Below are 134,600 nucleotides of genomic sequence, written 5' to 3'. Positions count from 1 at the left end.
TTCATGTAATCTCACTGACAGTGCCTAACTGAGTCTCTTTCATGTAATCTCAGTGACAGTGCCTAACTCAATCTCTGTCATGTAATCTTAGTGACAGTGTCTAACTCAGCCTCTTTCATTACATGTAATCTTAGTGGCAGTGCCTAACTCAGTTCCTTTCATGTAATCTTAGTGACAGTGCCTAACTCAGTCACTCTCATGTCATCTCAGTGACAGTGCCTAACTCAGTCCCTTTCATCATGTAATCTTAGTAACAGTGCCTAACTCAGTCTCTTTCATGTCATCTCAGTGACAGTGCCTAACTCAGTCTCTTTCATGTCATCTCAGTGACAGTGCCTAACTCAGTCCCTTTCATCATGTAATCTTAGTAACAGTGCCTAACTCAGTCACTTTCATGTCATCTCAGTGACAGCCTAACTCAGTCTATTTCATCATGTAATCTTAGTAACAGTGCCTAACTCAGTCTCTTTCATGTCATCTCAGTGACAGCCTAACTCAGTCACTTTCCTCGTCATATTGCCCAGCTAGCAGGCATGCTATTACCTTGCTCGTCTCTTACACTGCCAGGGTATTAATGGGACACTGTGTGAGATTTTTAGTTGTTTATTTCCAGAATTCATGCTGCCCATTTACCAATGTTACCTTTTTCATGAATACTTACCACCACCATCAAATTTTAAGTATTCATTATGACTGGAAAAATTGCACTTTCCATACATAAAAAAGGGTGATCTTCTCCATGGTCCGCCATTTTGAATTTCAAAAAATAGCCATTTTTAGCTGCAGAAATGACTCTACTTGGACCATACTAGGAAATATTTGTTTATTACTCAGTAAACTTTCATGTAAAGATCAAATTTGGCAATAGGCAGCCCAGTTTCAATGAGCAGCATAGTTGCAGTACCTTTTTTGACCATTTCCTGCACAGTGTCCCTTTAAGGAGAGATAGCAGGGCTGGACCGCGGCTCTAACAGCTGGGCACTGAACTACTGCACCGGCGGGCCGGGTTCCATTCTAGCCCGGGTCATTTTCCAAACATCCCCCGTCTCTCTCTCCCCCAACTCATTTCCTGTCCCTCTCTGGCTATACCACGGGTACTCAACTAAAAGTCCCAGAGGGCCAGTTTTTCCAAATGCCTCCCAATAAAGGGCCAAATACGCTACACTGTCATTAATAAAGGCAAAAAAGCCATGAAAACATTTTTAATGTTTTAAAAATAAAGGATAGATAGCAGAGAGGAGGGGGGGGGTGATCAGTTTCCATTGGGAGTCAATAGTCTATGTTGTTAATGTTGTTAAGAGGGCTGATGATTATGATGAGGTCAAGGGAGAGTTTCTTCAAAAAGGGCCGAGACTTCTATATAATCTTGACAAAGCTGTTTGCTGATACTATGTGATAATACTAGTGATCTAATCTTGATTATTGGTTTTTGTTTCGGCCCTTTTTGAAGAAACTCTCCCTTGACCTCATCATAATCATCAGCCCTCTTAACAACATAGACTATTGACTCCCAATGGAAACTGATCACCCCCCCCCTCCTCTCTGCTATCTATCCTTTATTTTTAAAACATTAAAAATGTTTTCATGGCTTTTTTGCCTTTATTAATGACAGACAGTGTAGCGTATTTGGCCCTTTATTGGGAGGCATTTGGAAAAACTGGCCCTCTGGGACTTTTAGTTGAGTACCCGTGGTATAGCCAGAGAGGGACAGGAAATGAGTTGGGGGAGAGAGAGAGACGGGGGATGTTCTGAAAAAAATGGACCCGGGCTAGAATCGAACCCGGGTCGCCGGTGCAGCAGTTCAGTGCCCAGCTGTTAGAGCCGTGGTCCAGCCCTGCTATCTCTCCTTAATTCCAAGAGGGGGTCTGACCCAGTGTTGCCAGATTGGGCAGGTGCTCGAAAAATTGGCCATTTGGCGTTTTTTTTCCAGCCGTTTTGGGCCCATAGAAGTCAATGTAATTTGTTGAAATTGGGCGGAATTTAGGGCAATTTGGCGTTTTTTGAGAGGCTTTTGGGCGGAATTTGGTCAGACACATCTGGCAACACTGGTCTGGCCTGTCCCCAACGGGAGGCCTGGGGTCCGTATCTCGAAAGCGTCTTTGCTAACGACGGTAGCAACGTCCTTCGTAAGAGCGACTCAACTCTCTCTCGACAGCGACGCTCACCACTAAATCCAAGGGAATGGTGAGACGGTCTTAAGACGGTTAGCAACGACAAGAATCGAGAAACGGACCCCTGGCCAGATAGCTGCACTGTGCTGTACACAGTAGTCATTGGGTCTGACAACAGACTGTACTCAGGGAAGCTGACAGGGGGGGACAAACAGGTCACTTGTCCCGGGCCCAGGGAGAGAGGGGGCCCAGAATTGGGTCCTCATTACATTGTATGTATTGGGTGGGGGGCCCTTTCAGATGACTTTGTCCTGGGCCCAGCCAAAGCTGTCAGTGGTAGTAGAGTAGAGTATACAGTAGTCATTGGGTTTGGCAGCCGAGGTAAATAAACTCTGGGTCTCTGGGTGAAAGTTGTCCCAGAGTTCAAGATGGCTTAATTGTGTCTCCCAGGGATGGACTATGACTCCCTGGGCCCCTGGGCCAGACAACAAGAAAGGCCCCCCTCCATGGGCCCCTGGGCCAGACAACAAGAAAAGCCCCCTCTCCATGGGCCCTGGGCCAGACAACAAGAAAGGCCCCCCTCCATGGGCCCCTGGGCCAGACAATAAGAAAGGCCCCCCTCCATGGGCCCCTGGGCCAGACAACAAGAAAGCCCCCCCCCCTCCATGGGCCCCTGGGCCAGACAACAAGAAAGGCCCCCCTTCCCCTCCATGGGCCCCTGGGTCAGACAACAAGAAAAGGCCCCCCTCCATGGGCCCGTGGGCCAGAAAGGCCCCCCCTCCATGGGCCCCTGGGCCAGACAACAAGAAAGGGCCCCCTCCATGGGCCCCTGGGCCAGACAACAAGAAAGGGCCCCCTCCATGGGCCCCTGGGCCAGACAACAAGAAAGCCCCCCCTCCATGGGCCCCTGGGCCAGACAACAAGAAAGCCCCCCCCCATGGGCCCCTGGGGCCAGACAACAAGAAGGGCCCCCCCTCCATAGGCCCCTGGGTCAGACAACAAGAAAGACAACAAGAAAGTCCCCCCTCCCCCTCCATGGGCCCCTGGGCCAGACAGCAAGAAAGGCCCCCCTCCATGGGCCCCTGGGCCAGACAATAAGAAAGGCCCCCCTCCATGGGCCCCTGGGCCAGACAACAAGAAAGGCCCCCCTTCCCCTCCATGGGCCCCTGGGCCAGACAGCAAGAGAGGCCCCCCTCCATGGGCCCCTGGGCCAGACAACAAGAGAGGCCCCCCTCCATGGGCCCCTGGGCCAGACAACAAGAGAGGCCCCCCTCCATGGGCCCCTGGGCCAGACAACAAGAAAGGCCCCCCTCCATGGGCCCCTGGGCCAGACAACAAGAAAGGCCCCCCTCCATGGGCCCCTGGGCCAGACAACAAGAGAGGCCCCCCTCCATGGGCCCCTGGGCCAGACAACAAGAGAGGCCCCCCTCCATGGGCCCCTGGGCCAGACAACAAGAGAGGCCCCCCTCCATGGGTGTTGCTAGTTTACAAAAAGCTTCAGGGTTTTTAGGTCAGATGTAAGAGATCCACAGTAAATGTTGCAGTGTTAATTCAACACTTAGAGAGTTCATTTCAGTCCAAATAATGTCAAATCAACTCTCTCAGTGTTAAACGAGCACTGCAGAATTTACTATGTATGCTGTTGGGGGATCAGGAGTTTGTCCCCTGATTATTAGAAAATTAGAAATTACAGTTGGTAAAAGTGGGGGTTCAATGCAAATAATACAATAAAATACAATATGGGCTTAATGATCATAATATAATTCTCATAATATAATTTAATATAACAATAGGCTATATATACTTTTTGAACTCAGTGTTGACTATTTAGCAATATTTTAAAAGTCCCTATGAAATTCAGGTGAAAAAACGCCGCTTATCAATCGAAAGTCGATCGATAAGACTATCAACTAATGATTAATGAATTAATCGATAATTTGCATCCCTATGCAATATATAAAGAAATACAGAGGCCTGGCCTTCAGGGCCCCCTTGACTCTTGGGCCCTTGGGACTTGGCCCGGTAGGCCCTTGCAGTGATCTGTCCTTGGTGACACCCTAAAAGAGGCGTGGCCTGCGATCGGTCATATGGTCGTGGGTTCATGGAACGGGCCGTCTCGGTCTCTGTTTATGTGTTTATCCGAGTCTTAACCGATGTTGTGGGTGGTGTGGGGCTGTGCACTAATTCAAAAAGGCAGAGAATGCACGCGAGCATCAGTAACACAGGCGCTGTTTGCGGACCAAAGGAAATGATAACGTTGCCACAACACTGCTCTAAACTGACTCCCAAAAAGTTGTAGCAAAGAAGGTGGATCTAACAAGAAGCGTCGTTTTGCTTCTTTTCCGGTATCCACTTTATGTCGGGTGAACGCCCCTTTAGGAGACCTTCGGATAGGAGATCTTTGGAGTCCTGAGGTTGAGAATCAATCAAGTCCCCTTAGCCCTGTAGATGGCGGTAGCGCACGTCTTGTGCAAACACATCAAAAAGAGAAGAAGAAGACGGCCCCTTAGGACAGTGTTTCCCAACCAGGGGTACGTGTACCACTAGGGGTACGCGAGCACACTGCAGGGGGTACTTGGAAAAATGCTTTTATGATAACAAATGTATGGAGCAGTCACATCAGGACAGAGAAAGCAATATAGAACATGAATTAGGGGGTACTCGTGGCACAACTAAGAGGCTTAGGGGGTACGCGAGACAAAAAAGGTTGGGAAACACTGCCTTAGGTGACCCAACTTGAGCACACGCTTTTGCATTAAGTGGGCGTGTTTTGCGATATCTTGCTTTGATTCAGTATTTTTGGTTGCACTTTGATGATGGACTGAGGTGCTGTTTCCACGTAGCTGGATATTTTTATGTGTGGCTATTTTTTTCTCCTGGTTGCATTGGTTTTGCATTGGTTTTGGCCTTCCGTTTCCACCTGGCAGATATTTAAAGGTGCTGTTTCCACGTAGCTGGATATTTTTATGTGTGGCTATTTTTTTCTCCTGGTTGCATTGGTTTTGCATTGGTTTTGGCCTTCCGTTTCCACCTGGCAGATATTTAAAATCCAGGTATAAAAAAGCAGGAGAAAAAAATATCCTTTTTAGGGGGCTGAAACGCATTTGTTACAATGGAGGATTTATTTTTATCCACATGTTGCGTTTACACCTCAACAGGAGAAAAAAATACCCTGCTAAAAAAATATCCTGCTACGTGGAAACAGCACCTGAGAGTTCGAAATGTTGCACCATTAAACTTTTTGGGAGCATACAGTGTTGCAGACCTTCATTGTTTCCTGTCAGCACTAATTCACCATGTGGTCCACGGATGGGCAACATAAGCCACGGGCAGGGCCGCTGACAACTTTTGCTGGGCCCAGGACAAAGTAATCTGAAAGCCCCCCCATCCAATACAAACAATGTAATGAAAGCCCAATTTTGGGCTGCCCCCTGGGCCCGGGACAACTGAATCAAAATGTAAACAATGAGTCCAGAGGCAGTCCTGACATACCCAGTCTCTCTCCACCCCACATTCCGTGTCAACTCTTCACCGTCACTGTGAAATAAAGGAAGAAAAGGCACATACAAGTAAGTGGTGTAGTCTTCGTAGATTGCAGGTATACGCAGCATGCCCACCTCAAAATGTCAGGCATTTCAGTATACCCACCTGAAATTGATTGGCACATTATTTAGAATAACAGAAATATATACAGTACATCCACCTCAAAAAATGCTCAAATATACAGTACTAATTACCCACCACAAAACAATAGACTACACCACTGATTTAAGTGTCATAAAAAGAGAAAGATAATACATGTTTATGCCAAGATAGTGCTGTAGCCTATGGGAGCGAGGTGGGGAGCAAATACAGAATATAGACTTTAAAGGGGTATGCCACTATTTTGGGGCTTAATACAGTTAAAATCTTTGGCTGGGGTTTATAAAGGTGGTAAAGTGTCTTATTTTTCATGTTAAGCATTGTCTTGCTGTAAGACAAGTTAAAAGAGGGAATATGTCGCTAAGCTAGTGAAAGTCAATGGATCCGTGTAGCATTGCATTGACTTTCACTAGCTTAGCGACAAGCTCCCTCTTTTAACTTGTCTTACAGTAAGACAACGGCTTACATAAAAAATAAGACACTTTACCACGTTTATAAACCCTGGCCAACGATTTGAACTGTATTAAGCCCCAAAATAGTGGCATACCTGTTTAACAAAAATGTAATAGCTGTGGCAGTCATTTGTCTTTACTTCAAGGGAGATTTTCTATTTTTTGTTGAGTAAGAGTAAAAAAAAAGAATGTTTCCTTCCAACACAGGTGTAAATATCTGAGCAACCAGTAGACCTGTGTAATGTGTGTCTTACGAGCAGCTGACTTGTGGTGGATTCCTGTTAGGTTTTTAGTGTTTTTCAGTAACAACAGTATCTACCTCATTAGGTATAGGTAGACCTACAATGGAGTAAATAGTGTAACATTTATGTAATATCATATGCTAGTATACTTACACCATTAGGCCTAATTTATTTTGACTTTTGACATCTCTGCAGTATGCTACCTTACTTGGCCTTGGGTATCACTGTCACTGTTCCACTATCATCTTAGATGGTTGACTGCTCTTTAGATTCTCTTTGCTAAGCCAATCAGGGCCCATTCTACTAGCCTGGGCGAAAAGCCGACTGTTGACTCCGTCAATCAGTCTGGCAAAAGCCATGAGGAATCCGTCTCCGTGGAGGGTGGTAGATGGTCTGATCTTACTCTATCATTTAAATTAATTGGAGCTCCAAACTCAAATATTATGCTTTATTAGCATGCCTGTTACTATATAGCGTAGATAAAAGCATACAAATAACAAAACGAAAGTGTGAATATACAGTAGTTACCTTAACCAATCAGTAACGGAGCTCGCGGGTGAGTTCTACGTCACCACTCTCAACTGTTTGCTGATTGGCTAAACACTGAGAGAACCGAGCTTGAGGCTTTTGCCAGACGATGTGCCCAGCCAAAATCTTTGGGTGGAGTACAGAGGCTACTAGGGGTGCACCGATACCACTTTTTTGAAAACCGATACAAGTACGAGTACATTAATGTGTGTACTTGCCGATACCAAGTACCGATACTGATACCTTTTGCCACCAAAATACAATGAAAATAAATGCATGGCCTTGTTTTTTTTCCACCTGTGATATTTTTATTGTCCATTTCCATGTAGATTTAAATGTTAGTAAATGTATGAGGTGGCACTTTTTTCCATGCTGCTTTCAAGTCCACAGAACGTGACAAGATTTTGCTTTATTTTGTGTAATAGCAGTATCGTTCCTGGTATCGGCAAGTGCTTGACGAGTACGAGTACGAGTATAATGAGCAGTATCGGGTGCCGATACCGATACCAGTATCGGTATCGGTATCGGTGCATCCCTAGAGGCTACCATTCTACTCTCCTGCTTCTGAATCTGTGTCTGTGTTAGCAGGGCTGCATTAAGGTGAGGGAGATGAGGGAGGGCATATCAGGCCCAGACTCAGACAAGAGAGGCACGTCCTGGACAGTGTTGCCAGATTGGGCTGTTTCCTGCCCAATTGGGCTGCTTGGAATGGCTGTCTGCGTGTAAAAATGGCATTTAGCACGAAAACCCGCCAAATTTTGCCCATAGAAATCAATAGAATTGGGCGGGATTTAGTGCTTCCAGGTGGGTTTTCAGCATTTTTTGGGCTGGAAATCATCAGCCTTATCTGGCAACCCTGGTTCCTTGAGTCATCATGTGCCAGCCAGGCTGCAATGTGAACTTGTAGCCAGAGGTGCATCTTGTCACCAGGCTAGGCAGGAGCCCCCAAGCCTATAGATGGTGAATAACAGCTCACACTTTGCTACAGTAGTGGCAAATTTCTTTCAAATGTTCACTCCTTTGACATTTCGCTTGGGGCCCCAGCTGAACCTAGAGTCGCCTCTGCTTGAAGCACAAGGTGATAACGCGACCCCTATAGCTTAATTCGCCTCTGATTGGCTAGAATTTATCTCCTCCGATTGGCTTTCATTTGACAGCGCTGACTGACAGGTTTTGAAGAAGAGTTTGGTTTGATTTGAACTGAAGACACGGCTTGTTGAAAGTGGGAACGTCGGAGACATGCCAGGCCAAACACGGAACACATCCATGCCGTCATCGAAATGTCCACCTCCCAATAGGCAAATGGTATTAATGTTGCCCAGCCTTACACTTATTCTGTAATCCATCTCTGGCTTTGTTGTTGTGGGGACTGGTCAGATAGTGTGCAGATGCCCATGGAGATGCCCATGCTTCCCAGGATGCTCAGACGCTAGGTAGTTAGCAGGGCTGGACTGGCCATAGGGCATACAGGGCATTTGCCCGGTGGACCGTTGATGATTTTGGCCAGGTGCTCCCCGCAATGTAGTGGTATCAGTCCTAATTCTGCAACAGCAAACCTCTCTAGTCCGATTTTATATAATTAACACTCATTTTGGCAGGTGTGGTCAGAATGGTTCACAATTAGATGACTAAAAATTTTGCATGGTGGACTGGTCTTGGCTGAAAATGCCCTGCCTGAATTTTCGTCCCAGTCCAGGCCTGGTAAGTAGCCAGGGAAACATGGCCATATCTGACAGCAGCACTGTAGGCCTATGTGGTTAGTCTGTGCTGGGTGTCAGACTATTAAGCATGGTTCCAGCTCATAGGCTGTTGTAGATAGTAGACAAAAATAAAAATAAATGTATATCCCCTTTAAAAAACAAAAAAACCCAAAATATGCTATTCAAATGCCCAATGTTCAAATGTAGCTTACAAAATGCTCTGCAAATGATTGACCTCACCTCATCTTATTTCTTCAAGAGGCAGGTGGATATGGGAAATATGATAGGCCCTACTGGCATAATAAAATAAAAATAAAAAAGAATAAAAAAAGAATAGTAATAGTAGTTGTTATTATTATTGTTATTACAATAACAATAACAAGAGCTGTTATTATTATTACTATGCATAATAATAGTAATAAAAACGTTTAGCTTTTATTTTGACACCAATCGACGGCCATGTTGACATAATGTTTTGGCTGTGGCGAGAGATAGGATAGCGGCTCAGGCTGCACACAGCAGATGATGACACAAGATTCAGAGTAGCTGCAGGCTACACATTTTCTTGGTCTGGTACCTTTTATATCCTCACGCCTGTCCCGTCGCTCCAGAAGAAGGGCGCATTATGTGGTCCATGGCTGTAACATCAACCCCTGAAACAGCACACCAAGGAGCAGACTCGTGAAAATACAGGTAGGCTATGACAGTTATGCTGCCTGTCACACACTTTGGATGCTTTACTCTTAGCTCCTTGGTAGCACCAACAGCATAAGCAGCCTGCCTGGGGGCTAGCTAACATTTAGTTTGCTCATGTTTCGGCAGGCCTACTAAGCATGGAATTCTGTGGCTTGTGGAAAGACAATAGAAAAACGAAGTTTAAAGCTGGTTTGATTTCACCATTTACGGTCAGGAGGAGGAGTACATCTAACGGTGTTGTCATCTGAATCACCATCACAAGCTGTAGCCTATGTCTGCTTTCTACACATCCGGACGCTATACTGCGTGATGCATGGCAACTTTGCATGCAAAGAATGCGTAGGGCTGTGAACAGGTTTGTGTAGACGTTGCATGAGTGCACCCCGTCTGCCGAATTCCACGAAACCATAAAGGGGAAAATGTAGTTATCAATTCCAAATGGGTACTTCCGGGTTTGACCGACGCCAGGTGGCGCAAATGAGGGAGGTAACAGTAAGCCCCAAATCAGACGGTCCATCTGCTCACAGCTCTGAATTCCAAAAGTAGCCTAAGTGAGGGAAGCCTCGCAACTTTATCAATAAATCACAAGATGTCCATAACAAGCAGCCATAGCATTGTTTTAATCACAAAATGTGCTCTTTTACCAATCTACTCACTCTGTAAGTGGCAAATATTGTGACATTCTATTATTTTCCATTCTATTCCATTCTATTCTATTCTATTTGGTCTGGGCTATATTATATTCTTTGCAAGGCTCTGGTGTTGCTTTCCCTCAAGTTCAGTAATATTGCATAGGATGCCTCTCACTGTACTATGTATGTAAGCTCACAGTGGGCGACTTACATAACAACCCCCCTCCAAACTCCTGTAAAATTCATAATTCATATGGCAGCATGACGTGTCAGCCACATCCATACCTTGAGGGGTATTTCCATTTCCTTCCTCTGATAACACGATGCAGTATACAGCAACTTAACTAAAAGTGTTCAGTATATGTGTGTGTACTGTAATCTTCTTGGTTGAGTGCTACAGATTACTTGTAGGGAAAGGTGTAGGCCCACCTTATGCGTGTTTTTCATCAAAGGAAAAGAATATATTGGCTAGGTTGTGTCTAATTGTATTGTTGTTTGAAGGAGAGGATTGTGCACATCCCTGGAGAAGGTGCAGGACGAAGGCCAACAGTAGTTTATTTTTAATATATATATATATATTTAGGGGCTTTTATGCCTGTATTTGATAGGATAGTCTGAAATGGTGACAGGAAGCGAGTGGGAAAGAGAGACGGAGTGGGATCGGGAAATGACCCCGGCCGGACTCGAACTGGGGTCCCCGTGGGCAATATGCAAGCCCAAATGTGGGGGGCTTAGCTTAGCGCACGGCTGCACCACAGCGCCCCCCATAGAACTGTAACTTAGTTTTCAAAGTGGGATTCAAAAGGGACTTTTAGGTGTGCGGCACTCACTTTGAAAACTCTAATTGTATTGTCACCTGGTCTGGTGTCTTTGGTCGCTCATGTAGTTTTGCCCATGCTGATGGGATGTTTCCTTACGGAACAAATTTTGAAATCAAACATAAACAGGCGTACGAGCTTCCTCTCTCACTCTCTCAAATATTAAATATAAATGAAATATGTGAGGAAGCTGGACCTTTTTAGATTACAGCCAAAGCACAAGTACACAAATGTTGTGGTGGTAAAGTTGAAAGACTTTGAGACAGTGAAATACAGTTATAATGCTAAGTTAGATGTTGCTATGTAACACTATATTTAGAGTGTCAAAAGTAAACTCAAGGTATAAGCACAACAGCACATGATACTACATAGCTGTTACACCATTTGCTCCATTGTGCCTAAGGAGGTAAATAGAGACTGTGTTGTTATTGAAAAACACTAAAAACCTAACAAGGACTGCAGCAACAAACTGCAGCAAACAGCTCAGAGTCAGATAACCGTATATGACAATTACACAGGTCTACTGGTTACCCGCGTTGGGAGGAAATTGTGTTTCTTTTTGTTTTGTTTAACCCATTTTAGCCTAAGCCCTTTTTTGGAAAAGGTGCCCTCTCCCTATTGAAACCTAAATATCTCAGCCTCCGAAGCACATAAAAGCATGAAATGAATTGCATTTAAAAGCTAGAGTCTTCATCTCTTCAACCCTAGCACTACAATGTGTTCATTCAGCTCTAACATACCCAATTAACGTTTTTTAATGAAGCAGCTCAAATCTAAAGAACCTAGAGATGCAGCGTATATGTCGCTCCAGGACACAATGTTTTAACTTTTACTTCTACTTTTGACACCTCTGCTCATGGGGCCACGTCTATACTGATGATGGGCTAGACCCGAAACGTTTGTCCCGTGTCTGTCGGTTTTATTTACTTTTTTCGGCTTTGTTACAGTTTTTGATTTTGCATTCAGCTCCAGCGTGCGACTCCTTTCTTCCTTTTCATTATACTACTCTTGGAATTACGCACCGAGCGATACGATAAGATAAGACATTGGCGCGGACGCCACCCCACCATTACTATTCTGTAGGCCAGGTGAAATGTCTCAGTGTGGGCCGCAAGTGGGCCGCATGTGGGCCGCAGGTGGGCCGCATCTGGCCCCCTGGGGGGTAGTGCTGTTGGCCCACCTCTGATCCAGACGGCAGGGGTGATAGTATTCAGGGTCCATGCCTGATTTCAGGCTTGACAGAGTTTGCAAAAATAAAAACATTGAAAACAATTAGCCATTAGGTTATTCTTATCTCAGAAAGTGTTACAGGCTCAGGGTTTTCTGCTATCAGGCTTGAATAATAGTCATACACAGGCTATTAATTGTTTGAATAATGTGTCAAAATAGGCCTACGTTACGTCACTATGCAGTATCTTGTCGTCGTCATTAGAGCAGGGGAAAAAGTTCAGGCTCAGGATTTTTTTTTTCACTATCACCCCTGCTAGTGAAGGCTCTGTGGGCCAGATGAAATGCCTCAGCGCGCATGTGGGCCGCATGTGGGCCGCATGTGGCCCCCAAGGGGTCAGTGTTGCCAGATTGGGCTGTTTCTCGCCCAATTGGGCTGCTTCGGATGGCTGTGTGCGGGTAAAAATGGCACTTAGCAGAAAAACCCGCCCAATTTTTGCCATAGAAATCAATAGAATTGGGCAGGATTTTGTGCTTCTAGGCGGGTTTTCAGATTTTTTTTGGGCTGGAAATCGTCAGCCTCATCTGGCAACCCTGCGGGCTGTAGTGCAGTGCTGTTTGCCCACCTCTGATCCAGACGGCCCTTCTAGCGTGAGATTGAGACTTGTCTATGGGAGTGGGATCTGATTCACCAGTCAAACTTTCTAAAAATAGCGTCATGGGAGCCATGTCATGGGATGCACCGATACCGATACTGGTATCGGTATCGGCACCCGATACTGCTCATTATACTCATACTCGTACTCGTCAAGCACTTGCCGATATCAGCTACGAGTACTACTATTACTCAAAACAACTATTACAGCTATTACACAAAACAATGCAAAATCTTGTCATGTTCTGTGCACTTGAAAACAGCATGGAAAGAAAGTTCCACCTCATACATTTACTAACATTTAAATCTACATGGAAATGGACAATAAAAATATCATAGGCCCCCCCCCCCCCCCCCCCCAGGTGGGACAATAAAAAAAAAAAAACAAGGCCATGCATTTATTTTCATTGTATTTTGGTGGTAAAAGGTATCGGTATCGGTACTCGGTATCGGCAAGTACACACATTAATGTACTCGTACTTGTATCGGTTTTCAAAAAAGTGGTATCGGTGCATCCCTAGAGCCTTGTCATGGGAGAGGGTGAAAGGGGCGATGGGCCGTCTGGTGGCACTGGTTAAGGTACCATCGCAGATAGCTGAACTTTCTCAAGCGCGGTGAAGATGCCTATCCCTAGGATTTATTTTAGGACCTGTTGGCATAGCTAATTGTAAAAAAAGGTTACTTTTTTGTCATGGAAGAGCTTCCTTCTAACTTGTCCCTGCTCACTTGCTCCCCGAGCCATGGTAAGTGAGAGAGCTATTTTTGGCAACACCCGGCAGTGAAGAACTGATGATTGTTTGTTTGTCTGCCACGTTCTGATACTTTGTAATACCTCATCACAGTTCTGCCCTACAAAAGAAAAATGCAGTAACTACTAGTGGTGAGGATTGGCACTGCCCTCACGATCCGATTCGATCACGATTCGGGAGGTAACGATCTGATTCGATTCTATGCGATTCGATCCGATCCGATTCAATTATACAAAGAATTGCAATGCATTACATTTTTACTGAAAGCAAAGCAAATGTTTCATCAGTCATGATGAGGCAATACAAGTTGTCAGATACTGAGCAACAATTTATTGGCTGTTTTCTGTATCAATCTGGATCAGTCTCTATCAGTCTGCTTTGAAGTACTTTTATTTAATTTAACATTCATTTGCTCTCGAAATATCCACGGAAGTAATTGAAACTTAAAAAAATTGCTGCATCGATTCTGGAACTTGCCGCATTGAATTGGATCGTTCGTCCATGCCCCGCATTGGATTGGATCGCTGAATCGATCATTGTTGACACCACTAGTAACTACATATTTTGTCAAAAATGAATGACTGAAAATGGTCTTAATAACACTTCGTCTATATTGTGACAAAGCCTTACGGTCCAAATGTGTCCCGTTTTAGAGATATTGCTGTTTCTGTAACTACAATATCCAACCCAAGGCTTTGAAGGCATTTTTTCTCAGCTTCATCGTTGGCACAGTTACTGCACTTTTCCTTTGTAGAGCAGAGCTCCACGTCGGAACTGGAATCAGAAATGGTGTGATCTGATGCCAAAATATATTGATAAGCAGAGTTAAGATTTCTACGCTTTTACACTTTAACTGTCAAGTACACAATATTGACTATGCAAGGAAACTACATGGCAAGGCCACAATCACTGCGTTTACATGATATTTTTTAATTCCGAATGAATTATTCTGAATTATATAGTTGCATTGAGTTTACGTTGATCTTTCCTTTAATTCCGAATTAGGAGGTGATGACGTTTTCTTTTTTTTTTAAAGTACTTATTGAGGCCTTCTGGCGTTTATTATTACAGGACAGTTGAGAGCAAACAGGAAACGATTGGTAGAGAGAGACGGGTGAGGGTCGGGAAATGACCCGGGCCGGATTCGAACCGGGGTCCCCGTGGGCATGCAAGCCCAAATGTGGGGAGCTTAGCGCGCTGCGCCACAGCGGCCCCATGACGTTTTCAAAGAGCTTTATTCAGAAGTAAATTTAGTTAATTCCGAATTACATGTCTTATGTAAACGTAGCAAATGTGCTGTGCTGTGACCCTGCTGCTGTCAGGATTAGAATATAGTGTTGTGGACATGTCCCTGTGGTCAGGATTGTAATACTGTGCTGTGGGTATGTAATAATAATAATAATATTAATAATAATATATTTTAAATTATTTGTAGCGCCTTTCAAGATACTCAAGGACACTCTACAGTAGTAGGACAGTAAACAAAACAAAACAATGCAAAAAAAACAAATGCAAGAAATACATGTTAAAAAGCATAGCAGCAGCCAGCCGGTGAAGTTAACAGTTAAGAGGCACAAAGGCTATTAGTCCCCATTTGTCCCTGTGGTCACAGGATCATAATGCCGTGTTGTTGGACATGCCCCTGGACATCAGGATTATACCAGAGAGAGAGAGGTTCCATTGGCCCATTGTTTCTGGGTTCTACAATTGCAAGGGGAGGGGGAGGGGGAATCCCCCTTTAGGCAGACCTAGGCAGACCTAAGGACTGTTCTATGCAATGCTATGAGTATTATGACACACCCCTTTAGGCAGACCGGAACCTGGTCATGTTAGGTGCCCATAGCAACCTATTACATTGGCATATCTCTATATACTTAGAGCAGTGTTTCTCAAACTTTTTCAGACGGAGGACCACTTTGTCCCCCAAAAAAAATATCGGGGACCACCTGTCAACTGAATTGGCAGTTGATGGATGCTAATTTGACACTGCTAATTTTTATGCAGATCGCTTACTTTTTATTCACATTATAACCTGGTCTTATGTGTTGAAAACATGAAAATGTTACAAATATAGCCTACTGCTAGCTTATCTTGGAAAAGTAGAAATCCCCTCGCGGACCACCTGAGCTCTGTCGCGGACCACTAGTGGTCCCCGGACCACACTTTGAGAATCACTGACTTAGAGAATCTCTGGTTATACTGCCGTGTTGTGGACATGCCACTGGACATGTGTTGTGGACGTGCGTGCCCCTGTGGTCAAGATTGTAAATGCTGTGCTGTGGACGTGCGTGCCCCTAGTGACATCTGGATGAGTGACCATGCTAATTATACTTCTACTGCTCCTCAGTCACCAGTGATCCACTTGGACCATGTGGTGCGTGCAAACCACATAGATCCGTGTGTGTGTGTGTGTGTGGGTGTGTGTGTATGTGTGTGTGTGTGTGTGTGTGTGTGTGTGTGTGTGTGTGTGCAGCTTGGCATGTTTTGTTTTTAAGCACATACAGTAGGATCAGGTGTGTGTGTGTGTGTGTGTGTGTGCGTGGGGTGGGGGGGTGTTAGTGGTGGTGGTGGGGTTCACAATTTGATTAGTCTGCTGGTGCAGCTCGTTCAGTGTACTGTAATTGCAAAAGAAGGATTTGTTGAATCCTTACAGAAGAACTAAGTCACCTTTGTCATATTGAGTGACCTCACTACCCATAACAACAGAGTTAATGAGTAACCATAGTGCAACAACTTCCTTTTGGAAAATATCTACGGCAATTCCAGTAATGCACACACAGTGGGGGGATTCCAGAAGACTTGATCGGGTCAAGTTAAATATGTACAGCATTTCCAGTAATAGGCCTACACACCCAGTATAAGTTGACTCCACTCGGTCAAACAGACTTGATTGGGTTAAGTAGAGTGTACATTTTTTTGCAGTGTCATCTGCATGGAACGCATGAAAAAAAGCTAAAAGAAAACATAGCTGCTAATATTTTGTACTAATGTATATCATTGCTAATAATGTTTTTATTAATTTCAAGTTGTGTTTGACATCTGACAACAGAGCAATCATGTGCTAAGCATGTGTTTTGTGATATATTTAAAGGCCAACTTCCGATAAAACTCAGTTTTACTCAGTCCTTTCGGAGATCGGACGGTCACCCCAAGTTAAACTCACTTGCAAGGCTCTCATAGCGGTGCGTCAACTCTCCTGGCTGTGTTTCCCGGTGTTTCCCAATTTACATAAATAATGCAGAGAAACTAGGACTGGGCGGTTAATCGAGTTTTACGGTTTCTCGAGAAGTTTTATGAAATCGATTAGTATTTTGACATATCGAATATATCGAGTTTAGACTGTAAATGCGTAAGATTTCGGCACTCTGATTTCCCTTCTGTGCTGTGGAGCGGTCCGCCCCGCCTCCTCCTTGCGTGTGTTTCCCCCCAACAGAGCTGGCTCTCCCCTCCCCCCGCCCCTTCTCCTCCTCCCCCTCCCCTTGCGTGTAGCGGCGTGTGTTTGTGTTGATAAACTCTATCAACATGGCGGCGCCCACAGAAGAATCCGAAACAGCAGAATTTGCTCCAAAGAAAAGGACGAACGGCTCAATAATATGGCGTTATTTCTGATTTAGAGCCTCTGATGAGGAGCATCTCTATAAGAGGCTTTGTGCGTTGGTCCGTCCGTCCGTGATGCTTTTTGTCAGACATCTTTCTCTCTCGGTAAACCGGCTGTGCTAATACAGCCGTGATGCGTTTCCCAATCATTGGAAACCGCTTCGAAATGATAATAAACAACTAAAATATGATTTAAGTGTTTCTAGAAAGTTACCGCTGTTTTTATAAGTGCATACAGTGACACTAATAAGCGTTTATTACTGCCGTTTTCTCTATCACCGCAGCATACTGACGAGGCACCCCTCGCTTCACAAATAGTGCCGTCTAGAAACAAAGACCGTTTTATTTTCGTTCCGCCTGGAAGCGGTCCGGAGCAACGGGCCTGACTCCTGTCTGACTCTAGCCTGGGAACTCCCATACTGCCTTTAGTTCTACACATTGAGAGTAAATAGATCTATTTACTCTCAATGGTTCTACACAATCGTTTGTGATTAGGTCTGGTGTTAACCAGGCAAGTCTGACTCTAGTCTAGTATAGCCTTTGATCTCACATGGTTTAAGCATTTTGATATTTTTGATATTTTTGTACATATTATCTTCCTTAAAATAACAAACAGAACAAAAAATGACATTGTAATTTCAACATTGAACATCTTTTGGCTAGATAGCCACCGAGCTTTTTTTTTTAAAAAAAGGGTTTTTTTTCCCTTGCATAGATATCGAGATATATATCGTATATCGAGATATAGCAGACACTAATCGAGATTATTGTTTTTCTCAATATCGCCCAGCCCTAAGAGAAACGAGCGAATCACGAAAGCCTTTCTGTGTTTCGTCACGTCGAAAGAAGGCGTTGCCCACAAAGGTTTATATCGACCCATTTATCTAAAAACATGTCGAGTAATTTTTTTCTGCTTGTTTTCAAAACAAGCAACGTCTGGTGGCCCGAAACATAGCTTAGCTTAGCTATCAGCTGGTTGCTACTCTCAGGTACACACACAGCACAAAGCCTCATACATAAAGCCTGCTCACTCCGGTTGCTCCGTGCCTGCAGCTCGCCTAGGGGTCGCTGTCGAAAGAGCACAGCCCTGAATGGAGCCTGCACGCCTCCGTTGGCGCCCCTATAGTGCAGTACCACCCGGGGAAGTGGCGACTCTGTTTCCCATTACATTCTCTCCAAGAACTGGAGGACTGAGCCAATCAGAGACGCGTTTCTTTGAGAGCAGGAGGAGTGAGCCAATCAGAGACGCATTTCCACGAGAAACACGGAACACTCTCTCGTTTCTCCACAAGCCACCTTGCCAGCTTGCAAAAACGTCTTGAAACAAAGCAACCAGAACGTTTTTTAAAACAGGACCAACGCGTAACACATTCAATAACAATTGGGAACACGGCAATATTAATTAAATGACGTTGACAGGCCATCTTTAAGCACAAATCAAACCAAATGAAATCACATTGCTACTGCTGATCATACTTTTATATTGTAGTTTTGTTCTGTGAATCAGAGCAGATTGTAATATTTATAGTGTGTAATATTCATAATATTTGCAATGACATACAAGACAGATCACAGTTATTGTGACTAGTGACTATTGTGACTAGTGACAATAATATCCTGTTACTATCCACCCATATTCAATATTCAAGTTCAAGTTTGTTTGTCCCCAAGGGTAGGTTTGTAATAGACATTTAAAAACATTCAGAACAGATAACAAATAGGCTAATAAAACACCATAAAGACAGGGAGCTGGGGTCTACACAACCCAAGGACATAGTACCGGTAAGTACATAAGACTGGGACCAATACACAGAATTAAAAAAATCAATAATATAAAACAAATATGAAGTAAGAGGATAAAAGAATGAAATAAAAGGTCAGATCAAGACATGAGACACAAGATATGACATATTGCATTTATACAGCAGGTGAATGAGGACCTCAGATTGCATCTTGTGTACATTATTACAGTATTGTGGTCTTCAGTCATTCATTTACTCATTTCTACTCCACATTATTACATTGTTGCTCGCATGTCCTGCTAAGAAACAAAGGCTGTCACCTTGCAAAGCGTGTTGCGAGGCAGGCTATGTAGGCTGTGTGCACGCTGGGCTTGGTAGGCTACTGTTCGTCCATCATTCCAATGTTCCCTTATCAACCATGCCATAGTCACATATAGGGCTGGGCGGTATACCGCTAAAAAAACGTGATAACGGTTCCACTTACACAAGGTTCACATTTTGATGAGAGAATGTTTTTGATGAGAGAAGGTTTTTTTTGTTTGTTTTTATTCCAAAACAGTGATTAAAATTGAAATGAAGATAAATTTAAATTCAGGATTTGATCTCATTTTTTAATTAAATTTCAGTCTTTTCTTCAGAAACATTGATATGTGGGGGGAAATCGCTGCTTATAAAAGAAACCGTGATATCAATGCAGAGAACCGTGATATCAATTTTCATCAAGAAAACTGTGATATTTTTTCCAGAACTGCCCAGCCCTAGTCACATACACATGCTGGCAGGTTTATACTAACATAACACAACATCAAATACAATGGCTACGTTTACATGATGGTTTTAATTCCGAATGATTAATTCCGAATTAAATAGTTCAGTCGAGGTTACATTGCGGTGTACTTTCATTTAATTCAAAATTGTGAAGTGTGGAATGAAGATTTATTCAGAATTAACTTGAGTTCATTCTGAATTAAATGTCTCATGTAAACGAATCCAATGATGAAATGAAATGAATCTACTCTCATACGTATATATTCACTGTTAACAAAAAAGTTTTCGTAATCTCGCCCAACACCTAAACATACAGTTGGGGTTAGATGCTGGTTCTGGTGCTGGTTCTGGTTCGATCACCTCCACGATGGTGATTCTGCCAGGGTTCCACACACAGTCCTCCTCCAGGCCGCTGGGCACCATGCCACAGTTAGGGGGGCACCAGGCTGAGTCGTAGCCCTCGTCATGCCAGGTCTTCTGCAAGGGGTGGCCTTGACGATCAATCTTCTTCACTTTGCCAACTCTTACATTCACCTTGATGACCACACGCTGGGACTTATCCAGGTCAAGAGGGTACCTCCAGGCCTTATCTAATTCTCGGCTGAGGTAGACCCCTCTACCCAGCATGCCACCACTGGACTGCTTGAAGCCTTCTTTCTTGATCTTTTCAGCGGCCTCTCTGGATGTGCCGTGGTACATGATGTACTGTTGACTCATTACTACTGGGCTGGAGAGGATATTCAGTTTACTGTACATTGTCTTCTCACATATTGTTGATTCAGAAGGTTTGAGATGATTTAAAAAAGGCCCGTTCATTACAGAGTAATTGCATTGTAAGGTCCGTTAAGGCCCTAAATGAGACTTTCTGCTTTCACAAATTAACTAAATTAACCCCTTAGCGCAGCACTGTGGCTCTCTATAATGTCATGGCAATGTTGTTATGATGTAGTTAAGCATTTTCAGCAAGTGAATAGGGTCGCCAGCGACCCCTGCTGCAGTAAGAGGCTACAGAACATTAGAAAAAGATAAAATATAATTTTGTAAAAAAAAAACATGTTGATTCATGCAAAGAGACCAGTTTAGACTACATTTGACAAACTGTATGGAAGTTTCTGGGCTGCAGTAGCTGAGGTTGCAAATTAATGATTAGCCCATTTTAGCCTGATGACACATACGCTGCATTCAGGCTATTGAGATTTGAGTTTTTTTTTAATCAAAATGTGGGTACATTTGAGCTGAATGAACCCATACTAATGCATGATGAAGATCATAGCTTTTACATACAACTTATTTGATGTTTGTATATCAGCGTTTCCCACAGAAATTTTGGAAACTATGGGGGCAGCCGGGATGTTTTTTTCCCCCCCTTGGGGGGAGGGGTGTGGGGTGTGGGGGGTGTCTTTTCACGGGCCTTTTTTTTGGGGGGGGGGTGTATTCACGCAGTGTAAATGCAAAATGGCAAGACAATGAGTACAGTATGACATTGGCGTATGGAGAAACTATACTGTCGGCCTAGGCCTACATTTCAGCCATTTATATTTTGAGAAATAAGGCTACATAATACACATGCAGGGGTCTATGTAATGAAAAAAATAATAAAACAAAATAGGAGCAGAGATAAGAATTTAAGATTACTGTGAAATTGTTAACGCATAAACAAAAAGGGTCTAAGAGGGTAGGCTATGCCTTTTCCCCACACACACATAGGCGTACACATTCTACATGGGTTCTGGTCACAGGGCCTGTTTTTCAAAATTCCTCCCATTAAAAGGGCTGAACAACATATTACACATTTATGTCTATATTCACATTCATTACACATTAATTTCTATATGCAGCCCGATGTCTCCTCTGCCTTGTCAATAAAGGCCTGTCACCTAACTCATTACAACTGTAAAACAAAGCCTGGGGAGTGTTAGTAAACTCATCCCAACTGTCCCTTCTCTGAAGGTTTTGGTAACACTTTATTTTAGGGACACATCTATTAGCACTAATACATAAAATATTAATGCATGTGTAAGTAACTTGTAAGGCATGTACTAAGCAAAATAAGACAGTTGTTAAGCATGTATTCACAAATGTCTTGTTCATGCACAATAAGGGATTTATTACCAATATAACCTCAGTAAGGACCTAGTAGACCTAGATTTCTATTTATGTGTAAGCAGTAAGGGCCAGAATACAATGTGTATAAGCTCCTGGTACACTGTGTGAACAAACCCTGAACAGTGTGAAAACAGATGTGGAATAAGGGTCCCTATTCTAAAGTGATGCATTGCTCAGCCCAGATGGCTTAGGGCCCCCGCACTACCTAGGGCCCCCAATCTACGTCCCCCCCCCGGGAAACAAAGTGTAAGAACATTTCAGATTCCACACTAGTCTCAGTAGATATGAAGATCTCATGTATTCTACTCATTATGTCAATGAGTAATTGGAAGCATTATATAGCAAGGATTGGACGTAAAGTTATCAATGACGGTGGGTGGTGAGATGTCATTTTTTCATACACCAATTAGTTTTAATTGTAAAAACCCTACAATAAATGCAGAATATAACGATGAGTAATAGTTTGGAAGCGAAACTAAGCTATTCCTCTCTGATAAATACGTTTGAGAAACTTAGCTACAAGAAGTGCAGTGCATGATGGGTACACCCTTAGTCAGAAATGCAATGCATGGCCAATGCAGCAATGATAATATTTCTGTTGTTACGTACATGGCAAATTGTTTGGATAGCAACTAAATTTCACAAGTGAGGGGAGGAGCTAAGGACGTAGGCTCAGAGCTGGGTAGGTTGTCTGTTGGCCTAGATTGCGTACCCATCATGCACTGCACTTCTTGAAGCTAATGTTCTCAAACATTCACTTAATTATCACAAAAGAGTAGTTTAGTTTTGCTTCAAAACTATTATTCTAATGTTCTGCATTTACTTTGGGGTTTTTACAATTAAAACTCAGTGGTAAATGACAAAAAATTACATCTCACCAACACACCGCCATTGACAAGTGTACGTTCAAGCCTTGCTATATATAGGCTCTTGTTACCTCCCTCTCATTGATATGAACAAGAGAAAACTAGATGACTCAGCTGGGTAAGTGTTAATTATTTGATATACCCTTACACTTTGTAGACCGGAGCGGCTAGGTAGTGCAGGCCTGGGTGGTGTGGGGGCCCTAGGACTTTGGTAGTGCAGAGGCCCTGAGCCATCTGGGCTGACCAATGCATCACTTTAGAATAGGGACCCTTATTCTGCATCTGTTTTCACACTGTTCAGGGTTTGTTCACACAGTGTGTCGGGAGCTTATACACATTGTATTCTGCCACTTACTACTTACTAATAAATAGAAATATAGGCCTACTGGTCCTAACTAAGGTTATCAGTAATACATCCTTAATTGGGCATGAACAAGACATTTGTGAATACATGCTTAACAACTGTCCGATTTTCCTTAGTACATGCCTTACAAGTTACTTACACAGGCATTAATATTGTATGTATTAGTGCTAATAGATGTGTCCCTAAAATAAAGTGTTAACAAGGTTTTTTTAATTGCTCCCAAACCCAAGTTAACTACAACAACTTGACTAGGCTTTTGACCCCTCTGTCTTTCAAGCACTTGTGGTTTTCTCTAAGCTTATAGGATGTATTTACTCCAGGAGGAAAATGCGAAGGAAATAGTAATTCAAATCGTTTTGAACAAAAACGGAAATCGTTAAAAAAAAAAAAAAAGTAAAAATTTTTTTTTTTTTTTTTTTTTTTTTTTAACTTTTTTTTAACATTTTCGGAAACTATGGCGGCCAAATTTAAACTATGGCGGGCCGCCATAGTTTCCTCAATGTATGGGAAACACTGTATATGCTTCGGAGGCTTCGATATTTAGGATTTAAGGACAGATGGCACCCTTTCCCAAAAAGGGCTTGGGCTGAAATGTCAAGAGGAAGTTGATGAGAATATATTCACCTGTTAATGCTGCTTGATGATGTGATGATGTAGAAAATGGATTCAACGGAGTGACTTCGTGTCCCTTGTGATTAAAACGTGCAAGGAAGTACGGTGGCTCCTGACTGTACTTGTAGCAGGACGAATGACTGAAACTTTCATTTTAAAGCAGTTTTATGTTTAACTTGGACCCTGTGAGTGAGCGAAGGTCAAATCGGTGAGGCATTTCATGTATTATATAGTTTCATTTTCACTGAGACAGGGCAACTGTCAACGAGCCAAATGCTGGTAAAACCTGGATGTGGCTGGTAATACAGTGCACAGCAATAATGAGTACACCCTTGTTGAAAAGTAACAATTTTGAACAATATTTTAATAAACACAAAGGTTATTCCCAAAATGCTCATAGAGTAAGTGCTGTATGATACAACATCTTTTGAGCTTACTGCAGAAAAGTAAGGTCAATAGTATAACTTAAATGACATATAAGTTACATATTTGTGAAATTATGCTGGTGCAAAAGTGAGTACACCCTATGTTAAACTTCCATAGAGAGTGTCTGAGAAGGGGCAGTGTTGGCCTGAAATTTCGCAAAATTGAAAGAGATTAAAAGGGAGGTCATGGGTGTGCATTTCATGGTTGCCTTACATTGAACTTTTACATTTTGAGTCTGCATCTGGCTAAAATGAATATATGTGATATTTGAATGAAATCCTACAGAAAGTATCATGATCTGCTTCAGTAGTTACAGTACATGTTGACAAACATGTCATAAGTCATGAAATTCATTTACTCATTTCTACTCCAGCATTATTACATTGTTGCTTGCATGTGTTGCCAAGAAACAAATTCTGTCACCTTGCAAAGTGTGTTGCAAGGCAGGCTATGTACTGTGCAAGCTGGGCTTGGTAGTCTACCGTTCGTCCATCATTTTCCCTTATCAGCCATGCCATGGTCACATTTGCACACTGGCAGGTTTATACGAACATAACACAACATAAACCACAATGATGAAAGGAAATGAATCTACTCTCATACGTATATTCACTGTTAATGCAAGGCAAGGCAAGGCAAGGCAATTTATTTCTAAAGCGCATTTCATACATGGAAGCAATTCAATGTGCTTTACAAAGAGATGAAAACCATGCAAAAAAGACAAAAAGCATAGTAACAATAACCATGTAAGGCATGCAGTAAAAGAAGACAAAGGCAGATAAAAACAAGATTAAAAAAGGCAGGAATATAACAGGAAGGTAAAAACAACAGATAAAATAGCTAAAACCTGCACTTTTAATACCCAGGAGACGGTTTTCAAAAAAGTGGTATCGGTGCATCCCTATTATTTCTATTATTGCATTACTCTGTAGATCCTGCAGGGGGCATGACACGGGAGGATGTGCAGCTGGAGCTCCCGGATGTCCAAGGGGGTTACGACAGCTCTTTCAGAACTGAAACAAATTCGTAACACAGATAATATCAATAATATAGTAATAGCTTCAGCTAAGTGTAATGTAATGTAATATTTATTTCTATTATTGCATTACTCTGTAGATCCTGCGGGGGGAATGACGCGGGAGGATGTGCAGCAGGAGCCCCCGGATGTCCAGGGGGATTACGTCGACAGCTCTTTCCCCGGCGAGGACCCCCCCGTCACCCACCAAGTGGCCTCCGCACCCATGCCCACAGACTGCGGTGAGTGAGTCAGTGGATGGCAATGACGTCATTGCCATTGAATGAATGAATAAAAAGAAGAAGAAATAACTTAAAGAAGAAAAAAATCAGTGCAAACCTTTTAAAAAAAAAAATGTAATCTTTTTGTTCAGCACCAGGGATTGTGCACAAGTAACTCTCTACGAGTGAGTCCGTGGGCCAGGGATGGGGAACCTTTTCCATGGGGGGGGGGGCACTTCACTTCAAATTCCGTACTTCAAGGGCCGTACTATGGACACAAAGCAGGATTTCTTCCTGCACTCTAGGCCTATATTGAAGGCAGCCACCTTAAGGATAACTGCGGTATTTTCAACATTAAGCCTCATTTCCGAGTTGTCTGCAATGTTCTAGAACTCCCTTCACCGTTTTTTTGATGTTCACGGCTGTCTCGGGTATTTGCCTAATTTTGATTCATCCCAACCTGCTTCAGAATGGCAAGTCACCTGCATGTCCAACCAGGTCCTTAAAAGCACCAAAAACGAACATTTTCATAAACATCAACTCACCGGAGTGGTTACTGGTCTTCACTGGTCATCCATATCAAATTTTGTTGCGAAAAGATGCTTCTGTCGTGTTTAATTTGACATGTTGTAAATCCCATTGAGTTCGATTGAAGACTGGATGTTGGTTGATATTACACCGAAACCGGAAATGGTGTAGTTGTTGTTTGTAGTACAAAGACGAATACAACTGCAAAAAAATACAGTAATACTATGACATTTACAAAGAATATATAATCTGCTCCTCCAACTTTCCAACACAGTCTCTGTCTGGTGTGGCGCAGAGCCATCTAATATCAGAGTTACGCCACTCCCATAGACCTCTATGGACCAATCTTTCCACAGCAATGGCGGCTCTCATGGAGCCTCACGGAGCGTTAACATGGAAATCCCCATTGACTTTAGTTCTATTAGAAGTTACTTAGTTCCAGGAGGTGGCCGTAGAACACAGAAAATGTGGTAAAGGTAATGTAATTTGTTTGTACTTAATCTTTGTTTGGTATGTGATGGTTCTGTGTTAGTTTCCAACGAACAGAAGTTTACTGTTAAGAAACATTTTAATCTACGCGAATCACATCACCAACCGACTTCCTGGTCCCCGGTTTGCGCAACTCTGTTATTAAATGGCTCTGGTGTACCGATTACTGACAGCCTAGTTTCTCTATTTATTTACGTGCTCAAGGACAATGAACAATTGACCTCAATGGCGCCATCAAGTGGTGTGGAGTGTAGGACATCAGATTCAACTGCTGAGCGGAAGTGTATCCATGGCTGTGTGATGGCTTAGACAATAGTTGTGCATGAACGAGCTGCCAAATAAAACATGATAGAAGCATCTTTTCGCAACAGCATTTCATATGGATGACCAGTATGAATGTCTGAGCCTTGTTTAAGAAAAGCATTTTAAGTTTAAGAAGTTGCATTTAAATGCTAAGACCCTCATCTTTCATTAGAATGTGTTCATTCATCTCAAACAAGCAGAGATTTTTAATAAAGTTGTCTCAAATCTCATGAGCCTGAATGTTGCGTAATGCAGCTCCAGGCTCCATGGCCAATGTTGCACAAAGCAACATCAGGCATCAATGGGTTAATCACTGCTGTGAGAATACATGGGGGTGGCGTAGACAGACTTAATTTGACAATTTTTGATAATATATATATTTTCATCATAGATAAATTTTACATTACTGAAAAAAAAAATACAGAGGACATGACCTCTCTGTCCCCAATGGTAGTTACGGCCATGGTTCCTGATAATTAGGGCCCGAGCACCGGAGGGTGCGAGGCCCTATTGTTCTTGCAATGTTTTTTATTATTAGGGCCCGAGCACCGGAGGGTGCGAGGCCCTATTGTTCTTGCAATGTTTTTTATTATTTTTTGTCTTCTTACCGCACGTCGGGCCCATTTTGAGGGGGTTGCCATGCGTAACTTTTAACGAAACTCGGCACAGGCATTCGGTATGTGGGCACGAAGGACTCCAAAAATGCCCCGCCCCCAAATCGGCCCAGGGGCTCTGTAGCGCCCCCTTAAGTCATGGGCCTATGGGGAGGGACCGGCAAAAAGTTGAAGCTACGGACTCCAAAATTGTTTTGGTTGTATATCTCACTGAGACAAGCAAAAAAGTCTTTGAGATGCCATGGCCACACCCAACAGGAAGTGAGGTAATTGGACTTAAAGTTGAACTTTTGTCAACTTTTGACATACGACAAAATTGTCATACCATGAACTTTGATGTACTTGTCCTGAACCGTACAACTGTTCGGTTTCGTTTCAATTTGTAAATGATCTTAAGACATCGCAGATGATATATTGCGAAGGAATTTTCAATATATTGTAAGAAAACAAGATGGCGGCTTGCTGAAGTCCGATGACAAAATCGCAGAAAATGTTCTTCTACTGTGACCCTTCTGAGGGGGTTACCATGCATATCTTTCAACATTGCTTCGCACAGGTGTTTGGTAAGGCAGCACGTACCTCTCAAAACAAGCCCCACCCCTAACTCAGCACATGGGCTCTGTAGCGCCCCCCTAAGTCCTGGGCCTATGGGCCTGGACCGGCATAAAGTTGAAGCTACGGACTCCAATTTTTTTTGGGTGTGTATCTCACTAAGAGAAGCAAAAAAGTCTACAGGAGGCCATGGCCACACCCAACAGGAAGTGAGGAAATTGGACTGTAATTTCAACTTTTGACATACGACAAAATTGTCATATCATGAACTTTGATGTACTTGTCCTGAACCGTACAACTGTTCGGTTTCATTTCAATTTGTAAATGATCTTAAGACATTGCAGATGATTTATTGCGAAGGAATTTTCAATATAATGTAAGAAAACAAGATGGCGGCTTGATGTATTCTGATGGAAAAATGACAGAAAATGTGCCTCCACTGTGCCCTTTCTGAGGGGGTTGCCATGCATATCTTTCAATGTTGCTTTGCACAGGTGTTTGGTAGGCCACAACGTACCTCTCAAAACAAGCCCCACCCCTAACTTAGCACATGGGCTCTGTAGCGCCCCCTAAAGTCATGGGCCTAAGGGGCGGGACCGGCATAAAGTTGAAGCTACAGACTCCACATTTTTTTTGTGTGTGTATCTCACTAAGCCAATCAAAAAAGTCTTTAGGATGATATGGCCACACCCAACAGGAAGTGAGGTAATTGGACTTGAAATGCAACTTTTGACATACAACAAAATTGTCATACCATGAACTTTGATGTACTCGTCCTGAACCGTACAACTGTTCAGTTTCGTTTCAATTTGCAAATGATCTTAAGACATTGCAGATGATATATTGCGAAGGAATTTTCAATATGTTGTAAGACAACAAGATGGCGGCTTGATGTATTCTGATGAAAAAATGACAGAAAATGTGCCTCCACTGTGCCCTTTCTGAGGGGGTTGCCATGCATATCTTTCAATGTTGCTTCGCACAGGTGTTTGGTAGGGCAGCACGTACCTCTCCAAACAAGCCCCACCCCTAACTCGGTTCATGGGCTCTGTAGCGCCCCCTTAAGTCATGGGCCTATGGGGCGGGTTCAGCATAAAGTTCAAGCTACGGACTTCAAAATTTTTATGGATGTGTAACTGACTAAAATGAACAAAAAATGTCATGCACTGACATGGCCACGCCCAGCAGGAAGTGAGATAATTGGACCTCTTATTGAAACAGGAAGTTGGCCACCATTTTAGCCGTTTTAACCGTTTTATCTTGATCGGTTTCGTTTCAATTCATAAGTGATCTCAAGACATTGCAGATGATATATTGCGAAGGAATTTTCAATATGTTGTAAGAAAACAAGATGGCGGCTTGCTGAAGTCTGATGAAAAAATCACAGAAAATGTGCTTTTACTGTGCCCTTTCTGAGGGGGTTGCCATGCATATCTTTCAACATTGCTTCGCACAGGTGTTTGGTAAGGCAGCACGTACCTCTCCAAACAAGCCCCACCCCTAACTCAGCACATTGGCTCTGTAGCGCCCCCCTAAGTCCTGGGCCTATGGACCTCGACCGGCATAAATTTGACGCTACGGACTCCAAATTTTTTGGGGGTGTGTATCTCACTAAGACAAGCAAAAAAGTCTACAGGAGGCCATGGCCACACCCAACAGGAAGTGAGGTAATTGGACTTGAAGTTGAACTTTTCACATATGCCCAAATTGTCATACCATGTACTTTGAAGTACTCCTCCTGAACCGTACACTTGTTTGGTTTTGTTCCAATTTGTAAATGGTCTTAAGACATTGGAGATGATATTTTGTGAAGGAATTTTCAATATGTTTTAAGAAAACAAGATGGCGGCTTGATGAATTCTGGTGAAAAAATTACAGAACATGTGCCCTTTCTGAGGGGGTTGCCATGCATATCTTTCAAAGTTACTTCGCACAGGTGTTTGGTAGGGCAGCACGTACCTCTCCAAACAAGCCCCGCCCCTAACTCGGTACATGGGCTCTGTAGCGCCCCCTTAAGTCATGGGCCTATGGGGCGGGTTCAGCATTAAGTTCAAGCTACGGACTTCAAAATTTTCATGGATGTATAACTGACTAAAACAAACCAAAAATGTCATGCAGTGACATGGCCACGCCCAACAGGAAGTGAGATAATTGGACCTCTTATTGAAACAGGAAGTTGGCCACTATTTTAGTTTGCAGTGTTTTTAAAACAGTGCAAATGCATGTGTTCATGCATATAATGAATATAAACCTTTTTCTCTATACCTACTATGGCAACCTGATATAGCGCCACCATATGGTAGGCAAATGAACTGCAGTAAAAGTGGATGTCTTAAATATCTTTATCTCGTGAACCGAACATCGTAGAGACTCCATTTTTGTTTTGGGCAGGATGCGACGGGAGTTGGAGCGATATGCCTTGAACCGTAGGTGCGAGGGCCCGTCATCGCCGCTCGCGGCTTTAATTAGGGCCCGAGCACCGGAGGGTGCGAGGCCCTATTGTTCTTGCAATGTTTTTTATTATTAGGGCCCGAGCACCGAAGGCGCGAGGCCCTATTGTTCTTGCTCGGATTATTATTATTATTATTATTATTTTTCTTTTTCATCCACGTTCGGGCTGTGCATTTGGTGTGGGAAGCACTTGGTGGCTCGGCCTTTTGCATGGTGATTGGACATGGCAACCGCTACTCAGAACCGGAAGTTCGGATCCGGATTGGCCCCGGGCACAGAATAGCGCCCCCTATCGCATTGAAATCCCTGGCTGACATATAGTTTGTCGTTTGGCCACGAAAAAAAATATGCATATATATCTCACTAAACCAAACAAATTTGCAATGCCAACCCATTAGCCACGCCCAACAGGAAGTGAGATAATTGGACTTTTTTCAAATTTACATGTAATGGGATTTGAAACAATCCTCCTAAACCGTACATCGCACTCACTTTATATTTGTTGTACTTGAGCTCAAGGCATTGACGATGACAAATTGCGAAGGAATTTTTGATATCTCGTAATTTGACAAGATGGCGGCTTAATGAATTTAGGCATCTAATTTTAAAACAGGAAGTTGGCCACCATTTCAGTTTGGAGTGTTTTCAAACGGTGCAAACTCACACATGTATGCATATAATGACTATACATTTTTGTATATGCCTGAAATTGAGGCCACGCCCCAAAACACTTTTAGGGGCGGGGCCAACATCTACTTTGAGCTACAGACTCGGGAGTTTTTTTAAGTTGTGTATCTCACTAAGGCGAACAATAAAGTCCATACAACGATATGGCCACGCCCAACAGGAAGTGAGATATTTTGACTTTTTTGGCATTTAAAAACAGGAAGTTGGCCACCATTTCAGTTTGTGGTGTTTTAAAACAGTGCAAAGCACACATGTATGCACATAATGAACAACTAACTCTACTATAAGCCTGAAATGTAAATAAGGTATAGCGCCACCAAGTGGTAGGCAAAGGAACTGCAGGAAAAGTTTCATTCTTCAATATCTTGGGAACTGAACATCGTACAGACTCCATTTTTGTTTTAGGGGGTCATAGCAACACGCTAATCATGACAATGCTAATGCTAATTTTGAATGCTAATTCATGCTAATTAGTTTTTCTTCAATATCTCGTGAACCGAACCTCGTACAGACTCCATTTTGGGGGGGGGGGCATAGCAACATGCTAGGTGGCATGCCACGCCCCTGCACAATGTACGCCCTGCACAGACCTGTCCGAAGCTGGCGTATATGTGACTGCAGTGGCTACCAGGTCAGTGCCACCATGTTTTAGACAAATTAATTGCTATAAATATGGAAATTAAAACATTTTGCATGCGTCTATATGACTGAAATGGCAATGCAAAGACGGCAGTGCTAAGACAATGACGCCTTCTCCTTCCTCATACCTGTCAGAAAATTGTTACACTTCATCCGTTTTTCACAGGTAGGGGTGTATTAGGGCAGGGCGATGTGCCATGCCCCCCGGGCCGCAGGTGCGAGGGCCCGCCAAGGCCGCTTGCGGCTTTAATTAGGGCCCGAGCACCGAAGGCGCGAGGCCCTATTGTTCTTGCTCGGATTATTATTAGGGCCCGAGCACCGAAGTGCAAGGGCCACGCGGTGGCCCTTCGCCCTCTCGGTGCGAAGCCCTATTGTTTTCCGAAAAATTATTATTATTATTATTATTTTTCTCCTTAGTCTTTAGCACTGTTGGGCCATTTTTCGGGCACTTCCGGTGCTCGTACACTTACGCCACTTGGTACACACATTGGAGATTCCCACCGCTACTCAGACGCCGAATATTAACCCCCGATGGAACACGGGTACGAGGCCACGCCCCCAAAAGCGTTTAGGGGCGGGGCCGACATATACTTTGAGCTAGAGACTCGGGACTTTTTTTAGGGTGTGTATCTCACTAAGGCGCATCATAAAGTCCGATACAACGATATGGCCACGCCCAACAGGAAGTGAGATATTTTGACTTTTTTGGCATTTTTTAGCATTTTTTACGTACTTTTACGTACTTGTCCTACACCGTACATCGTATTGACTTCATATTCTGTGGACATGAGGTCAAGGCATTGAAGATGATATATTGCGAAGGAATTTTTCATATCTCGTAATTTGCCAAGATGGCGGCTCCATGAATTTAGGTATCTAATTCTAAAACAGGAAGTTGGCTACCATTTCAGTTTGGAGTGTTTTGTAACAGTGCAAACGCACACATGTATGCATATAATGAAAACTAACTTTTCTATATGCCTGAAATGGAGGCCACGCCCCCAAACAGGTTTAGGGGCGGGGCCAACATCTACTTTGAGCTAGAGTCTCGGGACTTTTTTTAAGTTGTGTATCTCACTAAGGCGCACAATAAAGTCCATATAACGATATGGCCACGCCCAACAGGAAGTGACATATTTTGACTATTTTGTCATTTTAAAACAGGAAGTTGGCCACCATTACAGTTTGGAGTGTTTTAAAACCCTGCAAACGCACACATGCATGCATATAATGAATACTTACTTTTGTATATGCCTGAAATGGAGGCCACGCCCCCAAACACATTTAGGGGCGGGGCAAACATCTACTTTGAGCTACAGACTCGGGACTTTTTTTAAGTTGTGTATCTCACTAAGGCGCACAATAAAGTCCATACAACGATATGGCCACGCCCAACAGGAAGTCACATATTTGGCATTTTAAAACAGGAAGTTGGCCACCATTTCAGTTTGGATTGTTTTAAAACCCTACAAACGCACACATGTATGCATATAATGAATACTTACTTTTGTATTTGCCTGAAATGGAGGCCACGCCCCCTAACACATTTAGGGGCGGGGCCAACATCTACTTTGAGCTAAAGACTCAGGACTTTTTTAAAGTTGTGTATCTCACTAAGACGAACAATAAAGTCCATACAACGATATGGCCACGCCCAACAGGAAGTCACATATTTTGACTTTTGAAACAGGAAGTTGGCCACCATTTCAGTTTGGAGTGTTTTGTAACAGTGCAAACGTACACATATGTGCATATAATGAAAACTAACTTTTGTATATGGCTGAAATGGAGGCCACGCCCCCAAACACGTTTAGGGGCGGGGCCAACATCTACTTTGGCCTACAGACTCGGGAGTTTTTTTAAGTTGTGTATCTCACTAAGGCGCACAATAAAGTCCATACAACGATATGGCCACGCCCAACAGGAAGTGAGATTTTTTTTCACTTTTTTGGCATTTTAAAACAGGAAGTTGGCCACCATTTCACTTTACAGTGTTTTAAAACAGTGCAAATGCACACATGTATGCACATAATGAATACTAACTCTTCTATAAGCCTGAAATGTAGATAAGGTATAGCGCCACCATGTGGTAGGCAAAGGAATGGCAGGAAAAGTGTAATTCTTCAATATCTTGGGAACTGAACGTCGTACAGACTCCATTTTTGTTTTAGGGGGTCATAGCGACATGCTAATCATGACAATGTTAATGCTAATTTTCAATGCTAGTTCATGCTAATTACTTTTTCGTCAATATCTCGTGAACCGAACGTCGTACAGACTCCATTTTTCCTGGGGGGGCATAGCAACATTCTAGGTGGCATGCCCCGTCCCTGCAATGCATGTGTGCGAGGGCCCGTCATCGCCGCTTGCGGCTTTAATTATTATTATTATTTTTCTTTTTCATCCACGTTTGGGCTGTGCATTTGGTGTGGGAAGCACTTGGTGGCTCGGCCTTTTGCACGGTGATCGGATATGGTAACCGCTACTCAGAACCAGAAGCTCGGGTCGGGGTGGGACAAGGGGACGAGGACACGCCCCCTAACGCGTAGGCCTATAGGAGCGAGCCAACATATAGTTTGAGCTACGGACTCGAAATTTTTTGGGGGTGTGTATCTCACTAAGACGAACCAAAAACGTCATACAATGCCATGGCCACGCCCAACAGGAAGTGAGATAATTGGACTTGAAGTTGAACTCTTGACATACGATGGAATTTGACACACCAAGGAATTTGAAACACTCCTCATAAACCGTACATCGCACTCGCTTTATATTCGTTGTACATGAGCTCAAGGCATTGACGATGACAAATTGCGAAGGAATTTTTGATATCTCGTAATTTGACAAGATGGCGGCTTAATGAATTTAGGCATCTAATTTTAAAACAGGAAGTTGGCCACCATTTCAGTTTGGAGTGTTTTCAAATGGTGCAAACTCACACATGTATGCATATAATGACTATAAATTTTTATATATGCCTAAAATTGAGGCCACGCCCCCATATACGTTTAGGGGCGGGGCTAACATCTACTTTGAGCTACAGACTCGGGAGTTTTTTTAAGTTGTGTATCTCACTAAGGCGAACAATAAAGTCCATACAACGATATGGCCACGCCCAACAGGAAGTGAGATATTTTGACTTTTTTGGCATTTAAAAACAGGAAGTTGGCCACCATTTCAGTTTGGAGTGTTTTAAAACAGTGCAAAGCACACATGTATGCACATAATGAACAACTAACTCTACTATAAGCCTGAAATGTACATAAGGTATAGCGCCACCAAGTGGTAGGCAAAGGAACTGCAGGAAAAGTTTCATTCTTCAATATCTTGGGAACTGAACATCGTACAGACTCCATTTTTGTTTTAGGGGGTCATAGCAACACGCTAATCATGACAATGCTAATGCAAATTTTGAATGCTAATTCATGCTAATTAGTTTTTCTTATATATCTCGTGAACCGAACCTCGTACACACTCCATTTTTTTGGGGGGGGCATAGCAACATGCTAGGTGGTATTCCACGCCCCTGCACAATGTACGCCCTGCAGAGACCTGTCCGAAGCTGGCATATATATGTGACTGCAGTGGCTACCAAGTGTAGTGCCACCGTACAGACTACATTTTTTTTGGGGGGGGGGGGGCATAGCAACATGCTAGGTGGCATTCCACGCCCCTGCACAATGTACGCCCTGCAGAGACCTGTCCGAAGCTGGCATATATATGTGACTGCAGTGGCTACCAAGTGTAGTGCCACCATGTTTTAGGCGAATGAATTGCTAAAAATGTGGAAATTAAAACATTGTGCATGCGTCTATATGATTGTAATGGCAATGCAAAGACGGCAGTGCTACGACAATGACGCCTTCACCTTCCTCATACCTGTCAGAAAAGTTTTACGCTTCATCTGTTTTTCACAGGTAGGGGTGTATTAGGGCAGGGCGTCATGCCACGGCCCCCGGGCCGCAGGTGCGAGGGCCCGCCAAGGCCGCTTGCGGCTTTAATTATTATTATTATTTGTCTCCTCCCCGCCTGTCGGGCCATTTTTGAGGTGGTTGCCATGCTCAACTTTTTACGAAACTTGGCACAGGTGTTGGATATGGGTGCGAGACGGACCCCAAAAAAGCCCCGCCCCCAAATCGGCCCACGGGCTCAGTAGCGCCCCCTTAAGTCATGGGCCTATGGGGCGGGACCGGCAAAAAGTTGAAGCTACGGACTCCAAAATTTTTTTGCTTGTATAACGCACTAAGACAAGCAAAAAAGTCTTTAAGATACCATGGCCACACCCAACAGGAAGTGAGGTAATTGGACTTAAAGTTGAACTTTTGGCAACTTTTGACATACGACACAATTGTCATACCATGAACTTAGATGTACTCCTCCTGAACGGTACACTTGTTCGGTTTCGTTTCGATTTGTAAATGATCTTAAGACATCGCAGATGATATATTGCAAAGGAATTTTTAATATGTTGTAAGAAAACAAGATGGCGGCTTGCTGAAGTCTGATGAAAAAAATATGAAAATATGCTTATACTGTGCCCTTTTTGAGGGGGTTGCCATGCATATATTTCAACATTGCTTTGCACAGGTGTTTGGTAAGGCAGCACGTACCTCTCCAAACAAGCCCCACCCCTAATTCAGCACATGGGCTCTGTAGCGCCCCCCTAAGTCCTGGGCCTATGGGCCTGGACCGGCATAAAGTTGAAGCTACGGACTCCAAATTTTTTTTGGGTGTGTATCACAGTAAGAGATGCAAAAAAGTCTACAGGAGGCAATGGCCACACCCAACAGGAAGTGAGGTAATTGGACTTGAAGTTGAACTTTTGACATATGCCCAAAGTGTCATACCATGTACTTTGAGCTAGAGACTCGGGACTTTTTTTAAGTTGTGTATCTCACTAAGGCGCACAATAAAGTCCATATAACGATATGGCCACGCCCAACAGGAAGTGACATATTTTGACTATTTTGTCATTTTAAAACAGGAAGTCGGCCACCATTTCAGTTTGGAGTGTTTTAAAACCCTGCAAACGCACACATGCATGCATATAATGAATACTTACTTTTGTATATGCCTGAAATTGAGGCCACGCCCCCAAACACATTAAGGGGCGGGGCCAACATCTACTTTGAGCTACAGACTCGGGACTTTTTTTAAGTTGTGTATCTCACTAAGGCGAACAATAAAGTCCATACAACGATATGGCCACGCCCAACAGGAAGTCACATATTTGGCTTTTTAAAACAGGAAGTTGGCCACCATTTCAGTTTGGAGTGTTTTGTAACAGTGAAAACGCACACATGTATGCATGTAATGAATACTAACTTTTCTATATGCCTGAAAAGGAGGCCACGCCCCCAAACTGGTTTAGGGGCGGGGCCAACATCTACTTTGAGCTAGAGACTCGGGACTTTTTTTAAGTTGTGTATCTCACTAAGGCGCACAATAAAGTCCATATAACGATATGGCCACGCCCAACAGGAAGTGACATGTTTTGACTATTTTGTCATTTTAAAACAGGAAGTTGGCCACCATTTCAGTTTGGAGTGTTTTAAAACCCTGCAAACGCACACATGCATGCATATAATGAATACTTACTTTTGTATATGCCTGAAATGGAGGCCACGCCCCCAAACACATTTAGGGGCGGGGCAAACATCTACTTTGAGCTACAGACTCGGGACTTTTTTTAAGTTGTGTATCTCACTAAGGCGAACAATAAAGTCCATACAACGATATGGCCACGCCCAACAGGAAGTCACATATTTGGCTTTTTAAAACAGGAAGTTGGCCACCATTTCAGTTTGGAGTGTTTTGTAACAGTGAAAACGCACACATGTATGCATGTAATGAATACTAACTTTTCTATATGCCTGAAATGGAGGCCACGCCCCCAAACTGGTTTAGGGGCGGGGCCAACATCTACTTTGAGCTAGAGACTCGGGACTTTTTTTAAGTTGTGTATCTCACTAAGGCGCACAATAAAGTCCATACAATGATATGGCCACGCCCAACAGGAAGTGACATATTTTGACTTTTTTGGCATTTTAAAACAGGAAGTTGGACACCATTTCAGTTTGTAATGTTTTAAAACAGTGCAAACGCACACATGTATGCACATGATGAATACTAACTCTTCTATAAGCCTGAAATGTAGATAAGGTATAGCGCCACCATGTGGTAGGCAATGGAACTGCAGGAAAAGTGTAATTCTTCAATATCTTGGGAACTGAACGTTGTACAGACTCCATTTTTTTTTTAGGGGGTCATAGCAACACGCTAATCATGACAATGCTAATGCTAATTTTGAATGCTAATTCATGCTAATTAGTTTTTCTTCAATATCTCGTGAACCGAACGTCGTACAGATTCCATTTTTTTGGAGGGGGGACATAGCAACATGCTAGGTGGCATGCCCCGGCCCTGCAACGTAGGTGCGAGGGCCCGTCATCGCCGCTTGCGGCTTTAATTATTATTATTATTATTTGTCTCCTCCGCGCCTGTCGGGCCATTTTCGAGGTGGTTGCCATGCTCAAATTTGAACGAAACTTGGCACAGGTGTTGGATATGAGTGCCAGACGGACTCAAATAAAGCTCAGACCCCAAATCCGCCAACGGGCTCAGTAGCGCCCCCTTAAGTCGTGGGCCTATGGGGCAGGACCGGCAAAAATTTGAAGCTACGGACTTCAAAATTGTATCGCTTGTATAGCTCACTAAGACAAGCAAAAAAGTCTTTGAGATGCCATGGCCACACCCAACAGGAAGTGAGGTAATTGGGCTTAAAGTTGAACTTTTGTCAACTTTTGACATACAACTAAATTGTCATACCATGAACTTTGATGTACTCCTCCTGAACGGTACACTTGTTCGGTTTCGTTTCAATTTGTAAATGATCTTAAGACATCGCAGATGATATATTGCGAAGGATTTTTTACTAGGTTTTAAGAAAACAAGATGGCGGCTTGCTGAAGTCTGATGAAAAAATCAAGGAAAATGTGCTTTACTGTGCCCTTTCTGAGGGGGTTGCCATGCATATCTTTCAACAGTGCTTCGCACAGGTGTTTGGTAAGGCAGCACGTACCTCTCCAAACAAGCTCCACCCCTAACTCAGTACATTGGCTCTGTAGCGCCCCCCTAAGTCCTGGGCCTATGGGCCTCCACCGGCATAAATTTGAAGCTACGGACTCCAAATTTTTTGGGGGTGTGTATCTCACTAGTACAAGCAAAAAAGTCTACAGGAGGCCATGGCCACACCCAACAGGAAGTGAGGTAATTGGACTTGAAGTTGAACTTTTCACATATGCCCAAATTATCATACCATGTACTTTGAAGTACTCCTCCTGAATCGTACAATTGTTTGGTTTTGTTCCATTTTGCAAATGATCTTAAGACATTGGAGATGATATTTTGTGAAGGAATTTTCAATATATTTTAAGAAAACAAGATGGCGGCTTGATGAATTCTGGTGAAAAAATCACACAAAATGTGCCCTTTCTGAGGGGGTTGCCATGCATATCTTTCAAAGTTACTTCGCACAGCTGTTTGGTAGGGTAGCACGTACCTCTCCAAACAAGCCCCGCCCCTAACTCGGTACATGGGCTCTGTAGCGCCCCCTTAAGTCATGGGCCTATGGGGCGGGTTCAGCATTAAGTTCAAGCTACGGACTTCACATTTTTTATGGATGTGTATCTGACTAAAACGAACAAAAAATGTCATGCAGTGACATGGCCACGCCCAACAGGAAGTGAGATAATTGGACCTCTTATTGAAACAGGAAGTTGGCCACTATTTTAGTTTGCAGTGTTTTAAAACAGTGCAAATGCATGTGTTCATGCATATAATGACTATAAACCTTTTTCTATATGCCTACTATGGCAACCTGATATAGCGCCACCATATGGTAGGTAAATGAACTGCAGTAAAAGTGGATTTCTTAAATATCTTTATCTCGTGAACCGAACGTCGTAGAGACTCCATTTTTGTTTTGGGCAGGATGAGACGGGATTTGGGGCGATATGCCTTGAACCGTAGGTGCGAGGGCCCGTCATCGCCGCTCGCGGCTTTAATTATTATTATTATTATTTTTCTCCTCCCCGCCTGTCGGGCCATTTTTGAGGTGGTTGCCATGCTCAACTTTTAACGAAACTTGGCACAGGTGTTGGATATGGGTGCGAGACGGACCCCAAAAAAGCCCCGCCCCCAAATCGGCCCACGGGCTCAGTAGCGCCCCCTTAAGTCATGGGCCTATGGGGCTGGACCGGCAAAAAGTTGAAGCTACGGACTCCAAAATTTTTTTGGTTGTATAACGCACTGAGACAAGCAGAAAAGTCTTTAAGATGCCATAGCCACACCCAACAGGAAGTGAGGTAATTGGACTTAAAGTTGAACTTTTGGCAACTTTTGACATAAAACGAAATTGTCATACCATGAACTTTGATGTACTCCTCCTGAACCGTACACTTGTTCGGTTTCGTTTCAATTTGTAAATGATCTTAAGACATCGCAGATGATATATTGCGAAGGAATTTTTAATATGTTGTAAGAAAACAAGATGGCGGCTTGCTGAAATCTGATGAAAAAAATATGAAAATATCCTTATACTGTGCCCTTTTTGAGGGGGTTGCCATGCATATATTTCAACATTGCTTTGCACAGGTGTTTGGTAAGGCAGCACGTACCTCTCCAAACAAGCCCCACCCCTAATTCAGCACATGGGCTCTGTAGCGCCCCCCTAAGTCCTGGGCCTATGGGCCTGGACCGGCATAAAGTTGAAGCTACGGACTCCAAATTTTTTTTGGGTGTGTATCTCACTAAGAGAAGCAAAAAAGTCTCCAGGAGGCCATGGCCACACCCAACCGGAAGTGAGGTAATTGGACTTGAAGTTGAACTTTTCACATATGCCCAAATTGTCATACCATGTACTTTGAAGTACTCCTCCTCAACCGTACACTTGTTTGGTTTTGTTCCAATTTGCAAATGATCTTAAGACATTGGAGATGACATTTTGTGAAGGAATTTTCAATATGTTTTAAGAAAACAAGATGGCGGCTTGATGAATTCTGGTGAAAAAATCAAAGAAAATGTGCCCTTTCTGAGGGGGTTGCCATGCATATCTTTCAAAGTTACTTCGCACAGGTGTTTGGTAGGGCAGCACGTACCTCTCCAAACAAGCCCCGCCCCTAACTCGGTACATGTGCTCTCTAGCGCCCCCTTAAGTCATGGGCCTGCGGGGCGGGTTCAGCATAAAGTTCAAGCTACGGACTTCAAATTTTTCATGGGTGTGTAGCTGACTAAAGCGAACAAAAAATGTCATGCAGTGACATGGCCAAGCCCAACAGGAAGTGAGATAATTGGACCTCTTATTGAAACAGGAAGTTGGCCACTATTTTAGTTTGCAGTGTTTTTAAAACAGTGCAAATGCATGTGTTCATGCATATAATGAATATAAACCTTTTTCTATATGCCTACTATGGCAACCCGATATGGCGCCACCATGTGGTAGGCAAATGAACTGCAGTAAAAGTGGAGTTCTTCAATATTTTTATCTCATGAACCGAACGTCGTAGAGACTCCATTTTTGTTTTGGGCAGGATGTGGAGGGATTTGGGGCGATATGCCTTGGACCGTAGGTGCGAGGGCCCGTCATCGCCGCTCGCGGCTTTAATTAACCTTGTGGCCATAATCTGTCTGAATTGAATCTTGGATCCTGCACATCTCTAAACTAAACTAAGCTACCGCTAGTTATCTTTCTCCAACTAAACTAAGCTAGTTACCTTTCTCCAGCTAAACTAAGCTACCGCTAGTTACCTTTCTCCAACTAAACTAAGCTACCGGTAGTTACCTTTCTCCAGCTAAACTAAGCTACCGCTAGTTACCTTTCTCCAACTAAACTAAGCTAGTTCTGTCAGATCCACTCTAGTCAAAAATGAGACGGGAAACAGAGATATATTTCAGAAGCTTTATTTCTGAATGCATACATTTGTGTTTGGGGGTATGGCTCTGTTCGGAGGAAGTTCCCCGACTTCTCCATGAGCTCCATGGAAGCCAATACAGGGAACAGCAGCATCCTCAGGTGGTGTGCCTTCCATTTAGCTGGAAAGGCAAAATACCCCCTAGAACAGAGCAAGCAACAACAACATGACATTGTTTGACAACGATTAGTCTGGTGGAGCAGGGGAGGTGGTGGGAGCAAAACAAGCAGCAAAAAGCAATGACAGGAAAACAAATTCGGTAGTTTAAATAAAGCGCGCCATATGTCAGCATCCAATTGCGAGCTGCAGCTGATTAACCAAAGCGCAGGTGATTAGTGGAGAGTTGTATGGGTTGGGTCGGCGTCAGCCAATAGGCAAAAGGGCGCGTTGACTACGTGGTCTGCCAGAACTAACGCAGATTGCTCGATTTATCTGTCTCCAGCTAAACTAAGCTACCGGTAGTTACCTTTCTCCAACTAAACTAAGCTACCGCTAGTTACCTTTCTCCAGCTAAACTAAGCTGCCGCTAGTTATCTTTCTCCAACTAAACTAAGCTAGTTATCTTTCTCCAACTAAACTAAGCTAGCTACCTTTCTCCAGCTAAACTAAGCTGCCGCTAGTTATCTTTCTCCAACTAAACTAAGCTAGTTATCTTTCTCCAACTAAACTAAGCTACCGCTAGTTATCTTTCTCCAACTAAACTAAGCTACCGGTAGTTACCTTACTCTAACTAAACTAAGCTAGTTACCTTTCTCCAACTAAACTAAGCTAAGCTAGCTACCTTTCTCCAACTAAACTAAGCTAGTTACCTTTCTCCAACTAAACTAAGCTACCGGTAGTTACCTTACTCTAACTAAACTAAGCTACCGCTAGTTGTCTTTCTCCAACTAAACTAAGCTACCGCTAGTTTTCTTTCTCCAACTAAACTAAGCTAGTTGTCTTTCTCCACCTAAACTAAACTAAGACCTTCCTCCTCTCTCCAGAGTTCTCCTTCTTCGACCCCAATGACCCGATGTGTAAGGAGGTTCTGCGAGACCCTCGGACCACGGTACCGGAGCTCTTCGCCGTGCTGAGACAGTGGGTTCCTCAGGTCCAGAAGAACATCGGCCTCATCGGCAACGAGGTCTGGCCTTCACACTATCACCTCTATTTTTTCTAACATTTCTTTTGTTTCCTTTAAAAAAAAAAAAATTGGGGGGGGGGTGCTGGGGATTTAACCTTTATTGCGATAGGACGGTGAAGAATGAGACACTGGAAACTTGGTTACAAAATAGAACATTGAGTCAATACAGTACGTTGAAGCAGAGACGGTTTAAATGTAGAATAGAGAATCTTTGGTTGAACTACAGAGAAATGCTCTGGGTTTACCACTAAAAATGTTTTGCACAAGCACAGCACAATTTCATTTCTGTTCCTTAACTAAATAAAAACTAAGCAAATACGTTTAAAGGGACACTGTGCAGGAAATGGCCAAAAAAGGTACTGCAACTATGCTGCTCATTGAAATTGTGTTGCCTATTGCCAAATTTGACCTTTTCATGATAGTTTACTACGTAATAAACAAATAGTTTCTAGTATGGCCCAAGTACAGTCATTTTTGCAGCTAAAAATGGCTATTTCTGGAAATTCAAAATGGCGGACTATGGAGAAGATCCCCCTTTTCATGTATGAAAAGTGCAATTTTTCCAGTCATAATGAATACTTAGAATTTCATGGTGGTGGTAAATATTCATGAAAAAGGTAACAATAGTGAATGGGTAGCATGAATTATGGAAATAAACAACTACAAATCTCACACAGTGTCCCTTTAAAGATGAAGTACCCCTACTGGGACACTAACACTGTTTTTTTTGGTCAATACCAGTTACCGTATGCAGATAGCAAGGCATCACAGGCTGTGTTCATTTGTCAAGATAGGGGGACCAAACAAATGACTGCATTGTCCTTGTGTTGTTAAAATACTGCTTGAGTTATGGGCTCTGACTGTTTGAATTGACGATATCATGTTTTGCATTGCCTGATAGTGGAGATTACGGGCCTGAATTCAAATGATCGCAACATAATTGCCTACGTAGGAGCCGATTTGCATTTTGCATTGCCTAGTTTCCTACTGTCCTAAGGAGGCAGCCGTGGCCTAGTGGTCAAGGAGATGGGCTTTAGATTCAGAGAGGGTTGTAGGTTCGAGTCCCACCCTTCCACTCCCGACCGCACTCCATGGCTGAGGTGCCCTTGAGCAAGGCACCTAACCGCACATTGCTGCAAGGATGTAACCAATACCCTGTACTTGAATAATATCTGTCAGTCGCTTTGGATGAAAGCATCAGCTAAATGTAATGTACAAAGTAATGTAATAAAGTGCACTGCTGCACAGCATGTAGTGAATGCATTTCAGATATAAAGTTGCCATGGTTTTGAATTCGAGCACATAGTGTGCGTTACAATATGCGACCTTGCCTCCTCCACTTGTGCTTGTCTCCTCCTACCAGGAAGTAATATGTCGTGATGACATCACTGACCACAGCATTGTATTTCAATATCTTGCAAACGCTCAATTGTAAAGCCTTCTTCTCATTTGCAATTGGGAGGGTGAATGAAAAACAGTCCCTCAAAAGTTGTGGCTAGGCTCACAGCTGAGAAACTTTATCGGTTTCTCCACGGAGGAGGGGCCAGGAGGTGGGGCAAGGAGACAAGCACAAGTGGAGGAGGCAAGGTTGCATATTGTAACGCACAAATAGTCTCGCATAGTAAACCATTAATGGTTGCCCGTGTGTGAAACTGTTCATGCGAACCTTAGCTTGGTTCATTTGCAGCTTTTACCACCTCCAGGGCCGGATTAACGCACAGGCTAGATATGGCTGCAGCCTAGGGCCCCCCCACCAGCCAGGGGGCCCCTGATTGCCCAAAAAGTGAAAAATTGCTGAATTGTGACAAGATGCAATATTGGAAAATGTATCCATCATGTTGAGTACAGTTGGTAGACATGTTATGCTGAACTTCTAGCTCATAATTATGACACTGTCTATGTACATTTTTCGTGAAATTGGCCTTCGGGTGGGGGGGCACACAGCAACCTATAGCCTAGGGGCCCCAGGCCATCTTGATCCGGCCCTGACCACCTCTATAGTTCAGCTCCCAGGCCTTGCCAGCCAAGACAGCACTACATTGTTTTGCTCATTTCGGCTATAGTTCCTTCCTGACGCAAAAGTCTTCGACAGCAAAACATTAATTTAATGGTAGCTCATTGGGGAAACTGTTAGGGCAACTGTAACTGAACTGTTTCACCACTCGGTTTGTTTACACATCCTTAGTTGTTGTTGTTGTTGTGCTCCAAATCCGCTAGTGGAGAGCTGAGGGCTTCAGAGAGCAGTTAGCAGCTGACCCCTGATGATCAGGCTATACGGGTAGATTAGCCAATTAGCCTAGCCCAGTGTTTCTCAACAGGGGTGCCGCGGGCCCCCCTCATTGATAAGTTAATGCTAGTCAGTGGAATCTTTCATCTGCCATTTGCGCACAATAAAGTATAGGTCGCCCCAGTCAGCTGCAACTTCGAACGTAGGTCGTGTGACGTCTCCAAATGTCTTACTTTTCTAAGCTTGTGTGGTATTGAATGCGATGCCATGTTACGCCTTGTTTGTTTTGGGGTGCGTTGACATTTTTCATTAATTGAAAGGGTGCCTCGCCTAAAATTTTTTAAGTATATCACTGATTCTTGAGAAAGTGGCTAAAACAGGTTGTAATGTTGACAGAAAAAAACAAAGTGAATTACAAAATTATATGGTATATCCTCGTAGACTAAGGTCTTGGCTTTTCAGAAATGCACAAGGCCAATCTCCCCATTATGTATTTTTTTCAGAAATCAGGCTTTTCTCCGATCATACCTTGTTTTTTGTCAACACCGTCAGACACAATTAAAAGTTATTAAAATTGTATTGATTTGGTTGCATATGTATCTGGAGTTTTTAAGTGATTATGTGTATTTTTTGGTTCACACATATGCCTTTAAATGTTGAAAATTCACTTTTGTTCTATTTTAATACTGTTTCATGTGTTCTAATTTTAAAATATGTACCGTCATACGATGCTTACTTAACGCCTAAATACAACAAACATTTTTTTGTAATTTCACAAATATTCGTGTAGGCTTAAATTGGCTATTACTTTGATATTTCAACAACTCCTAAGGAAAATGTTGTAAGCACATTCCTTTAAAATGTCCAAAACTCCTTCTTACGGTGGTGACTTAAGAACTGACAGTGGTGACAGTAATCTGAGAGTGGTGAAAGTGGCCTAATTAGTACCTGCATTTAGCAAAAAAAATAGCCCTCTCAAGTCAATGGCATCTTGCATAAACACTTTATTTTTGTGTGTGCACAGTATGAACATGTGTTTTTACTTCATTAGTTAGATTACCTAGGAAGTAAGCCACTGGTTGTTGAAAATGTGGTAAAAACAGCTTTTAAGTTGTTCAAATCCAAAATATAGAGGTGTATTATCATAGATGTAGGTCTTGGCTGTGCAGTAAATGCATTGACCAAGCTCCCCATGTTTAACATTTTTCATAAAATGGGCTCTTTCTTGTTTTGTCAACAGCGGCAGACAGAATTAGAAGTAAAAACACATGTTTACTGTATTAAAGTGAATTACTTTAACAATTCAACATAACTGTAGATACTTATTGTATGCATATTCTTAAAACATGTCAAAAACACGTAAAACATGTGTTTTTTGGTGAACTCCATCAGATGTCACCACCGTCAGGTTTTCTGACAAAAAAACCTCCAAATGCACCTCAGTGGTGGCTAGAGTATCATTTTGGATCACAATTATTACTAACATGCCTAGTAATGTTTCATTAACCAGCACAATTTAGTATAATATGGAACAACATGATGAGCAGAACAAAATCTGACGGTGGTGACATCTGACGGTGTGAGACAAAAAAGCACTCTTTTAAATATTATGCATTGTTTGTTCACATTAGCCATTTCATTTTCGCTCTGTTTCTTGGGTGCTTCATACCTTTTCTGAAAAAAATTATATTTATTAACATTAATTTAATACAATACTATTAAAACCCCCGACGGTGTTGACAGTTTATGGTTGGGACAGTACCAGTGTCCAAACAAATTAACAAATTGAGGACAAAATAATAAACTTACAGGAGCTTCAGTGATGGTGAAGTAGGCAGTAGAGCTAAAGGTTTGAAAAGGGGTCCTCAGTAATGAAAATTACCTTGTGCATACCTGATTTTATTGTCTTTTAGAAAAAATCTGACGGTGGTGACCAATATGCTGGACACATTTTGAGCAATCAGTAAATAATAGTACATATTTTTTTACATCCACTATGTGCACATCTGTAGAACCACTTTAATATGGTCTTCCACATCATGGTGATATTGTTCAATTCTGTTAGTGATTTTTGTATTTTAAGTCAATTGAAATGATGATGCCAGTCCTTGGGACAGGCGTTTTTACAGGGTGTGGACAGGTTTATAGCCATGAAAAGTAATAAAATTACACTTAAATATTTCAAACAAAAATGTATTCGTGTGACAGACCCCTTGGCCATTACCTGGGTTCATTTTGTTTGTGAAAATTTAGTTGATTTTCAACAGAATTAATATTTTACTGCAGGGACATGTTTTTGCCAAACTTTCAAGAATCAGTGATATGTAAAATAGTATATGTGTTCTCCTTGTGTGTAGATCCTGGCGCGTGGCTGTGTATTATAGTATATTTATTCTCCTTGTGTGTACTGTGTAGATCTTGACGTATGGCTGTGTATTATAGTATTTTTTTTAATTTTTTATTGTTTTTCATTTTTATTTTATTTTCAAATGCATTCTACTTCTTTTTCTTATTTTAAAACATGTATTTTTATTGTACTTTTATATTATAAATAAATAAAATGTATTATTATTATTATTATTATTATTATTATTATTATTATTATTATTATTATTATTATTATAGTATATGTGTTCTCCTTGTGTGTAGATCCTGGCGCGTGGCTGTGTATTATAGTATATGCCAGGGGTTTCCAAACTTTTTCCTCTGTGCACCCCCTTTTACATTTCAATGTGGATCGCGCACCCCCTAAGCGAATGCTGCAGACGCACATTTGGGCAATGCTCATTTCCAATCGACCTGGCGTTTTTTCTGCCATCATTACAATGGAACTTGTCGCATGACAAGTCTAGGAGTTATAAATTACACCTCAGATGGATCCTTCCAGCATACAATTAATCAAGCAATTCCCTGCAACTTCCCAATATTCATTAATGCTGGATTAAAAAACACCATCCACCATTGCTCTATTCAGCTCGTGCACCCCCTTATGGCAGGCTGCCCACCCCCAGGTGTGCACGCACCACAGTTTGGGAAACACTGGTATATGTGTTCTCCTTGTGTGTGTGTGTAGATCCTGGCGCGTGGCTGTGTAATATAGTATATACCTGTATGTGTTCTTCTTGTGTGTATTATAGTATATGTGTTCTCCTTGTGTGTATATTATAGTATATGTGTTCTCCTTGTGTGTGTGTGTAGATCCTGGCGCGTGGCTGTGTATTATAGTATAATATGGTCTATGTATGTTCTCCTTGTGTGTGTGTGTAGATCCTGGCGCGCGGCTGTGTAATATAGTATATGTGTTCTCCTTGTGTGTATTATAGTATATGTTTTCTCCTTGTGTGTGTGTGTGTAGATCCTGGCGCGTGGCTGCGGGGTGAATGACCGGGACGGCCTGACGGACATGAGTCTCCTCCACTACTGCTGTAAGGCCGGCGCTCCTGGCATCGGTGGGTCTTCACACATTACATAACACTACACAACATTACATTACATTTCACTACATTACATTACATTACATTACATTACATTACAATACAATACATGATACATATATGTTGTGTGTAGGCATGGCAGAGTTAGTAATGGAAGGGTAATGGATGACTAGGATTAGTTTCGTTATGAACGGCAGCTCTCTGTGAAGAGAAGGGTCTTTAGCGAGCTTCTTAAAACTTAAGAGGAAAGACCCTGCTGTGAACACTAGCTTTTTTAAACCTCAAAACGAGCTCCTCAAAAAAGCATTGCTGTCCTCATACTGTCTCAAAGAGAGTCGACAAATTCCCCTCATACTGGAGGAAAGCGCATGCAATATCATATGCAATGTGTCAACACTGAGCGTCGGCTTTTACCTTATAATGAACGGGAGCACTTTACTTGACGCCGGTGTCATAAGCGTGTCATTACAGTGTCATAATAGTGTCACGACACAGTCATAGACAAGTCATAAACATTATGTCTGTGTCATAAACATTTTCTGCCTGTTGGCCTCAAGTGACATTCGGTTATGGTTATGGCAAAGACAAACTTCATAAAATGTTCATGACATGGACATAATGTTTTTGACGCATGCATAACTGTGCCATGACACTACTATAACACTGTAATGACATGCTTATGACAATGGTGTCAAGTAAAGTGTTACCTTATAATGAATTCCACCATACTGCATTGGCGTCCTTTCATCATACCAAAGTGATAGTGCAATGTGTTTGTGTATAGATTTTGGTTATCTAATTACTAGAGATGCACCGGATCCTGATTTTTAGGATCCTGCCGGATACCGGATCCACTGCTTAAGATCCTGCCGGATCCGGAACCGGATGCCGGATCCTACGAAAGGGTTGAAACACATAGCCTACTCGCACACGTGGGCCCTTTTTATTACGCTGGCTCAAACTATTTTTTAGACTCATTGGCTTACTGCCACACTGCCTGCACTGGCCGCTTCCAAAGGGCTTTCACTCCATGCAGCAATTGGGGTTGTGAAAGACTGACTGAAAAACCTAGGCTAGAGATGCACCAGATCCTGATTTTTAGGTAACTGCCGGATACCGGATCCACTGCTTAAGATCCTGCCGGATCCGGATCCTGTGAAAAACCCTATTATCCTGCCGGATCCGGAACCGGATCTTGGATCCTGTGCATCTCTGCTAATTACAGAAACTTGCTCATGAATAAGAGAAAGCTGTGGCCTAGTGCAATGTTTCCCAACCTTTTTTGTCTTGTGTACCCCCAAGCCTTTTTGTTGTGCCATGAGTACCCCCTAAGTCAAGTTCTATATCGCTTTCTCCATCCCAATGTAACTAAGCTCCATATATTTGTTAACATTTAAAATGTTCCAAGTACCCCCTGCAGTGTGCTCGCGTACCCCTAGTGGTACACGTACCCCTGGTTGGGAAACACTGGCCTCTTGGTTAAGGAGGTGGGCTTTAGATCAGAGCATTGCAGGTTCGAATCCCACCCATACCACTCTCCATCACACTACCTGGCTTGAAGAGCCTTTGATCTAGGCACCTAACCCCAAACTGCTCCAGGGACTGTAATCAATACCCTGTACTTAAGAGGTGTAAAGGCATTTTGGTTAAAATGGCGTCAGCTAAGTGTAATGTGATGTAAATACTTTGATTAATGTGATTTAATAATGTGGTACTAAATCTTTTCACCAAATTAAAGAGCTGCTAATCTTCTTATCTCCCATGTACGTATAATCTTTAAAATGAATAAAAGAATAGTGTACATTCTTGGAGCAGAATCTTTTTTTTTAACAACCGCTATCTTTTTACCCACGGCTATCTTGTAAGCCCTTGCAGGCCTTAAATGTCTTTAATAATGTACAGAAGAGTGAAATATGGGGTGGGTTGCAGTAATACAGACTCTATCTTTTTTAAATGGTATTATTATTATTATTTAAATACAGACTGTATCTTAGCTCTAGGAGCTGATAGCTTACAGGAACACAAGAACCATCCTTTTCATCAGATACTGAAGCGAATTGAAAGTTAAAGCACATCATGTGATAAAAATAAACAACTGTTCACTAAGGAATGCTGGTCATGGAGGAGTGCTGCTTCACTTTTTTTCCCCTCATAAGCAGGTGCACTTTGGCTCAAGGAAATAAAGTTGCTTAAAATTACGGTCAGACTTAGCTCCAGGGTGCCTGTGGAATATTTGGCAGACCTTATCAACAGCCACAACTGGCTAAGTCTGACCATAATTTTAAGCAACTTAAAGCGCATCATGTTCTAAGATGTGTACACTTCCATCAACAGCACGAAATAACGAAAAACAACTTAATCACTCGATCATTTTTCTGACTCGCCAGATGATTTTCAATCAACATTTTAGCGGGATAGAAGGATAAGATCGTAGGAAAGAGGGAATATCCTGTACGAGACGCATGACCAGGTGTTCGAGCAAGTGAGGGCAGTCATGGGTGAGCGGTTAGGGCGGCAGATATGCATCTCAGAGGTTGCCGGTTCGACTCCCGACCCGCCAGGTTGGTGGGGGGAGTAATCAACCAGTGCTCTCCCCCATCCTCCTCCATGACTGAGGTACCCTGAGCATGGTACCGTCACACCGCACTGCTCCCCATGGGGCGCCACTGAGGGCTGCCCCCTTGCACGGGTGAGGCATAAATGCAATTTCGTTGTGTGCAGTGTGCAGTGTTCAGAGTTCACTTTTGTGCTGTGGAGTGCTGTGTCACAATGACAATGGGAGTTGGGCTTTCACTATCACTTTCAAGATCGTAGGAAAGAGAATATCCTGTACGAGATGCAACACCAGGTGTTCGAGCAAGTGTTGGAACTCACCAGCCAGGTCCAGTCATAACTTCTGCCTCTGCATGGCTTTTCTATATCTCTTTGGTAGGAGCAAGGTAGGATGACGTCGTGTGCACGGTGCCCGATGCATGCCTGTCTCAAAATCTACAGGTACACTGTAATGAAAAAGTGCTGTTCAAATAAACTAGTGGTGAGACTGTATTTCATCACGGAATACCAGCAGTTGATACAAATCTGAATACGGTATGAAAAGCAATGTTTCAAATGAAAAGTGTTTCCCACGACACTGCTTCGGACCACGCTGCCAAAAATTGCATGTGGGTTCTTCTGACAGCAGACCGTGGAAGCGGTCGCCAGAGCCATCGTTCACTTACTAATGACTCGCATAAGCATCGGCTGACTCGGGACAGTGATTAATTCAACATTTAATCCTACCTGGAGCCCCTTTAAACCTCGTCTATGAAATGTAGTAATACAACTTTCTCCAGAGCCAACTTTCCGTGACAAAACCGACGTTAAAGCCATATAATGACTGTTTTTCCATCACACGTGTCGGACCATGTTCTTGATGCACATCTGAGCACGCTAAAGTGAATCCTCTTTTTGATGGAAAACAGCACAACACAAAATGAGCTGTGAAGTAGGAATGTAAAATTGCCAAACACAAACACACACACACACACACACACACACACACACACACACACACACACACACACACACACACACACACACACACACACACACACACACACACACACACGCACGCACACACATTTCCATGTTCTGTCTCTGAGGTGTGTTTTTTCTTCTCTGTGCTCAGGCGATGCGGAGCGGGCAGCCGTGTTTGCGCGGCGTCTGCTGTTGCTAGGCGCCGAGCCGTCGCTACGGAGCCGCTGGACCAACATGAGCGCTCTTCACTACGCCGCCTACTTTGACGTCCCGCAGCTCATCAGAGTCGTGCTGGACGCCTCACAACCCGGAGGTGAGGGGTGAGGGGTGAGAGGGGGGTGGGGAAGGGGTTGTTTTCGGGGTTATAAAGAGGCCAACATTAGTAGCCTGATAAACCAGCCTAAATGTGAGACCGGAGTTATTTAGTCTGGCCCCGATGAACGATACCTCCGAAGATTGTTGATGAGAGATCTGCAGTCAAAGTCCCTACACCATTACATCACGGCTGTAATGTGTAGTGTGCACAAGGATACCGTAGACTAGTGGTTCTCAACTGGTGGGTCGGGACCCAAAAGTGGGTCGCGGAGGGTTCCTGGGTGGGTCGCGGAGCTGTGATGCAATGCACTAAAAATGACTATGATGTTGAAGACAGAGTGAAACATGGTTAATAGGACTTTTCCTCTCCACTACTTCATAAGACACATTGTATATCAGCATACAATGCAAATAATAATGCATATTATGAAACGCATGGTAATATTTTTTATTATTATTGGAAGAATCTGGCGGTGTGACACACAGTTTGGGTCACAACGTATCGACCACAGGAAATTGTGGGTCTCAAGACTATTCCAATTGAGAACCACTGCTGTAGACTATTGTGATACATACTGTATGTCTTCGTGGGTTTTAGAGAAAAGCCAGGATGGGTACTGCAGCTTTAATAGGTTATGGCCAGAGGCGAGCGAATGCAGCTGGAGCTAGCTGGACAAGCTAATTAGCTAACTCTAGAGAGAGGGCCGAGGGAGGAAAGGAGGGAGCGCATGGCAGAGGGAGGAGAGGAGAGGAGAGAGGGAGCGCATGGCAGACATCTCACTTAATCAATCTAGTTTGCCTGCCTCATGACTGTTGACGAACTGTTGATTAAAAACAAATTCAGTTGCTACCACCAGTACTGCCAACTAGATCTCTATGCTTAGACACACAGGGCTTACTCCCTCAGTGTGTTTAGGGGTTTTGTTGTACTGTAATGCCAATGCAAAAGTAAAGAAATGACGCTTAAGTCATCTTGTAACGAAACTCTTTCAATATTATGCATTCATTTAAGCTCTGGTCTCGCAGGGGCCAGACGCTGTGGATGTCCAACTTTGTTCTCCACATCTACTGTTAAGGAATGCTGTTATCTGCCAGTCAGGGGTGTAGTGGCCGTGGTAGGCCTACTCGGCAACCGTAACTCGGCCCATTCGTGAAGTCTTTACGAGAAAAACAGAAAAAATCAACTGTTGAGAAATTCTCTGCATTTATGCATGTATTATTGAAAATATAAAATGTGATAAAAATATAACCTGTATGGTGCCTTTACGAATGGACTCGTTTCTCGTGTTTGGGTGACGAAAGGGGAACTGTCTTGATACGCCCCAAAGAAGGCCGTGAGGGCCGAAACGTGTGAGTAAAAAGTAAAACATTTGTAACCTTAACTGCCTCAGAATTTCTCTGCCTACCTCTGTGTAATGAAAGCCTTAGGGGTCTGACACACCAAGGCGGTAACGCGGCGCGGAACGGCCGCGGTTTTTACCGGCGTCAGTGAAAATACATTGAAACCTATCTGTCCTTACACACCAACCGGCGGTAGTCGGGCGTCAGCGGCGCGGAAACCGGCTCCGCGCCGCGCTGGATTTGGAAAATAGAACTCGAGCGTATTTTTCACGCCGGCGACCGGCGGTGTCTCATTCAAATGAATGGCAAAGTAGCACGCTAGCTTTAGCTGTGGGGAGGGTTTTGAACAGGACTGGCCGCGCACGCCGACGCTGTCAGTGTGCAAGGCAGGGAAAAGCACGCCGGCCAAAACTAAGCAGAAAGACCGCGTCCGCCCTGCGACAGTTCCGTTCCGCCTTGGTATGTTTTGGCCCTTAGATACACACACGCACACACGCACGCATATGTGTGTGTGTGTGTGTGTGTGTGTGTGTGTGTGTGTGTGTGTGTGTGTATAGTGCAGTGCCGTGTAGTGTAGTGCGGTGAGGTGCGGTGCAGTGTAGTGTGCTGCGGTGCGGTGCGGTGCAGTGCAGTGTAGTGTAGTGTAGTACGGTGTGGTGTGGTGTGGTGTGGTGTAGTGCGGTGCGGTGCAGTGCAGTGTGGTGTAGTGCAGTGCAGTGTAGTGTGGTGTGGTGCAGTGCAGTGTAGTGTGGTGTAGTGCGGTGTACTGTAGTGAAGTGCGGTGCGGTGCGATGTAGTGTAGTGTGGTGTGGTGCAGTGTAGTGTGGTGTAGTGCAGTGTAGTGTGGTGTGGTGCAGTGCAGTGTAGTGTGGTGCAGTGCAGTGTAGTGCGGTGTACTGTAGTGAAGTGCGGTGCGGTGCGATGTAGTGTAGTGTGGTGTGGTGCAGTGGAGTGCGGTGTAGTGTAGTGTGCTGCGGTGTAGTGTAGTGTAGTGCGGTGTAGTGCAGTGTAGTGCGGTGTAGTGCAGTGTAGTGCGGTGTAGTGCGGTGCGGTGTAGTGTAGTGTAGTGCAGTGTAGTTAGTGTAGTGCAGTGTAGTGCGGTGCGGTGTAGTGCAGTGTAGTGCGGTGTAGTGCGGTGTAGTGCGGTGTAGTGCGGTGTAGTGTAGTGTGCTGCGGTGCGGTGAGGTGCAGTGTAGTGTAGTGTGAGGTGTGGTGCGGTGTGGTGTGGTGTGGTGTGGTGTGCTGTGGTGTGGTGGGATGCGGTGTGGTGCGGTGTAATGTAGTGTAGTGCAGTGTAGTGTGGTGTGGTTTGGTGCGGTGCGGTGCGGTGCGGTGCAGTACCCTTAACCAGAGATTCAGATTAAGATATGCCAACATAATAGGTTTCTATGGGCACCTAACGTGACCAGGTTCCGGTCTGCCTAAAAGAGCGTGTCATAATGCTCCTAGAATGAATAGAACAGTCCTTAGGTCTGCATAAAGGGGGATTTCCCCCCCTCCCCCTTGCGACAGTAGAACCCGGAAACAATGGGCCAACGGAACATCTCTCTTATCCACTCTCTCTGCCTTAACTCTGCTAAACTCTGTTTGTTCTGCTCTCTACCTCCCTCTAGAGGTGGATGCCACGTGTGGCGACTTTCACTTTGGCACGGCTCTCCACATCATATGTGAGAGGGGGAGAGACATAGAGTTAGAAAATAACACTAGAGATGACACAGCAATTTGCAACAGCACTGGGAAATGGCACATGGAGCTTCCAACTTCCGTAGGTAGTGTAGGCACCTTCAGTCAATGCAAGTCAATGGAGAACACGCTCACCCGTGTCAAAAAATGGACTAAAACTGTGTGAATATGAAGTAACACATTAATCAAAGACCAGATTTGAAATGTCAGGCTAAATATCTACTTAAATCATATGAGTTGATAAAATACATTTAAAAATCAAATTATATTAATTATGTACATATTTAGCAACACACTTCAACTATTGTCCTTGTATAGTGTATTGATGGACATTTTCACATGATTAAGCCATTTTTGACAGAGGTGAGCCTCCTTTTCCATTCATTTCCATTTCTCCGGCCTACCTACAAGTAATGGCTGCCACAGATTGCCGTGAAAAGGGGGGTGGGGTCACCTCTAGAGTGCGTCTTAATGCGACCTTGCCTCCTCCACTTGCGCTTGTCTCCTCGTCCCGCCTCCTGGCCCCCCCTCCGTGGATAAAGCGATAAAGTTTCCCAGCTGTCAGCCTAGCCACAACAACTTTTGAGGGACTGTTTTTCATTCACCATCCCAATTGCAAATGAGAAAAAGACTCTACAATTGAGCTTTTGCATTGATTGCTTTTATTGAAATATAATGCTGTTGTCAGTGATGTCATCATGACGAGAAGCAAGTGGAGGAGGCAAGTGGAGGAGGTAAGGTCGCATATTAAGACGCACTCCTAGTGTTATTTTCTACCTCTATGAGTGTCCCTTTTGTTCTGCTCTCTACCTCCCTCTAGAGGTGGACGCCACGTGCGGCGACTTTGACTTCGGCACCGCTCTCCACATCGCCGCCTCCAACCTCTGCAGCGCGGCCGTCAAGTGCTTGCTGGAGCTGGGAGCCAACCCTGCCTTCAAGGCAAGTCTCAGCACATTATATTCTACTGTTATATAATAATTATAATAATAATAGTATTAATAGTAATAATAATAATAATAATGATGATGATGATGATGATGATGATGATGATGATGATGATGATGGTGGTGGTGGTGGTGGTGGTGGTGGTGGTGATGATGATGATGATGATGATGATGATGATGATGATGATGATGATGATGATGATGATGATGATGGTGGTGGTGGTGGTGATGGTGATGATGATGATGATAATACTAATCATGATGGTGGTGATGATGATGATGATGGTGGTGGTGGTGGTGGTGGTGATGTTGGTGGTGGTGGTGATGATGATGATAATAATAAAAATAATTATCGTGCATTTTATTTCAATGTGCCTTTCAAAACACTCAAGGACACTGTACAGAGACAGGCAATAATACAAACACAAGACACATTAAAAGCCCATAGATTGTAAACACAAAAGAAAATAAAACAATATTAAAAAAGTCATAAAGAATAGGCTAACTGAAACAGATGCGTTTTGAGCCTTGATTTGAACAGGGGTAGAGAGTCAATATTGCGGATAGCTGTACTCCCCATGTTACTGAGGAGGGCAGAGGGGACAGAGGAGGAGGATGGAGGAGTAGGAACAGAGTGTATATGTGTTATCATTTGTATTATTATTATGCATGTGGTAATCCTATCTATATAACAAAATAGGGTGCAACTTGTATCAAGTGTCTTTTTTAATTTGCACATCATTCGCAAACAAAAGACACGTGATGCAAGGTGACCCCCTTTTTTTTGGTATATTTGAGGCCATCGTTTGGGCCAGAACCCTTAAAGTAAATAATGAGCTCTGAGTGAAGCCTGCTCCAAGCTAGCCAGGACGTAACACCTTCACCGTTGCTACTTAGTCAGGTCAAGAGCAATGCAAGTACTTTCTGAGGTCCTGCTTTTGGCAGCTCTGACACGACAAAAAATAAAAATCAACAGGCAACCCACGTTCATCACCTCCTGAACAGGCAACCCACGTTCATCACTTCCGCAATGTTTTGATTGTTGTCTTGGTGTTCGGATCGCAAAAAGTTTCAGCTAAATCCCCATGAAAATTAATTAATTTCCGAATCGATAATGCACTCTGCAAACATATACAGCATCAGCATTAGGGCTAATGCACTACCTGAAGCACGAAGCAAATAACATAAATCAGGAAGAGGAGTACATAAATAAATAAATAAATAAATAAATAAATAAATAAATAAATAAAGAGAGAAGTGGAAAGTACATTTCTCAAGGTGGGAAAGGAGAGCAGAGCAGAGCGAAGGAGGAGAGAGGAGAGGAGAAGAGAAGAGAGGAGAGGAGAGGGGAGGAAGGTCGAGGAGATGAGAGGAGAGAGGATAGGAGAGGATAGGAGAGGGGAGGAGAAGAGAAGAGAGGAGAGGAGGGAGAGAGGAGAGGAAAGAAGAAGAGAAGAGAGGAGAGGAGAGGGGAGGAAGGTCGAGGAGATGAGAGGAGAGAGGATAGGAGAGGGGAGGAGAGGAGAGAAGAGTAGAGGAGAGAGAAGAGGGAGAGGAGAGAGAAGAGAAGAGCAGAGAAGAGAAGGAAAGAGCATAGAATAGAAGAGAGAAGAAGAGAGGGGAGGAAGGTCGAGGGGAGGGGAGGGGAGGAGAGGAGAGGAAAGGAAAGGAGGAGAAGGGGAGAGAGGAGAGAAGAGGAGAGGAGAGGAGGTGTGAGAAGAGAAGAGAAGAGGAGGAGAGGAGAGGAAGAGAGGAGAGGAGAGGAGAAGAGAAGAGATGAGAGGAGAGGGGAGGAAGGATGGGGAGATGAGAGGAGAGAGGAGAGGGGAGGCGAGGAGAGGAGAGGAGAGGAAAGGAGGAGAAGAGGAGAGGAGAGAAGAGGGGAGGAGAGGAGATGAGAGAGGAGGGGAGGAGAGGAAAGGGAAGGAGAGAAGAGGGGAGGAGAGAAGAGTGGAGTGGAGGAGAGGAGAGGAGAGAAGAGTGTTGAGAAGAGGGGAGGGGAGGGGAGGAGAGCAGAGGAGAGGAGAGGAGAGCAGAGCAGAGGAGAGGAGAGCAGAGGGGAGGGGAGGAAGGTCGAGGAGATGAGAGGAGAGAGGAGAGGAGAGGAGAGGAAAGGAAAGGAGGAGAAGAGAGGAGAGGAGAGGAGAAGAGAAGTGGAAAGGAGAGGAAAGTCAAAGTGAGCAGAGGGGAAAGGAGAGGAGAGGAGGTGTGAGAAGAAGAGAAGAGAAGAGAAGAGAAGAGAAGAGAAGAGAAGAGAAGAGAAGAGAAGAGAGGAGAGGAGAGGAGAGGTGTAGGGTATTGTGCTAGTAGCGGTAAGAAAAAAGGCCTACATAACAGAACTACATAACACTGTGTCTTGTCTCGTCTGGTCAGGAGGGTTCGGGGAAATCAACTGGCCACAGAAGGATGCAGCTCAGCTTAGCAAGCCTGTCACTCAGTCAGTCAGAGAGAGAGATGGGGTGAGGGGCTGAGGCATCGACGTACGGAGAGATGGGGTGATGGGGTGATGGGCATTGGCCTACAGAGAGATGGGGTGAAGCATCGACGTACGGAGAGATGGGATGATGGGGTGATGAGGTGAGGGGTATTGGCCTACAGAGAGATGGGATGATGGGGTGAGGGGCATTGGCCTACAGAGAGATGGGGTGAGGGGCATTGGCCTACAGAGAGATGGGGTGAGGGGGTGAGGGGTGATGGGGAGAGGGGTGATGGGGTGATGGGGCGATGGGGTGATGGGGCATTGGTCTACAGAGAGATGGATTGAGGCATTGGCCTACAGCAGTGATTCTCAAAGTGTGGTCCGGGGACCACTTGTGGTCCGCGACAGAGCTCAGGTGGTCCGCGAGTGGATTTCTACTTTTCCAAGACAAGCTAGCTGTATGCTCTTTTTGTAACATTATTACAAGGCATAAACATAGCTGAAGTCTTCTTTTCACCACAATAAGACAGGCTTGTAATGTGAAAAAGTAAATGGTCTGTATCCAAATTAACAGTGTCAAATTAGCACATGTCAACTGTCAATTCATTTGACAGGTGGTCCTTGAAGATATTTGAGGGGACAAAGTGGTCCTCGGTCTGAAAAAGTTTGAGAAACACTGGTCTACAGAGAGATGGGGTGATGGGGTGAGGGGGGCATTGGCCTACAGAGAGATGATGAGGTGATGGGGTGAGGCATTGGCCTACAGCAGGGATGAGGTGGCCTTGGAGAGGGGGCCTTTCTTGTTGTCTGGCCCCAGGGCCCCATGGAGGGAGGCCTTGGAGGGGATGGAGAGGGGGCCTTTCTTGTTGTCTGGCCCCAGGGCCCCATGGAGGGAGGCCTGTCTTGTTGTCTGGCCCAGGGGCCCATGGAGGGGGGCCTTACTTGTTGTCTGGCCCAGGGGCCCATGGAGTTATAACCCACCCCTGCAGAGTACCCTGACCATCCTGGGAGCAGGCTGCCATAGCTGGGAACCATCACACACACACACACACACACAGTATGTGGACACACACACACACACACACACACACACACACACACACACACACACACACACACACACACACACACTATGTGGACACACACACACACACACACACACACACACACATACACACAGTATGTGGGCACACACACACACACACACACACACACACACACACACACACACACGCACATACACACGGGCACACTGACAAGTAGGATGACTGACACACACACATATGAACCAGCACACACAAGTACAAACCATTCCAGCATTGTTATTCCAGAGGACTCCATGTCATTCATTGCATTTCTTTTTTTTTTAAAGTATTTTTTGGGGGCTTTTCAGCCTTTATTGGTTTTTGTGAGACAGGATAGTGGAGGAGAGACAGGAAGTGAGCTGGAAGAGAGAGACGGGGAAGGACCGGCAAAGGACCCGGACCGGGAATCGAACCCGGGTTGGCCGAGTGGTAAACGTGTGCCCTACCGTATCAGCCACGGTAGGGCCATTCATTGCATTTCTGCTTGCCGACAGTGTGCCACCAACATCAGGGGATGTTCTCTCCCTTTATCTGTTTTTTTTTTGCAGGCGTTGTTCTGCATGTTCTGTGGCCTCCGATGATGAACATTACGTAACAAACCCATTTATTTTTCGGACTGATGGTGTTTCCTTACATTTCATCACCCGAGGGCCATAGTTAGAGCCACAGAAGCCGAGTGTAGCGGAGTGGAGTGGCGCAGAAGAGAGGAGACGAGAGGAGACGAACCCCCCCCCCTTTTTTCTCGCCGCCATTCGTTAATCTCTTTAAAGTTTCAGACAGTGAAATTGTTTGGTCTCGGTTATAAAAGAGGCCTTTCATCCCTACCATCATTTAGCTTTTGTTATTCGTCCGTCGCTCGCCTGCTAGAATTGTGTCCTGGCAATGGAAATTGATATGTAGACATAACAGGACACTGCAGAAGTATTAAAGGGGTATGCCACTATTTTGTAGCTAAGCTAGTGAAAGTCAATGGATCACTGTAGCATGTAGCATCCTACACGGATCCATTGACTTTCACTAGCTTAGCCACATGCTCCCTCTTTTGACTTGTCTTAAAGCAAGACAACAGCTCACATGAAAAATAAGACACTCTACCACCTCTATAAACCCTGGCCAACGATTTTAACTGTATTAAGCACCAAAATAGTGGCATGCCCCTTTAACTTGACCCCGTTAACCTGTGAAGACATGCAGACACTTGCTTAGTCATTTCCACAACCTTTCTAGTCAACATTACATTACATTACATTACATTACACGTAGCTGACGCTTTCATCCTCTCCACAACTTACAATTGTTATTCACAGGGTATTGGTTACAGTCCCTGGAGCAATGTGGGTTCAGGGGCCTTGCTGCTCAAGGTCACCTCAGCCATGGATGGAGGTGTAGGGAGAGGTAATGGTGGGATACGAACCTGCAACCCTCTGATCTTAAGACCACCTCCCTAACCACTAGGCCACAGCTGCCTATGATGTAGTAGAGCAGTGGTTCCCAACCTTTTTCTTAAGGGACCCATGTTTTTACTATTGTAAGCTTTGGTGACCCAACCACGCGAGCGCCCGCACGAGACGGAGTCACAAGACGCCCTCCGTTTCTTGCGAAAACTTATTTTAGTTATTTAATTCCTCAATTCGTCTTTGGTCAAATATAGAATAAATGTTTAATGTAGCACTTACAATTTGTTGCATCTATGCATTTATTAGTTAAATGCTTTGTCTTTTATTCAACATGGGCTATATATATTTAAAACGAAACCCCTTAAAATCAAGAGGGCTCCGCGACCCCCTGTGGATCTTTGGCGACCCATAAGGGGGGTCCCGACCCATAGGTTGGGAACCACTGGAGTAGAGTAGAGTAGAGTAGAGTAACTTTATTGATCCCCAGGGGGAAATTCAGGAAATGAAGCATGGTGATGTGGAATACATTTGGTTAATCTATTAGGGTTTTCAAACAGGCACTGGACTGCTTTTCTTATCCCATTGACGCCTAAGGCACCTGCAAAAAAGGGTGCTGAATGCCTGAACCTTTTTAAGAAATGTGTTCATTCATCTCAAACAAACAGAGATTTTTTAATAAAGTTGTCTCAAATCTCATGAGCCTGAATGTTGTGTAATGCAGCTCCAGGCGCCAGGGCCAATGTTGCACAAGGCAACATCAGGCATCAATGGGTTAAGCTAAGGCCTTTCATGTATGGACATAATTATTTGGAACCACTTACCTTTCCATCATATTTACCCACTGAGACACTTTGTACAGTATAAAGATGAAAGCCCATTTGGAAAACTCCAACTCCCATTGTCATTGTGACACAGCACTCCACAGCACACACAAGTGAACACTGCACACAACGAAATTGCATTTATGCCTCACCCGTGCAAGGGGGCAGCCCTCAGTGGCGCCCCATGGGGAGCAGTGCGGTGGGACGGTACCATGCTCAGGGTACCTCAGTCATGGAGGAGGATGGGGGAGAGCACTGGTTGATTACTCCCCCCACCAACCTGGCGGGTCGGGAGTCGAACCGGCAACCTCTGGGATGCAAGTCTGACGCCCTAACCGCTCGCCCGTGTATACACATTTACCGTAGCTTGGTGTCTTTACCCCATCACCAGATGCATGTCCGTGACTGTCCATTGGAGGGCAGCATTGCGCTATTCTACAAAGCCCCAGCCAGCGTCATTGAGGCCGAGTGACAATGTTTCAAGTGCAGAGCCAACAGTACAGAGGCAGGCAGGCGGCAAGCGAGCAGGTGAGAAAGCAAGCAAGCGGAGGGTGTCATGACGGTCGATGGCACGTAGGGGTCTTTTGGCCCTGTATAGCAGTGATTCCCAACCTATGGGCTGGGGCCCACTGATGGGCCCTGAAGGTATTCCAAGTGGACCTTGAAATCATTATCCAAAAATAATAATCATATTTTGGTGTGTGTTGTTGTTGATTTATTTGAGTTTTATTCTTAATTGGGTCAGAGGTGGGCCCCGAACATTTTTGACAATTTCGAGTGGGCCCCGAGTTGAAAAAGGTTGGGAACCCCTGCTGTATAGAATAAGGGAGCGTAGGGTGTCATGACAGTCGATGGCCCGTAGGTGTTTTTTGGCCCTGTATAGAATAATGAAGCTGAGGGTGTCATGGCGGCCCGTAGGGGTCTTTTGGCCCTGTATAGTATAATCAAAGAAAGTGGATCTAATAAGAAGCGTCATTTTGTATCCAATTTATATCGGGTGAACGCCCCTTTAGGAGACCTTCGGTTAGGAGACCTTTGGAGTCCTGAGGTTGAGAATCAATGAAGTTCCCTTAGCGCTGTAGATGGCGGTAGCGCACTTCTTGCGCAAACACCTCAAAAAGAGAAGAAGAAGTAGGGGACAACGCCCCCTTAGGAGACCCAACTTAAGCACACATGCTTTTGCATTGGGTGGGCATGTTTTGCGATATCTTGCTCTGATTCAGTATTTTTGGTATAATGAAGCGGAGGGTGTCATGACGGTCGATGGCCCGTAGGGGTCTTTTGGCCCTGTCTAGTACAGTGTAATGGCCAGAGCTAAGGGGAGGGATAACACAGTCCGGCTGTAATTGGGGCCTACTGTACTGTACACTCGGCTCACCGTGAAGGAAAGAGCATAGCAAAGGCTTAGCTCCCTTTTTCTTAACTGTTTAATGAAATGAAATCACAGACACATTCTGCTCTCTGCTCTCTACCTCTGCTCTCTCTCTCTCCATCCCTCTCTCTCTCATTCTCTCTCTCCATCCATCTCTCTCTCTCTCCTCTCTCTATCTCTCCATCTCTCTCTCTCCATCCCTCTCTCTCTCTCCATCCCTCCTTCTCCCATCCCTCTCTCTCTCTCTCTCTCTCTCTCCCCGTCTGTTCTCTTTGTGACAGTGTGTCGTGGCCGCTGGCTCCTTGCTCCTCCATGTGCCACATTATGCCCTAATAAGTGGCTTCATCCCTCTTAACCACGCCACCCCCCCACCCCCCGCGCACAACGCCACCCTCCCCCCCCCACACGCACACACACACACAACCCCCTCCCCCACATGCGGCCCGCTCGGCCATTTCATGCGGCCCTCAGAGCCTTTTCAAGAAAAAAAAGGCAGATTCATATGGTCACTCATTCTTAAATTGGCTACCTAAACCAAGGGTCTTGGAAACCTAAGATTACTAAAGTCCACATCTAGATACAATTAGCAGGAATGGCATAACTGACAATGGTGTAATTATGCTGCCGCACACAATTTCTTATTATTGGCACAGGCAAGTTGTCTACGACATCCGGGCCTTTGGTCAACTTTCTAAACCCAATGCGGACCTTGGGCCAAAATAATTGCCCACCCCTGGACCAGGGAGTGCAGCTTAGCCGCCTTTCCTGACTGTTCAGTGATCTACCACGACACCCCTTCTGAGGATTATCACCATTAACCAGATCTGCCCCCACCACCCCATTCATCTAGACATCACCCCCAAATAAATCATATGTAGCTTTTTAGGAGACCGCGGGCCCAGGGATGGCGAGGTGTGCTGGGTGTGTCTGCTGCTTTTTAGCAGGCCGTCGGAAGGTGTGTGTGTGTGTGTGTGTGTGTGTGTGTGTGTGTGTGTGTGTGTGTGTGTGTGTGTGTGTGTGTGTGTGTGAGGGGGGTGGGGTTGTATATTTGTGTGTGTGGGTCCTGGGTATGATGCTTTGTACAAGGATACAAGGATACAAGGATACAAGGATATTTATTTGTCATGTACATAGAGACACTTTAGTGTCACTTGTAATGAAATGCGTGGCCGTTGCAAAACAAGTGTGCAGAAGAAGGGTGAAGAAGAAATAAAATAGAAATAAAAATAAAAAGTAAAAAGGTGTGTGTGTGTGTGTGTGTGTGTGTGTGTGTGTGTGTGTGTGTGTGTGTGTGTGTGTGTGTGTGTGTGTGTGTGTGTTCAATCAAAGTAATTAGGAGGAATTCAGTAAGCAAATGGCATGAGGAAAAAAGCTCTTTCTCAGTCTCTCAGTTCTAGCTCTGTGACAGCACAGTCGCCTTCCAGATCTCAGTTTTTTAAATAGTCCATATCCTGGGTGTGACTGGTCTTTGAGAATGTTACGGGCCCTAGATAGCACTCTCTTTGTGTATAAGTCTTTCACGGTAGGGAGAGGTTGACGAATACAGCGCTCAGCAGAGCGCACTATCCTTTGTAGTTCTTTCTGTTCACGCACTGTGGCGTTTCCGTACCAGGTGATGATGGACCCTGTTAAGATGCTCTCCACTGCTGAGGAGTAGAAGGCTTTTAGGATGGGTGTGGAAACTTTGAACTTTTTCAATAGGCGCAGAAAGTACAGTCTCTGCCTGGATTTCTTAATGATGTTGTGTGTGTTGTTTGTCCATGTTAAGTCATTTGTGATGTGAACACCAAGGTATTTAAAGCACTCTACCCTCTCAACTGGTTGCTTGCAGATGGAAAGTGGAGTGTAGTTTCCCTTCTTTTTCCGAAAGTCCACCACCATTTCCTTAGTCTTGCTTACGTTTAGTGCCAGGTTGTTGTGCTGGCACCATTGTGAGATGTTACAAACTTCATTTATATATGCCTGTTCATCGTTATTATTGATCAGTCCCACCACTACAGTGTCATCAGCAAACTTGATGATGGAATTCTGACTGCTGCTGGCTCTGCAGTCATGGGTGTAAATGTTGTAGAGTAGGGAGCTTAACACACAACCTTGAGGTGATCCAGTGCTGATGGTGAGGGTGTTAGATGTTGTGCCACCCACTCTAACAACCTGCGTGCGGCTTGTGAGAAAGTTTAACACCCAGTTGCATAGAGGTAAGTCTAGCCCCAGTGACTTCATCTTCCTGACAAGAGTGAGGGGAATTATGGTGTTGAATGCTGAACTATAATCAATGAACAGCATTCTCACATAATTACCCTTTCCTCTGTCTAGATGTGATAGTGTGGTATGCAACAAATTTGAGATGGCATCGTCCCTTGACCTGTTCTCTCTATAGGCAAACTGGAGAGGATCAAATGAGCTAGGCAGGGATGTACATATGAAGGACTTCACTAGCTTCTCAAAACACTTCATCACCATTGATGTCAGAGCCACTGGACGGTAGTCATTGAGGCATGTTGGACTTTTGCCTTTTGGAACTGGCACAATTATGGATTGCTTAAAGCAAGATGGAACTACTCCTGTGGCTAAAGAGGCATTGAATATTTGTGTAAACACAGGGCCTAACTGATAGGCACAAGATTTTAAGAGTCTGCCAGATATGCCATCAGGTCCTGCAGCTTTCCTGCATTTAGCTCTTTTAAAAACGTTTATGACATCTTCTTCAGACACAAATAAAGTATTACCTTCAAATGAGTCTGTTTGTGATGGTATAGAGTCTTGGGTGTCAAAACGCGCATAGAAGGCGTTTAGCTCATCTGCGAGATTGTCACTCACGCTGGTATTGGAGGGGGGCTTGCTTGAAAACCCTGTGATATTTCTCAGGCCACTCCACACACGAGCTGGGTCTCCTTCGTTGAAGTCGGATTCCAGTTTGTCCCTGTAGCGTCTTTTTGCACTCTTGATGGTTTTCCTAAGATTGTATGCGGCGTTTTTGTAGCTTGTCATGTCCCCTGAGGCGGTCCCTTCATTGAAGGCATGTGTGCGCAATGACAACGCGTTACGCACTTCACGATCCACCCATGGTTTTTGGTTTGGGAAGACCTTAATTGTCACCGTCGGAATGATGTTGTCCGTCAGTAGGTTGATGTAGCTGATTACAACTTCAGTGAATTCGTTGATGTTGTCCGTTGACGAGCGAAACATCTCCCAGTCGGCGTCGCTAAGTGCGTCCTGCAACGTGGCCACAGAATGGTCTGACCAGCGTTTTACCTCGCGTGTCACTGGGGGGTCTCTTTTATTCCTCTGAAGGTATTTAGGGACGAGAAACACAGCAGCATGGTCGGACTTCCCAAAGGCTGGTAGTGGTGTTGCTTTGTAACTGTCCTTGAACTGGGTGTAACAGTGATCAAGCGTACTGTTGCCGCGGGTAGGGAAGTTTACATGCTGGGAAAACTCGGGCATTACGCGGTTTAATTTTGCCCTGTTAAAGTCTCCGGCTATAATCTGGGCAGCCTCAGGGTGTTGTTGTTTTCTGTTTAAGACGCCCTGGAGGAGGAGGGTGGTGGGAGTGTGTGTGTGTGGGTGGGGGGGGGGGTGGGGGCTGGGTGTGTGGTTAGGTACTGTAGGTTTATGGCGGGAGGTGCTGGGTGTGTGGGTAGGCTACTGTAGGTTTATGGGGGGGGGGGGGGTGGTGGATAAGCGAGGGGGGGGGGGGGGGGTGCTGTGTGTGTGTGGAGGGGAGGTTCTAGGTGTGTGGGTACTAGGTATTTTAGGTTTATGGAGGGGAGGTGGTGGCAAGCGAGGGGGGGGGGGGGGGGGTGCTGTGTGTGTGTGGAGGGGAGGTTCTGGGTGTGTGGGTACTAGGTATTTTAGGTTTATGGAGGGGAGGTGGTGGCAAGCGAGGGGGGGGTGCTGTGTGTGTGTGTGGAGGGGAGGTTCTGGGTGTGTGGGTACTAGGTATTTTAGGTTTATGGAGGGGAGGTGGTGGCAAGCGAGGGGGGGGGTGCTGTGTGTGTGTGGAGGGGAGGTTCTGGGTGTGTGGGTACTAGGTATTTTAGGTTTGTGGAGGGGAGGTGGTGGCAAGCGAGGGGGGGGGTGCTGTGTGTGTGTGTGTGGAGGGGAGGTTCTGGGTGTGTGGGTACTAGGTATTTTAGGTTTATGGAGGGGAGGTGGTGGCAAGCGAGGGGGGGGGTGCTGTGTGTGTGTGTGTGGAGGGGAGGTTCTGGGTGTGTGGGTACTAGGTATTTTAGGTTTATGGAGGGGAGGTGGTGGCAAGCCAGTTTGTTCACTGAGATTCTTTGTTTCGTTTCTACCTGTTTTCAAAGGATTTTTTTTCTCCTTTCTTCTTAAGAAGTGCAAAATGATTTTTCATTTTGCTGGTTTGCTGCGAGCTGTGTGTGTGAGTGTGAATGTTCGTGTGTATGTGAGTGTGTGTGTGTGTGCGTTTGTATGTGTGTCTGTGCGTGCGTGCGTGCGTGTGGTGTGTTAAACGAGGTGACTATAGTGCGTAGGGCCAAGGACTTGAAGGAGAGCTTTGAGGACTCCAGGTGATTTATATTCGCCGGTGGGTGTGAACACTCATTGGCGAAGGTGTACAAGACTAATGTCGCCTTCACGGGCTCGGGACCTCTTGAGACAGCTGACGACACTGCTCACATGACAATCGAGTTCTGGACTTTGGCGCATAAACGCCACTGATTCCGGAACAGTCGGGAATCATGCGTGTTTTGTTTTGGTTCTTTTCTTTTTTTCACCTCCACCTGAGCCTCCACACCCATGACATATCATTTTAGCTGAAGTAAACTAAATTAAACAGTCAGAGACCAGCATTGCTGTCATATATGCATCTGCAATTGAATGACATCAACTGGTGTTGTTGATAGTGATTACAAGACGATATTTTAGCTTTTATGATACTGTTTACATGTCAGTTGCATGCATGGGCGCCATGTTGATGATGCGTGTGTCGTCACACAAAACACAAGCTCGGGAACTCGTTGTTCTATACTTCCGCCAGAGATCAACCTCGATAATTATCGATCTGGCATTGCGTCACCAAATGTTCACTCCCACTTTCCCGAGGTTTTAGGTCGGCTTTCTGGGGATTCTCGACTTTTTGAATGAGCTATAAAGCCCCCATAATGAAAATGACGTTAGTGATTTCGTTACGTGACGTTAGTGACGTTCGCTCAGATAATGCACATCTCGCCACTTTGCTACAGTCTTAAATACGTTTTCACGCTCCAGCGCCCCCCCACCCCCAGCCACACACTCTGTCCCGCCAGCTAATGAAAGAAGAGAAGCGAGTGTCCAGGTGTCCACCTGCGAGATTTAACCTGAAACCTCTAGGGATGCACCGATACTGATACTGGTATTGGTATCGGCACCCGATACTGCTCATTATACTCATACTCGTACTCTTCAAGCACTTGCCGATACCTGGAACGATACTGCTATTACACAAAACAATGCAAAATCTTGTCACGTTCTGTGGACTTGAAAGCAGCATGGAAAAAAGTGCCACCTCATACATTTACTAACATTTAAATCTACATGGAAATGGACAATGTGACAAATATCACAGGCTGAAAAAAACAAGGCCATGCATTTATTTTCGTTGCATTTTGGTGGTAAAAGGTATCTGTATCGGTACAACTCTGTATCGGCAAGTACACACATTAATGTATTCGTACTTGTATCGGTTTTCAAAAAAGTGATATTGGTGCATCCCTAGAAACCTCAGATTGATTGCAAACACGCCAGGCAACTACACCAGAGAATTACAAGAAGGTGTTTCAAGAAAGTGATTACCCGGCCGGGGACCGGGATAAGTGATATGGCAAAAAGAAAAGGTATTGATGGATAATGGATATATTATGGATTGATTGCAAACATGCCAGCTATAGTAGAGAATTACAATAAGGTGTTTCTAAAAAGTGATTAAGCCGGGACAGGGATAAGTGATTTAACTCAAGGAGAGGTGTAAAATAAACTTATTTCCAAAAATGCGACAGTATCACTTTAAGCCCTGTACTGTAGTGTATTTGATGGTCCAGCCAAAAGTGATTATCTACAATGTCATTCTCACTAGCCACTCTGACAGGTAACTTATTCTTTGGTGTGACATATCACAGTATTTGCATCAATTGTGTAAATGCAATTGTGTAAATGCAAGAATATCCTAAAGGAAAAATAAAACTGACATAAAAACTCTGGCTAGCAGAAAAGCTAAATGGCTGGTGCCTCGGGAAAAACACTAGCCACAGTGGCTGGTGAGCGTAAAAGCAGAGATTCTTTAAGTATATAGAGATATGCCAACATAATAGGTTTCTATGGGCACCTAACGCGACCAGGTTCCGGCCTGCCTAAAGGGCCGTGTCATAATGCTCCTACAATGAATAGAACAGTCCTTAGGTCTGCCTAGGTCTGCCTAAAGGGGGCCATAATAGAACCAGGAAGCAATGGGCCAATGGAACCTCTCTCTCTACTCTCTCTGGTAAAAGTTAACATCAAGCTCTGGTCCAGCACACCAACCACATATCATCTGCTGTCTTTTGTCGGCTTCAAAGTAGAGTGTAGCCTGGAGCAGACTTCGCTCATCAAAAACAGTCATGGGTAAGCGGTTAGGGTGTCAGATCTGTAGCCCAAAGGTTGCCGGTTGGACTCCCAATTACTGGGAGTAATTAACCAGTGCTCTCCTCCATGACTGAGGTACCCTGAGCATGGTACTGTCTCGCCGCACTGCTCCCTTGGGGCCGCCATTGGGGTCTCCCCCCTTGCACAAGTGAGGGATAAATGCAATTCTGTTGTGTGCATTTGTGTGCTGTGGAGTGCTGTGTCATAATGACACAATGGGAGTTGGAGTTTCCCAGTTGGGCTTTCGTCTCTCATGCTGCCTTTTGTTGGCTGCTCCATCTGACTTCAAAGTAGAGTGTAGCTGGGAGCAGACTTCTCTCAGCGCTCATGAAAAACAGTCATGGGTAAGCGGTTAGGGTGGCGAAAGCCCAAAGGTTGCCAGTTCGACTCCCAACCCGCCAGGTTGGTGGGTGGGGGGAGTAATTAACCAGTGCTCTCCCCCAGCCTCCTCCATGACTGAGGTACCCTGAGCATACCGTCCCGCCGCACTGCCCCCTTGGGGGACCATTGGGGGCTGTCCCCTTGCACGGGTGAAGCATAAATGCAATTCCGTTGTGTGCAATGCAGTGTGCACTTGTGTGCCGTGGAGTGCTGTGTCATAATGACACAATGGGAGTTGGAGTTTCCCAGTTGGGCTTTCATCTCATGCTGTGTTTTGGCTGCTCCATCTGACTTCAAAGTAGAGTGTAGCTGGGAGCAGACTTCTCTCAGCGCCGCTCATCAAAAACAGTCATGGGTAAGCGGTTAGGGTGTCAGATCTGTAGCCCAAAGGTTGCCGGTTGGACTCCCGACCCGCCAGTTTAATTAACCAGTGCTCTCCCCCATCCTCCTCCATGACTGAGGTACCCTGAGCATGGTACTGTCTCGCCGCACTGCTCCCTTGAGGCCGCCATTGGGGGCTTCCCCCTTGCACAAGTGAGGCATAAATGCAATTCCGTTGTGTGCATTTGTGTGCTGTGGAGTGTTGTGTCATAATGTCATAATGACACAATGGGAGTTGGAGTTTCCCAGTTGGGCTTTCATCTATCATGCTGTCTTTTGTTGGCTGCTCCATCTGACTTCAAAGTAGAGTGTAGCTGGGAGCAGACTTCTCTCAGTGCCGCTCATCAAAAACATTTTCTGGGTGCTGGCTGGCTGGCTGGCTGGCTGGCTGGGTGCTGGTTGGGTGCTGGCTGGCTGGCTGGCTGGCTGGCACAAATTTGCATACACAAGTAAAATGAAACAAGAGAGGCCCAGGAACCTTGCACATGTGCAACCAAGGGTGCAGCCTTCATTCATTGCAATTCCACTTTAATGTCACTTTGCCCAGAACCAAAACAACACCACATAAAGTAACTGGGACTGTAAACCTTTCATTTTTAGCCAAGAATGAGATAAAAAAAAAAACTTGAAGTCATGTCTGGTTAAATATGCCATTGTGGGTCCTGCCGTGGCCTAACGGTAGGGCACTGGGTTTGCTGCGCCGGCAACCCGGGTTCGATTCCGGCAAGGGTCATTTGCATAGAGGTAGAAAATAACACTAGAGGTGACCCTGCCCCCCTTCTTACGGCAATCTGTAGCGGCCATTATCTGTAGCTAGATCAGAGAAATGGAAATTAACGGAGAAGGAGGCTCACCTCTGTCAAAAATGGCTTAATCATGTGAAAATGTCCATCAACACACTATACAAGGACAATAGTTGAAGTGTGTTGCTAACTGTCTTAATAAAAATATATAATTTGATTTTTAAATGTATTTTATCGACTCACATGATTGAAGTAGATATTTGGCCTGACAATTCAAATCTAGTCTTTGATTAATGTGTTACCTCATATGCACACAGTTTTAGTCAATTTTTTGACAGGGGTGGGCGTGTTCTCCATTGTCTTGCATTGACTGAAGGTGCCTATACTACCTACGGAAGTTGGGAAGCTCCATGTGTCATTTCCCAGTGCTGTCGCAAATTGCCGTGTCACCTCTAGTGTTATCCCTGTCTCTCTCTCCCAAATAATTTCCTGTCTCTCCTTCACTTTCCTGTGAAAACTAAATGCAACCCCCCCCGAAAAAAAAAAAAAAAATACAGCCTGGGTCATTGGAATCATAATCACTGATCACAGTCAATGAAACATATTACATTATATACTATACTATACATGTACTGTACTGTATATCATACACTATTAATGCAGGCCGCAGATGCTCAATTTTGCACATTGACATTTGTGTGTTTACAGTCTATGCTATTTATGTAAACATGAGCCGCTACACAATGTACCCCAGAAACAAAGGGAATGGGAAAATGTACATGACATTTGTTTTGTTTACCTCAGATGTCTTGGCATGCTCTCCCCTCTGACTAATATCACTGGCAGGCCTGCCGACAGGGGAGGACAAAGGGATACGTTGTCCCGGGCCCAGGGAGACAGGGGCCCCAGATATGGGTCCCCATTACACTGTATGTATTGGGTAAGGGGCCCTTTCAGATGACTTTGTCCTGGGCCCAGCGAAAGCTGTCAGCGGCCCTGATCACAGGCATATCCTTTCATGCACGTCCATAAAGACTGTGTCTCAGGAACCACGGTGTCATGTTTATGAACAAAGAAATGATCTAAAATCCAATATATTTCTTCACCGCAGCGGTGCCAAAGCACAGGCAAGGCACTCCCAATGAGAGCACCTACAGTATATGACAACAGCCATAACAAAGCATCCATCTTCAATATAAAGTTTGACATCGAGTTTGGAAACAAACACTAGTAAAACAGTAATGGGAAATGGGTATGGTGTGTGTGTATGTGTATGTGTGTGTGTGTGTGTGAGTGTGTGTGTGTGTGCGCGCGCGCGCGCGCGCGCGCGCGCGCGTGTGTGTGTGTGTGTGTGTGCTGTATTTTACCAAAAGAGAGAGAGAGAGAGAGAGAGAGAGAGAGAGAGAGGGACAGAGAGAGAGAGAGAGAGAAAAAAGAAAGAAAGAAAGAAGAAACAAACCATGCTTAGAAATGGGGGAGAGGCCCTACCGTCGCTGATATGGTAGGGCACACGTTTACCACTCGGCCGACCCGGGTTCGATTCCCGGTCCGGGTCCTTTGCCGATCCTTCCCCATCTCTCTCTTCCAGCTCACTTCCTGTCTCTCCTCCACTATCCTGTCTCACAAAAACCAATAAAGGCTGAAAAGCCCCAAAAAATGCTTAAAAAAAGAAATGGGGGAGAATTGGGTCCCTCTCTGCAAGACAGTGTAAGACTGTTCCTCTTCTGTGTCCACATGGTTATGTAACTACATATTTTGTCAAAATGGAGTTTAGAGTGAAATGGTCTTCATTACACCCCCTTTATCTTGTGACAAAGCCTTATGGTCCAAATGTGTCCCCTTTCAGAGATATTGCTGTGTAGAATTTGCAGTAACTAGCACAGTACGATATCCAACCCAATGCCAAGGCTTTGAAGGCATGTTCTTTTCTTTCTTGAGAAACATTTAAAAAAGAACATGTCTTCAAAGCCTTGGTGTACTGTAGTTACTGCATTTTGCCTTTGTAGGGCAGCATAGTTCACAGACACAATACAGTAATATGCAGTTATTGTTGCAAACCAAGGGCTGGACTGGCCATCTGGTGTACCGAGCATTTCCCGGTGGACCCTGCACTCTTGTGGGCCCCTATTTTCAGAAATGTAAAAAAAACAAAAACATTTTTTTAAAAACATTTCTGAAAATAGGGGCCCACAAGGGTACGGGGCTGACCGTTGAGTCAGTTCTGCGCTACTAATTATGAGGGGCCCATTTCAGCCAAAAGTGCCCGGGCCCTATTTCTCCCCCAGTCCAGCCCTGTTGCAAACATAACATGGGTATTGGGTCTCGGCAACAGAAATAAGAAAACAACACCTGTAGAAAATAACTTCTCACCATTCAGCATGATCATGGGTGAGCGGGGCAGTCATGGGTGAGCGGTTAGGGCGTCAGACTTGCATCCTAGAGGTTGCCGGTTCGACTCCCGACCCGCCAGGTTGGTGGGGGGAGTAATCAACCAGTGCTCTCCCCCATCCTCCTCCATGACTGAGGTACCCTGAGCATGGTACCGTCCCACCGCGCTGCTCCCCATGGGGCGCCACTGAGGGCTGCCCCCTTGCACGGGTGAGGCATAAATGCAATTTCGTTGTGTGTGCAGTGTTCACTCGTGTGCTGTGGAGTGCTGTGTCACAATGACAATGGGAGTTGGAGTTTCCCAATGGGCTTTCACTTTCATAGCCTAATTGCAAACATCTCAGTTTATAGAACCCGTGTATTTAATAGGTGTATGAAATTCCAGTAAATGTCTTTTTCCCCTTCAATTAACATTCTCGCCAGCGCTCGCTGTCGCTGCCAAAACCTTTCCTACCTGACTGGCATTCTAGTGGGCTATGTGCCTCTCTCTGTTTGTCAGTGGCAATAACAGCTTATTTATATAAAGCACTTTATAAACCACAGCAGTTGACCTGAGAAGCATAACAAAAAAACATCAATGAATATAAAACAAACACGTTTGTATTCAGGTGGCAAATGGCTGTAAAGGGACTGCATTTAAATAGCGCTTTAACACTCCTTCGAGCACTCAAAGACCTTTTTACATTGTATGCCTCACATCCACCCCCATTCACACCCATGTTCATACACCGGTGGCAAAAGCTGCTACGCAGGGCACCACCCTGCCACCAGGAGAAAATTGGGGTTAAATATCTTGCTCAAGGACACATCAATGGGGTCAGACAGAGCGGGGTTCGAACCTGCAACCCTCTGGTTCTGAGCCACCACTGCCCGTATTCTAGTTGGCCAGTGGTTCCCTAAGTGGGGGTCGCGAAAATATTCTTAAGTCCAAAAGCGTGTCTCCGCTGAAAAAAGTTTGGGAACCACTGTAGTAGGCTACTCATTCAAGTACGGTATGCGGGTCTCTGTTTGTCAATGGCAATGACAGTTTATTTATATAAACCACTTTATAAACAGCAGAAATTGACCTGAGAAGCATATATAAAAAAAACATCAATAAATATAAAACAAACGTATTTATATTCAGGTGGTAAATGTCTGCAACATTTTTTGTCAAGATTGTTTATTTAATTGTAGCACGATTTTGTATCTAACCTGGTTCAACACACAAAAGCAACAAAATATTGAGAGAATGTTTTTTCTTTTTCATGTGCAGTTACAATTTTAAGTAGAGATGTACAGGATCCAAGATCTGGTTCCGGATCCGGCAGGATAATAGGGTTTTTCACAGGATCCGGATCCGGTTCCAGGATCCAGGATCCAGGATCCGGTAGCCGAGGCTTTTCAGTCAAAATAGTTTGAGCCAACGTGATAAAAAGGGCCCACCTGTGCGAGTAGGCTATGTGTTTCAACCCTTTTGTAGGATCCGGTTCCGGATCCGGCAGGATCTTAAGCAGTGGATCCGGTATCCGGTAGGATCCTAAAAATCAGGATCCAGTGCATCTCTAATTTTAAGTGAAGCCCCATTCTGTTTTGTTCAAATGCTCAGTAATTGACAAATGACAACATCCTCTCCTGTGTCTGTTTTGACAGATCAGAATCAGAGTCCGACAATCAAGTCAAGTCAAAGTTTGTTTTATTTATAACACACTTTACAAACAACAAAGGCAGCTGACCAAGAGAATTAGAAAGCTTTATTTGTCCCCAGCAATAGGCAATTCAGTCCACAGTCTTAGTCTCAATACAGTCTCCTGGAAACGCTTCAGTATCTCTTTGGGAGGCCTGGTGGTCTAGCCTCGCGACGCCATCCGATGTACTCCACCCAAAGATTTTGGCTCCGCACATCGTCTGGCAAAAGCCTCGAGCTCAGTTCTCTCAGTGTTTCGCCAATCAGCAAACAGTTGAGAGTGGTGACGTAGAACTCACCCGCGAGCTCCGTTACTGATTGGTTATGGTAACTATATTCACACTTCGTTTTGTTATTTGAATGCTTTTGCGACGCTATAACGTAACAGGCATGCTAATAAAGCACAATATGGGTTTTAATTTGAGTTTGGAACTTCAATTAATTTAAATGATAGAGTAAGATCAGACCATCTCCCATTGTCCACGGAGACGGATTCCTCATGGCTTTTGCCAGACTGATTGACGGAGTCAACAGTCGGCTATTCGCCCAGGCTACCAATCATCAGCAGTCTCCTGCAAACGATGAGTCCTTGTATCAGTACCAATCATCAGCAGTCTCCTGGAAAGGCTTCAGTATCTCTATGGGAGGCCTGGTGGTCTGTAGATGTTGGGGTCTTTTCCCTCTCGGCCCCAGCGATTGGCCTCCTGGTCTGCTTCAGAGTCCTTGGGTGCGTTCCAGTATGCGACCTTGCTTCCTCCACTTAAAAATAACCCGTCTCTCATTTACTCATCTCAGTAACCTGCGCCAGGGCGTGCAAAAGTTTTTCGGTGCGGGACACAAGGGGTGCATTCCCATATGCGACCTTGCTTCCTCCACTTGTGCTTGTGGCCTCGCCCCGCCTCCTGGCCCCTCCTCCGTGGAGAAAACGATAGTTTCCCAGCTGTCAGCCTAGCCACAACAGCTTTTGGGGGACTGTTTTTCATTCAACATCCCAATCTCAAATGAGAAAAAGACTTTTGAGTTTTGTATTTAAATATAATGCTGTTGTCAGTGATGTCATCACGACATATTACTTCCTGGTACGAGGCTACAAGCAGAAGTGGGGAAAGCAAGGTCGCTTATTGGAATGCACCCTTGGTGTCCCGCACCGAAAAACTTTTGCACGACCTGGCGCAGGTTACTGAGATGAGTAAATAAGAAAGGGGTTATTTTTGTCTCAGTAGCCCTACAAAGGCGTTCTTTATTACTATGAATGAAGTATTTGTTCTGGTTAAGTGACATGTTCTAATGCTCCTGTTTACAGCATTCTTAGCTTCCTTGAAAAAGTGGGTGGGGCAGAAAGATTGGATAGTATTTAGGCCTTTGAGATGGTGGCTGATCATTGTGAATGAACAGTACAGACAAAACACTCAAGTGACCGACACATTACCGCACAAATAGACCAGGTGCGATGCGATTCAAGCGACAGAGCGATACGTGCTATTCAAGTGACTACAGTATGTCCGTTACAAGCAGAAGGCAAAGCATTCAAACATTCCCATTGGCTGTGGTCACTGACCTCTATACAGTCATTGGCTGTCGCGACTGGTCGCCGAACCGTGTCATAGAAAGTTGAAAGGATTTCAACTTCAAACTGTCGCTCTCGTCGCGCAAATCGCTCTAGTCTCCAGAATCGCTTTTGTCGCACGACTCAATACAAAGTAAATTACTTCCGTCGCTCGCCTCGCCCTTGTCACGGTAGGTGTATTTGTGCGGTTATTGTGTTTTCACACGCTCGCACACCACACTTTGTAAAATGTCATATCACGTTATGCTGATTGTAGAAGTGTCTTGTTGTTGCACACAGAGGGATTCAAAGAGCCAACCTTTTACTGGGACATTGGTTGCAAAAACACATTTCACATTTTTCCCTTTTAAAACACATTCTTATTGAAGGAATTTGATGTTCATTCAATGGCTCTTTTCCTTATTTGACTTTTTCTCTGTTTTTGTTGTGAAAGAAATGAGCAGCATGTCCATTAAGCTCATGCTTCATTAGCATTCAAATGGCTACAGGGTGGGGACTGTTGGCACCAATCTGTTGCATTAGCCATGTGTGTGTGTATGTATGTGTGTGTGTGTGTGTGTGCGCGTGTGCGAGTGTGTGTGTGTGTGCGTGTGCGTGTGTGTGTGTGTGTGTGTGTGTGTGTGTATGAGCGTGTTTGTGTGTGTGTGTGTGTGTGTGTGTGTGTGTGTGTGTGTGTGTATTTGTGTGTGCGCGTGTCTGTATGTCTGTGTGTGTGTGTGCGTGTGTGTGTGTGTGTGTGTGTGTGTGTGTGTGTGTGTGTGTGTGTGTGTGTGTTTTGCAGTCTCGTTAAGCAATGCCAAGCTTGTATATCATTAGATCAAAGAATTCAGCATCAGACACAACTCACGGCAGGCGTGTACTGTATGCTGTTACTGTGACGACCAAAAGACTCCATACACACGCTGTGGGTGGCATGCTTTATTATGCTACGTATACTGCCCTACTAAGTGCAGTAACAACATATTTTTAAAGGTACACTGTGCAGGAAATTGTCAAAAAAGGTACTGCAACTATGCTGCTCATTGAAACTGGGTTGCCTATTGCCAAATTTGATCTTTTTATGAAAGTTTACAAAGTAATAAACTAATATTTTGTAGTATGGCCCAAGTACAGTCATGGGTGAGCGGTTAGAGCGTCAGACTTGCATCCCAGAGGTTGCCGGTTCGACTCCCGACCCGCCAGGTTGGTGGGGGGAGTAATCAACCAGTGCTCTCCCCCATCCTCCTCCATGACTGAGGTACCCTGAGCATGGTACCGTCCCACCGCACTGCTCCCCATGGGGCGCCACTGAGGGCTGCCCCCTTGCACGGGTGAGGCATAAATGCAATTTCGTTGTGTGCAGTGTGCAGTGTTCACTTGTGTGCTGTGGAGTGCTGTGTCACAATGACAATGGGAGTTGGAGTTTCCCAATGGGCTTTCACTTTCACTACTGTTATTTTCGCAGCTAAAAATGGCTATTTCTTGAAATTCAAAATGGCGGACCATGGAGAAGATCCCCCTTTTCATGTATGAAAAGTGCAATTTTTCCAGTCATAATGAATACTTAGAATTTCATGGTGGTGGTAAATATTCATGAAAAAGGTAACATTAGTGAATGGGTAGCATGAATTCTGGAAATAAACAGCTAAAAATCTCACACAGTGTCCCTTTAAGAAATTAAGTTTAGACTGAAAATAGTCTTCATAGTCTTCATAGTCTTCATAATAACTCTAGCTTGTGACAGAAGGTCTTATGCCGCGATCACACCGCCGGCGTTGAAAGAGCCACAACGCTGCTGACTCCTGCCTGGAAAGCACTGGTCAGGGGCGTTGAACGAGGAAAAAGATTCAACCTGAAGCGTTCGGCCAGAAATCTCGACCAACTGAAGCTCGTGTTTAGAAAAATGTGAACATTCCATTGGTTGACGCCCTGCTACCGCCGAGCTCATTACATATTTTTAGATGAAGTTGAACTTGTGCCGCCCTCGGCTTTTGACGCTTTCGACGCCCTCGCCTCTAGAAACGCTCCCGTTTGCCTCGTTCGCCGCCTGCTCTCCCATACAAAGTCAATTACTTCCGCATCTTTCCACGCGTTCAAGGTTCACGGTGTGTCCGCACGGTTATGGTCCAAATATGTCGCATTTTAGAGATACTGCTGTGTCAAATTTGCAGTAGCTGCAATATGCCAACTCATACCAATTAGGGATGCACCAATAACACTTTTTTGAAAACCGATACAAGTACAAGTACATTAATGTGTGTACTTGCCGATACCGAGTACCGATACCTTTTATCACCAAAATACAATGAAAATAAATGCATGGCCTTGTTTTTTTTCCACCTGTGATATTTTTATTGTCCATTTCCATGTAGATTTAAATGTTAGTAAATGTATGAGGTGGCACTTTTTTCCATGCTGCTTTCAAGTCCACAGAACGTGACAAGAATTTGCGTTGTTTTGTGTAACAGCAGTATCCATGGCTGGTATCTGCAAGTGTTTGATGAGTACGAGTATGAGTATAATGACCAGTATCGGGTGCCGATACCGATACCAGTAGGCTAGATATGGCTGCAGCCTAGGGCCCCCCACCACAGGCTAGATATGGTTGCAGCCTAGGGCCCCCCACCACAGGCTAGATATGGTTGGAGCCTAGGGCCCCCCACCACTGGCTAGATATGTCTGCAGCCTAGGCCCCCCCACCACAGGCTAGATATGGCTGCAGCCTAGGGCCCCCACCACAGGATAGATATGTCTGCAGCCTAGGGGCCCCCACCATAGGATAGATATGGTTGCAGCCTTGGGCCCCCCACCACAGGCTAGATATGGCTGCAGCCTAGGGCCCCCCACCACAGGCTAGATATGGTTGCAGCCTAGGGGACCCCCTACCTGCTAGGGGGCCTCTGATTGGTCAAAAGTGAAAAATCACAGAATAGTGACAAGATGCCATATTGAAAAAAATATCTGTTGTGTTCAGTACAGTTGGTAGACACGTTATCCTCAATTCCTAGATCGTAATGATGACACTGTGTATGTAAATTTGTCTCAAAATTTGCCTTCTGGGGGGCCCACAGCAACCTTTATAGCCTAGGAGCCCCTGGCCATCTTAATCCGGTCCCTGTTCGTCCTCATGTCTTTCAGAGTTGTTTCTAGTAATTAACTTTTTTTTGTTTTCTTCCAAACAGTTGCCTTCTCTCCTAAACAGAGGCAGACATTCCGAGCTAAGAAAATAAAAGTCCTCCTCCCTTATAGTACGTAATTGTTCCAGACAATTAATTGAATAAGCTGATTCCAAAAATAGCTCAGTGCTTCAGCCAGGTTAGATGAAGTAATTAGTGAAATGGGCTGTGCTTGGGAACACAAGGGGGAATAAATATCTAGTGGGACTTTTATTTTCTCCAGCGAGTTTGTCTGGAATGAATATCTAGTGGGACTTTTATTTTCTCCAGCGAGTTTGTCTGGAATGAATATCTAGTGGAACTTTTATTTTCTCCAGCCAGTTTGTCTGCTGCTTTCCCCTGCTATTTGAATGAGTGGATTAGTTTGGCTGTGTACTTGCAAAAGTTTTTGGAAGAACTTGGGAAGTTTTTTTTTTCTTTTAAGTTTAATTCTGATGAGTGTCAACTTGTTTGGTTATTTGCTTGTTTGCCTATTATGATTCTCTAGACATTAATAACAATGATGAAGCACTCTAACAAAAACTCAATTCTTTTTAAATATTAATTTCTCATTTTCTGTTTCTTTCCCTGGTTTTTCAGAAAAGGGGCTGCACCTTGCATAACTTGTGTTTTTATTGCACAAACGTGTTTTGGCGTGTGCCTTCTTCAATTTTAAACTACCCCTTTTAGTTTATGAAATTGACCTGAGATCTGTCTTTAACAGAGATTTTTCTTTGATTTCCCTTTTCTTCCTCTTCCTCTTCCTCTTCCTCTTCCTCCTCCTCTTCCTCTCCATTTTCCTCTTCCTCTTCCTCTTCCTCCAGAATGAGAAGGGCCAGTACCATGCCGACGTGGTCCCGGAGCCCGTGGACACCACACACTCACTCACTCACTCACTCACTCACTCACTCACTCACTCACTCACTCACTCACTCACTCACTCACTCACTCACTCATACACTCACTCACTCACTCACTCACTCACTCACTCACTCACTCACTCACTCACTCACTCACTCACTTCCTCTTCCTCTTCCTCTTCATCTTCCTCTTCCTCTTCCTCTTCCTCTTCCTCTTCCTCTTCCTCTTCCTCTTCCTCCAGAATGAGAAGGGTCAGTACCCGGCCGATGTGGTCCCGGAGCACGTGGACACTCACTCACTTCCTCTTCCTCTTCCTCTTCATCTTCCTCTTCCTCTTCCTCTTCCTCACTCACTCACTCACTCACTCACTCACTCTCTTCCTCTTCCTCACTTCCTCTTCCTCTTCCTCTTCCTCTTCTTCCAGAACGAGAAGGGCCAGTACCCCGTCGACGTGGTTCCGGAGCCGGTGGACATGCCGCACGCTCACTCACTCTTTAACAGATTTTTGTTTAATTTCCCTTTTCTTTCTCTTCCTCTTCCTCTAGAATGAGAAGGGTCAGTACCCGGCCGACGTGGTTCCGGAGCCGGTGGACATGCCGCTGGAGATGGCGGACGCGGCGGCGCAGGCGAAGGAGCTGCGAGCCCTGCTGAGAGACGCCCTGCCCCCCCGGCCCCGCACCCCCCCCCTCGCCCTGCTACTCTCCTCCTGCCGCACCGGGACCGGCACCGGCGCACTCGCAGAGAAGGCACGCGCGCACCTCGCAGCAATGGACATACGGCTGGGCGATCGCGTAGTCGTCGCTGGACAAAAGGTGAGAGAGAGAGAGAGAGAGAGAGAGAGAGAGAGAGAGAGAGAGAGCCAGAGAGAGCCAGAGAGAGAGAGAGAGAGAGAGAGAGAGAGAGAGAGAGAGAGAGAGAGAGAGAGAGAGAGAGAGAGAGAGAGAGAGGGGGTGGCCATCCATACAACACATAACAGCAAGACAAGTCAAGATCATAATAACTACTGTTGAATTAGGAAATTGTGAGATTATGGAAAGCATGTCTTAGGTAGTCAAAAGTACTTGTAGTCAGAAAGCCTTGCTCGCATCCGTAGGAAAATATGTGGGGGATCGCGCTATCGCACTGGGCAAAAGGTTAACAATTGAGCAATAGGCAATTGTAATATTATGGAGTAGAAAAGCAAGTCAAGTAGTCAGAATGAGTCAGACAAGGAAGGACCAGCTGCCAGAGTGGAGGCCTTTGCTCACCGCGTTCCCTGAACTGGGCATGCAAGTCTGGGTGCCTGTCTCCTGACTGATACTAGGTTGGAGGCATTTCTGCCCTTTGCCCTGCATGTTAACACTGTTAAAAACTATACTTTTTGCAAACTAGTGCATCTTTGTTTATTGGAAAGCCGTGCTCTTTTGTGGTCAAGCCGAAATATATACAACGGTAGAGAATCTGATGAGACGTTATCCAGCCATTTAACAATAAAAGAACAACAAAAGGGATTTCTTCAAGTGTGCCCACTCCTCACTCTGAAAACTACAGTCAGCCTTTGTCCTGCACCTTTTCCTGCACAGTCTTTAACCTGACTCCTGCCCTCTGGTATGCCCTTCCGAGCGGCAGGGAATGGAACGCCCCCGCGAGTAGTTGCTGAATGCAGCCAGATGATGAAAATCAGGTTACACAATCTTCACCTTCAACCACACTGCAAGCCAAAATATTTCCATATTGCTCTTCATACCGTGGGCATCAGGGTTGGGGACCGCATGGTCATTGCTGGACCAAAGGTAGTATTTGAATTTGGCAATTGTGAGATGGTGGAATAGCAAAGTCTGGTTGGGGATCACATGGTCGTCACTAGACAAAAGGTAACAGTTCAGCTAGGCACAGACCTGTTAAATGTTTACCCTCCTTGATTTACGGTAACCCTGAGACAAGGGTACAAGGGGGAGAGAAGGGGTGAGGGATGAGGGCTGAGGGCTAAGGCCCAATCATAGGTAGGTAGTCCAAAGTAGTATCTTATCTTGTGGGTATTTGTTTTGTTTAAAAAAAAAGAGCAATGCCATTTTTAAAAGATATGGCAACAACTACTGTCTGACTAAATGTGCTGTGACCTCTCGTCACTCATGAAGGCATCACAGTCCCAATGTATTAGTTGTTTATTTCCAGAAGACATGCTGCCCATTCACAAATGTTACCCTTTGCACAAATACTTACAGCCACCTTCATATTTTACGTATTCATTATGACAGGGAAAATTGCAGTTTTCATACGTGAAAAGGTGGATCTTCTCCATGTCCGCCATTTTGAATTTCCAGAAATAGTCAGTGGTAGCTGCAAAACGTTCTGTTCTTCTACTAGTCATAGTAGTAAATATCGAAAGTGAAAGTGAAAGCCCATTGGGAAACTCCAACTCCCATTGTCATTGTGACACAGCACTCCACAGCACACAAGTGAACGCTGCACACTGCACACAACGAAATTGCATTTATGCCTCACCCGTGCAAGGGGGCAGTCCTCAGTGGCGCCCCATGGGGAGCAGTGCGGTGGGACGGTACCATGCTCAGGGTACCTCAGTCATGGAGGAGGATGGGGGAGAGCACTGGTTGATTACTCCCCCCACCAACCTGGCGGGTCGGGAGTCGAACCGGCAACCTCTGGGATGCAAGTCTGACGCCCTAGCCGCTCACCCATGACTGCCCCCATATCAGTTTATTACTTGGTAAATATCCATGATATCTAATGTGGCAATGGGCAGCACAGTTTTAATGAGCCGCATACCGTAGCTGCAGTACCCACTCTGGCCACCATCCTACACAGTGCGCCTTTAACATTCATTTTGCGCTCTGGTTTCTACAATGGATGCATCATGCTTGTAAATTCTGAAGATTGTACAAGGTTTCCCAGCATTGATTGTATTAGTTTTTGTGTCTATTATGAAGGACTGGGACCTTTTGAAAATGAAGAGAACGACTGCTGACAGCTGAACTGCGAACTAACTAATGCTCAATAATGAGTTGAATACTTAGAATTTGATGGTGGAGGTAAGGGTTCATGAACGAGGTAACATTTGTGAATGGGCAGCACGAATTCTGGAAATGAACTACTGAATATATTACACAGCGCACCTTTAAGAGTTCATTTAAAGGGACACTGTGCAGGAAATGGTCAAAAAAGGTACTGCAACTATGCTGCGAATTGAAAATGGGCTGCCTATTGCCAAATTTGATCTTTACATGAAAGTTTCCATAGTAATAAACTAATATTTTCTAGTATGGTCCAAGTACAGTCATTTTTGCAGCTAAAAATGGCTATTTCTGGAAATTCAAAATGGCGGACCATGGAGAAGATCCCCCTTTTCATGTAAGAAAAGTGCATTTTTTTCAGTCATAACGAATACTTAGAATTTGATGGTGCTGGTAAGTATTCATGAAAAAGGTAACATTAACGAATGGGAAACATGAATTCTGGAAATAAACAACTAAAAATCTCACACAGTGTCCCTTTAAGGGCCCTGCCGTGGCCAACCGGTGGGGTACTCGTCTGCCATGTGGCCGACCCGGGCTCAATTCCCTTTGCTGACCCCTCCCCATCTCTCTCCCCATTCTCCTCCTGTCCACCTCTCAAACTGTCCTATCATCAATAAAGTCGTGAAAGACCCCCCCCCCCCCAAAAAAAAAAAAAAAACTTTAAAAGAATAAGAGTTCACTTCAGAGTTAAGAAGGTTTTGAGCGGTGGAAGCAATGGGCTTCTGGTGGGCTGAAGTGTATATAAACAGGCTTTGCAGTGGCGGAACAATTGCACATAGGGCCCCAGGGCAAGACACTTATAGTGCTGCCCTCCATTATACAGTGAGTCCAATAAGTATTTGATCCCTTGCTAATTTTGTTGGTTTGCCTTCTAACAAAGACATGATCAGTCAACAAATGTTATGACAATATATATTCTAATATGGAGAGACAGAATAACAAAAAGAAAATCCAGAAATTAACTTAAGAGAATATATATTAATTTTTGTCCATTTCATCGAGCAAAATAAGTATTTGATCCCCTGCCAACTGATAACAGTTCCGGGCCTACAGACCAGATGGGCACTTCCGATCAACTTGCCATCTGAATTAAATACACCTGTACATACTAACATACAAAAAAGACACATTGAATCAGCAGAATCAGTCCATAGTATGAGTGAATCAGTCACAGTCCAACCTCACCAGCATAGGAAAGACCAAAGAGCGGTCAAATGATATCAGGGACAAGATTTTAGACCTGAGCAAAGATTAAATGGGCTGCAAAGCCACAAGAAAGAGACTGGGTATTAATGGCCCAACTGTTGATGCATTTTTTCCAAAATGTGAGGAATATAAAATGACTATCCATCAGCCTGTCTGGGGTTCTATACAAGATTTGACCTTTTGTAGGGATTTAATAATCATGAGAACAGAAAGAAAGCACCCTAGACCTGTACGTGATGAACTAGGCAATGATATAACAGCTACTGGGACCAAAATCACTGAGAAAACTACTGGTAGCACTTAATGCCACAGAGGTTTAAAATCCTGTAGTGCACACGTGGTACCTCTACCTCAGAAGGAACCTGTGCAGTTCCACCTGAGGTTTGCCCACGAACATCAGACTGGTTTAGGATATGATAAGGAGGTGCTGTTGTCAGATGAAACCAAAAGCAAGCTGTTTGGCATTAACACAATTCAATGTGTTTTGAGAAAGAGAACTGCTGTCTATGATCCCAAGAACACCCTCCTCACCATCATGCATGAAAGTGGTATCATTATGGTTTGAGGGTGTTTGTCTGGCCAAGGCACAGGACAACTTCACATCATCAACAAATGGATGGAGGGAGACATGTAATGTGCAATTCTGAGTGCAAACATCCTTCCCTCCACCACTACACTGAAGGTGGGCCATTTTTGGATCTCCCAACATGACATTAATACACAACATACAGTCAAAGCAACGAAGGAGTGGCTCAAGAAGAAGCTTATTAAAGTCGTGAAGTGGCCTAGACAGTCTCCAAATATTAACCCTATAGTAATTCTATGGAGGGAACTGAACCTCCCATTTGCCAAGCTACAGCCACAAACTATTCATGTTTTAGAGATAATCTGCAAAGAAAAATGGGCAAAAATCTTGTCTACTTTATGCACAAACATTGCCATCAACTAAAAGAAGCATCTGCCCTCAGTGCTAGACAACTAGGGCTTTGCCACAAAGCACTTTATCTTCTTTAGCTAGAGGGGTCAAATACTTATTTGCCTAAATTAAATACAAAGAAATCAAAATATATTATTTTAAGTTATTTTCTGGAATTTCTTTTTGATAATCTGTCTCTCCATGTTTGAATACATATTATCATACATTTATAGACTGATCATGTCTTTATTAGTGGGCAAACCAGCAAAATCAGCAAGGGATCAAATACACATTGGACTCACTGTAGCTCCGCTCTTTATGCTTTGCATCTTGGGGGATATGAAAGAGGACTCACTTGTCATTGCTCCCGGGAGGCTGAGGAGACTATGGGAGACTGAGGGAGACTGGAGGAAGGGAGGATGATAAGGACAGCAGAAGGAAATGGCTTTATTGAACAACGTGCTGCATTATCTGTATTTCAAAGCATCGCGCTGAATCATATTTCAATGCCTGCCTCTCTCCGTGACTCTCCCACTGTGTGTGTGAGCATTTGTGTGTGTGTGTGTGTGTGTGTGTGTGTGTGTGTGTGTGTGTGTGTGTGTGTGTGTGTGTGTGTGTGTGTGTGTGTGTGTGTGTGTGTGTGTGTGTGTGTGTGTGTGTGTGTGCCTCTCTCTGTGACTCTCCTACTGTGTGTGTGTGTGTGTGTAATCTGTGTGTGTGTGTGTGTGTGTGTGTGTGTGTGTGTGTGTGTGTGTGTGTGTGTGTGTGTGTGTGTGTGTGTGTGTGTGTGTGTGTGTGTGTGTTTTCCTCCTCAGGTCTTTTCCCCATGCTATTCATGGCCATTTCAAAACCAGTGTTGCCAGATTGGGCGGTTTCCCGCCCAATTGGGCTGCTTAGGATTGCCGTTTGCGGGTAAAAAGGGGTAAAATGGGCTTTTGGGCGTATTTTTCTGCAAATCTTTGGCTATAGAAATCAATATAATTGAAATAAAATTGGGTGGGATTTAGTGCTTCCTTCCAGGCGGATTTTAAGCATCTCTTGGGCTGGAAATCACCGGTCTCATTTGGCAACCCAGTTCATCCCCTCTGGTTTCATTATGTTGTGTCCTCATCTGCTTGATGTGTGGATGAGCCATTCATTTAAGTCCCCTGGATCCCACTTCTGCTTTGTGTGTGTATTTGAATGTGGAAATGCAGATTTAACTTTTGGGGTGTGTGTGTGTGTGTGTGTGTGTGTGTGTGTGTGTGTGTGTGTGTGTGTGTGTGTGTGTGTGTGTGTGTGTGTGTGTGTGTGTTTTAACTTTGTCTAACAAAGGTGTGTGTGTGTGTGTGTCCATGTGTAAGAGGTTATATTGCGTAGCTGAGGTAGTATCTACATATTAATGTCCAGTCTTGTTTGTGCGTTCGTTCGTGTGTGCGTGCGTGCATGCGTGCGTGCATGCTTGAGTGCGTGCGTGCGTGCATGTGTTGTCCATATGCAGTTGGGCATGTTGCGTTTCTGCGGCAGTACAGATTAAGCATGTTGTGTGTGTGCGTGCGTATGCGTGCACATTGGTGTGTGTGCATATATGTTGGCATGTTGCTTTTCGGTTTTTGTACAACTTATTGCGTGTCTGTGTATGTGTGTGTGTGTGTGTGTGTGTGTGTGTGTGTGTGTGTGTGTGTGTGTGTGTGCGTGCGTGTGTGTGTGTGTGTCCATGTCTTAGGTGGGCACGTTGCGTTTCTGTCTAACAAAGGTGTGTGTGTCCATGTGTCTGTGTGTGTGTGTGTGTGTGTGTGTGTCCATGTCTACTCGAGGGGGGCGCGTTGCGTTTCTGCGGCGGTACGGAGTTTGCGGGCGGCATGTGTGCGTGCGTACGAGCATATGTTGGCATGTTGCCTTTTGGTTATTGTACAACTTATTTGTCTAACAAAGGTGTGTGTGTGTGTCTGTTTGTCTGTGTGCGTGTGTGTGTGTGTGTGTGTGTGTGTGTGTGTGTGTGTGTGTCCATGTGTCTGTGTGTGTGTGTGTGTGTGTGTGTGTGTGTGTGTGTGCGTGTATGTATCCATGTGTAGGTGGGCGCGTTGCGTTTCTGCGGCGGTACGGAGTTTGCGGGCGGCATGTGGGCCGGAGTGGAACTCAGCCGGCCGGACGGGAAGAACGACGGCTCCGTAGCGGGCGTACACTACTTCACATGCGCACACAAACACGGTGAGGAACAACACACACACACACACACACACACACACACACACACACACACACACACACACACACACACACACACACACACACACACACACACACACCAACGGCTCAGTGGCGGGCGTACACTACTTCACATGTCTTCACAAACACGGTGAGGAACACAAACCATAACTTCAGACAGCCTCAGATCTACTGTCTGTCTCTTAAAATGATTGCTTTTATTTAAGGAACAGTCCACCATTTCTGAAAATGTGCAGTGTTCGCTTGTGTGCTGTGGAGTGCTGTGTCACAATGACAATGGGAGTTGGAGTTTCCCAGTTGGGCTTTCACCATCGCTTAAAGTGATACTGTCTCCTCTTCTTTCAACCGTTCTCTGAGTATGGCAGTGCACGTTTTACATCCAAGCTAGCAGTTAACATTGAGTCCTATGAGACCAGTTAGCCGCCAGCTGGTCTCATAGGACTCAATGTTAACTGCTAGCATGGAGGTAAAATTTGCACTGCCATAATCAGAGAACGGTTGAAAGTAGAAAGAAAGGAGATAGGTAAAACTCAATTATTTAACTCAAGGGGAGGTGTAATATGACTTTATTTCCAAAATGGGACAGTATCACTTTAAAGTTAGCGAGTGCATTTATGGACAGGTGCATTAGCTCTAAGGGCCACACCACCCACACCAACTATTGCTTTTTTTAGACTTTTTTATTTTTACCTTTACTTTGTCCCTGTCTTTTCACTTTTAGTTGTTTACCTTTCAGTAAAACTTCACTTTGATTTTTTTTTGCTGATGCTGTCGTGTTGGTTTTTCATTTCAGCCTTGAAGAGTCAGCTAGCTGACTCTCTCCTCATGAAGTTAAACTTCAAAGCACCGCACAAAGTGTTTTTTTATTTTATTTTTAAAGCAATGTTTTCGAAGTAGCTTTCCTGCTTCTTCTATTAGTTCTTCGACTGGCTGAAGGCCACTTATGAATGAACCTGGAGTTCCAAACAGAGGAATACTTTTATTGTCTTACTGTTATTATAAAATGTAAATACATTTATTTTCTTAGTGGTATTATAAAATGCAAACATAAAATGTGTTTTATGATGTATTTTATCATGTAGCCCCACAATGCATGCCGTACCACCAGTGACACGCAGTAAGAGTCACTGAAAGGTTAATTACCACAGTAGTGTTACTCTACTATGCTATAACACAGGGCCTTTAGTAATTGACTCTGTCATTGCCATTCTGGTAACAGCAAATTTATAGCGCCGTGTTTTAATGGGATAATGTATAAAATGCATTATTATTATATTACGAAATGTAAATACATTATTTTTTTAGTGTTATTATAAAATTTAAACATTCTCAGGGCTTTGAACCGTTATTTTTTTCCAAACGTTCCGTTCTGAACAGAAACAGAATTATAACGTTTCGCGGTTCTGAGTTCCACCAATAAATTGATGTTCCCGAACCGGTTAGAACCAAAAAATATTGTTCCCGGAACGGTTAATTTCGTTCCTGTCAGCTGATTACTCCCCATAGGCCTAACTGACGTTAACCAAGAAAGACGGAAGTGCAAATGAGTCAGCCTACATTCAAAACTGTTTATTCAAGCGGATGAAAAGAATATCCTCCAGAATTTTGTCATTCAGGGACGACCTAAGCGGAGAAGATGAAAATGTGCGCTCCATGCTGACTTGGGTCACGCGGAGCACTATGATGGACATTGTGAGTTTGTGCATATTTGAAGCGATGCCCAATAACGCCAAACATTGTCGGTGCGCTTTACACGCGCTTCCCTGCAATGTCTTACAATAATGCAATGCAAACTCTGTCCTTTTGTATGACAGTGGTTTCTCTTAATTAAGATGTGGAGTGAAGACTTTGTAATCTACAGCTCTCTCTCCATTCAGTCAGAGAATGTCTGATGTCACACAGGACGTGAACCTCAGCCGTCATGGTAACGTGCACAGGAAAATAATGACTTTTTTTTGTTTGTTTGAGGAACGGTATTAACCGGTATTAACCGGTTACCATTATTTTTAAATAAGTGTTCCCGTTCCAGAACATAAAAAATAATAACGTTTCCGGTTTCGTTTCTGTTCCCTGTAAAATACAAAAAGTTCCTGGTTTTCGTTTTCGTTCCTTGAACCGGTTCGAAGCCCTGGTGTCAGCTATTGCAGCTCAGCCTGTATTTGTGTTTTCACCTTGTTTCTATTTCCTGTATTTTTGAATTTCCCATATTACGTAATTACTTTATTACAATTGCTATTAAAACATGGTTTCAAAATGTTTGTTTTCTCCTGACTGCGCGAAACTAACTGTGCGCAACTCAAACTATGATTGTTGGAAACCGCTGTTGGTCAAAAAATTAGCTCACGTGGTTCGCTACCAGTATCTTGCCATGTATACTACCACTAGCCTTATCTGTAATAATAGGAGGAGGCCGTGGCCTAAATGGCAAGTGTTGCAGGTTCGAATCCCACCTGTTCCTGTCCCTACATCTCCATCCATGGCTGAAGTGCCCTTGAGCAAGGCACCTAAACCTGCATTGCTCCAGGGACTGTAACCAATACCATGTAAATAATTATTAGTTGCATCGGGAACTCCTCCCACTTTGTTGGTAAGCAAACAACCATAAGCAAACCAAGGGAGGCGGGTCAACCATGCCGTTTGGGAAATGTTAATTGTTATGCTCTTGGTCAGATCAAGTCTCGAAGAGATTTGAACGTCGATGATAATCAGGCTACTGGTGACCCAGATAAGTTACTTGTGTTGGAAGGAAACCGTTTCTTTTTTACTTTTATTTTCACATTTGACACCTCTGTTTATTCATCCTAATTGTTCTGCATCTCCTCAGGTATATTTGCTCCTCTGTCCAAGATCAGTAAGCCAGTACACAGGTCTAGTGGTTACCCAGATAAGCTACTTATGTTGGAAGGAAACTGTGTATCTGTGTGTGACTGTGTGACTGAGGTTGCAAATGAGCTATCTAGCTATAAACCTTTTATGTATTCACAGCTGAGTCATGGCCTTGCCTTGTCATGTTTCTACTGCATTGTCCCTGCTATATGAACTACAAATAAATAAATAAATCTCTTTTTTATTTTTCCTTGTCCTTTTGACACCTCTCTTTATTCATCCTAATTGTTCTGCGTCTTCTCAGGTATCTTCGCTCCTCTGTCCAAGATCAGTAAGCCATCGGAGCGCCCAAAGGTCCGCCCTCCTCTCGCCTCCACCCCCATCAGGACGGCACGCCACCACGCCGACATCGCCCACGTTACCTCACGCATCAACACAGGTGAAGCACACTCTCTCACACACACACACACACACACACACACACACACACACACACACACACACACACACACACACACACACACACACACACACACACACACACACACACACACACACACACTATGCACTTCACGGCACCACGCCGACGCCGCCCACGTTACCTCACGCATCAACACAGGTGAACACACACACACACACACACACACACACACACACACACACACACACACACACACACACACACACACACACACGCACACACACACTCACCCTCTTAGATCAGCAAAGGTGAGTGAGCTTTCACACAGACAGGCAGGTGTGTCTGCAAGCGACCTACAGTTGCCTGAAGTTCCTTTTGAAGCGCCGAGGGAGGGGGCAGCTCAGTTGGCTTCGGATCAGAAAAAAATCGTTCTGAAGAACTCTGTTCTGAAGCAGTTCTTCAGAAGGCAGGCCCAGAAAAAGGCCCCGTCTTAGCTGTTGGGCAGGGCCGGCCCTTGTCGATTTGCTGCCCTAGGCACGCATGAGTTCAGTGCCCCCTACACACAATTTTTTTTTTCAGTTTGCTGCCACCCTGGCCCTGCCCAACAGATTGGTTATTTTGCAGTTGTTTTGTCGTTATTAATGGTGGTTTACTTAAATCCCTGATTATCTGGTGCGGCGCCCCCTACTGGAGTGGCGCCCTTAGCATTTGCCTATACTGCCTATGCCAAGAGCCGGCCCCGCTGGTGGGCGATTCTGCCAGAGGACACTAGCCGCTCAATGCAGCATCCAGCAGCAGCAGCATCCCACACACTCATTTGATTTCCAATTGATTTTTTATTTTTTTATTTTATGTATTCATTTTTTTTTTTTTGCTGCTTCGTTTTGCACAATTGCTTTGCATTTCTGTTGAAGGCCCTTCTACTGCACTGTAAATGCAAACTCTGTTTTTTAAAAGTCTAAAAATAAAAATATTTAAATAGTCTAAAAATAAATAAGGAGCACTGCTGCCTTTGGTAATGAGATCTATGGTGCTGTGCTTTATGCCCACGCGCTCCTCTCACTTTTTACTTTAGATTTATTTTCTTTTTTTCCAGTCATGGGATTTTTCTTATCATGTTTTTTGTTGTTGTTTTGCTTCTGGCCATTGACGAGTATATAGGATGTGGTCTGGCAGCCGAGAGAGAGAGAGAGAGAGAGAGAGAGAGAGAGAGAGAGAGAGAGAGAGAGAGAGAGAGAGAGAGAGAGAGAGAGAGAGAGAGAGAGAGAGAGAGAGAGAGAACCAAAATGAGAGAGAGAGAGGGAGGGGGTATTTTTTTTCAATCTGCATTCATACTGAAGAAAAGGTGAAAAAAAGTTTAAAAAAAAAAAAAAGAAAGAAAGAAAAGAGAAAGAAAAGAAAGGAAGAAAGGCAGGAATTAAAATGGCAATGGTGACTCAGCGTCTCTTCAGTCTGTGTGCGGTGCTGTTGTGACGGTGGCAGCAGACAGCTTTCTCTCTTCTCTCCACTCCTCTTCACTTCACTTCACACCATTACTGACTCACTCTACTCCCCTTCTCTTCTCTTCTCTTTTCTCTTCTCTTCTCTTCTCTTCTCTTCTCTTCTCTTCTCTTCTCTTCTCTTCTCTTCTCTTCTCTTCTCTTCTCCTCTCTTCTCTTCTCTTCTCTTCTCCTCTCTTCTCTTCTCTTCTCTTCTCTTCTCCTCTCTTCTCTTCTCTTCTCTTCTCTTCTCTTCTCTTCTCTTCTCTTCTCTTCTCTTCTCTTCTCTTCTCTTCTCTTCTCTTCTCTTCTCTTCTCCTCTCTTCTCTTCTCTTCTCCTCTCTTCTCTTCTCTTCTCTTCTCTTCTCTTCTCTTCTCTTCTCCTCTATTCTCTTCTCTTCTCTTCTCTTCTCTTCTCCTCTCTTCTCTTCTCTTCTCTTCTCTTCTCTTCTCTTCTCTTCTCTTCTCCTCTCTTCTCTTCTCTTCTCTTCTCTTCTCTTCCCTTCTCTTCTCTTCTCTTCTCTTCTCTTCTCTTCTCTTCTCTTCTCTTCTCTTCTCGTCACGTCTCTGCTGACTCACTCTACTCCCCTGTAGATGCCCAGTCACAGAGCAGTGGTTCTCAAACTGTGGGTCAGGGCCCACATGTGGGCTCTGAAGGTATTCCAAGTGGGGCCTTGAAAGCATTTTCTGCTATTGACGATTTTTGTGAGTTGTATTGTTTATTTATTGGGCCAGAGGTGGGTCCCAAACATCTGTGAACATGTCCAGTGTGCCCCGAGTTGGAAAAGGTTGGGAACCCCTGCGAGAGATTTGATGCTAGCCTCTCGAGCCATCCTACGAACTTCCGCCACTGGTGGGCCCTGAAGGTATTCCAAGTGGGCCTTGAAATCATTTCCCAAAAATAATAATCATGTTTTGGTGTGTGTTGCTGTTGATTTATTTGAGTTTTATTCTTTATTGGGTCAGAGGTGGGCCCAGAACATTTTTGACAATTTCGAGTGGGCCCCAAGTTGAAGAAAGTTGGGAACCCAACCCCTGCTGTAGATATTTAAGGATGTAAATGACGATACGATTCAATATCGATATCTTATTATTCGATGCGATGCGATTTGATTATTTTCGATATCTAAGAATGCCCCACGCTACAATACAATACAATTCAATCGTCAGATTATATCACAATATATCGATACGTTTGAATTATTACAATTACTTTTGCACTTCTATTATGTTATGGAGCTAGGGCATTGGGTAGTGGCCAGCGATTCGATTATTTTCGATACTTAAGAACGCCCCACGATACGATGCGATTCGATTCAATCGTCAGATTATATCACAATATATCGATACATTTGAATTATTATTTACACCCCTGTATTCTCCTGACCCCTTTCCCCACACCAGGTGTGTGTTTACATTTGGTGATGTGAGATGAGCAAACATCTGCCGCTGTAGTCTCCCCCACACATGTTGTTATGACAGGAGAATGAAAACTGAAAATAACGTCCGTGACACCAAGCTCCCGTTTCTCTTGATTTAATGTGACCTTTCGTCACAGACTTTATTATCAGTTTTCATGTGACTTTGCGTCTTTTTGGGACGGATGTGCGTGTGTTTTTTTTCTTTGTTCCATAGTTATGACTTTGCTAGTCCTGCTCCCAGTCTTTTTGGGACGGATGTGCGTGTGTTTTTTTTCTTTGTTCCATAGTTATGACAGGGAAACCCAGGGGAAACGAACTGAGGTATTCATGCAGTGGAGGAAGGAACATATTGATTGATGATGAAATGGGTTTCACAATAGTGTCAGACAGACAAGTAGTATTCCATCAAGTGGAGAGTGGAGTGTGGGTGTGTGTGTGTGTGTTTGCGTGTGTGTGTGCCTGTGTGTGTGTTTGCGTCCGCGTGTGTGTGTGTGTGCGTGTTTGTGTGTGTTTGTGTGTGTGTGTGTGTGTGTGTGTGTGTGTTTGTGTGTGTGTGTGTGTGTGCGTGCGTGTGTGTGTGTGTGTTTGTGTGTGTGTTTGCATGTGTGTGTTTGTGTGTGTGTCTTTGTGTGTGTGTTCTTGTCTACTCTCACACTGTTCTAAAAAGTCCAAAAAAGCCCCCCCAAAATAAAAAAAATGGCACTTGCGTCATCATGCAACAAAACTGTTCATATCCATTTCCGCCATAAAGGCACATTTGGTCATCACTGTCCTCTCTATTTTCCATTTCTTTATGCGCACCCGTCTTACTTGCATTTCATTGACTACAACTATATTTGAAGAGTTCAGATGCAAAACCCCTAAAGTGCCATTTCAGAAAATAATCTTAATTCATTTTTTTAATACAAAGCTATCAAAATTGCACATTTTTTATTGTATTTATGTAATATGGCTATTTATATGTATTATCAAGTACATGAATGTAAACCAATCCAACAACGGGGTTCTCTAAAAATATAGAAGTGCAGGTCTTCAGAAATGGAGTTAGGGGGTTTTGCATCTGAACTCTTCTTTTTGTAATGTTTTATTTTTGCTCTGAGTTTCCTCATGTCCTCTTCTTTTCCTGTGGTGAGAAAAGGGTTAAAAGATGTTAAGCCAAAAGACACTTATGATGAAGACAAAGTTGAGTCCACTGATGCTCACACAGGTACTTGTCTGCACTACAAAAAAAATAAAATCTTATGATCATGCTTATTTTTCTAATTGCAAGTAAAAACATCAAGTCAAACTGGAAAATTATTTTTTACTGCTTTTTTCACTCGTTTCAAGCAGATATTGCTTATAGCAAGTAAAAACTAGAACCAAATAAAAACACTTCCCACAGTCAAATATCTAGTAGTCTATGTTCTTGTTTCAAATTCTAGTTCAGTACTATACTAGTTATTGGGTGATTTTACTTAAATTAAAAGTGACTAGATGTTTTTAGCTGAAACTAGAAAAATAAGATGGTTTAGATTTCATTTTATGCAGTGTGAATGGTATGCTACTCACACAGGGTACTCAACTGAATGGTGTGTATCTCAAACAAGTACAAGACTGAATGATGTCAACACAAATTGGTACTAGACTGAATGATCTTAATGGTGATTTTTAACGCAAACCGATGATGGAATGAATGATTTTTTTAACACAAATGGATACCAGGCTGAATGATTTTAACACAAATGGATACCAGAATGGATGATTTTAACACAAATGGATACCAGGCTGAATGATTTTAACACAAATGGATACCAGAATGGATGATTTTAACACAAATGGATACCAGAATGGATGATTTTAACACGGTAATGGATACCAGAATGAATGATTTTTTTAACACAAATGGATACCAGGCTGAATGATTTTAACACAAATGGATACCAGAATGGATGATTTTAACACAAATGGATACCAGAATGGATGATTTTAACACAAATGGATACCAGAATGGATGATTTTAACACAAATGGATACCAGAATGGATGATTTTAACACGGTAATGTGTCACCAAACTCTGAGCCAAGTTTTGTAGAGGCAGCCCCTTTCATCTGCCAGTGCTTTAACTCCCACAGTTTAATTGGCTGGTGTTCAGAGAGAGAGGGAGAGAGAGAGAGAGAGAGAGAGAGAGAGAGAGAGAGAGAGAGAGAGAGAGAGAGAGAGAACTAGAACAGGAGAGGCAGTACAAAGGACAGCAAGTGAGAGAGAGAGAGAGAGAGAGAGAGAGAGAGAGAGAGAGAGAGAGAGAGAGTGTGTGTCTGTTGGGAACGTGTTGGCAGTGTGTGTGTGTGTGCGTGTGCGTGTGTGTGTGTGTGTGTGTGTGTGTGTGTGTGTGTGTGTGTGTGTGTGTGTGTGTGTGTGTGTGTGTGTGTGTGTGTGTGTGTGTGTGTGTTTTGGGAAATAAAGATGGCGGCATGCTTAACTAATCACCACGCTTCCCTTCCCTCTTCGCTTTCCTCTTCGCTTCCCTCTTCGCTTCGCTTTTCTCCTCCTCCTCATCTCAGTCACTCATGATGATCAAGCATCTTTGTGCCAAAAGGAAAAAGAAAAAATCAGAAAGAAAAATCCCCCTTTTGCTTTAATTAGCCGAAGCATGAATGTGGAACTAATGACTGCAGATCCCTCAGTGTGGCCGTACAGTGTAGTACAGTAACTGGCTTTGGCCCAGGCTTGAGTGTCAGTGATCTCCTGGTTGTTTGGTTTTTCCCTCCGTCTGTCTGAGCTAATATAAGATCTGGAACTGTAGACAGTGGACACTGTACTGTACATGGTCTCTGGAACTGTAGACAGTGGACACTGTACATCAGGGGTCTCCAAACTTTTTTCTCTGGGGGCCACATTCGTTCCTGACTGTGATCAGGCGCCGGGATCAATCATGTGGGTGGTATTCTAGGCCACTGCCTGTCATAGCCATAATTTCTAGCATGACAATCGCTATTACACGCTGAAGAAGGGCTCTACCCGAAATGTTCGTAGGCGAATAAACAGAAAAATCAGAAGAGTGCTGTCCTTCGCTTCCTTCATTCATAATTTCTAGCACAAAGTAGCTCATAATTACAAGTGATTTGCAAAGAATTGAGTGAGTACTTAATATGTTTTTCAATTCGAAATATCACAGGTATTCGATTTAATTTCCCAATAATCATGTAAAAAAATTGCAAGTAAAGGTTAGAAACATATGGTGATTGACAGTTTAGGAGTGATACAATAGAAAGTGAGATGAGAAACTGTCAAGACAAGAAACTTATGGTGATTCACACTAAGTTAGTGAAAATTAAACTGTAGGAAGGCCTGTTGATAAACAAAATATATTTTTTTTCTGTGAGGATTGCTTCTTTGGGCCAGTTCAAATGGTGAGATGCAGAGAGGTGGATGGCCGGTCAAAGGGGCCTGGCGGGCCGCATCCGGCCCCCAGGCCTTAGTTTGGGGACCCCTGCTGTACAAAGTACATTGTCTCTGGAAATGTAGACAGTGGACACTGTACATGGTCTCTGGAACTGTCATAGGCGTTTTTTTGCATTGAGCAAGGTGGGGCAGGGTCTCGTCCAATCAGGGGGCCTCGTCATCGCATAACAGTGTTTGTTTTCCTGTATTTATCTTCCACAACTTCCTTAGCCTGATAAACCAGACTAAATGTGAGATTGGATGTTTAATTTAGTCTGGCCCCGATGAACGATACATCCGAAGATTGTTGATGAGAACAACCCGTTGTCTTTCAAACCGTGCCTGTGCCTATAGGCCAACGCTCTGACCAATCATCGCCATCTTCCTTGTTGTGCTTTCCCAGCGTCGCGAGCTTCGTCACCACTCCCTCAAAACCCTGCCTGCTTTGATTCAAAATACATGTCTGCATTGTGATTTTTTTGTCAGATTCAGGGCATACTGGCAGAATTTAATCATTATGCAAGTTAAAAAAAATGTGACCGCCAGCGGGTGGCGCTAGCTTAGGCTACAACCTCCTTATTATTGTTGGTGCGTCTCTGAAGTAGTCAGAAAATGTAGGGAATAGATGGCACTCAGTTTCTTCTTCTTTCTTTTTTATTCATTCATTGCAGGGTTAATTCCTTAAAATGTCATGGATTGTTATTTGAGATATAAGGTAGGAGCAGGTTCGCACACTAAACAAGACACAAAGGTCAAGCACAAGGAAAATACTTGTGCTTGACCTTTGTGTCTTGTTTAGTGTACGAACCTGCTCCAACCTTATACAGTACCTTACTTCTTTTGCGTCCACGCACCTAGTTATTTTTCGTAACATCTAGAGCGCAGCAATACTCTTACCTCCTGATGGATTGTTATTTGCTCAGGGCCTGTAGACAGTAGCGACTGTACATGGTCTCTTACAAGCGGTGAAAACTTTTGGGGACATTCTGTATGAACGTGGTCTAAAGATTAGAGGGTCGCAGGTTCCATCCATGGCTGAATTGCATGGCCTTGAGCAAGGAACGTAACCCCACATTGCTCCAGGGACTGTAAACAATACCATGTAATTAACTGTAGGTGGCTTTGGATAAAGGCATCAGCTAATTGTAATGTAACATAATAATGTAATATACATATATAATAATATGCCAATCAAGTTTTATTACAGACTCCAACGTCCAAACTGACATACAAACATAGACGATACAAATACAACACATAAAGTGTAACAGGTGTATAAAACACCTCCTATTAAAAGTGTACTTGTACATGTTCATTATTACAAAAGACTAGGACATTTAAAAAGGAAAAGCAATATTAAAAACAGAATTAAATGTAAATGTAGTCCCTCCTACAGTAGGCACATGCACCAGTGTCTGCAAATATAGGATTGATATCTTACAGTTCATATAATATCTCCAAAACAGGAGACGTTATTGCCACAGGAGAGGGTGCCCCCCCCCCACGCCGTTTTCCAAAATGATGTGTACTCCTTTGATCGACAGTTACAGCCGTTGCACCTATGGTCACGTCCCCCCGAAATCGTCCACAGTAAAGCACAAAACTTTTGCACTTGAACAGATAACACCTCCAGGCCCCATGCCCCACATCAAAAATCATGTCTCCTGGAACAGACTTGTATGAGAAAAGGGCGACACACGAACTCACTATAAATAATTGAATCAAATGAACTTGTGTTCCTCAGTGTCTTTACTGGCCCTTTTACGCCACCTGCCACCAGCGATGTGTGACCGCCTACCACCAGCGATGCGTAACCGTGTGACAAGAATGCTGAGAAACCTTGAGGCCCTTTTATAATCTGGAATGCTCAAGTGTGGTTGGGTCATCTGGAGGGAAAAAACGTTGACTGTGGAGAGCAAAGTTATTAGTTCCTTAGGGCAGGGGTTCCCAAACTTTTTTCCCTGCGCACCCCCTTGTACATTTCAATGTGGTTTGCGAAATGTTGGTGTGCTGATGGCCATGCAAATATAGATTCACTGCTCATTCACTGCACATTTTGGGGAATCCTCTTTTCCAATAGTCTTGGAGTTAGACTGCACTTCAGATGGACCCTACCAGCATACAATGCATGCACCATACAATTAAAAACTACTTAATGTTCTTTAATGCTGGTTAAAAACTCACATATCCGCCATTGCTCTATTCAGTTCGCTCACCCCCTTATGGCCAACAGCGATGCGTGACCACCTGCCACCAGCGATGCGTAATAACCACCTGACAGGAATGCTGAGAAACCTTGAGGCCCTCTTATAATCTGGAATGCTCAGCCGTGGTTGGGTCATCTGGAGGAAAAAACTGACTTCCTGACGAAGGCTTCATGCCGAAACGCGTCAAAGTATTTTAATCATGCTATGCCCAACAAAATAAAGGCATTTTAATTACAAAGAAGATGAGTGCCTTGGTATTTCTAAAGCTTTTTTGAAATCAACAACCAAGCCTGTCACCAAAGAGCACCATCTTAAAAAACTAGACAGTTCCAGGAAGCACTCCAACTGGACTTCATTCTGGAGGAAAAAAACGTTGACTGTGGAGAGCAAAGTTATTAGTTCCTTAGGGGATGTGTGTGCAGTGGTGGTACAATAAAATAACATGTCATCAGGGTGAAAGTGAATGCCAAATCCAAATCCAAATCCACAAGGGTTGCCATTGGTGAGGGATTTTGGCTTGGACGTTAGTGCTGTGCAATTTTTTTTTTCTAAAGCTTGTATCTGACTGACTATTTTTAACTTGAGAAATCTTGGTGAATCTTTCACAGAAATAAAAAATAATGATAAAAAAAACAAAGAAAAAACAAACAAAGTTTTGCTCTCCATGGTAACAAAATTGCTTCAAAATAGCCATATAACATTCTTTGTAGACATGTTTTCCTGAACTCAAGTACGCAATAATGCCTGACAAGGTTCCCAGTCCTGTGGAAATAACGACGTGGAAGCTTTAGCTGGAGTCTTCCCCTCCACAGAACCATGCAGCTGAAAGTCTATTCCAGAATGATTTCATATTTACAATAAAATATGTAGTATAACTCACTGAAATAACTGGTTCTGTGTGCTACTTTACAGGACCTATGAAGACGAAGTACTAAAATAGAGCATGAAATGGGTGATTTAGCCGCTAATTTGGCTGCTAAGGTTCTTTTCTGTATGGTTACCATTGGTAAGTGCCAATTGGCAAATGACCAATTAGGATTCTCCTTTGGGAACCACTTCAAAGGGACGAGTGAGTGGCCAGTGTGTGTGTGCGCGCGCGACGTGTGTGTGTGCGTGCGTGTCCATGTGCGTGTCCATGTGCGTGTGTGTGTGCATGTGCGTGTGCGTGTGTGAAAGTAAGTGAATGGATTCATCATCATCAGTCAGTCGAACATGAAAGAGAATTCCATTGTTAGGAGACTGAGACAGGATAATCTTTTTCAGCTAAATTGATCTGAAGATCAGAGAGACTTCTAACGGGCCAGCGCAGTGGGAGAGGGAGAGGGAGAGGGGTGTGTCTTCACCATTATGTCTGTAAAAGGTTCAAGTTAAAGGGGCATTCCACCGGTGGAGACATGAATATGTTACTGAAAGTGGGTCATATTTATAGTAGAATAGTAACATACATTTCTAATTTGGTGCCTTCTTGGCCAAGAAAAGGCAGAAAATGACTTTTTAGTGCTTGTGGATTTGTGACAACAATCCCCATAATGCACTGCGATGCTCAAGTTCCACAGGCCACACCCAGTTATTTGGGACTCTATGCATCATCCCTCCCTCAGCTTGCAGGCAGTGTTGCCAGATTGGGCTGTTTCCCGCCCAATTGGGCTGCTTAGGATGGTCGTGTGCGGGTAAAAATGGCATTTAGCAGAAAAACCCGCCCAATTTTAGCCATAGAAATCAATAGAATTGGGCGGGATTTTGAGCTTCTAGGCTGGTTTTGAGCATTTTTTGGGCTGGAAATCATCAGCCTCATCTGGCAACCCTGCTTGCAGGTGCATCACAGTGGGACAGACATCACTGGAAAGGAGAAGCTGGAGCACACTTCAGCTTAGTTTTCAAGACTTTATTTTGTGCACACACGCGACCAACGTTTCTGTGTTGCTACACCTTCTTCAGAGTCAAATGATAGCAAGAGAGAGAGACACACATTTCAAGACTTGACATTCACAGGTGATCCTACTTGGTTTGGCTAAATTGGTCTGATCTCATTGCAGGTAATTGACCCCATCCCCAACACCAGGACAAGATTGTAGACAATTAGACAGCTTGCCAACTTCCCAAAACAAAATAAAAAAGTGAAAAAAAAAACAATACACAAAGAACATTGTCAATAAAACCACAGCTACAATTATTACAAGACCACAGCCGTGATGCTGGAACAATTTGTTACAGAGAGCAAGACATATTGTGTTCCTCATTTATGCCCTGAGGCTCCACTGAATTTAGAGTATGAATCCAAAATGCCTTTCTACGAAGCCTCTCTGTCTAATTGTCTGCAATCTTGTCCTGGTGTTGGGGGGTGGGGTCAATTACCTGCAATGAGATGAGACCAATTTAGCCAAACCAAGTGGGATCACCTGTGAATGTCAAGTCTTGAAATGTGTGTCTCTCTCTTGCTATCATTTGACTCTGAAGAAGGTGTAGCAACACCGAAACGTTGGTCGGGTGTGTGCAAAAAATAAAGTCTTGAAAACTAAGCTGCAGTGTGGTCCAGTTTCTCCTTTCCAGCTATGCCAGTGACTCACTGGCAGTGTTGCCAGATGAGGCTGATGATTTCCAGCCCAAAAAATGCTCAAAACCCGCCTGGAAGCACTAAATCCCGCCCAATTCTATTGATGTCGATGGGAAAGATTGGGCGAGTTTTCCTGTAAAATGCCATTTTTACCCGCAGACGGCTATCCCAAGCAGCCCAATTGGGTGGGAAACAGCCCAATCTGGCAACACTGCTTACCGGAGCCTCAATGCCAGTGATTTCAAAAGCACTGGGACACTGATCTGTGATAGGTCTGTTAGAGCATTAGGTCCAACCCCCTATGGGCGGGGTTGAAAAGGTGGGGAAAAGGCTTGTAGTCTCAACAGAAATCCACCTCTCTTACACTTCCTATGTCGATGATGCAAAATGACCATTTTTACATCATTGACACAGGAAGTGTTAAGAGATGAATGCGGGTTTCTCCTATCTCAGGGGGAATTGAGAGATTTTTGCAAGACCATTCAAAAGTATGACTGGGTGTCTAGCAATGGAAAGCCTAATGCAAAATGGGTGGAGTGTCCCTTTAAATCATATGTGAGTGATGGATGGCGGTGTGGTGTGGTGTGTTAACTGGTGCTTCAAGGAAAACGATGAGCCAGAGCACCTACGGTACACCTACCCCCGTACACTGCACTGTATATGTGCCAGCTGTGCTTGTCTCGTTATTAGAGGTTGCTGGTGTTTTGCAACCATTGTAGCAGAGATACTCTAGACAGAGATAAGGAGGGGACAACGCCCCCTTAGGAGATCCAACTTGAGCACACACTTTTGCATTGGGTGGGCGGGTTTCGAAGCCTCTTTATTATTCTACCCTCTTTGATTGTAGTGCAGATGTGAGAAAGGGTTTATTCGGTACGTAAAGTATTTACTTTGCTATGTATTGAAGCAGATGTTTCCTTTATGGTATTTTGAAACTGGATAGCCTACTGTACCAGTGAATGTGGTTACAGTGCTTGTCAGAGGCGCATCTTGCCACCAGGCAAGGCAGGCAGCCACTTGAGGCCCCCAAGCCTCTAGATAATGAAAAACATTTTACCACAGTAGTGGCCATTTTGGTTCAAATATTCATTCTTTTGCATTTTCTCTTGGGGCCCCACCTGACCTTAGAATCGCCTCTCGTGCTTGTGATTGCACTTTTCCACTCCTTTGAGCACTCAAAGCTGCACCCATTCACACCCACATTCACACACCGGCGGCAGTGGCTGCCACACAGGGCCAGATTAACGCACAGGCTAGATATGGCTGCAGCCTAGGGGCCCCCACCTGCCATGGGGCCCCTGACTGGCCAAAGGGGGAAAAATTCCAGAATTGTGACAGGGCACAGTATTGAAAAATTCACCTCTGGTGTTGAGTACAGTTGGTAGACTTGTTGTCCTTAATTCCTATCTCATAATTATGACACTGTCTATGTAAATTTGTCACGAAATTTGCCCTCCAGGGGGCCCCACAGCAACCTGTAGCCTAGGGGCCCCAGGCCATCTTAATCCGGCCCTGGCTGCCACACAGTGGGTGCGTTCCAATATGCAACCTTTGCGTCCTCCACTTGTGCTTGTGGCCTCATACCAGGAAGAACTACGTCATGATGACATCACTGACAACAGCATTATATTCCAATTTCTTGCAAATGATCAATTGTAAAGTCATATTCTCATTTGCAAACTGGATTGTGAATGAGAACAGTCCCCAAAAAGTTGTTGTGGCTAGGCTGACAACTGGGAAACTTTATTGTTTTCTCCATGGAGGAGGGGCCAGGAGGCGGGGCGTGGCCACAAGCACAAGTGGAGGACGCAAGGTTGCATATTGGAATGCACTAGGTGTACCACCTTGCCGCCAGGAGCAATTTGGGGTTAAGTATCTTGCTCAAGGACACATCAATGGGGTCAGGCAGAGTGGGGCTCGAACCTGCAACCCTCTGGTTGCTGAACAGCCTCCTCTACCACCTGAGCAACCACCGCCCCTACATATAAGGAATGTTCATTAAAATGTGAATAAAATAAAAAAATCACTAGTGTTTAAAATCGGTATGGTGCCCTTATAATAATTGTTCAAGAAGACGCTTTTGCACACCTCTGTAGGTGAGCAGGTGCGTAGGATATTATCCCAGTGGGCTTGTCATTCAAGTGTGAAGAAGGTCGGATGACCGAAACAATGTATTAAAGTTTGTTGGTGGAATGGACAGTGTGCGGGATTTCTTTGCTCGTAGCCCCTTAATGCGCGCCGTACCTCCAGTGGCACGCTGTAATAGACATTGAAATGTAACTACCATAGCACTACAATACTATGACACAACACCGGCCCTTTAGTAATGCACCATGACTTGGTCATTACCATACTGGTAACAACAAATTTATAAAGCCGCGTCTTAAGGGGTTTTAAAATAGTGAATTCATAGACAAAACCTTAGCAGGTGAGCTGAAAAAAAAATCATTTTCTTCCTCTGGGGCTAAGCCCCCCCTGTCTCTCAAACCTAGTGACGGGCCTGCTGACAGTTATTTTCAGTGTCGGCTCAGTGTTGGCTCAGTTACTGCATGAGACTGACAGTTATTTTCAGTGTTGGCTTAGGCGGTGTTCATACATACCCGGGTATTTTGATAAACGCAGACCTTCCCCTTCGGTTGTGCCTTTCATTCACAAACAAAGGTTTTCCTTCTATAAACGAAGCTAAAAAAAAAACTTCGGCAAAAGTGGAGATTTTTTAAAATCTCCGGTTAGCGTTTGTATATAAACAGAGATAAACGGAGACTTGAATGGCACTACTTACGGCCCACAGGCTTAACGTATTTATGACAGCTCTCAACAGCACATGTATGCGTATTTGCCTTTGATGTGAACGAAAATATTTCGCTAAGCAAAATGTTTGTTTATTAAAATACCCAGGTATGTATAAACAGCACCTTAGTTACTGCATGAAGTGACAGTTATTTTCAGTGTTCTATAAAGTGTTGGCTGAGTCACGGTAACCAGTGTTCCAGCCGCGCCGACACTCAGCCAAAATCGGGCAGACTGTGCTTGCTACCTGGGTAGCCATCAAGAAAACTGGAAATGTAATAATTAAAATATAATAAAATAATTCAAAATATAATGATATAACTGGAACAATAATTAGCATGCGGCCGTCCTACCCCACTTTTGCAGTTGGGCAGAGGGCGAGCCCTTGCACGTGTTAATTTAGAAAGGGTTTTTTGTCAGTGACCCTGATATGTTCATTAAAAAATGCCATTTGGTAGTGTCCCCAATATGTTAATTTTTAAAAAGGCCATTTGTTAGTGTCACTGAGTTAAGCGAAGGCAAGTGGAGTTGATTAACCAGCTTTGCGCACGGCAGATAATATTACCGTTTTCAGATTGCTGATTAACATTGTGCTACTAATTCCATGTCATGTCATAGCACCCAGGTGTGAATGTCAGAAATTGCATCACGGGTATCAGCAGCACATTACATTTTTTGTGTTATCGTGGCATTCAGAGGTGTCAAAAGTAAAATTAAAAATAAATCAATGGTGTATAAATTCATGTTGTTACTGAAAAACATTCAAACCCAACAAGGACACACAACAAACTGGATCCAAGCAGTGCAGAGTCAGCTGATTGTAAGCCAAGTACACAGGTCTTATTTACTCAGATAAGAGACCTGTGTTGGAAGGATGTTTCATTTTCATTTTCATCTTTTTATTTTACTTCTGACACCTCTGGTGACATTCTGTTGGCAGCATCTTGTATCCTGCATGCATACTGCATATAAAAAGTGTGGGGCAGCCGTGGCCTAGTCGTTAGAGAGTTGGTCTTTCAATCATGGGGTTGCAGGTTCGAATACCCCCTGACCTCTCCCTACATCTCCATCCATGGCTGAAGTGCCCTTGAGCAAGGCACCTAACCCCACATTGCTCCAGGGACTTTAATCAATACCCTCACAGATAATAACTGTAAGTCGCTTTGAAAAAATGAAAGCGTCAGCTAAGTGCAATGTAATAAAAAAGTGAAATACTAATTCGCCTTCACTCCGTTTCCATTTCCCTTCTACAAACCTTTAGGCGTCCAGCTGTCCAGAAGCTGTTCCTCCTCTTCCTCATCTCTGGACTCAAGGTAACGTTCAGCTCTCTCTCTCTCTCTCTCTCTCTCTCTCTCTCTCTCTCTCTCTCTCTCTCTCTCTCCCTCTTGTACTTCCATTTCTATCTGTCTCTCTGCATGTCTCTCTCTCTCTTTGTCTCTTGCTCAATCTCTGCGTCACCCCCCCCCTCTCTCTCAATCTCTCTCTCCATCTCCCTTTTCTCCTGGTTCTAACTCTTCCTCATCTCTGTGCTCCAATATACAGCCCAGCGCTCTCTCTCTCTCTCTCTCTCTCTCTCTCTCTCTCTCTCTCTCTCTCTCTCTCTCTCTCTCTCTCTCTCTCTCTCTCTCTCTCTCTCTCAATCTCTCTCTCTCTCTCTCCATCTCCCTTTTCTCCTGGTTCTAACTCTTCCTCATCTCTGTGCTCTAAGGTACAGCCCAGCTCTCCGCTCCAGACCCCCCAAGCGCCACTGGAAGCGTCCCCCTGCCGCTCCTCCTGCCCCGGCACCTGGACCTGCATGGGGCCAACAGGAACACCAGCGAACGGGTCAGAACCAGCGCCAGCACCCCCAGGGCCCCGGCCAACACGGCTCCAGAGGACCCCCACCCCAACCTCACCTGTCGCACATGCAGCAGCGCACGAGCATAGCCCCTCACACAGGTGAGTTACAGTGCAAAACAATACAATACAGTAATGTATTTATATAGCACAATATCACAACAAATACACACAGTGTCGCACATGCAGCAGCACACGAGCATAGCCCCTCACACAGGTGAGCTGCAGTACAAAACAATACAATACAATAATGTAGTATGCATTTATATAGCACAATATCACATTTCTTTATTTAATGTTAAGTTTATTATAATTTTTCATGTCAAAAGATTGTTGCTGCACAAAACAAAACAGTGCCGTTGTGGAACACCGCTAGGCAACAGGTAGCCTAGACAACAGGTGTTGTCTATCACAGCAGCTGATTAGAGTGACAAAAGACCGGACCCCCTGCGGAGTGATATGAAACATTCGCTTTAGCAGTGAAAAGTCTTGTTGCCATTGACAGCGGTCTGATATAGACCAACCCGTCCGTTATCTCAAATATCAGACGTGCGAACGTTGGGGAGCCCCGTTGAAATGAATGGAGCATTCGACCGATGACGTCACACCATATAATAAACTAGACTGCCTGTGCAGTCGCCTTCGACTGCTTAAGGTATATCCCCGAAACGCGACGCTTCCAGTCTTCAATCATTCCTACCACTCCCGTCCACCTTTTCATGAACGTCTATGATAAATACAAAATATAAAATAAATATATTTAATATCTATACATATATCAATGACGTGCATAGGCTTAAAACCAAATGACTATTGTGAAAATGAAGGAAAAAATGGGGCAAATGGTAACACTGTTTTAATGGTTCACTATTACAGTGGATATACCACATTAGGTACAGTGTAATAACCAGTGTAACAATATTTAATACCACGTCATACCAGTGTGACACCATGTACCAATTTTGTACTTATATCATGTAGGCTATTTGTGTGTAAGTGGTATTACATGGTATTGCATATTTGTACACTGGTATTACACTAGTATTACATGGTATTACATATTGTTACACTGTTTATTACACTGTACCTGGTATTGCCTATTTTTACACTGGTATTACACTAGTATTACATGGTATTAAATATTGTTACACTGGTTATTACACTGTAGGCCTACCTGATATGGTAGATTCACTGAAATGGTGAACCATTAAATTAAGGAGTTACCGGGCAAATCAATCCACCCAGTCAGAAGTTATGGGCCCAATAAAAATTCCACCATTTTGAAAGTGTTGACCTCCAAACATGAACCTACCCCACAGCATTCACAATTCGGCCATCTTGAATTCGGCTATCTTGAAAGTGTTAACCTCCAAACTGTAATCAGTTCATGAACCCACCCTAGAGCATTCACACACCAAATCTGGGACAAATCCATCCACCCAGTCAGAAGTAATGGGCCAAACAAAAATTCGGCCATCTTGAATTCGGCCATCTTGAAATTGTTGACCTCCAAACTCGAATCAGTTCATGAACCTACCCTTGAACATTCACACACCAAATCTGGGACAAATCCATCCACCCGGTCAGAAGTTATGGACCAAACAAAAATTCGGCCATCTTGAATTCGGCCATCTTGAAAGTGTTAACCTCCAAACTCTAATCAGTTCATGAACCCACCCTAGAGCATTCACACACCAAATCTGGGACAAATCCATCCACCCGGTCATCTTGAATTCGGTCATCTTGAATTCGGCCATCTTGAAATTGTTGACCTCCACACTCGAATCAGTTCATGAACCTACCCTAGAACATTCACACACCAAATCTGGGACAAATCCATCCACCCGGTCAGAAGTTATGGACCAAACAAAAATTCGGCCATCTTGAATTCGGCCATCTTGAAAGTGTTAACCTCCAAACTCTAATCAGTTCATGAACCCACCCTAGAGCATTCACACACCAAATCTGGGACAAATCCATCCACCCGGTCAGAAGTAATGGGCCAAACAAAAATTCGGCCATCTTGAATTCGGCCATCTTGAAATTGTTGACCTCCAAACTCGAATCAGTTCATGAACCTGCCCTAGAGCATTCACACACCAAATCTGGGACAAATCCAAACATCCGTTCAAAAGTTATCGCGTTAACACGAAAGACCTTACGCGGCGGCGGACGCGGCGGCGGCGGCGGCGGACGCGGCGGCGGTGCACGCAAAACCATTACATCCCCGACGCTCCGCGTTTCGGGGATATAATAATGTAGTATGCATTTATATAGCACAATATCACAACAAATACACACAGTACTATACATGTCGCACATGCAGCACATGGGCATAGCCCCTCACACAGGTGAGCTGCTGTGCAAAACAATGCAATACAGTACAGTATGTATTTACATGTACATGTATATAGCACAATATCACAACAATACACACAGTGTCGCACATGCCACAGCACATGGGCATAGCCCCTCACACAGGTCAGCTGCAGTACAAAACAATACGTATTTACATGTATATAGCACAATATCACAACTATGAGGGTGACTCCAAGTGCTTTCAAATACACACAGTACACAATACACACCTGCAGCCCCCGAGCATAGCCCCTCACACAGGTGATTTACAGTAGCTTACCGTACATGTTGCCAGATCCAGCCACAACAAAGACGATATCAAAGAAAATAAAGAAGATGCGAACACTCTGCCCCATATTTTATTCAACCCATTTTATCCTGTTGTTTGACCTTTGGCACCTGGAGCGACATATGCGCTGCATTCAGGCTCTTGAGAGTTTGTTTATTAAAATGTGGGTATGTTAGAGCTGAATGAACACATTCTAATGCAAGATATGGGTCCTGGCTTTAACTGCAACTTATTTCATGTTTTTATGTGCTTTGGAGGCTGATATATTTAGGTTGTAATAGGCAGAGGCTGGGCACCTTTTCCCAAAAAGGGCTTAGGCATTCAGCAGGCGTTTTTTTGCAGGTGCCTTAGGCTAAAATGGGTGAAGTGACTAGTTTGAAGAAGGCCACGCGGTCGAAATGTCACTTCAGTGAAACATGGAGCAGAGTGTGCAGTGCCTTGTTTATTTTCTTTGATATTTGAATGCACAATTGTCCAGCATCTCAAAAAACTACATTTGTTTGAGATACCTTCTTTTCACAACAAAAACAGTAGCAAGAGCTCAGCAGACAGCATACAAAGTATTATTCTCAGGTGCACACACGCACGCACACACACACACACTCAGCCAGACATTTCAGCTGTAATATTCATATTGTAGCTGTAATGTTCACAATGTACACTTCTTTATTTTTGATGTTCCTTTCTTGGCAGAAGATGACAAGTATTCTAGGCAGTGTGCAAACTTTTTTCAAAATAAATAAAAAGGATTTGGCTGACAGAGACATCCCAAAGACCTCACAACGAAAACAATAACGAGAATTTTGGCAACAGTAGACAGTACTTATTTTCAGATGATTTGTGCGTGTCTGCAGTTTCTAGAAAAATACGAAGCAAAGCAATAACAAGAATTGAGGTGGCGAAAGACGGGTCTTATTTTCTGTTTATGTCATGTCATGTCATAGTAATAGTATGTCATCTAATATTATGCCTTGTCTGCATCATTTTAGTTTGTGGACACATAGATTGAGATGGAAAATTGTTTCACAAATCAAGAAAATGGTTCTTGGGTGGCAATGTAATTATGGTCCCACATCACACCTAAAACAACAGCCTGTCCGGTAAATCAGAAAGTAAAAAAACGTGTCAGATTTTCTCTCTCCACAAAGTAGATGGAAACTGAGTTTCTCGAGCTGCATAGATGGCCATGGAGTTTAATTTGTGGCAGGGTGTTAATTATTATTATTTTGTCTTTTTTTACATTATTTATGATAGCACAGTGAAGATGGTGACAGGAAGTGAGTGGGGAGAGAGAGACGGGGAAAGGCCGGCAAAGGACCGGGGCCGGGAATCGAACACTGGTCGGCCGTGTAGCAGACGAGTGACCTACCGTCAAGTCACGGCAGGGCGGAGGGTGTTTTTTTTTTCTTTATCTTTTCTCAATTCAATTCAGTTCTTTATTTCTGCCCCAGGGGGATCCATATCACGTAGAAAAGAAATATCACAACAACACAGTATTTAAAAAAAAAAAAAAAAAAAAACCGACGGGCAAAGAGAGAGAGAGGGAAACAATCTAGAAAACAGCAACCTTTGAACCTACAGTAGTTAACACCTCTGCAAGAATACAGTCTTGGCTGCAGTGGACTCACCCTGTGTATTTTTCCCCACATACAGCGTCCACACAGTCCAGTTATGGTCCCACATCACACCTAAAACAACAGCCTGTCCGGTAAATCAGAAAGTAAAAAACGTGTCAGATTTTCTCTCTCCACAAAGTAGATGGAAACTGAGTTTCTCGAGCTGCATAGATGGCCAGGTCTGGTATTTTTATGGAGTTTAATTTGTGGAAGGGTGTTTATTATTATTTTTAAAAGTTTTTTTTTGTCCTTTTCGACTTTATATATGATAGCACAGTGAAAATGGTGACAGGAAGTGAGTAGGGAGAGAGACAGGGAAAGGCCGGCAAATGACCCGGGCCGGGAATCGAACCCGTGTCGGCCGCAAAGCAGATGAGTGCCCTACCGTCAGGCCACGGCAGGGCCGAGGATGGTTTTTTTTATTTTTCTTTTTTCTATTCAATTCAGTTCTTTATTTCTGCCCCAGGGGGATCCATATCACGTATAAAAGACATATCACAACAACACAGTAAAAAAAATGAAATAAAAATAAAAACCGACGGGCAAAGAGAGAGAGAGAGAGGGAAACAATCTAGAAAACAACAATCTTTGAACCTATAGTTCACACCACTGCAAGAATACAGTATAGGCAGCAGTGGACTCACACACATAAAGGGCATCCACACAGTCTCCGACATCAAGTAATTCCTTTATCAACCATGGCAACAGTGTATACAGGAGAAAAGTATCTCAAATACCATAGCAAAAGTTAACTAGGGGTGCATTTCTCGAAAACATAGTTCTTAGCCTGTTAGCAACTTGGGTAGTTGCCAATGGAAAATTGCATTGCAAACAACAAAGTAGCTAACGTGCTTAGCAACTGTGGTTTTGAGAAATCCACCCCAGATCGTGATTTGTGTACGTGTGTCAGGGTGAGAGGGATGCAGAGTACTCTTGTGCTCTACATGCAAAATATTGTCCAGGGTCATTTCACACAAAATCAGACACTTTGGGAGCCGACCGACACAGATTTCAATCATACTTGGTGTGCCTGTTTAGTAGCAAGGTAGCACCCCAGAACTGCATTTGTGTGAATCTGACACCAATATTAAGGGAGAAACAGACTAGGAAAGGTTTACATATGAGGGTAGGACCCCTGCGGTCCTCTTCCAAGGGCCAGCTGATCGTCCCTCGTGCCAGGCTCAAGGCCACCAGTGACAGAGCCTTCCATGTTGCTGCTCCCATTCTTTGGAACAATCTGCCCGACCACATCCAAAATGCCCCTTCACTGGCCATGTTTAAGCAACACCTTAAGACACATCTCTTCCTGGAGGTTTATGGCTGCTAGTTCCACAAGCACTTTCACGCATTCACACACATGCTCACACACTGACGCGCACACACACTCACACTCTCCAACACAACACTCTGTGAAGCGTCCTTGGGTGTTTTGAAAGGCGCTATATAAAACGAAAGTATTATTATTATTATTAATACATTCAGCCTTGATTATATCAGTCAGTGTAAGTCACAGAAGGATGTCTGTGGTGTTATTTGAAAGCTCTTTTCTGGCTCTACAAATTATACAAACAGCATGGAATACAACAGCCTTCAGAATATTAATTATGATACATTGAAAAATTAAAAATTGAATATCAAAAAAACGTGTATTTTAAAATGGCCAGTTTCTTGTCTAAACATAGCCTGTAAGGTCATAAACAACACCTGACAATGGGGTGTTTGGTTCTTTATTCATATTTATGATATTCTGAAGGTTGCTGTATTCCATGCCGTTTGTGTAATTTGTAGAGCTATAGAGATATAATAATGTCAGTAATTTGTTGCTCTTTGTCCTCCTATTTTTCTCCACTCCCCCATTTTCCTTCTTTTCCTCTCCCCTTAACCCTTGTCTCCCCCCCCTCAGGAGTGAGTGGTCGCGTCCCGCCGGGTGGCGGAGTGGTGGTGCTGGAGGGTTCGGACTTCCACGTGGGCGAGAGGGTCCTCGTGGTGGGCCAGAGGACGGGTGTGGTGCGCTTCAGCGGGGAGACCAGCTTTGCTCCCGGTGAGTAGGCAGCCGTGGCATCATGGTTAGTTAGGGAGATTTAAAGTGATACTGTCCCATTTTTGGAAATAAGCTTATTTTACACCTCCCCTTGAGTTAAATAATAGGGTTTTACTTTCAACCTTTCTCGGGGTATGGCAGTGCAAATTTTACCTCCATGCTAGCAGTTGACATTGAGTCCTATGAGACCAGTTAGCCGCCAGCTGGTCTCATAGGACTCGGTGTTAATTGTTAGCATGGAGGTAAAATTTGCACTGCCATACACAGAGAACGGTTGACAGTACAGGAGAAAGGTAAAACTCAATCATGTAACTCAAGGAGAGGTGTAGAATAAGCTTATTTCAAAAAATGGGACAGTATCACTTTAAGATCAGAGGGTTGCAGGTTCGAATCCCACCCTTACACCTCTATCCATAGCTGAAGTGCCCTTGAGCAGCAAGGCACCTAACCCCATGCTGTTCCAGGGACTCCAGGTACCCTGTAAATAACTTTTGATAACTTTTTAAATGTTTCATAACTTCCAGCAGCAGTCCATTCAGAAAAAAAGACCAATGTCCGTGTATTCAGCAAAATATCTCACCAGGGAGACCAAGGGGGGGCCCTTTGTCCCATGCCTGGCCAAAGTTGTCAGTAGCCCTGCCTCTCACGATACCGTATTGGCAACTCAAATCTTTAAGTGTCTTTTGTTTCAGACATGTAAAAGGTTTTTGAAAATCTTTTACCTGACATGTTTCGACTGTGAGACTTCCATCTTCATCACCCTCTGAACTCTCACTATCAAAACAAAGGAAACCTGAAGATTTTATATAACTGTGAAACGTAATGAAGGCCATACATCTATTATATTGGCAACTTTTTGAGCAGTAATATCAGGACACAAGAAGAAGTTTCCACAAAACAAAAAAGTTCCTGCCAAATGTAATTGGGAAAGTGACAGAAAACAACATCTGTTTCTGACATTGCCTAGCAATGCTTCTCAAAATGGTATTGTCAACAATCAACAAAAAGTTGCTAAATCGGATTGGGATCACTGGGATTCAATGAAGGACTGACAGTTTAACAAAGTAAGATAATTGTTCAACTCTGTAAGTGTGTCTTTTATAAATATCTTCTCAAGGTAGGCCTACTCCAAAAAAGTCGCTATCTGCTGAAGGCGACAATTTCAGAGCGGAGACAACCCAGAGTGACCAGTGGCGATTGAATCTGGGAAATGGCAAACTGACTGGAGAGCAGAATTATTTGTATTGAGGAGTGGCTTGAATGAAGGACTTGAGGGGGAGGGGCAGTGTGTAGAGAACGGGGAAAGTGGTCTGTTGAGCAGTGTTGCCAGATTGGGCTGCTTTTTTCTCTCTCTGTTTTTTCCTTGGATGGACAGGGCATTAATTTTTCCCCGGGGGGTAGGAATTGTTCCTGGGGGCACGGCCCTGCCATCAAAACACTTGAAGATTTTATACAACTGTAAGACGTAATGAATGCCATACATCTAGTATTATTTTGGCAACTTTTTGAGCAGTAATATCATTCAGGACACGAGAAGTTTCCACAAAAACAAAAAAAGTTCCTGTCAAATGTAATTGGGAAAGTGACAGAAAAACAACATCTGTTTCTGACATTGCCTAGCAACGCTGCTCAAAATGGTATCCGGTCTGTCAACAAACAGATCTAAAAAAATATTGCATCAGTTGATTGCCCCGGAGATCACAGCTACTTTAGATTTTTCATTCTGAATAATTGACTTGTAACTTCTTACCCTCAGTTTACCTCATGACTTTGTCATTACAAATAGACAATAGACACTCACAAGATGCATTTTGCACATGGTGATCCAAAAGACAAGGTTAATTTGTCTGTTCGCAGAAGCTCTCATGAGAAATGTTTTCAAGAGTGCTCCTCCACTTAATGTGATGATGTGTTGCTCATTAAGGGCAGAATATGAAATATGAAGATGCCTTTTTTTAAATTAGGTCAAGGAAAAGACATGTTGGTACATCAGAAACATGGACAAAAATAAAAATACGAACATATAGCCAAAACAAACAACAACCACAAAAAAGAAAAAGGCCAAAAAAGCACACAAAAAAGCATACACACTTCATCAGAAAATATTTTTGGGAAATCCACATACTGTAACTACATAATGGCCAGAATCTAAAGAATATACCAGAGCGAGAAAAATGACAGCTTTATGCTCAAAAAACACATTCTTATAACTTTTTATCTCCTTCTTTTATAATTGTCAAGTCTTGCCAACCATCAGGTTTTGCCTTACTCATCAATTTCTTTTTTGTTTCAAATGTGCTTACGGGTTGTGTCCTCCAAAGCCCACTTATATCAGTAGGGTGTCAAGTCAAGTCGGCTTTATTGTCAATTTCTTTACATGCACTGGTCATACAAAGAATTTGAAATTACGTTCCTTACTTTCCCATGTAGACATAGACATAGACTTAAGGTGTGGACATAGACAATTAGACATAGACAGTAGCATACATTACACCTACAGTACCTATACAATACCGTGTATTGTTGAGAGCAGTGTCAGGGCCCCCTAGGCAACAGGCTGCTGTAAGGCCCCCGCAGCAGACAAATTCCGCAATAAAATAAGGTTGTTGGCATCATAATTCTGTGCCAGGAATGAGTATTAACACGATTGGAAACTGAAACTCAACCACAGACTAATGTTTTAATTTCAATGCCACATCTTGTCACAATTCTACAATTATAGATGACCTCCCGCCTCTTTTTTATCAATGCCCCCCTTGGCAGGAGGGGGCCCGTAAGCTGCAGCCATATCTAGCCTATCTAGCACTGTCTTTTGGAGCCCCTGGCAGGTGGGGGCCCTAAGTGCTTCAACCATATCTAGCCTGTGGGGGGCCCTGGTAGGTGGGGGCCCTAGGCGGTACAACCATATCTAGCCTGTGGTGGCCCTGGCAGGTGGGGGGCCTAGGCGGTACAACCTTATCTAGCCTGTGGGGGGCCCTGGTAGGTGGGGGCCCTAGGCGCTACAACCATGTCTAGCCTGTGGGGGCCCTGGCAGGTGGGGGCCCTAAGTGCTTCAACCATATCTAGCCTGTGGGGGCCCCCTGGTAGGTGGGGGCCCTAGGTGCTACAACCTATATCTAGCCTGTGGGGGGCCCTGGTAGGTGGGGGCCCTAGGTGCTACAACCTATATCTAGCCTGTGGGGGGCCCTGGTAGGTGGGGGCCCTAGGCGGTACAGCCATACCTAGCCTGTGGGGGGCCCTGGCAGGTGGGGGCCCTAGGCGCTACAACCATGTCTAGCCTGTGGGGGGCCCCTGGTAGGTGGGGGCCCTAGGCGCTACAACCATGTCTAGCCTGTGGGGGGCCCTGGTAGGTGGGGCCCCTAGGCGGTACAGCCATACCTAGCCTGTGGGGGCCCCCTGGCAGGTGGGGGCCCTAGGCAGTAACCATACCTAGCCTGTGGGGGCCCCTGGCAGGTGGGGGCCCTATGCGGTACAACCATACCTAGCCTGTGGGGGCCCCCTGGTAGGTGGGGGCCCTAGGCGCTACAACCATGTCTAGCCTGTGGGGGCCCCTGGCAGGTGGGGGCCCTATGCGGTACAACCATACCTAGCCTGTGGGGGCCCCCTGGTAGGTGGGGGCCCTAGATGCTACAACCTATATCTAGCCTGTGGGGGGCCGTGGTAGGTGGGGGGCCCTAGGCGGTACAACCATACCTAGCCTGTGGGGGCCCCCTGGCAGGTGGGGGCCCTAGGTGCTACAACCATATCTAGTCTGTTGGGGGCCCTGGTAGGTGGGGGGCCCTGGCAGCAAGGGGCCCTAGGCACTACAACCATACCTAGCCTGTGGGGGCCCCCTGGCAGGTGGGTGCCCGAGGCGCTACAACCTTTTCTAGCCTGTGGGGGGCCCTGGAAAGTGGGGGCCCGAGGCGCAACAACCTTTTCTAGCCTGTGCATTAATCCGGTCCTGCTTGAGCGGGCAGGGGGCATCATAGTATTCCACTTACTGCCTTTATGATGAACAATAAATGTCACTGACTGGCGGCCAGCCGATGCAGCTAAAAATAGACTATTATTCACAGTCTAGTCTTCATCATCACCACCTCACTGCAAAAAAATGAAATCTGAGCAAGCTTATTTTTCTAGTTTCAAGTAAAAACATCTAATCGATCTTATTTTAAGTAAAATGACCTAATAACTTGTACTTTTTAACTGGAATTAAGAACTAGAAATTAGACTATTTCAAGTTGTTTTCGAACATTTGTCCATGGGGCAAGATGTTTTTACTTGGTGATATTGTTTAAATTATTGTAAGGAATATTTGCTTGGAACGAGTAAAATAATCTAATCAAGTAAAAATATCTTGCCCCATGGACAAATGTTGCAGTGCTCTACTGTTGGCAGCAATTCATATACAGTGTGAAGGGCTGTATTGAAAACAATGCAGTCTGAAAAAACCTTCATAGACTGTCGCACAGTCACAGTGCAGGAGGGCTGCTGACGGCTTTGGCTGGGCCCGACGACATCAACACTTTGACTGGGCCCCACGACATCAACACTTTGGCTGGGCCCCACGACATCAACACTTTGGCTGGGCCCCACGACAGAAGTCATCTGAACGGGCCCCCCACCCAATACACTGTATACAGGGCCGGATTAATGCACAGGCTAGATATGGCTGCAGCCTAGGGGCCCCCACCACAGGCTAGATATGGCTGCAGCCTAGGGGCCCCCACCACAGGCTAGATATGGCTGCAGCCTAGGGGCCCCCACCACAGGCTAGATATGTCTGCAGCCTAGGGGCCCCCTACCTGCCAGGGGGCCCCTGATTGGTCAAAAGTGAAAACTGACAGAATTGTGACTTGATGCAATATTGAAACAATCATGTGTCATGTTGAGTACAGTTGGTAAACATTCTTAACTTCACAAACACAAACAGTACAATTTGTCATGAAATTTGCCTCCTGGGGGGGCCCAGAGCAGCCTGTAGCCTAGGGGCCCCAGACCATCTTAATCCGGCCCTGATTGTATACAGCCCCCATACTCAAATAGCGGCCCGCGGGACACTTGTGGCCCGCGGGGCATATATTTGTGGCCCTCGAATAATTTTGAAAAAATTAAAAAAAAAAAAAAAAAAAAAATTTTTTTTTTTTTTTTTTTTTGGTCCGATCGCGCTGCCGGCTCTTATTTTGAAATCGCGCCACAGACGCTAGGAAGATGCGTGCCGTGTCTCCGCCCCCTCAATCCGTTTCTCCCTGCAGGCTCCAAGCAGAAGTGACTATGAGGGTGGCAGAGGCTGTTGTGAGGTAGACTACAGAAGGGAAGGACGGTAGAACTTGTAAATAAATTATTTACAAAGTTCTCTTTGCCTCGTTTTTGAAAGTAATGGTCCACATTTCATTGCATACAGTGTGTTAGGACTTCGAATTGGTTTAGCACTAGCTGTAGCTAGTTGCTAACACAAATGAAGGCAAATTGTGTTTGAGCTCTGCTGGCAGCTAACTAGGGGTAGCCTACTTAAAAACGAATTGCTTGATAAACTTTTCACACTTTTAAACAGTCCCCAAATAGCTCGTTTGGAAAGCTAAGCCCCTCATAAGATTTCAAACAAAGTTATGAGCAACTTGATGATTTATTATTGGCTGTTGCATTTAATCAACATTGCATCAATGTGCCATTTTCTTGTTGGCAAAACCTGGTGTCCTCCTATCTATGTGTCCTCTTTGTTGGGTCCATTATTGCATCTGATTCTCATTATGCATGTGAGAGCTGCATAAACAAAGTCATAATAAGCAACATTTGTTTGAAAAGTGTTATCTTCAGGCTTATTGGTTTTCTCACTAAGAAATAAATGTTTATGAATGTAGTCTGCAAATATAGGCTAATCTTATGTCATTTAAAAAAGATAATTTTATGTCATTTAAAAAAAAATACTGAAAGGTGGGTGGCAATGACAGCAAGGCAGGCACCTCACCCCACAGTGCTCCAGAAAAATGCAGGCCCTTTATGAGAGAAATGTTCTCCCATCCTGTCACTGGAAACTAAATATCTGCTGTGGGTGTGAGTGTGTGTGTTTTGTGATTACAAAGGCCTTATCATTTTTTTTTTTTTAAATACTTTTTTTGGTGGGGGTCGTGTCGTGTCAGCCCGGCCCGGCCCGGCCCTTTATTGGGAGGAATTTTGAAAAACTGGCCCTCGGGGACTTTTAATTGAGTACCCCTGATATATACAAATGTAAAGAGAACCAGATTCTGGGCCCACTCTGTCCTTGGGCCCTGTAAAACTGTCCCTTTGTCCCCCCGTGTTGGCTTCCCTTAATAGAGTGTCACAGTCGCCGTGCAGCCTGTAGCCTTGAAGACAGGGTTGCCAGATGAGGCTCATGATTTCCCGCCCAAAAAATTCTAAAAACCCGCCTAGAAGCACAAAATACCGCCCAATTCCATTGATTTCTATCGCAGAAATTGGGTGGGTTTTTCTGATAAATGCCATTTTTGTCCGCACACGGCCATCCTAAGCAGCCCAATTGGGCGGGAAACAGCCCAATCTGGCAACACAGCTTGAAGATCGCCACACATGCAGCCTGTGACGATTTATACCATCAATTAAAGGGGCTCAAGGTAGGATGACATCGTTTGCGCGGTGCCCGTGGCATGCCTGTCTCAAAATCTACACCGTAATGAAAAAATGCTGTTCAAATAAACTCGCTGTGTGAATGTTTTTCATTACGGAATGCCAGCAGTTGATACAAATCTGAATACATGTGAAGATTTTTTTGTATGAAAAGTGTTTCCCACGGCACTCGTTCAGACCACTCTGTCAAAAAGTTGCATTTGGGGTTTTCTGACAGCGGACCGTGGAAGTGGTCGCGAGATTCATCATTCACTTACTAATGATTCACATAACCTTCGGCTGAGTCGGGACAGCGATTAATTAAAAACTTTTAATCCTACCTGGAGCCCCTGTAATTGCATGGTCTGATAATAAAATGAGAGGAAAAGGTCGCATCATGAATAAGCTTTTTAAAAATGTCCACTACGTAGACGCATGTCAGCTGTTCTGTAGCCTACACATTGGGGAAGGCAAGAGCAAAAGCAAAAAATAAATTTAAAAAAGTTGAGTTGTGGTGCGAATTTTTCCTCTTATTTGATTTATTTCATGTCAATGAAACATATCCAAGGCACTCTTCTTCTTGGTTAAAAAGCTTTTAATAAACTTAGCTAGTTCATATTAGATCCAGATCAATGAAACATATCCAAGGCACTCTTCTTCTTTGTTAAAAAGCTTTTAATAAACTTAGCTAGTTCATTGTGGAACTGTTACAGTTCCAATATGAACTAGCTAAGTTTATTAAAAGCTTTTTGACCAAGAAGAAGAGTGCCTTGGATATGTTTCATTGACCTGGATCCTTAGTAAAGGATAACCAAAGAGCACCTTCGCCAAACTTGACTGAACGCCGAAGCCCTCTGACCCTTTTCTTTGTTCTTTATTTATTTCATTTTGGTCAGCATCCTAAAAGTACAAAGTTGTAGCAGGTTCGCACACTAAACAAGACACTAAGGTCAAGCACAAGGAGTTATTTTATTGTTTGTTAGAGCAGGGTAGAGCAAACGTTACAGGCTGTTGCCATCATCAGTGCTCTCTGCTCAGCTTTGTACTTTTTTGGGTACACGCACCTACTTATTTTTCAAAACATCTAGAGCGCAACAATACCCTTTCCTCCAGCATCCTAAAAGAAAAGAGAGAGAGAAAAAAAACCTGCTCTGGCCTTTATGATTGGACAATAAAACATGATCTGAGATGGTGACAGGTGACGTGGATTATCAATACTAAAGTAATAATGTTGAAGCTGATGGAGTGGTCTTTTCAGCCCTACTGATCTGATTAAATGTCTTGCTGTGAGTCACTGAGAGTGAATGAGTGCATTGAGCTGTAAGAGTTCAGTTCAGTTCAGTTATGGTTTATTTGAGTAGGGACAAATACACATCATGTAGGCTGTACAACAACCTAACAGATAAGTATCATAGCATTTGCAGCCATAGGCTAATTTCCAATGCCCGTCCCTAGAAGGGCTTTTAAAGTAAAATATAAAAAACTGTTTTTATTGTTGTTTTAAAATGCAATGCTGTGCCTCATTGTGAGTGAATGAGTGCAGTGAGCTGTAAAAGCACTCTGTGATCCCTCCGACTGTGTCCTCGCTGCACTGTACTGTGCTGTGCCAGAAGAACTCATTTCACTCATTTCACTCATTTAAAGGGACACTGTGTGAGATTTTTAGTTGTTTATTTCCAGAATTCATGCTGCCCATTCACTAATGTTACCTTTTTCATGAATACTTACCACCACCATCAAATCCTACTGTGTCCTCGTTGCACTGTGCTGTGCCAGAAGAACTCATTTAACTCATTTCACTCATTTCACTCATTGAACTGTACTGTATCTCCATCTCTAGCAGGAATTAGCTGATACATTTCCTCCATTTAGGGTTTGATGATTTTGTGTGTGTGTGTGTGTGTGTGTGTGTGTGTGTGTATGTGTGTGTGTGCTTGCTTGCATGCGTGCGTGCGTGTGTGCGTGCGTGCGTGCGTGCGTGCGTGCGTGTGTGTGTGTGTGTGTGTGTGTGTGTGTGTGTGCGCGTGCGTGTGTGTGTGTGTTTCCACAGGTCTTTGGCTGGGTATTGAGTTGGACAAGGCCAATGGGAAGAATGATGGATCAGTGGGGGGCGTGCGGTACTTTCGATGCCCTGTAAAGCACGGCGTCTTCGCCCCTCCCTCACGCGTGCAGAGGTATGGACACTATTGTGTTATGGCCCGTGTATACCAAGCGCTACCTACGCGACTTAGGTAGCTGGGGTGGTTGAAGAAGTTTCGCCATGAATTCGCTTTATTCGCTCTGTACGCGGCATTGACATGTTTGATTCAGCTAATCACATAACGGCTCTGTCCTGACAGCCTGGGACATTCTTCGATATGAATGTTCCAATTGGTTTTCGCCGAACCGCATCATAGCGAATTCACTTAAGATTAGCTTGAGTTTAATCGTCAAAATTCGCCCTGGTCGCTCAAGAAGCTTCGCTCCTGGCGAATTCGATCTGGTAGCTTTATTCGCCTTCCTTCCATAGAGAAATAATGACTTCCGTCGCTCTGGTCGCGCAGTTCGCTTTTGGTGTACACGGAGCTTTACACTTTATTAGACGCTGAAGTCATACGTATGACATAACAGTGTCATAATAGTGTCAAAGCACTGTCATGACACATTCATAGACGATTCTTAAACATGATGTCAATGTCATAAACATTTTATGATCATGAAAAGTTGACATTGTTAGGGCTGTCTTTGCCATAACAGAATCTCACTTAATGAGAAAGTCATAAAATGTTCGCGACATTGATATAATGTTTATGACATGCGCATGACTGCGTTACGACACACTTATGACACTGTTATCTCACACATACGATGCTGGCGTCAAGTAAAGTGATTTTCCTAGTATTGTGTATGTCAATAGCAGTGTTTCCCAACGTTTTTTGTTTTGTGTACCCCCAAGCCTTTTCGTTGTGCCATGAGTACCCCCTAAGTCAAGTTCTACATCGCTCTCTCCATCCCAATGTAACTAAGCTCCATATATTTGTTCAAATTTCATTTTTCCAAGTACCCCCTGCAGTGTGCTCATGCACCCCTAGTGGTACACGTACCCCTGGTTGGGAAACAGTGGTCTACAGCACAGTCAACCTGAAGGTTATGCACAGGCAAAGGTTATGAATGGAACCATTGGTTGCCGTTCAAACTTCTGTGTTTTGTCACCGCGTTCCGATAGCACTAATGATGCGTGGGTGGAGAACCAATGGCCCGGGGGCCACATCCCTCTGGACCAGGGGTCCCCAACCTTTCTGGGTGAGAGGGCTACCAAGGGCTACCCGAGGGTTACTGAAAGCTACCCGAGGGCTACTTTTTTCCTCTTCACATCATTCCCAAACCACTCTTGATTGAATGATAATTTACTTATAAGTTATAGGAAATATTCTTTAATGGCTATAAAGAAATAATCTCATATTTAAATTAAGAAAAGCATTAATTGTGACTAAAATCTTGTAGTCGTGACTGTTTATTAACATCCTTGGTGGGCACCTCAGAAGCTCCTGGGGGACTACCTGGTGCCCGCGGGCACCACGTTGGTGACGCCTGCTCTGGACGACTTTAAAATTGTTTAATACACTTTTCAGAGTTTGTTTTCTTCAGATTCTTCAGATTTTTCTGTGGCCCATTTCCCACAGGAAAACTAAGTTGCCTAAATGATTATGCACACCTGATGTAGGCCATTGGTGGGCTCCTTCGATCATACCCTCTCTTAGTTATTTTACAAATTTGCATGACCGTATATCCAATTGGTTTTCATGTTCATACAGGTTGGTGTTGGAAAAAAATATGCATAGAATGGACGATATTGTCAGAAACCCTGTTTTCCTAATACTTCTGCACACCCTCTAGACCACTGGTTCCCAACCTTTTTCTTCAGGGACCCATGTTTTTACCAATGTAAGCTTTGGGGACCCAACTGCGCGAGCGCCCGCACGAGAGGGAGTCACATGATGTCCTCTGTTTCCTGCAAAAAGTCATTTTAGTTATTTTATCCCTCAATTCATCTTCGGTCAAATATAGAATCAATGTTTAATGTAGCACTTGTAGGTATTCATGTATTCAATATGGGCTATATATGGTATTTAAAATCAAGAGGGCTTCGCAACCCTCTGTGGATCTTTGGCGACCCATAGGTTGGGCCCCGACCCATAGGTTGGGAACCACTGCTCTAGACTACTAGGCGATTCTACAGTGCCATAATACTGCTCTGTAGAAACCATACCATACATGGTCAGCCACAGTGAATAAATAAATTATTTCGGACAACAACAGTAATTATAATGGTAATTATTACAATCATTGAAATAATTATGATATTTATCATAATAGCAACAATTAAACCCTTTAACTCTTCCCTCCGCTGTTTTTCCAAAACCTCCTAATTGCCTTTTCTTTTAATTTGGTAATTACCACAGAGACTATTGCTTGTGGGTGGTGGATATCTGAAATAATAATGTCTTAGATCTAGCACAAAACACAATATTTGTAGTGGTTTGGTCAACTTTATGAAAAGGAAATGCCCTTTCATTTGCTAATTAACACAATCTCTTCTTTCATGTTGCTGGAAATCCAAACATTTGTTTCTAATATCCTCTTTCCCTTTCCAAAAACGGATCCAAAACAAGACCCAGAATATTAATTTATGAGATGTATCAAAAAACAACTTTCTGGTCCTGGTTTTTGGTCACAAACAAAAGTAAGATGAATTCTAAAACACTGTAGCAACCACAACATGCTCTACATCAGTGATTCTCAAAGTGTGGTCCGGGGACCACTGGTGGTCCGCGACAGAGCTCAGGTGGTCCGCAAGGGGATTTCTACTTTTCCAAGACAAGCTAGCAGGCTATATTTCTAACATAATTACAAAGCTGAACATAGCTGAAATCTTATTTTCACTGCAATAAGACAGGCTTCCAATGTGAATATAAACGATCTGCGTTGCAATTAGCTATGTCAAATTAGCACCCATCTATCAATTCAGTTGACAGGTGGTCCCTGACCATTTTTGGGGGGACAAAGTGGTCCTTGGTCTGAAAAAGTCTGAGAAACACTGCTCTAGATCAGTGGTTCCCAATCTGGGGGTCAGGAGGACCTGTAGGGGGGTCGCTGAATTACTGCTGTGGGGTCCCAGACAGAAGGGACGTGGCATAAAAACATGGCACCTGTACTGTGCTGTGTGATGAAGCGGTCCACTCCGCACACTGGGTCAGAGGAAGATCCCTCTGTTGGATCGAAACGTTGCCGTGTGTTAAAATGAAATAAAGTATTTTTGGAGTTAATTCTCAGTGTGCGGACCGCTGCATCACACTATTACTACTTTTTGTCTGGCACCTGGACAACCACTTGTGGATGTGCGCACCGTACTTCTAAACACCTGTATTGTGCTGCACATTGAATCATGAACCCTTTACCAATACAGTAGTATACCAACCCCTAATTAGGGCTGGGTTCAAAAGATCGATCTGCGATCCAATATCGATTCACGTTCGAAAAGTGCAATATCGATTCACAACTTTGTGGATCGATCTTTTGCAGATGATTATAGGCGCTATTCCTCAACCACATCCTGTAGCTCTCATCCACATTCATGTAGGCTACATGCCCACTATTTCATGTTTGTGTGGGCATCAAAGGCTGAGATATTATAACTGCTCTAAGCATAAATAGGTTAAAGTGACAACCCACTTTAACATATACAGAAGATCGATATCAAATCGAATTGAATCGGATCGTGGATTGAATCGGATCGTGACCTTGGAAATTTGGATTGATTCCCAGCCCTACCCCTAATATTAACCATCCTCTTCCTCTCTCTCTCGCTCTCATCTCTCAGGATCCACGGCTCTGTGGACTGCTTATCTGACCTGTCGTCGTCCCGACTCAGCCAGCCTTTGACAGGTGAGCGCCTTTACATCTTTATAGTACATTTCATTTAATTCAAATTTGAATTTCAGGTGTTTTTTAGTTTTAGTTTCCATGTACAGTGCGTTACATTTTGTTCTTAGTGACTTAGTTATTCAGTTAGCCGCTGCAGTAGTCCCCAGTTTGGAGGGAATGACGACCATGGGTGAGTGTACACAGAAAGGCTATAAGTCACAGTCCTGTGATAGAGTGGTCCTCACACTGGCAGTGTTGCCAGAATGGGCGGTTTCCAGCTACTTAGGATGGACGTCTGCGGGTAAAAATGGATTTTGGAGAAAAAACACTACATTTTTGGCCATAGAAATCAATAGAATTTGGCGGGATTTAGTGTTTCCAGGCGGGTTTTGAGCATTTTTTTGGGCTGGAAATCATCAGCCTCATCTGGCAACCCTGCACACTGGGCTTGAGGTCCAAAATAATACACGTACAGTAGCTCCAGATGCATGATCATGGAGCAGGGCCGAACAAATCCATCTGGCCAGAGCAGTGTTGCCAGATTGGGCTACTTGGGATGGCCGTCTGCAGGTAAAAACGGGGAAAAATTGTCCATTTGGCGTTTTTTCTGCCATTTTTGGCCCATAGAAGTCAATGCAATGTGTTGAAATTGGGCAGAATTTAGCAAATGTTTTCGTTTTTTTCAGAACCTTTTGGGCGGGATTTGATCAGACACATCTGGCAACATTGGGCAAGAGTCAGGTTAATGAAGTTGCCCTTGAATAATGTTGAAGCATGATTTCTGTGTTCTTGTCTTTGTATTCAGGTTTGCGTCGTAGTTTCAGTACGTCCACCGCCATCTCTACGGCTAAGGAACAGCATCGCAGGAATGCGGCAAACAGGTGGACTTTCTGTTTTTTTAATACTATTTTCATTTTCTTTTAATTTATCATAGGACATGGCCAATTGCTAACTCAGTTACAGTGAACTTGGAATGTAACTTTTTCAATTTACGGTCTGTCATTTCATGATTGTGACTAGATTTTTCCTTAAATTGTTTGTCCTATAGTATGTGGCCACATACTTGTTTTTAGTATTCTATGTTGTCTTTGAGACGAGACATGAATGTCTTAATTAACATCTTAAAGCCTCTTAAAAGTGCACTGTGTAAGATGGTTGCCAGAGTGGGTATTGCAACTACAAAGTACACTGTTCAGTGAAATTGTGCCGTCTAATGCCAAATATGACCTTTTCATTAATATTTACTAATTAATTAGCTAATATTGTACTAGCATGACCAAAGTACAGTAAATATTTCAGCTAAAAATGCTTATTTCTAGAAATTCAAAATGGCGAACCATGTATGAAAAATGTCTTATTGAATACTTTGAATTTGATGTTGGTGGTAAGTATGGATGAAAAAGGTAACATTTGTGAATGGGCAGCTTAGATTCCTGGAAATTAAAGGGACACTGTGCAGGAAATCTGCAACTATCCTGCTCATTGAAACTGGGCTGCCTATTGCCAAATTTGATCTTTACATGGAAGTTTACTAAGTAATAAACAAATACTTTCTAGTATGGTCCAGGTACAGTCATTTTCACAGCTAAAAATGGCTATTTTTGGAAATTCAAAATGGCGGACCATGGAGAAGATCCCCCTTTTCATGTATGAAAAGTGCAACTTTTGCAGTCATAATGAATATTTAGAATTTGATGCTGGTGGTAAGTATTCATGAAAAAGGTAACATTAGTGAATGGGCAGCATGAATTCTGGAAATAAACAACTAAAAATCTCACACAGTGTCCCTTTAACTACTTGAAATATTACACAGTAATATTTTCTCCATCTTGCCTCACAGCAGGAGCCGCTCAGGTGCTATCAGACGCCACCGCAGTGCAATGAGCCGCACTAGTGGAGGAGGAGGAGGAGGAGGAGGAGGAGGAGGAGGTGCTATGGACACCTCAAGCCCCCGTCCCAGCAGCAGCTTAGGAGGCGCCACCACCCACAGCACCGGAACCGGCACCGGCACCTCCACCCCCTCCAGCTCCGACCGGGCCGTCAAACTACACGTGGGCATGCAGGTACAATCCTCATGCCAAACACTGGAGGAGAGAGAGAGAGTAGTGTAGAGACAGAGAGAAGAGCACAACTGCACGGGAGCGCTAAGCCCCCCACATTTGGGTTTGCATGCCCATGGGGACCCCGGTTGGAGTCCGACCAGGGTCATTTCCCAGTCCTACCCCAAATCTCTCTCCAGCTCATTTCCTGTCTCCTCTCACACAATCCTGTTATAATAAAAGCCCTCAAAACATTCTTTACAAAAAAAAGAGTACAACTGCACGTGAGCATGCAGACCCAGAGCAACCACTAGAGGAGAGAGAGAGAGAGACAGAGAGAGAGACAGAGAGAGAGAGAGAGAGAGAGAGAGAGAGAGAGAGAGAGAGAGAGAGAGAGAGAGAGAGAGAGAGAGAGACAGAGAGAGAGAGAGAGAGAGACACACAGAGAGTAAGCTTTATTAACACCGAGGGGAATCCTGAGGACAGCCAACCCCCCTCACAGGAGAGAGAGAGAGAGAGAGAGAGAGAGAGAGAGAGAGAGAGAGAGAGAGAGAGAGAGAGACAGAGAGACAGAGAGAGAGAGAGAGAGAGAGAGAGAGAGAGAGAGAGAGACAGAGAGAGAGAGAGAGAGAGACAGAGAGAGAGTAAGCTTTATTAACCCCGAGGGGAATCCTGAGGACAGCCAACCCCCCTCACTTTGCATCTACTGTATTGTTGCCACTTGTTCTGCTTTTATCAGCTTGTCCAGGGTGCTATAGTGTGTTGAGTACGCTTCTATGGAGGCATTTCAACCATCCTTGTATTCACATTTTCGAAAACGGGCAGCCGTGGCCTAGTGGTTAAGAAGATGGGCTCCGAGATTGAGTTTACTTTCTTCACGATCTCCCTATCTTTCTCTCTCTGTATCCCTCACCCTCAAAAAACATATCTAGACAGAAATACACAAAAATATGCACGCAGGATGAAGGGAACATGAGGGTGAATTTGAGCTAATTTCCCCCAGAGAGAGAGAGAGAGAGAGAGAGAGAGACAGAGAGAGAGAGAGAGACAGAGAGAGTAAGCTTTATTAACCCCTCCAAGATTGAGTTTACTTTCTTCACGATCTCCCTATCTTTCTCTCTCTGTATCCCTCACCCTAAAAAAATGTATTGACAGAAATACGTGTAAATACGCAAGCAGGATGATGGGAACATGAGGGTGAATATGAGCGGTTTATTTATTTTTTTAAATGATTTTTCTATACATTGGTTCTAAATTTTTGTTTTCCTCCGGCTGCGCGAACCTAGCTGCGCACAACTCAACCTCTGATTGTTGGAAACCACTGTCGGTCAAAAAATTAGCTCACATGGTTGGCTGCCAGTGTCTTGCCCCTCCTCGTAACATCTTGTTTACAAACACTGCGAGTGCGAACCCATGTATAGGCCCGGGTGAAAAGGTCCCAAACACCTTCTATGTAACAAAAACTTCAACACTTTACAAGGGTTATATAGATAATGAATTTGGCACTCGATTTCATCAAAGATTTTGATTTTGCACTGATATATATATACATTTTATTACAGGCTCAAGGCCCACATGAGAGACAGCACAGTACATAGATCAATTAAAGCAATACATCACACATTCATAAATACACATTTTATACAAAAAATATACTATATACATGTAAGTTAGTGAAGGCACATGTGCCAGTGCTCCCAGATTTTAGACATGTACCTCACAGAGCTACGACATGGATCTACTATCTGAGAAATAAGCTCAGTGTATATGAGTTTGACACCCTTGTTCTGTTCTGTTGGGTTCTGTCCCGTGCAGGTTCTGCTGACCAGTGCCAGTGAGATGGGTATTATCCGCTACCTGGGCACCACGGACTTCGCGCCGGGCCTCTGGCTGGGCCTGGAGCTGAGGAGCGCCCGCGGCAAGAACGACGGCTCTGTGGAGGGCCGCCGCTACTTCACCTGTCGTCAGGGATACGGCGTTCTGGTCCGGCCCAGCCGCGTCACCTACCGAGGCATCAGTGGCGCCAAGCTGGTGGAGGAGGAGGAGGGGCACTGACGGAGGAGGGGAAATGGACAGATGAATGATGGAATGAATGAAAGAATGATTGAATGAATTAACGACTGAATGAATTTAGTAACAACTGAATGAATGAATTAATTAATTAACTAACAGCTGAATGAATGAATTAACGAAGGAAGGAAGGAATTGACGACTGAATGAATGAATTATCGACTGAATTAATGAATTAACGACTGAAGGAATGAATTAACGACGGAATGAATGAATTAGCGACGGAATGAATGAATTAACGACTGAATGAATGAATTAACGACTGAATGAATGAATTATCGACTGAATGAATGAATTATCAACTGAATGAATGAATTAACGACGGAATGAATGAATTAACGACGGAATGAATGAATTAACGATGGAATGAACTCCCCATGGAGTAGTGGGGGCAATGAAGGAACGGGGGAATGTACGGATGAATGAATGAAGGAATGAAAGAAAGAAATTAAATGAATGAAAGTCCCATGGACGAGCTACGTAGTACCACGGAAACAGTGGCGCCAAACTGGTGGAAGAAATCGTGTGTATGGGGAGGGTGGAGGTGGGTGTGTGGATACTTCCGTTTCAAGAGGCTTAGAGAGAGGAATGAAGCCTCGCCCGTGCACTAAGCGGTAACACTTTACCTGACGCCGACGTCATGCGTATAACATGACAGTGTCACAAGAGCGTCGTGACTCAGTCGTGCACGTGTCATAAACATGCCAACAATGTCATCATAAAAATTTTGACTTGTCATTGAGTGACATTTGGTTATGGTAAAGACGGCCCAAACAATGTCAACTTTTCATGACCATAAAATGTTGTTGACATGGACATCGTGTTTAAGACTCATTCATGACTGTGTTATGACACTGTGTTGCCACGGTTATGACACTGTGTTGCCACGGTTATGACACTGTCATGTCATGCGTATGGGACACGCAGGTGTGACGTTCAGGGTGGGGGTGTTACCCAAGGAGATCCAGGGGCCTCCCAAAAGGTGGTGGAGAACGCTCGAACCAACCAGAGGTGCCAAAAGTAAAAGTAAAAAAATAAACACAGGTAACTAGGGCTGTAACGATTCACTCAACTCACGATTCGGTTCATATCACGATTTACTGTATGCCCTACGGTTCGATACACCCCATGTTATCGTGTATCGAACCGTAGGGCATAAATCGTGATGAAATAAAAACTATGATAGTTTATAGGTATAATAGGTTGCAAAAGGCTACTAATCATTTCTAAAAAAGTTAAAATATAACAATGATGATGATTTGATGCTTGGAAGCACTATCACTTCATATCATGTGGTTGTTTTCTGGACTGATGGTAACAAAACTTTGAAAAGGTGTATCGCGATACTGCCTCCTTGAATCACGATACAGTATTGTCCCTCTGTGTATCGCGATTTCTCGGTTCAATACAATATAGTTACAGCCCTACAGGTAACTTATTTGATTAAAAAGTAGACCTGTATACTTGTCTTACAACCAGCCGACTCGCCACTGGTTGCATCAAGTTTGTGGGGGGTTCTTGATAGGCTTTTAGTATTTTTCAGTAACATCACAGTCTCGCTACCTCATGAGGTACAATGGAGTAACTGGTGTAACAGCGACTATGTAATATCATGTGCTAGTGTTGTACTTACACCAAGAATTTACTTTTTACTTTTACTTATGACACCTCTGGCTCCAACCAAACGAATCCAGCAAAGGAACAGGGGCGGTTCTAAGGGGTGGCAGGGGGTGGCATTTGCCCCCCCAGAAATATGATTTACCACCCCAATTAAGAGCCCTGATTGTGACCAATAGCCTTAATGCTTGACATCATTTCAGACATAGAACTTTAGGTTGCAGGGTTTCACTTTAAGGGATTCACTGTATCACATAAGTGTGTGTGTCGATTATATAGCGTTTATAATTTTCCCTTAGTGTAGGAGCATGCCCCCCTGAAATACACTTCGCCACCCCTTTGCCACCCCAAGAATGAATGTCTGGAACCGCCCCTGCAAAGGAAGTCAGTAATATCAGTTGTAATGTGTACTCCCTTTTTGAGAGTGTTTAATAGGATTTTTCAAATGCGCACCTTTCATCAGACCGGTGTGGTGATCTTTATAGGCCACTGGTCTGATGAAGCAATTCTTTCTCAACGGGGGCCCAACAGCCCTCCAGAGGGTGTTGGAGAGTCTCAACACCCCCGTGTTGAGAGCAAGACAGCTAAGAGGGGGAGGTAGGGGGAGGAGGGGGTTGCTCAGTTGCAAAAGAGGGACATTTGTCTGTTTTATTTTGTTAACAATAAGGGGATGGGCATTGGCTTACGATGAGGTCAAGGAGACGTTTGCTTGGTTGAGAACCACTGATCAAAAAAGGTTGAGATCCACTGATCAAAAAAGGTTGACAACCACCAACCTATTGCACCAGGGGCAACACTAAGTGTTGGAGGGGGATCGTGAGGATCCAGGGGTCCCAGAGCTTCATGGGATACGTTTGTTCTGGTGAGATGTTTGTTTTGGTAACGCTTTATTTTACAGCCTCCTAATTACTGTGTACTTTCTGGGTAACAGCAAAGTAACAGAGAAGTCACATGGTATATAACAGGTAAAAGGGGGCAAATACAAAATAAATACGGTGTAATACTCATATCTCAACTATCACCAGAGAAGTTACATGGTATCTAACAGGTAAAAGGGGGCAATTACAAAGTAAATACGGTGTAATACACATATCTCAACTATCACTATGAAACTACTGTGTATTTTCTGGATACCTGTTAGACACCATGGAACTTCTCTCTTTTACCCTGTTGTTACCCAGAAAATACACAGTAGTTTCTTTTTTAAAATGACATAGTATTTACTTTGTAATTACCCCCTTTTTACCTGTTAGATTCTCTGTTACCCTGTTGTTACCCAGAAAGCATCATTGCTACACAGTAATTAGGGGACTGTGAAAAATGTGTTACCTTTGTTAGTAATATATTTGGGGGTGGGGGCCCAAAAATTTATTTTCTTTCAGGGGGCCCACAATTTCTAGTGTTGCCCCTGTGTAGTTCTACAGTATACTAGTTTGTGTTTTGTGTTAATGTTAATGGTCTCCTTCATTTGCTGTCTTTCCTGTGATGTTACTGACAAAACCTGTGTTGTGAGTGGGACAGACATTCCACACCGTGGATGCGTTCCAATATGCGACCTTGCGTCCTCCACTTGTGCTTGTGGCCTCGGCCTGCCTCTTGGCCACTCCTCCGTGGAGAAAACAATAAAGTTTCCCCGCTGTCAGTCTAGCCACAACAATTTTTGGAGGACTGTTTTTCATTCACCATCCAGTTTGCAAATGAGAAAATGACTTTAAAATTGAGCTTTTGTGAGATATTGAAATATAATGCTGTTGTCAGTGATGTCATCGTGACGTATTACTTCCTGGTATGAGGCCACAAGCACAAGTGGAGGACGCAAGGTCACATATTGGAACGTACCCAGTATAGCACTAAAGACGACACCAAGCACTACTTGTTGATAGGACTCAGAGTGTGTGGAGATCATGTCCTCGTTTATAATTAATTAACACTATTTTCCCCTCCTCTTCAGGGATATGCCTGTGCAATAATATTAATAATCCCCATTGATTTCTTATTACTACTTTAAGTATTCACATGAGGAATCAAGTATACTGAATGAAGAATAGCATGAGTATTCTAACAAAACAAAAAAAAGAAGAAAAAAAAACAATCCGTCATATTTTGTAAGACGGTCATCTTTGCCTGTGGTGATGAATGAAGTCTAAGATTTGGGTGAACTCTAGACGAATGCGGAGCACTTTAACAAACTAGAGGAGTTCCCTAGATATCATGACAATGGGTTTGAATGTTATATTGGTAAATTGGGGACGCACTAAAATGAATGTACACAGGGTTTCTATTACAGGGGAATGGTTTATTTTTACACACAAAAAGTGGAGTGTATGAGGGAGTTGACATTAGCTGTAGCATTGGGATAAATTGAAGGGATGGGATGGTCTGATGCATTTGGTGCCGATTGGTGTGTGTATGTTGGTTGTTTTATGAGGGTTGATGCCAATTCTTGCACTTGTGGTGAAGACAATTTTGTTGTGCTACTGTTGAAACGTCACTGACCCAAAAAAAGGAAAGCCTAGTAAAATAAAGGAGAAAAAAAAAAGAAGAAAAAAAGGATAGGCTAGGTTAGAAAGTCTGTGTCAGACAGCATCACTGCACTTTAACATTGCTTAATACATTCCTTATCATCCTCTACCAGCCGCAACACCAGTCACCTTCATCATCATCATCCTCATCCTCACCTGCCTCCCTTTAGGCAGACTGCACAGCGACAGTCAAAAAACTAATGTTCGACAACACGACTGTGACAAAAAATAAGTCCAATGCTAAACTGTGACTTTTGACAAGCGATAAATAGAACAAGTCCACTGTCTGGCTCTGTTGGGGAGACAGCTTGTGATGGGAAGGTGAGGTTTTGATATGCTTTTTGCAGCTAATCTCTGTGTGTCTGGGAAGGGATATTTTCATTAGTGTGTTAGTGTGGAATGGCAGACGTTGCGTCATGTTTGTTAGTATTTTTGCAGAATGTGTCATGAAGCGTTTTGGAATATGAGTGTGCAGTGGCTTTTCTAATTGAGTAGCG

General features: G+C 44.0%; 1 protein-coding gene across 1 annotated transcript; it reads left to right on the top strand.

Moving 5' to 3' along the window:
* The first annotated feature begins 13,203 nt into the window (after window positions 1-13,203).
* On the top strand, window positions 13,204-132,267 carry zgc:103755 (uncharacterized protein LOC449988 homolog). The gene is made up of 17 exons (XM_063183415.1): window positions 13,204-13,386; window positions 24,990-25,130; window positions 42,327-42,466; window positions 48,049-48,142; window positions 51,795-51,956; window positions 55,803-55,921; window positions 81,308-81,574; window positions 87,953-88,088; window positions 91,237-91,371; window positions 106,488-106,539; window positions 106,935-107,164; window positions 113,229-113,366; window positions 122,002-122,125; window positions 125,812-125,876; window positions 126,661-126,736; window positions 127,696-127,918; window positions 129,710-132,267. Exons 1-17 carry the CDS (start codon window positions 13,335-13,337, stop codon window positions 129,947-129,949), a joined length of 2,394 nt encoding a protein of 797 aa, XP_063039485.1. The 5' UTR covers window positions 13,204-13,334; the 3' UTR covers window positions 129,950-132,267.
* The last annotated feature ends 2,333 nt before the right edge of the window (window positions 132,268-134,600 follow it).

Source organism: Engraulis encrasicolus, chromosome 19 (genome assembly GCF_034702125.1).
Source record: "Engraulis encrasicolus isolate BLACKSEA-1 chromosome 19, IST_EnEncr_1.0, whole genome shotgun sequence".
NCBI lineage: Eukaryota > Metazoa > Chordata > Actinopteri > Clupeiformes > Engraulidae > Engraulis > Engraulis encrasicolus.
Note: the sequence above shows the minus strand (reverse complement) of the source record. Positions and strands in the feature narration are given on the sequence as shown.

Coding starts and splice junctions, on each gene's coding strand:
- zgc:103755 (XM_063183415.1), top strand. CDS start 13,335: ATGGAAGAGCTTCCTTCTAACTTGTCCCTGCTCACTTGCTCCCCGAGC. Junction 13,387..24,989: donor CACTTGCTCCCCGAGCCATG/GTAAGTGAGAGA, acceptor ATTACTCTGTAG/ATCCTGCGGGGGGAATGACG. Junction 91,372..106,487: donor TACCTCACGCATCAACACAG/GTGAAGCACACT, acceptor ACAAACCTTTAG/GCGTCCAGCTGTCCAGAAGC.